At 38.5% G+C, this 102422-nt stretch overlaps 4 protein-coding genes and 2 long non-coding RNA genes across 10 annotated transcripts; 3 read left to right on the forward strand and 3 right to left on the reverse strand.

Annotated features, from left to right (window-relative positions):
- Positions 1–5253: 5253 nt before the first annotated feature.
- cxxc5a (CXXC finger protein 5a) lies at positions 5254–32745 on the reverse strand. 2 transcript variants are annotated; one of them, XM_008427056.3, is made up of 3 exons: positions 32078–32745; positions 19651–20649; positions 5254–6661 (listed from the first exon to the last, which is right to left on the reverse strand). In XM_008427056.3, exons 2-3 carry the CDS (start codon positions 20443–20445, stop codon positions 6617–6619), a joined length of 840 nt encoding a protein of 279 aa, XP_008425278.1. In that variant the 5' UTR covers positions 20446–20649; positions 32078–32745; the 3' UTR covers positions 5254–6616. The 2 variants fall into 2 exon arrangements, with proteins under 2 accessions (XP_008425278.1, XP_008425280.1); XM_008427058.3 differs by having other exon boundaries at positions 5254–6658; positions 32078–32743.
- A 2777-nt stretch (positions 32746–35522) lies between these two features.
- LOC145554808 (uncharacterized) lies at positions 35523–36291 on the forward strand. The gene is made up of 2 exons (XR_014090813.1): positions 35523–36150; positions 36220–36291. It is a non-coding gene; the product is annotated as an uncharacterized LOC145554808 (long non-coding RNA).
- Positions 36292–37251: 960 nt separating this feature from the next.
- Positions 37252–47049, reverse strand: LOC145554807 (uncharacterized). Its single transcript, XR_014090812.1, has 2 exons — positions 46959–47049; positions 37252–39070 (listed from the first exon to the last, which is right to left on the reverse strand). It is a non-coding gene; the product is annotated as an uncharacterized LOC145554807 (long non-coding RNA).
- A 104-nt stretch (positions 47050–47153) lies between these two features.
- ppp3ca (protein phosphatase 3, catalytic subunit, alpha isozyme) lies at positions 47154–76465 on the forward strand. Of its 2 annotated transcripts, XM_008427054.3 has the most exons (14): positions 47155–47426; positions 53656–53856; positions 58096–58220; positions 58333–58444; positions 58700–58845; positions 58949–59088; positions 65464–65541; positions 65678–65772; positions 67377–67502; positions 68242–68319; positions 68791–68875; positions 69095–69192; positions 71312–71362; positions 72843–76465. In XM_008427054.3, the coding sequence occupies exons 1-14, from the start codon at positions 47372–47374 to the stop codon at positions 73019–73021; spliced, it is 1569 nt and encodes a 522-aa protein (XP_008425276.1). In that variant the 5' UTR covers positions 47155–47371; the 3' UTR covers positions 73022–76465. The 2 variants fall into 2 exon arrangements, with proteins under 2 accessions (XP_008425277.1, XP_008425276.1); XM_008427055.3 differs by lacking the exon at positions 71312–71362 and having other exon boundaries at positions 47154–47426.
- A 1160-nt stretch (positions 76466–77625) lies between these two features.
- On the forward strand, positions 77626–86998 carry dnajc18 (DnaJ (Hsp40) homolog, subfamily C, member 18). Of its 2 annotated transcripts, none has more exons than XM_008427049.2 (9): positions 77626–77833; positions 77957–78121; positions 79410–79578; positions 79751–79896; positions 81645–81851; positions 81937–82052; positions 82307–82416; positions 82496–82668; positions 82900–86998. In XM_008427049.2, the coding sequence occupies exons 2-9, from the start codon at positions 77995–77997 to the stop codon at positions 83022–83024; spliced, it is 1173 nt and encodes a 390-aa protein (XP_008425271.1). In that variant the 5' UTR covers positions 77626–77833; positions 77957–77994; the 3' UTR covers positions 83025–86998. The 2 variants fall into 2 exon arrangements, with proteins under 2 accessions (XP_008425271.1, XP_008425272.1); XM_008427050.2 differs by having other exon boundaries at positions 77988–78121.
- brd8a (bromodomain containing 8a) lies at positions 86173–96933 on the reverse strand. 2 transcript variants are annotated; one of them, XM_008427051.3, is made up of 20 exons: positions 96479–96933; positions 95928–96024; positions 94900–94972; positions 94745–94794; positions 94544–94666; positions 94390–94470; positions 94249–94313; positions 93485–93627; positions 93137–93328; positions 91926–92016; positions 91690–91839; positions 91421–91581; positions 90336–90744; positions 89978–90015; positions 89631–89899; positions 89406–89498; positions 88547–88615; positions 88170–88452; positions 87097–87141; positions 86173–86998 (listed from the first exon to the last, which is right to left on the reverse strand). In XM_008427051.3, exons 1-20 carry the CDS (start codon positions 96519–96521, stop codon positions 86939–86941), a joined length of 2535 nt encoding a protein of 844 aa, XP_008425273.1. In that variant the 5' UTR covers positions 96522–96933; the 3' UTR covers positions 86173–86938. The 2 variants fall into 2 exon arrangements, with proteins under 2 accessions (XP_008425273.1, XP_008425274.1); XM_008427052.3 differs by having other exon boundaries at positions 94900–94969; positions 96479–96932.
- Between the last annotated feature and the right edge of the window lie 5489 nt (positions 96934–102422).

Consider the following 102422-nt stretch of genomic DNA (forward strand, 5'->3'; position numbering starts at 1 on the left):
TACGGTCTTCACAGAAAATGACTTAAGGCCAATGAGTCTCAATTTGAAAAGACATTTACTTCTATTTGTTTTTGCTACAATAAAAAGTGAAAATGGGTCCCACACACCCAAACAGCTTACAAGGGTTAAAAAAAAGGAAAACAATCTCGAGCTGTGCCAGATATGCTTTTAATGTTCACTGTTAAACTGGATGTTAATTGACTGCAAACATACTTCCAGGGAAAATATTATCTTTTTTGAAGCATCTTACACATTTTTCTATTCCGTGACTTAATCTAAAGAGCTTACTTATTGTGAAAATAGCTGGCTTTGACTTTTCTCCCCTCAGTCACAACTTCCACTCTGTAAAGTGCTGTCAGGACAACCTGTTGACACCTGTATATGGTGCATTCACTGATTTTAAAACCTTCAAATAAATGTTATACTGTTAAAACAATAAATCAGCCGATCCTGGTCAACAGCAAATTTTTCTCTGGCGAATCCCAATAAACTCGGATAAATAAAACAGGGAAACAATTATTTCAAAGAATTTAAAGAGACTTCAGAAAATGAATCCTAAGCTCAGCATGTAATAAGCAGGATAAGAGTAGATTTTGTTTTTGCCTTTCATTCACCTCACGTATTTGTTTTGCCTGTAGATTCATTTAGAGATATAAAGAACAACTAATATCTGATTTTATTCAGTCACTGAAAAGCTAACCAATAGACAGGAATGATGGAGCGAAGAGGTAAGCCACAATCTAATTAGCTTGGATAAATAATGCAGTGCAGGTTCGTGTCCGGCCAATAAATTGCAGCTCACACTGGTTTCCATTAAGCAGAGGTCAGAATGAGGTGTTCATCTAAAATGTCCAGTTTTTGTGTTTATCCTATAACATCTCCATCCATCCATCTATCCATCTATCTATCTATCTATCTATCTATCTATCTATCTATCTATCTATCTATCTATCTATCTATCTATCTATCTATCTATCTATCTATCTATCTATCTATCTATCTATCTATCTATCTATCTATCTATCTAAATGTGGAATTAAAAGGAAACTACTTTCATTAAAATAAAACGTGCATGGAGGAACTAAATGAAAAAGAAACGTTTCTTATAAAGTTTATTTCTCTCCTGCCTCACATTTAAGTTTCGGGATTATAACAATACAGGGTTAATCCCCAATATCTTGGAGGCTCAAATGATCATACTCCCACCTCCACGCTTTACTTTCATAACTTACTTACATATTCCGAAACAAAACAATAAACTAGTGAGTGTCAAAAAAGTTTTTGTCTCACAGTTTTGTGCCAGCAAGCAAGTTTATTTCTTGGCTGCCATCCACAAAGTTTGAAATTATCTTGTGACCTTTACACCATCTGAGCTTTGATAGAGACTCTGATTTCCATCCTTGACCTTTGCGCTGACCCTGTGTTTAACGGTCTCTTTTTACAAACGAAAATTTACAAGTTGGGAGCTACTGAAGCCAGGAAATTGAAGGATAGCTCTGAGGTGCTGATTACTAATACCACATCTTGTTCATCGTCTTCTAATTAATGAAGAAAATTCATCATGCTCAGTAATCTTGATGAATTAATTTGATGACTCTTTTCAAGGTAAATGCGTATGAAGTCATTGGAGTTGAAATTGGACACATTCTAAATTCTTTGACGTTTAATCATACTGTAGGGTGGTAATGTTTGGTCCCAGCTGTTGAACTGTATAATATGACATGAACTGGAGTAGGGATGTTTTTGAAAAGGCTTTCTTTGTCTGAAGAGAGCACAGGTAAGGGGGGTTACCTTATAGATTTTGCGGCTGATATTGAGCAGCGAAAGGGGAATGGGCGTGCTTGATTGAATGGGCGTGCTTGATTCTGTGTATCGCGTACACCAGCTGGGTGGAGATGGCAGAAACATTCAGTACTGTCAGATTTTCTGGTTTAGTTTAGATTAAATAAGGTGACACTACAGAAAATGTCAAATTAAATGATGTTAAATAATTTTGTCTGAAGAAAGCTCCTTCTGGAACCTTTTTACTTACTTTTTGTCTCTTCCACTATGTCTTTTATCCCTCCTACATCATTCATTACAGTTACATGTAAAAAAAAAAAAAAAAAAAAGCAGTTTTGCAAATTTTATAATGAGTTAATTTCAAGTAACTTTAACAATAGTTAATAGATAATTTTTTTACAGGTCATTTTGCAGCATTGGTTCAATGCTCTAATTTTAAGCAAACAATGTTATTACTAAAACTCAACTTTATCTATTAATGATTCTAGAAAGATAAAGATAGTGAAGCAGGAGGACAATTTTCTTTTGCTAGCAAACCGTCTTACCTCAGTCACAAGCTATTTATCAAAACAGAAGCATGCTAGCATTAGCATAGCAAAATTTTGAATGAAAACATAGTCAGCCACAAAACATGAGTTTTTTGAGGACTATAGTTGTAAATGTTGAGCTGATATATCTAGAAACAAATTGTTATCTTATCTATGTTTTAGGTGACATGTTGTCAAAACTTTGCTAGCTTTTTAACCCAACTAAACTCATCATGGAGCAACATGTAAAGCCATTCTGCAGAAAGTAATTGTCAAGAAAAAGAGATGAAAAGATATCAGCCTCAGACTTCTATATCTTATATTGTAAATGCAGTGAAACAAATGTGCTTACATTTTTTCAGTTCAATTTTTTGAACCACTTTTTGGGTTGTGACTTTGCGTTATTGTTCAGGGTTTCTTCGGGCTCCTCGGTTCTTTGCCGCCTGCTCTGTTGGAAAGCTTGTTTTTCTTCCCGGTAGTCCCATTTTCACGAGCAGCATTCCTCCCTCCTCAACAATTGGACTGCATCGGTTCTGCTATCTCCCTGCTTGTGGAGAAGGTGGCGTCGGAACTGCGAAGGGCCAGCTTGTGCAGGGGCATTTGCAAAAGGGGGGGGAAGGGCATGTCTGCTGGCAACAAGGGTGAGTAGATCAGTGCGGCTCAGTGTCTGTGAAGCGGTGATAAGATTCCAGGATTTTCCCAGTGTGACAGCCCAGCTCATGAGCCGTACAGCCACCGCATGACCCTCCCTGACTTTCTTCACCCCCCCTGCCCTCCACTCCTCCTGGGCTGCTTCCCTTCGGCACAAACACCTGCAAACCACACCCCAAATCTCCAAAGTGCTGATCTTAATCTGAGATACTCCTGGTGTTTAATAAGAACACGTAAATGAATCTGTGCTTTACACTCACACACTCCTCTAACTCTGCGCTGGGCGTGCTGTCTCTTTCTTTCTCTTCGGCTCACTTCTCTTTCTTTATCTCTGCCGCCTCACCCCCTACCCCCCCTTCCCTCCCTCACTCCCTCTCTCCCCCTCCTTCTCCTTTTCCTCTCCCTTGGATGGCAGGTCAGGCGGTGAGCTGTGCGGGCTCGGAGGAGGTAAGGACGCCGCGGTGCACATTAATAATGAAAGGCCTCAGCCACCACCCCCAGAAACACACACACACGCACACACACACACACACGCAGTCACGCAATCACGCACACACTCCCCCCATCGCCATGGCGATGGCACTAGCCCAGTGCTGTCACCTAGGGGGAGGAGGGGGTGGAGTGGAGCGGGGTGGGGGGTGAGTTGGGATATAGCTCCGCTCTCCAGCTCTCACAAAGCTGATCACAAGCTCGTACACAGGCGCGCCACGCTGGGCCTTCCACTGTGGACGGCCGCTAATTAAAACCACACTTTTGGCTGTGGAAGGAATCTGCATCCACTTCCCCACCTGGATGCAAAGAAGCGGCTTTAAAACAACACAGGCAGTCATCACTTATCAGCAGATGGAAATGAGTGTTTATGCCGAGAGCCGCCTGAATGTGGCCACGTTTTATGAGGCTTACAAAATTTTAATATTATACAAAAATACCGCTGAAGTAAGGGATTTTTAGCAGAAAATGTCGGTCCATTGTTAAGGATGCTCATGCGCTGTAGCTCATATGCGCTCCGTACCTGGTTGCTTTGATTGAATTACTGCATCAATGTAGTGTGGCATGGAGATGGTCATCCTGGTGCCACTTCTGTGGTGTTAAGTAAACACAGGCTGCTTTAAGATAAGACTTTAATGCATTTGCATCGTTAGGTCTGGTGCTGGTGCCCCTTATATCTTTCTGTTTTGGTCAGGACACTTATAGCCTATCCAGTGCAGTGATACTGAGTTTGAACCAAGTATTGCTACTTTTGGTATTGAGAGGAGGCATCATGTCCTGCAGAAAATTGAAGATGGGTCTCACAACATTAGGAAAACATAAAATTGTTATATATGTTTTTACGTAATGTATTACGTCTAATTAATCGTGACTATTCTCTTTTCCCACAACTCCCCTAAGCTCTTTACCACCAGAATCTATATCAGGAGTTTGCATGAAAGACAGGCAAAGTCTATCCAAATGTATTATTGGCCAACAAAATATTGCATCCAAGAATTCATTTCCTATTGAAATGTTGAAAAAACACTTGAAAGAATGTGTATATTTACCCTCGAGCCTGTGAGAAGAATGAGGATGTCTACAACTAGAATTTTTTGTCTATAGCCCAGGTAAGAACATTTAGACTTCACCCACAAAAACTTAGGATTTGTTCCAAAATCATGTAAAGGCTGCAGTCATCCCTGGGGCTTGTTGCAGCTTTCTCCCACCACACTTTTTCCTTACACTAAATCTTCCACAGTTATGCTTGTATACAGAACTCTGTGGACATTCTTGAGCAATAAAACTTTGCTTCTTTTTCTCCTCGTTGCGTGTCAGTGAACAACTGTCAAGTCAACCTTGCTTTCTCTGATCAGTTAAATTCCTGATTTTAATTAGCTCGACGCCTCAATAAATAAAATGAACAGAGAATCAAATATACACAGATCGACGCATCATATCTGATGTGTGAATTAAAATTTTTCAAATTAATTATTGCAATAAATAACATTTTAGTGATAAATAACTGAGATCCACCTTTACAACATGCATTAAAAAACACTTTTTTTTTCTGAGCCTCGTTTTTACTGGAACTTCACAGGATTTTCAGCTCCTAACACTTTTACCTAAGCTTCCGCAGCTTCTCTTCAGTAATCCATGACTGCCATCGATCTCCTGTGTTTCAGCTCGTGCTTTCTGACTATAAATGTCAGTGAGTGTCACAAAGACCTCGAAGGAGACCAAAAATCATTGACAATAAATGAGATTTAGGAGGATTTTCGCAGGGTTTTCATGCACTCTGAAGAAACACGGCAATCAAACTTGGTTCTTATTCAAACATCTTTTAAATCATTTTGGTTACATTTTAGCACAGCAAGGCTCCATCATTCCAGTGTAGGAAGATAACACAGGCAGCAAAATGGGACACAATGGTGATCTCTGTAACCACCACCTTTCATTTGTTTTTTAAGAGTTTTTTGGGGATAAAGATTTGTTTTTTTTCCTTCTTCTCATGCCATCTAATTATAAAACAAAGGAAAACATTTTTCATAACCCGTGGAAAATTTCATTTTCTTACTCAAAACCGCTCTTAAAAAAAACATGCAAACAGACAATCAGACAAAACTTCAGAATTGTAAAGTTCGACACAAATACATGCATTCCTTTTATTCACAAAACCAGTCGAATTTCCTAAACAAATACAAAGATTGAGTTATTTTTTTCTCAAAAGCTGCAGCTACCCAGCAACTTAACAAAAAAAAAAATCTCATGAAAATTTTACAAATAAACCAACAATTACAAAAAAAAAAAAAATAAAAAAATAAAGAAATGCAACTTTTTTCAGTGCATTCAGTAGGGTAGACTCAGAGCAAGTGCTGTTGCTTGGTGCTATTGCCCTGAGCAGTACTGGCACATGCTCAGTAGGGCCACAGTAACATAAGGCTGCCAGTCTTACAAGAAAAGGAAAAGTTTGGAAATGCAGAGGAGGGCTCATTAAGGAGATTACAGTAGTGATGGCTTCCACTCTGAGAGTTTTGCCCAGCAATAATATTCACTTTCATTTCAGTCTGAACTTGACAGCGTCACATTTTAAATCACTTTCTGCCTCCATCTTCAACAAACTTAACCATAAACTAGACAAGGGTTTAGGTAACATAACAGTGAAGAGTTACGATGTTTGCCATTAGCCGCTAGCTTTAAAATATAGCTGTAAATTTACATTCTCTACACAAGTACCGAATCTTTTCACACATGAACAACATTAACACCAAACACAGAAATTAGTTGATTGTCCACCATCTGTCCGTTATTTCTGTTTCTGGCAATGAGCAGTTCTGTGTTTAAGAGACAGAAACCCAAAAAAGAGAAAAAATCCAGCTGGGAAAAGGACAAAAAGGTATGAAAAAATGGAAACATAGAAAAAGGGAATGAAAAGTTGCCATAGATGCTTTTCTTTTACGCTTCATTTTTGGTTCAAGGAATAAGTAGGTGCATCCATAATCCGATTGTTTTTTTGTTTTTTTTCTTTTTCTGCTTTGCTTTTGTTTGTTTTTGTTGTTTTTTTTATTTTTATATAGAATTTTATTCATTGCTAGTTTGTTTATTAACCAGTGTCTTTTCCGGAGACAATCCAGGAGTTGGCATTGCACTTGATGGCAGAGCTTTGGGAAAGGAGCGAAGGAGGAGACCTACTGGAACCACCGGAACGCTGCTCCTGTAGGAAGCATCACCTTCTTGGAGAAACAGAAGACAACAAGGAAGAGGAGAGGGGAGGGAGGGAGGGAGGGAGGGGGCAAGAAAGAAAGGAAGAAAGAAAGAAAGAATAAGTAGTTGTTAATGAACACCAACACTTTCCGTGTGTCTGTTTGCAAACATTAGCCTCAAATACACAACTTCCTTTTAAAATGTCCACATCTTGCATGCATAAATAATTTTACACAAACACATCAATGCATAACAGATGATAAAATAACTTGAAAATGAAACTGTGTCTTTACTAACAAGAAAAAAATGAAGAATAAAACTTAAGCGAGTAATGAAATACACATGATTAGTAAAGAATTACATAAATCAACTAAAGATAAGAAGGAATAGTATTTTTTTTTAGAAGAAATAAAGCTAAAGGGCTAAATTCAGATTTAGAAATAATGGTGTGAGGAGTTATTTTTTTTAAGTAATCCATATTAGCGCCATATTATAAACCACATTTTTATACTGAAATCTGTTAATTCAGACTAAAAGACAACAGAAGGACAGAATAGATTTGTGTATGTTTGTCTTCAGTCAATATGGTGTATTTGGAAATATCAGCGGATTATTGAAATTTAAGACTGAATGTAATTAGTTATGGACCACATAGAGGTATTATTGTTTTCCTACTTCTAATTGCACTAAAAATGAATAGGGTTGTTTAAAATGTCAACCGCTTCATTTAAATAATAGCTATCAGTTTTTCCAGGGAAATGTTAAATATATATATTTGTTGTCCATACAAATACAACAGTTGGTTCGTGACAGGGAGGCTGGGAAAAAAAGTTAGAAAATTATTTTGAATACTGGTCAGATTTTTACAACAGTGAGGTTCAATATTGAATTTCTAAAATCTTTCCCTAAATGTTACTAATCGAATGCTGTAAGTTTTCCCACCAGATTTTAAAAATAGTGCTTTTATGTACTTGTATTTTTGAATCAGAAGTTGGTTTTAGACACAAATTGTCTTCACTGGTCTCCCATCTTGAATTATACGAGTTTAAATGTCCCATCACTGATTTTATTTTATTTTTTGTCACCCAAATTAAAACCACAAGACCGTGTTTACAGCAGGTAAGACAGTTGCTACTGCTAACTACTATTTAACGTAGGAAGCATATTTTAAGTAACCTTATCAGTTGTTTTGCTAAGTTAATACAACAGGACGAAGGATTGGGTTTTCAACTGTAAAGTTGTGAAAAACAAAACCTCTCCGGAAAACTTCTGGTGACCTAAAATATGGATGTCAATCAGCTAAAAAACTGAATATGTAATCCACTCAGTAGTGGTTCTATTTCAGAGTTTGACCCTTGGTCAGCAGCATGAGGGAAATCTCTACATCACTGCCCTCAGCACCAGAGGAGGAACAGGCCTCAGCTCACAGAAAACCCAATACGTCACATTTATTATTTAGCCACCACACACATTGCCCTCCCACACCATCGTGAATGGTGATGTTGCTTTGCACCACCCCCCACCCCCCCGTCCCCCGCCTCACCCCCCACCACCAAAACCGGCCTTCCACCCCCCCCTGTCGCTGTGGTTATCAGCGTGTCTGACTGCACTGAGCAGGAGTGGCACACATGCATGCAGCTGCAGGGCTCAGCAGCAGCCTGCCAGTCAGGAGATAGAGAGCAGCTCGGGTCCCGGGAGCCAGAACGTGGCTGGCGTCCTGCAAAGCACGCCTCTATTCTGCAGCACGGATTCTTCCGTTTGCCAGAACTGCCTGGAGTGAGGTGGCGGCGGTAGCGATGGAGGGGTGGGGAGGGGAGGGGGGGGTGGTGAGGGGCAGAAGCTCGGCAAACATTTACGCACCCACACACACTCTCACATCGAAACCAATATGTATTCAAGTGCAGTCACACACCTCCACACACAGTGGCACGTTAACCGGCTCTCGCAATACACCCCCGAAATCACACCAAACAGTGAGACTGTTCAAGTGAAATTCTCATATATGCTGGAATCAGGCTCAGTTCTCCCTCAACACTCACCAGCAGAGATTTTTATTTATTTTTTAATAAAGAACCATCCAAACAGTGAGCAGAAACACAAACACTGTTCTATTATTTAAATGAAATGAAAGATGATCTTATTGTCACGTCTTTACTGCTGCTCTTTAAGTCAAACTGAGAAAAAAAATAAATAAATAATGAAGAGCGGCTACCACTGACGTAATCAGACTAAAGTTTTTGGTGTAGCTTTTTGCAGGCTGTAAAATTGTGTTTTCCACAAAAGAATTAGTTCAAATTAGTTCAGGCAAAAACAATACCTGCCTTAATTACTTTTCAGGCCAATTTAATTCATTCATTTACACTTAAGTCAGGGTTGATCTTTTGTGACAGCCACTGTTTTTTTCACATGGACATGGAAATTTGTGGCAACAAGGTGCAGGCTCCACAGTAAATTTCTTATCAAAGTTAACTGTACACTGATCATTGTTTATATGCAAAAAGGTTAAATTTTTATTTCCAATACTCTGTAAAGTCTCTTTTTCTAGTAAATACAGCTGATTAAAATACTAAAGGGAATCAAGTGTTTGCTAAATTATCTACATGTTGAAGGGGAAGGTGGTTTTAATGGCTGATTTAGGATTGTTTTAATATCAAAGAAGTAAAAAAACAATCCTATCAGGTGCATTTCAGGTTCCAAAAAGTTATAAACAAAAACATTTGTTTATAACTTGCATTTGTGCAGATCCAACTACTGAAAAGTTCCTGGTGATTAAACTTCAACCATTTTCTTGTTTGTATGGATGTTATGGTCTGACACACTAAACAAACCTTATCATATGATTATATCCGAAGGGGGTAACGTCAATCATGTGATCTACAACTATTTTCTCATCACAATATCTAATAATAATGTTAAAATGACAGAGCGCCGTGTGGTGTAGAGATAGAGCGGGCATGCCATATATAGAGTCTGCTTTCGAGACCCTTGCCTGAACACCCACTTCCTATCTGATGAATGTCAATAAAAGCCTCCAGTTTTGATCAAAAATATTGAACACCAGCTAGCTACGGGAAGACAAAAACTCAATAAATTTTGTAGATAACATGTTTATTTTAGTAATTAAACCTACAATTATCATCTGAAAGCTACTAAAGCCTTCAGTCTATGCGTCTTAAGAAAACCGGTTTTTAACACAAACGACCCCGAGGTTAACTACCGACATATTGCAGCGGCATCTCCTCCATCTTGACGGTGACCTTTCTGCTGCTGCGCTCAGCTGTTAAGCAGAGACTTGGAGGACAGCAACATCTGGCACTGCCACAGATGTTAAAAACCTGGTAAGGGCTGGACCGACCATGACGTAATGTGTGGGAGGAAAAACAACACGCGGCTGGGACTGAGCGGTAATGCTGTTTTTCCTCATTATCAAGCGTGTGCAATCAATGGGATGGGGGGGTTGCTGGGGTTATGGCAGCCTTTCAGAAATAGAAAACCTCCTTCCTATCCTTCCTCAACACTGATTGCGAGAGTTCACGCAGATGGGATCTGTGGGTGTGAAGAGGCCAATCACTACAAGTCGATGGATGTGTCCCCCCCCGCCCCCGTCTCAAATAAAGGCAAACCCATTGGCTTACACATGACACAAACATTTTCCGTGTAATAAACCAAATAAAGGAAAGCATAAGTGATGCAAGAATCTGTAAACCTGTTTAAACCATTCCTAATTCAGCTTTGGCTTCAGGGCACAACTGAGTGTTCGGCTGATTGTTTTCTATGGATTCCCAAAACACATATAAGGAAACAGACGCAATAAGGTCAAAGCATCTCAACATGCCGAAGCAGATGTGAGATGTTACAATGTCTGCTTTAAAAAAAAGAAATGGACTTAGATAAAGAGCGCCTGTCACATTTATTAGCACCACTAGTAAAAATGAGTAAAAGATTTCCTTTAAAGAAATTTAATCACTGTTTTTTTAGTGGGAAAATTAAAATAAAATAAAAAAATATCCAGCATTTTTTTTTTCTATTTCCCTTAAAGTTTGATTTGAGTGAAATTAAACTTCTTGTTTACAATCCATGACAGCCCTTTCTTTATGGTGCACATTTATGCACTTCTCTTAGCCATTATTCAAAATGTGAAAGACAAGAGAACATGCCAGTAAGGCATTAAGAAATTAGCTACTGGCTAAACCTGGCCATTTAGTCAGAGCCAAAGTACAAACCAAGAGAAACCGTGACAAACTTGGCTGTTTTTTTAGGCATGTAAAGAAAAAGCATTTTCCCTTTTACAATCACAAACAGACATGTGGAGTTACCGGAACTCTACTGAGATTTTCACAGGATCTGTGTGATGAGTCGACACTCAAAGTAGGCCAGATAAAACAAACTCGTATGTGGGAGGATCTGGGCAGCTGTGAGCCTGTTTCTTTCGGAGCACCTGGAAACTTCATTACAAGTCCACAGTTTGATGCTTAAACAAAATGCTGCTGGGAGAGGCAGGAGTTATGTCTCCATGCCCTGGTAATTGCTAAGAAAATGAATGAAAATGACTTAGTAGGTAGGGCCCCTGCGGGTTACCGCTACATGTAACGCAACCTCCGCATTTACACAGTATGCGTCTCCGCTCCTCGCGGAGACGCATAGATGTTAGACATTGTGAACATAGATGTTCACAAATGTCTAACTTTGAAAGACTGATTGATATGCAAGACAAAAAATACTGATTCAGAACATCCCTATCAATAAGCACTCATTAGGAGCTTCAAGGGTCAAACAAAAATTCAGTGTTTTTCTTGTTTTCTTACTTTTGTTTGCTTTTTGGTTCTTCGGTGCAGCACAGTGTTGAAAAGCATCAGATTTTGTGAACTAAAATAACAGCTCATTTTAGTCCAGAAAAGAGTCTGAAGAGGCTAATCATCAAAATAATTTCAGACTAATCTTCAGCTAATCCTCTAATTAATCAGCTGGCTGTCACAGCTCTCGGCATAAATATGACACAGAGGATGCTGGAGACATGTCAATATATGTCAATAAATACAAGGAGTCTAGCACGGCCATTACTTTTTATCAATTTTATTCAATTTAAGCTTTTTAAAGTACCTCCATTCCAGCCTCTGTCATCTGAGTCCATTAATCACATGTGAAGTCTAAGGAACACTTTTACAGTGTAATAAACCCAAAATAAGCTTATTTATTTTTTGCCAATGAACCAATTAATTAGGTTATTTAGGATTCTATTTTTATGTTTCTGTGCAAATGTTGATATTTTAGTGTAAATATGTTATATTTAGTTTAAAACCATCTCATTGCTGGCCTCTCTAGGTCAAACCGTGTCCAAGCAGTTGAATTCTGGCATTGGTTAAAACGGTACAGCTTTTTGTCACACAGTCCCATGTTCAGGTATAAAATCATCTCTCTCAGACACACAATCCCACCCAGTGGCTAGTAAGGAGTTGGAATAGTGAGCGTGGCCACAAATTTGTGATTTCTTTGCAATCTGGACATGGAGCGGAATGGGTTTCCTCTGCTCTGACTGCTGGTGTCGGTTTTCTGCAGGATGGACGACCATGTCAGACTGACTGCAGCGCTTGGGAAGCAGGAAGTGCTCACTGCAAGTGTTGCCGCCATAAAAGTTTCCAACAGCATAGTAAAAGGTGGCCTGATTTGTCACTTGTTGGATTTGGATAAAAACGTCGCTGAAGGGATCTAAATATGGTAAAGACGCATTTACATTTCCAGAGCCAGATGTTGCCACCATGCGGATCTTAATCTCACTGGAGATTAAGTGACTTCTGAGTTGGACAATATTTTATTCTAGGTTATCAAAGTGAAGGGGTCCTAATACAGATCCATGTTATGTTCCATTACAGTCCTAATACCATATTATTTGTGGTTGCAGTCTGATGAAAATGGCAAAAAAAAAACCATTAAAATAAGGAGTGAACAATGTTTGCTAGGAACTGTACTTCAAAAAAAAAGAAAAGAAAACTCTTCAAGCTAAAAGTTTCATAGGTTAATGCGTATGTCAGTCCCCAGTGACACCTTGGCTGCCTGGGTTGTCCCCTCCCCCAAACCCCCTCCTGTCCACCTCAACATGTCCCTCCGCCTGCCCAGCAACTTGCCCACACATCTTTGCATCTCGGCGTCAGACTGCATGCCTGTCACTTTCTATGAGTCTCCGCTGTCCTGACTGTCTGGTGTGCGGTATCTTGGAGGCAGGGAAGACAGTGAGGGAATATACTGCTCCCATATCGCCATCTGATGCTGGCAAAGTGGGTCTCAGAGGAAAACGTTTCAGGTGCTAGCTGCGCATAATGACATGCAGGGCCGAGTGTATACGTTTAACCAGCGCCGCTTCACAAAGTCTACAACAGCCGAGCTCCTCTTATTTTTGATAAGATATTTAAATATTAGCCATTAGCACAGAGAATCCTAAAAGTCTTGTGACATTTAGATAACAACAAGGAGGAGTAGAACTTCCAAACCTTTACTTTTCCTCTCTTTTCACCGCTGCTGAGACTGACACCCCTGGAGGGTATTCAGACGCAGAGCAGAAGAAAACTGCCTTTGCACTTATTTCTCTCAAACATAGCATTCCCAGAATAAATCCAGACATCTTCAGCCAGTGAGCGGTGAGGTGGCAAAGGCCTCAGCATGCTAACTCCCCCTCACTTGCCAATTTTACGCTCTTCTTTGAGCTGCCATGAGCTTTCAATGGAAACCGTCAGCACCCAAAATAAGCACGCTGCCACCGTCGTCGCTGGACTGCACTTGCGTTCTTGCGTACATGCGCCCGCAGCCCGAAACAAACAAACAGATAAAGAGGGGAATAAAAAAAGTGTTGCATTCAAATGCAGTGAAACACGTGCGGGATGTTGCGCCACGTCCACTGTGTGCACACAGATATGTGAAGAAAGCAGTGGAATCTATCCAGGATAACTGAGACCAACACATATTTCAAATAAGAGATCATGCCCCCTTTGAAAGCGCACACATGGTGTAATAGTCGGAGCAGACGGGGATGTACTGTGCCATCTTTGATTGGAGTGGAACATGACACTCAGGGGCTGTCTGAACTACAGCTGAGGCTCATCGCAGTTCAGCGCGACTCCCAGAGCCAGGAGATCTGCTCTGGCGCAGGTGGTGCCCAAGTCACCCTGGATATGCACTAAAGCTGCTGATGGGAAGCACAAATCCCATTAAAAAAAAGCCAAAACTGAAAGACAATGCAAACATAAATCATAAGTGAAAACGGAGTTGTAATCTAAATCAATTAGTTCAATTAGACATTTCTAATTCATTGGCTATGAATCTCATGTCTGTACGGATTATGTCGTACCTGCTGACAGCTTAGATGAACAAGAGAAGACAAGAGCACCTAGCAACAACTAACAACAATATATATATATAGTACATATATACTCAGCATATATTCATGTTGTGATTTGCGATCAAATTATGACACTGGTTCCAAAAGATGGCTTGCCAAAGCAGGGCATGTTTGACTGAGACTGGAAGAAATTCAGACTTTTAGCAGATAACAGGAAGGCTGGCCATATTGTCTTATCTGTTTCATCCTTCTGGGCTTTCAAACAATATGCTACAGTCATTGACTTCCTGCTTTCTTCTGACATAATTATGATGTGTGGAGTCCTGTTTCTCTTTGCGACTCTTCAAAATAGGAAAGATGAGAAACGATGCTATTGAAGAAAGTCCGATGTGTGTTGATCTTCATAAGGAAATGGCTGCAAGAAAATAGCCACTCAACCAAATTTGTCGTTTCTGCAGCTTTAGTCATTAGGCTAATGACTAAGATTAAAACAACTGGAACAGTGACTCACAAAGTTAAAGGTGCCAAATTTCGTTTTTAATATTTTATAGTTATTTATTCTACATACTACTTTAAGAAGAAAAAAGTAAACAAAAAGTTTAGATGTCACAAGAAACCCAAGCTTTGACACTGAATGTGTGACTTGAACTTCTAAAGATCAGAAGACAATAATGTCAAAACTCAACAATATATCCTGATTCCTTAATAAATGTTGTCCAAACAATGTGAGGGATGCTCATATAAGCAACTTTTTAACATTTTAAAACTTTTCTTAATCAGTTCTTAGTACAAAACAAAATGTACAGCAAAGTACAAGCTCAGTTGGGTTGTATTTTACTTTGTGTTATGAATAAAACAAATGGCAGTTCACAGTAATGGTGGAGGCAATTTGACATCAGAAAGATTAATCTGACAAAGCAGTAAATCAAGCTGCATAAACCGTTCAGAGACTGATCAGTTAGCCAAACTCCACTGCAATGGTCTGATGTGTGAAACCTGCACCAATGTGACATTCAAAGTCTATAGATGAGAAGCTCCTGCTTCTTCCAATCAAAACTGATTGCTACAGCTTTGTTAATTAATATTTACATAAAGATGGAGTTGTTGAGAAGGTGCCTGACTTTTTTATTTTAGTAAGTGGTGTCTTTTGCTGCAATGACTGTGAATCAATTTATACGCGTTGGGAATGTACCGTACCCACTTTGACAACTGACAATTTAAAATAATTTTCTATAATCTATTCATAGACTACTGGAGGAAAATGTGGAGGTCATTTAGATTTATTTTTGGTCTGATCAGAAGCTAATGTATCATATTTCAACAGATTCAACCGGCCACGGGATCAGAACAAAAATAAAATAGAATTAGGCCGCTAGATCACAGGGAGGATTTGGACATTTTTATCACTATTTATAGTCATATTATATATATATATATATATATATATATATATATTTCATAAATAATACTAATACTAAACCACATAAACAAGTAAACTGTTACATGCTGTTTTATGTACATGGCTACCAACACACATGTAAAATGGGGATACATGTTTAAAAAAGGTTTTGCTATAGAAACCAGTGTTGTATAAAGTACTAAAATCTCAGAGTCAAGTAATAGTATTGGTACCTCTCCAAAATATGACTTTGGTAAAAGTCCAAGTCACTGACTGAAATGTTACTTGAGTTAAAGTCTTAAAGTATATGAAACGTCTTGTACTTAAGTATGGAAATTACTGTAAAAATGGGTGTACTCAAGTAATGTAATGAAAAGTATAAGTAAAAAGTAAAACAAGGCAAATGCAGTTTGAATTACATTTTTTATATTTTGGTGAACTTGTCAAATACACTTAAAATAATGTACACAACCAAGTGCAGGCAAAATTAAATGTGCTAATAGATACACCTGCAGGCATCATTTAGTTAAGAAAATTAGGTGCTTTACCTATACCACAAGGTTAACTTAACCTGCTTTACAACTGAACCAGCTTCTGACATGAACCACATATGTATATGTGGTTCATGTCGTATGGGGTTCCATTTGTGTCCGACTTTGTTGCAGTCAATCAGTAGGTGTTTGACTGCAAACACCTACTTTGCTATAGAAACCAGTGTTGTATAAAGTACTGAAATCTCAGAGTCAAGATTTGAAATCTATAAAGTGTTTTCAAATCACTACATAGATTTGAAAACACTAGCGTTTCTCTCTCTCTCGCTTTTTTTGTAACAAGTAACTAAACCACACATTGAAAATGTATCGGAGTAAAAGTATGCAATTAAGTTCGGAAATATAGTGAAGTAAAAGTGAAAGTTATCAAAAATGTTCATACTCGAGGAAAGTATGAAGTACTCCAAAATATACTTAAGTAAAGTAGTGAAGTGTTTTTACTTCGTTACTATACAACACTGATAGAAACAATTTCTATCAGGTCATAAACTTTAATGTAGCCACAAGTTAGAAAAAAGTACAACTTCAGAAATAATTCAGTTTGGTTCCAGTAAATTCCAGAAGCAAAAGTTCACAACAGTGTTTGTCAGGGCTGGCCTTGGGAACCAATGTCCTGCAGAGGTCCCTGTTGGGTCGGACTTCTTTTGAATTTGTATAAATGTCGAGGACGTAGTTTGTTTATTTGAATCAGGTATGATGGAGAGGCAAACAGCTAAAGCATGCAGGGCAGCGGTCAGACGACCAAGATTCAGGAAGATAATGACCTGCACTTCCAAACCTCAAATTAAGTACCACTCACAGCAGCTAGCTGAAGTTTTCCTTCAGGATTTTGTTGATTGTTGGACTGAATCATACTCAAATATACATTCAAAATACACATCCAAGAGTCTTAAACAAGCTTTTTGGAGAAATCTTTTTTTTAAAAGGTTTTGTTTGTTTATCCCTAACAAAACCAAAAAGGCACTTAAATGATTTGTGAAGAATCTGGTTTGAAATCGGGATCTCTTGAGATCTCAATCATGGGCAATTATTTCTGGTAAACTTTGATTTAATTTTAGAAATTGAACATAGCAGAAACAAAACATGCTACCTCGAAGGGAAAACATCACTTCATAGATTTGAAAAACTTTACCTGGCTATAGCTCTCACTGGGAACGCATTTTCCACTAGGTTTTAGCTGACAAGCTTTATCCCAAACTTGTGGGGGGTAAAATGTAGCTCTTCATGATTGTTCAAAGAGTTACTTTGCAGGAAACGAATGAAACAAGAAGAGCTAGACCTATCATTAAAACATTCTTGATGTAAGTGAACGTAGTGCATGCCTGATGCCCACTGTACTGCACTGTATGAGCTTGTGTGGACGGGGTTCTGATATGAGGCTGTTTTAGTTGGTCAAGGCCACAATCAGCGACTGTAATGTGCCCAGAAAAATGAGGTCAGCTATAGCTGCCATCTCCCAGCTGTCATCCGGCAATAGGCGGGACGCGGGATACACCCTGGACAGATCGGCAGTACGTCACCGGGACAGTGGGAACCCACAGGGCTCACATGTTCTCTCACTCAATGTAAAGTAACTAATTACCCAAACAGGCTCTAAATCAAATTACTAGTACACAAATTCTCCACTTCCATCACCACGTCAAAACTTTAACCCCACTGAGGATGTTTGAGAAGTACTGAGGAAGACTTGTGTTGATTACGTGACTTACAAGACACAACAGTTGTTTTTTTTTTTTTAACTAAAATATAAATAATAGAAATCTGCTGTGACAGGAATTGAACAATTTTCAGTCTCACTGCCCGTGAAGAGAAGTATTCTTCTGTATGAGAAGCTTTGACAAAAGGTTTAAATTTGATACTTAACTCTGATCCATTCCACTATCACTAACCTTCAAAATGAGCTACTTTTAGACATATACTTATGCCAACTGGTGAAAAGGCCATACATCGCTGCCAAAACCTCAAACATTTTACCGCACTATACCTAAGAACTAACGACACCACTCTCCAGTGTAGAAGTGGTCGCAGAAGTAATTAGACCCAAAGTCAAATCATTTTAATATTAGGGTGCAAGAAGCTATTTGAAAACAATATTTTCTATGGAGACATGTTTGCTGTTTATTCAGGCCACCACTTTCAGACAGGAAGTGTGCAAGTAACAGAAAACTGGAATATAGTATTGTAAACTCTCTCCCACCCTCACTGTTTATTTTTACAAACAGAATAAAAATGTCATAACAGGAATTTCAAAACAAAGACGTTCTGTCTCAACTTTTGGTTTTGAACTTGATTTGTTAAAATAAAGTCCAGATTGATTAAAAACCAAATAGTCATTTCATTTGCAGCAGATGGGAAGTAGATATTAACTTCATTGGCAAACTGTGGTATTTTTTGTTTATAAATCCTTTGTAGTTAATCAATCAATATGTCAGTGTTTATCTTTTTTATTTTGCATACCCAAAAAAGGTTAGAATGGCCTTTTACTTATGCACAAGACAGGCACACCACAACCATGCTGACAAAAAGAATTGTGGCGTTTCATTATTCTGAAATCTCCTGCCATGTGCAGATAGCTGTATCACTCAAAATTATCTGATATTCACACATCTATCAAGTTTATCACGAGGGGCCAAACTCAGCACATCAGGCCTGGATAACTAACCTTTTACCCTGCAAACACAAGACTAAGCTGTCCGTCCCAATCAGCATCAGCCAGAGATCGTAGCAAAGCCATTAGCCGTTTGCAGCATAGATTCGGTTTGGGTCAATTAGACCAGCGGCCTCTCTATTGGTTTATGTTCACACAGTGTTTCATGTCTATCAATTTATTATGCAACGCAAAAGTGACACCATCATCCACAAAAGTTTGTTTCCTTTGAGATGAAACATCTGCCACCACGGCCAGGGTTAGTTAGGCCACAGAGTGTGAGGCAGCAGACAGGAAGTATGGAGGGCCATTTAGATGAGCAGGAGTGTCACAGGAGAGAAGGACAGTGGCAAGCAGAAGAGGGGGTGCAGTGTGCCACACTGACACCTGGTGCTCCAGATGACAGCTCTGCAGCCAGATGGACCTCATTATACGCACACTCATACACAAACATACCCACACATGTATACCGACATTCAAACACATACTGTACACATATCCACAATTACTGCCAATCTTATTCCACAAACTCACACATTATTTTTATTCAAATTTTTGTTGCCAAAGTAGGCAAAACAAGAGTTACATTGGATCAGACTTAAAAATGGTCCCGCTTGAGGGAAGTGTAACGTTTTGAACAATGCAGTTGCGTTGTGGTGGCAGGTTGAATCAGTGTTCGGGTTGAAATATGTAGGCATGGCGCTTGTGTGGTCATAGTGGGCAGATTAAAGAGACCCCATAGCGTTTGCTTACACTGAACATACCCTCCGTTCTCCTCACCACCTGTCATTTCCTTGCTCGAGAAACCTTCGGCCCACCATATACCCCCACTTTGCTAATTTTCTTTCAGGGGGAAGACGATTCAAGAGTCCTATTTGTATTTTTGAAAAGCAGTTTACTTCTCAACCTAAGACTTTTTCCATATCATTTTGCATCCCCCTCTATATGATTGAATTTTTGTGTCTCACTTGGAAGCCAAGGTCGGTGCATTCAAATTCTGCTAGATTGTCTCTGTCGCTCTGAATCAAACCCATTCAAGCAGTTGTTTCACCTCACTAAGCAATAGTACATCTTAACCACCACTGTCTTACCTCCAGTGCAGCAGAGGGTTTCTTCTTCAGCTCCTCACATTTGCGAAACTTGCAGATCTGGTGGCCTGTTTTTCTGTTCCGGCAGCTGCTGCACTGCTCGCAGTTAATCCGCCGTCGGCAAGGCGGACACATGCCGCAGCGTTTCCGTTTCTTTTTGCCGGAGTTGATAGCAGAGGCCAGCTCGCTCTGTGCCGGGTATTCGGTCAAGCCAGCCATGTGAAGCGCGCTGTCCGCCAGAAAGACTCCAGCCGGTGTCATGATGAAAAGGCCCGGGTTGAAGGGGAAGCCGCTCCCTACTCCATATGGGAAGTCAACGGGACCACCTACGGCGTCCGTGACAGACGTACCCTCCAAGTCGCTAGCCCCCGAGCCTGCGTCTCCGCCGCCAACTCCCACTCCCATGCCCCCAGGCAGGAGCATGTGCTCCATACCGGCTCGCTTTAGCAGCGCTGCTGCCTGGGCAAAGTGCAGCAGGCCATTTTGTCCCTCCAGAACCTGTTCTAAGGTTCTGTCCAACTTGGCTGCTGTTAGTGTGGAGACAGTGGCTTGGGGAGCTGCGGGCGGTTGAGGTTTGGCCGAGTGGCTCTTCGTCGAGCTATTGTCCGTGTGTCCATTGGTGGTGGCAGAGGAGACCGCTGTATATTGAGATAGAGTACGCGAGTTCTTAAGGCTCTTGCTGAGGGGCTCGCTGATGATGCCACTCCGATTCCTGCGCTCTATGACAGGAGAGTCCTGTTTGCAGCTACTCCGCTCCAGGTCCTCTGTTTGGGGTCCCTCCGACAGCCCACTAGACATGGTCCGGTGCGTACGTGCCTGGGTCGGGGGTGAGGGTGGAAAGGGGAGAGGGGTGAGCAATGAAGGACTTTTACTCTGCCCTGGTGAGAGTGTTGCTTGGTGTTAGTGGGCCAGCCAGCCGGTCAGAAAGAGACAGGCACCAAAGCCTTCCTCCTCCTTAGAAGCGCGGCCCTCATCCACGTTCTTCCATTGGCTTTCAGGAAACTTTACAGGGAGAGAAGAGAAAGGGGGTTACTATTCAAGGTTCTCAAGATGTTTCCATTCAACATTTCCAAACTTCTGCTGACTTAATTTCCTACATTTTTCTGATTTTTTTTTGTTTAATTGAGATCAGAATACATAAGTTATGCATTGTTGTGTTTCACTATCTGTGCCGAAGCTGGCTTTTCGTTCATGAGTGAGGTAAAAGGCCATTTCACAATTTTTTGACATCAACTCAGATCAATTATAATGTAGAGAACATAGAAATATATAGACTACATTGTCCTGGATTACAAACAGACCCTTTAAATCATAGTTTGTGATCAGTTCTACCTTACATTCCCAAAACAAAAATAGAAATCAGAATTTGTTTGGCATCACTTCAAGATCCATGGATTCAATTTAAACCTAGAACTACAATGACACGGAGGGCAAAAAAGCTGATTTTAGAATGAGTGTGTGTCTTATCTTGCTTGCTATTATGTACATCAAAACTAAAGGCCATCACCTAAGTAAATTTAAGTAAAAGAAGCTCTTTATTTTTACAGACATTTTTATTTTTCTAATCTATAGATTAGAATAAACTTGTTTGGCACTCAATTTTAATTTTTCCACATTCATCCAGACTTGAAAATTATTTAATCAAATTCCATATTTTTGTGTAGGAACCCTGTTTTATGGAGAGTCACCAAGAAATTGCCCTGTGTCTGGAGTAGGACGATTCTCATCTCTGCGGTTGCGCAAACCAAACCAAGAATTGCATAAAATGAACTCAGCGCGTGCAGAGATGTAAGAAGGTGCTGAAAGAGGAATAGTTTTCTGTGACAAATAAAAATACTGTATGTCTTCATTTCATTCGCACCACAATAATCTGAGAAAGAGCAAGACAACAAGCAGATAACAAGAAGGCTGCATGCAGTAGAGTAAAGTTGCTCTGTTCTGAGATGCAAACTGTCATGGATCATGCTAGATTTAGAAATTGTGGCAGATTTTCAGAAATCTCAGACTTAAGTGAAAGATCTACATTCTTAAAGCAATACAAATGGAGAATGGTGTTTTAGCATTATTAGCCGTGCTAGTTACTAACATAGGATACAAAAAGTAAGTTAAAATTTCCAATTACCACGTCACAATCAGGGATTTTTCAGAATCACTGATTCTGAACAAAAATTGATCAGAATCAGTGCACCTTTCCACTTTCCACCTTCTGTTGCACTGCTCATTTGACCACATATGCAGCTTCAAGAAACATTAAAGCATTTACTATACACTCGGATTCAGCTCCTCTTTTGGTCTCTCTTGCTCTTATCAGCCAATCGCATTAAGGGTGCATAAAGTGTGTCATCTGCTGAGCGAGTGGGGCACAAACATTTTAGTTTAAAAGCTACTCTGTGTGGCTGAGAAGCAACAAAGCCAGAAGTGTGAGAATAAACTTAAAACTCTGGAAATATGACAGCAAACGAGTACAAAACTAAATTAATCCACAAGGGAGGTCCCCCAAATTAATCAACTTATCACATCTTTCAGAACTGGAATTTAGTAAAAAACATTTTTAATACAGATTTGATGTAACGTTTGGTATTCAGTAGGGAATTTGTGCGGAAAACAATGGCTACCTGTGAATGAGTTTCATTAGGGACACTGAAATTTCTCACCCAACTGCGGAAGAATTTGATGAAAATTCTGCCCAAGAACAACAGCGTTTACAACACCTCTAATTCTTTTCTTACCAAATCAATCCATTAATCAAACCTTACACGCTCCTGCCTGATGAGGCAACACCTGCTCCCCTGCAGATTCCCTGATTGGCTTGCAAGGAAATTACAAGGTGGGGAGCCAAGTCCCTGCTACTTCAATATAATAAAATCTAATGAATTAATTTGTAGCGAGGACAATCATTTTCTTGATAAATGACTTTCTATCACAAGCAAGGTACTGCTTGCAATGTATTCCAAAACAGTCTGTTTTTGTCTTTATCCAGCAGGAAATATTGGCTGCACCAATCAAAAAGTTTGGCCAAATGAGATCATGTCCAAAGTTTCCACTGCTGCCACAGCTCTTTTTTCATAAACAACACTGATTCTTTATCAGGTTTCATTTTTAGGATGTTTTCACCAACAGTTCACAACACAGAGTACAAATAATTTACATGGTTATTTTTAATATTGATACATACAGATCATGAAAGAATATAAATATGAAGTAGACTTCACATTTAAATTCTTTAAATGTGTTAAAGGGCTATTTCACAACTTCTGTAGAAAATCTGGAACAACTTATGACAGAAATGTTTTAAAATTGATCCTTCAAATCACATCAAATTTCCACTGCATCATCCTTTAATGAATACATATTACATAGAAAGAGTTTGTGATCTATAAATCTTTTCTTTTGTTTATGAAAACAACAGGTCCATTTAAAAAGACACATTAAAAATGGCCTTAGAAGCTGAAAGAAAGATGAAAAATATATTTTCTTTAATTATTGAATGACTTTCCATTTATATGTGGGTTCTGTCAATAACACAAAAACATAAAAGGTTCAAGGCAAACAAAAAATTATGTTTTGGTGTGGAAAAACAAAGCTAAGGACATTATTTTGAAAAATAAACAAAACAGTTTATTTTTCAAATATTTTTAATTTTATTTTAAAAATGTAATTATTTTAACTGCATTTACTTTTTCATACTTAATCAGGCTTGAAACCTGATAAATAAAAATCCCAAATGTTCAAGATTGTGCAGATTATCCACTTTTCACCGACAAACATTTCTGCTTATCATTATCTTTTACTTTTAGAAAAAAAAAGTTTGTCATCTTGAAATTCACAGTTATCTACTAAAATGTCCAATGTAAACAATGTAAGGTGTTATTTACTTATAACGAGTTTTACTCGTAGTTTAAACAAACCCGTGACACTCCAGAGCAATTAGACACCTAATTATATAATGATGCTATTTTCTGACCTGTCCGTGTTAACAAACAAGCGCACCACCTTTCAGAAACGTTGAGGAAATGGCCGGGTAAATCCTTATAAGGGAAACAAAGGCAAAGAGAGGGGCGGAGGATGGAGGGTCGGGGGGTGTGGAGGAGGGGGGGTGTCTGAGCAGTGTGTGGAAATTGGAAGGCCAGAATTAGTGGGAGGTAAAGCTTCAAAGGCTAAAGCACAGCCCCCACATTTTCACCAGCTCAGGGGGATGCGGCGCCAAAGAACCAGAGCCAGCTCTGCAGCCCTTCAACCCCGTAGTTTCAGTTTCCCCGATGCTGCACTGACCCGGGTCTGGTTTCCCGACAGCATCCCCGTCCTATCAGAATCTGTGCTCAGCTGCGAGTAAAGAGTGCTGAATTAGTGGATTTCATGTTTCATATAGTCTCTGGAGAAGGCTTTGTATGTGACTAAAAAGATCCCTCTAAACTATGTCTTCAGTCAACATTTAACTGTTTTAGTGATGGTTTAATTAAGTGAACAGGTTTTTCTTTTGTGAAAAATAAAACACCCGCAAACATTTGCAACCCGTAATAACAGTGAATTGTGGTAATTTGACCATTTAACACACATCATTTAACACTAATTAGCAATTATCTTACAATATTTTATCATTCGATTCAACTTAATGAAGAAATGAAGAAAACATAGTCTAGTGAGCAAATTTAAGAGTTAACGGAACAGGAAGTACTTTTATTTTGATTAGCCAGACATATCGCCTAATGAATTACATATAAACTTCTATAAACATGGCTTTTCCTGAAAGTTAAGTGTAGGAATGCTTTAATTTAAATAGACTCCATTGATAGTGATAATAAAATCTGTCTTTGTCAATTTCAAAAACAAAGATTTACTAACCTCTTTAAAACTAGCCAACTTTTAATTTGTGTCAAAATGAGCACATCAAGAACATGTAAAAAATATTTTAGTCTACCATAAGACACAATGCTACATTTTTTTTGTGTGTGAAAACTATGCACAATAATCCAAAATAATCTAAAAAGTCCTAAAGGAGAACAATAACACATATACTGTATACCGCACCAGTCAATAATCTGTACACATATTCATTTTAAAAACTTCACTTTTAAACCAGAAAGTAAATGTCTGTGAATCTTAGCAACCACTGATGCTTACAAAGGTACAAATGTACAAAATGGTAAAGGAATAAAATAACAACTAACTGGGCCTGTACTGATATATGTTTGCAAGTCAATTTATCAAAATGATCAAGGTCATACATATTATGTAAGACAGCAAACAAACTAACTTCAGTCAGGCAATGTCAAATCCTGCTCCCTGTGAAAACATTAGCTGTGTTTCCATTGACCATAAAGTCGCGCAAACTGGAGTTGGGGAATTAAATTTGCCCATTTAAAAACACCAATTAAAAAAAAAAAAAGCTCACGTTTTTTTGACAAAAGTTATTTTGCGCTAGAATGATGTGGTTTTCCATCTATTTCAAAATTAGTGTATTTTGAAAACTGCAATCATCACACCAGTCATGTGATCAACAACCAGATGTTACTACTGACAGAAAAAACGAAGACGACGCCTGGAAGAGGTAGAAGGATGATGGTGCAGCATGTTTTTCAATTATTCAACCCATGACAAAACTTATTCACATGATTTTAATCAGGTTTCTTATTTAATGGAAACACCTCAATTTGCAAAATTGTATCGTTTGATATTGGCAGAAAATCAATAAGGATTTGAAAACATTTGTAGTGGAAACACAACAAGTGTCAACAAGTGTAAGTTGAAAGTTCACCAAAGCCTGTAATACGTGTTGAGTCAGATATACCTTTAAAAACAAATAATAAAAGCTACTGGCCTTTTAAGTAAACGACTGTAGGACTTAGTCCCTGACAACTCATACAGATAAAGACCAATGTATAAATTACCCTAACTTAACTATATTTTGAGGCTGTCCTGCACTGTCCTGAACATCATCACTGAGTGAAAATCCAAGCACTAATGTAAGGCATGTAAAAACGATGGAATACAGACATTACAGTACATCATTAAACTGTAAAACTACTCAGTTTTTAACAATATACACGGCATATCATTTGTTAATTTAATGTAGCACTGTATTGAGAATTGGCACTGATCTTGAATGACTTGTTCTTTAATCTTTGTTTTGTTTATGAGACTAAAAAATGTACAAGAATATATACTGCAAAATTACAAAAGTGCTTCCAATGGCTAATATTTATTTACCATATTTATGTGGGGGATTTTTGTCCAGCATGCAGTCATACTCTGCTGTTCCTGCATTAAAACATAAGGTAAGAACTGACAGCAAGTCCACCTACAATGTATTAGCTTTGCACTCATTCTCCCGTGCTGTGTGCCCTATCAGTCACACTCTTTCAATCATAATAAACCTTGAGCTTGGCATATAGTCCCTGGTTAATCACCCTCCTCTACTTCTTACACCCTGGCTTCTCAGCTCCCCTCAGCGCATCATTTACAGAGAAGCCTCATGTCCTCATGTGAACTGTCTCCTAAACTGCAGCTGCATTTTAAAGACAGCCTGGATGTCATTTGGGTAAAACAGGATAGCTGATGTAGTTTAATCCAACTGGCAGGCTCACTTTATTTATTGGCACATCCAAAGTGTAAAGACTAAGTGATGTCTTTTAGGACAATATTTTTTCTTGAACTAACAGCCACATATTAAAGTGGCATTTCTTGCACGTTAAGCGTCTCCCATTTCTTAACATGTGCTCATAAAAGTTGTTCTTGACATCTCAGTGGTTCTTTCTTGTTTTCTTTTTTTTTGTAAATGTCTTTGTGCACAATGTGCAACACTGGATGACAGCACAGAGATAAAGACCAATGTATAAATTACCAAAAGATCGATACAGTCCAGGAACTACACAAGTGAATCATTTTTCAGAACGGTCAGATAGCTCAGCTCAAAACTGCAAAGCCTTAGTGTTTTGTGAGAACCTATAATTAAAGCATCTGCAAAAATAATTGGTGACCAGTTCCTTAAGTGAAGTTACACAGGAGAAGAAACAGTAGCCGTAGTGTTGAGGTATTTCCTGTGGAACTGTTTATTTTTTTAAGCTTTGTCATAATTTAGCTTTTTTTTTTTTCTCACAACTTGAAGAAAGCAAGTTTAAGCATTTGGACATGTACATTTAATGTCATCATTCAAAATATCATTTGACTCTTGAAATACACTGGGGAGCTTTGTCAAAAAACTTTTCAAATTTATCCTTAAGTGACTTAAGGCCCTCGCATGTTTGCTTATCTGTCTTGAGATTTAATGGCGAAAAAGAGAGATACAGCTTTAGGAATGGTTTTAAAGTGTAACATTAACATTGCAACTAAGAAATACCACATTTACCACTAAATAACTGCTGCAGTTCATATGCAAGAGCAAAATGCACATTGCAGTAATATTACCTGGTAATATGTAACTTAATCTCAAGGCATGCTATGCAGAAGCTCTGTCTGTACTGAGAAAGATTCAAACACGTCAGCAGGCTGAATGTTTGGAGTGGCTGACATGCCAGGAGAGTTGGACTTCTCTCCTGACTGGACCACTTGGAGACACGACCACATTTTGTTACCTTTAGCCCAAAACACTCAGGTAATCATTAGATAGAGAATCAATAAAAAGAAGCAATGACATTAAGGCGAAAAGTAATTTACTCCAATGCTAGCCTGATTAAAAACAAGCTTCTACGTTTTCCTTCGTAGAGAAGGTGTGGACTCTTTTAAATTTAACAAAATCGCTGACGTTTGTCCACAACGCACGTAATGCGGTGCAAATTCTAAAGGAGCAATCCAAGTAAATGGGAGAAAGCCCAGACTGCGCTATGAAGCAAAATTTTAATCAAGAGGGAATTTTATAGGAAGGTGATGGCCAGGCTACTCCGACGCAAAACAACACTACGTTTGACACCCGTCTTCTAAAAGCACACACTGATTATGGGAGTGCATAAGATATATATAACAGAACGCTATGTTTTATAGAACATGCTTCATTTCTTCATGGACCCACATGGAAAGCATTTTAAATATGCCAACATACATGGCAAGATAAATCTCATGGTAGGTTTAGTGCCCACTCAGCACAGACGATCTGAATTTGATTTAGAGTTTTGTCGTTGCTAATTTAGCCACATTGTATTACCTGATATATTTCTGAGTGTCCATACATCTGCAATGGAGATGTCCATTGCAGCTAAAGGTTCCCTTACAAACATGTCATATGAAAATATATTAAAAGAAAAACTGAGGAAATTCTAAAATGACCAAATAAGTATTCAGAAAAATATGCTACTACACTTATTTAGCCGTTTTCCTGTATGCAACTGACTGCATTGTCATTAATTTGTCTCTCACCACCCCTCATCCCAAATGTACACACACACACACATGCAGGAACACATTCCCCTCACAAGTGTTGTGGGTTTATTTTAATGAAATAATTTGCATGATTTCAGTGACTATAATTAGCTGGAGGTTAAACCTAAAATAATAATAATAAAAAGCGTATACACTTCACTCTTACACGCTGTATAAGAATCTGAGATCCATTTACACAATATGAAGCTACAGCCAGAAAAGATTGTCTACATACTACAAGCAGGAGATAAACTGTTTGTCTTTTTGGCATAAGCACAGAATAACCAATTTAATTCTGCTACAACAATGTAGCATTTAGTGGCTGTAAAGTAACATGAACTTCCCATGCATCCCATTTCAACTTCTTAGTTTTAATGAGGATGTAAGCATATTTGTTCGCCTCATTCTTGACAATGATCAACCTTGTAACTTCATTTTGTATCTTTTGATCATTTATTTGCCCCACTTAAAAGCACCTAGAGTCAAATCTTGCCACTTTCGAGACAAAGGTCCCTTGCACAGCCACACAAGAGCAACCTAAGGCTTTTTCCCTTTACTAGAAGTAATGACATCAATGAAATTGTAGTTCACTAACACAAAGTGTTGTTTTTGCAAACTGATCTTTAGATTAACCAAACAGTCATGCTCTTGGACTGCGGCAGGAAGCCAGAGTACCAGGGGAAAACCCGTACATGCACAGGGAGAACATGCAAACTCCATCCAGAAAGACCCCAGACACTGGGGGAAAAAAATCATCCCAATTATAAGTTAACAAAAAAGAAAAATACAAAATCACATTAACCATTAATGAAAACTCCTAATTATAGATATAAAAGAATAAGAACTTTTTGTAAGTTGATCAGAATGAACAGGAACTTTTGATCAGTAATCTGAGCCTTCCTGCTTTCATGGGGTAGAATTATTAAGTGACACTGACACCAATTTCCTTTAGCCTCTCTCCAAAGTAGGAAAGACACGAGAGAATACAAAATCTCCAAGTCAATTATTTTATTATAAGGCTCTTTAACAAAATTTTATGGGAGGTGCCAATAAATATGCAGGACTATGTGTGTGTTAAATTCATTTTTTATTAATGAGTCTTAATCTATATAAGATTTTGGAATATGATCATTAAACTGGAGATACTAAAAGATCTAAGAAACTAAGAACTGAAGCATTGATTAACATTCAGAGATTTCATTGACAAATGTTCACACTAAATAAAGTGAGCCTGCCAATAATGTCAGTCCTGTCGCTTATTTACCCTTTTTTACCCACTTTCTGTGTGCTATATAGAGAATTTTTCATCTCAGTATGTCTTCCTTCCAGAAGAGGGTACTATTTACATTTAAAATATATATGTTTTTGTGTTAGCACACATGCTATCAACACAATACTATATAATGCAAAGCTCTGTAAACCCCTGGAGAAGGCTAAAGAAATAGCATATGTATTGTAGAATATAATAAGTATGCAATAAGTTGAGGTCTTGAGCCTGCTGGTCATGCCTAAACAAAACATTAGTGAATGTTTGATTTAGATATAGACTGATTGTAGCATTTAATAAAAGCAGACAAACTGTGGCTGTGTCAGTATGTGCCTTTTACTGGCACATGCTGATGAGAAACCACACCGAGAAGCCACGCTTAGTGTGCCCAACATTAAAAGGATAATGTGCCATTTGTATACACTATGAAACTCGAGGTCAACATGAATCATTCACCAAGTATAGCTGCACTTTCTGCCTTATTTTCACAAATATTGTCAGACTTCAGCCCCAGACAGCGAGTCATAGTAATGTCTTGAATCTGTACAGCACAAGTCAAAATCAAGTCTGAAGTCTTCTGTGAGTTAAATGTGACTTTTTTTTTTTTTTACCATGTTTGATATTCCTGACCAAAGACTCAAATTAGTGGACTTTTACTCATAGTGAGGCACAGTGCTACAATAAATGCTGAGGCCACCTCAATCTCTGTCACTTTGACTTTGATTTTTGGATAAAGTACAATGTGTACTTTTAATTTGTATGTTTTATAGCAACTGCGATCCAGGGTAGTTTGTAAATATGATTGCTGTGCTTGGCGTCGTTAATTGTAATCCATAATTTAATCGGTGCTTTTTAACTGTGAACAAGAAAATATTATTGCTGCCACTTAGTCAGTCTAGAGGTAGCAGAGACAACTTGTTCAAGTTCAAACTAAGCCATAAGGATAAGGACTAAACAGGGATTAAAGTAACTTCAAATGCATTTAGCAGCTGGTTCAAAGTGTGTGGAACACCATCAGTGAACAAAACGTCAAAGCTTGAAGCAGATGTGCTAAAGCTGCAGAAACCATCTCCAGATGCTACTCATGCAGCTAAGAACAGGAAACTGAGGCTGCAGCTCCCAAATGCTCACCTTAACGGGAAAGCAATGGATCCGGAAAAATGTTTCCTGGTCTGATGAATCTGAATTTCAGTTGCAACACTAAGATGGTGCACTCAAAATTAGGCGTAAACAATATTTTTGTGGCACATTTTGGCCACTTTAAACACCACAAGACAGCTTGTTATTGTTGGTGTCCAAGCCCATCCTTTCATATCCGAGGTGTACCCATCTTCTGATGGACAGTTTTTTGAAGTAAAATGCACCATGTCATAAAACTCTAATCAGCTGAAACTGTTTTGAGTTCACTGTATTCAAGTAGCCTCCATTCCCCAGATCTCAATCAAACACGCTAACTTTGGGATATTGCTGAACAGGATATCAGCATCACGGATGTGCAGCTGTCAAATCTGAAGCATCAACATCTCTAAGCAATGTTTCCAACACCTTGAGTCTATGCAACAAACAATTTTGTGGGTCCAGTAGGCAAAAAGGAGTCAGCAAATCCAGAGTGTACCTAATAAAGTGACTGGTTAGTGAGTGTCGAATCTAGAAAATGGTACTGTAACTGTCTGCTTTCAGATTCTTAGTCTTGCCCTGAGGAGCCAGATATATAAATTGTCAGGTACGCTGCTCGGGAATCAGTCCTGAATGAGTTTCCGTGACTGACGTCAGTGCATGCGCAGGTGCCAGGTTAGCAGCTTTTATTTAACAGAGGTAGCGGTGGTGGAGGCGGTGGTGTGGTGTGGGGGGGGGGAGAGCATTGTTTGGTTTATAGCTGCGTGGTTGTGAATCATTTGCGACAGACGCTGGGAACACCTAACGCGGAACGCAGCTCTCCATTTTCAGGCGGACTCTGTATGTACTTGTCCACGCGCTGAGCTCCCTCCGTCTCGACTGACGCGCGCACACGCGCACAAACGCAGAGGAGGTTAGAAAGCCTGGTGGCAATAATTAGATTCAACGCTCCATCCTTTGTCCATAACCTGCTGCTGCGTCTTCTTTCACCCCCCGAATAGGCTGCGGGCGCGCACACTGAAAAAGTTGGAGGATTTTTTTTCCCCTTCTTTTCTTTTCTTTTCTTTTCTTTGGATCCACTTGGAGATGCTGCTATGTACCTTTTGTGGTGGCGGAAAAAATAAAACATCTGTGGGAAACTTTCAAATGAGGACATGCTGGAAACAAAAAAACAATAACAAAAAAAAAAAAAAAAAAAAAGCCGAGGAAGTGGGAATCTTTAATTTTAGGGTCCGCGCGGATACGCGAATCTTTTAGTTATCCGCATTAATAAGAGTTTTTGTAACAAAACCAGACACCAGGCGACTTTTGTCAAAGCGATGTCCAAATTAACGGATCCTAACTATAACCGATATAGTCAGCTGGTTCACATTAAACTGCAGGTACTTCAGGTCCAGCAGCGTGGCGTCTCCTTAGTTACAGCTTAGTTTATTTCCCTAGTACATTTTTTTTTTTTTCAAATAACAAAATGGGATTTTGTATCGTCTTGCGATCAGACCTTTCAGGGTACAGATACATCATGCTTTAACTTCATCCCACACTGACACCACATCCCAACTTTCATCAGACTTCGGCAAAGTATGATTCCCCCCACCGCCTCGGACCATAATCCACCCCCACCTCCCTCCTTTTCCATATATCTGCATATTTGCAAACACTCAGTCGTGTTTTTTTATTATTATTATTCGCACCTACCAGAGCAGATTCAAACAGAAGGGAGGGCTCCCACAGTCCGAGCGGTCCGTCTCACTCCCTGCCTTGCCGTGGCGAATGGTGACAAAAAAAAAAGAGAAAGAAAGAAGACAAGGAAAGACAGGGGCACAAAAAGATTCTTTTCCCAAAGACACAATCCTAACCCGGTGCCTGCTTGTTAGTGACAAACGTGAAGAGAAATAAAATCAAATCAAATTCTGATTTCGCGTCGCTTCAATGAGAAAAGCGCACTTTCTCTGAGGCTGTGTTGAACGCGTGGGTTCCCCGAGCTTTCTCGGTGCTTGCAATCCCACCTCTACATCCCCGTTTGCAGAGAGGAACATGCAAACACATTTCATAGATTTTTGGAGCCTCGTGGAAAACCCGGAGTGGATTTCTGTGCGAGATCTGAGCCACAGGGAAGCTGTTTCAAAACACAGCTGCAGGCCGACTGGGCAAGAATATACTCTCCTTTTCATCTGTTTACTCCTGTACCTAACATGGAAATGATCTCTTTTTGACCTCTTATTGAAAACTAATATCGATTACATTGATTTGGTGCCGAAAAACATCTGGATTAGACAAAGTTTGCAAATGAAGCCATATTGAAATTTGTCTGAAAATAGTTCCCAGGCTATTGTCTGCTAGTGACATAATGACCCCGTGTTCTTAGCTTGTTTAAGTTTGTTGTAGGATCGTTCTCTACGAAAAGTGGGCTTTAAATCTATTTCCTACTTTTTTTCTGAATTTTCATAATAAATGCATCAAAACCTCAAGGGATCAAAATGCACAAATGGGTCCAATATGAGATGGACAACAGTAGATGTGTCTGCATGTATCCAGCAATGGACGACAGAGTGTTTCACTACATAGCTTGACCTCAGAAGCGCTACTTTCAGATGTGTGTGTAACGTTTGGCATCTTGAACAGCTGTTTCTGTCCTAATTTACCTCTAAAGTTACTAGATTTATGTAATGATAACGTCAAACACAACTTAACCATATTCTAGTTACAAGTCAGCAAATCAGACAGATTTCTCAGTTACTGCATAGCAACAAGATTAATTACTTTTAGCAAAACAAGCTATATTAACAGATGTGTTCCTGAGTTTGATGCAATCATACACTGAATAAATATGTTTCACCAATGCAGGTTTTAGATCTTTAGAAATGATTTGAGAATGATACAAACTGCAAGAACTTCCTAGCACAAAACGAACAACAACAAAACAAAAACTGTGTAATGCAACCATTTTTAAAGAACAGCCATATTGGATTTTGAGATTAGGTTAGTGTGAAATTCAGGATTTCCCCCTTGAAATTCTAGGGTCACAAGACTTCTTTTGTCTTTCAACTTGGAAATGAGATATTTTTTAATTCACAAAAATGCTGTACAAATGGCCAAGACCATTTAATTGATTTATTGTAAAAAGAAAAAGAAAAAAAAAAGAAAAAGACAACAAAAAAGCCCAATACTTTTTGATGTTTTGCATTTCTTGACATAATGGGGCTGCTTGAACAACAATGTTGGTAGAATTTGATCCAGAGTCATTTTATTTACGCCGTACATGTTGACAAATATACAAGCTGTGCAAAACCTGTGTGTTATTGTTTACCTTTTGTTAATTAAACTTTTTTTTCCCCAAAACCTTTTTTTTTTCCCGAAAACATTTTTTTTTTTCAAGAAAAAGAAAGTTGCTTTTAAAATCTGACACATGACTCCTCATCACACCAGAAATGACTCTGAGAGACCTCCTCCGGATAGACGTTGTTTATTGGAGCCATGTAAGTATATTTTGTGTTACAACAGACAAAGGTTACAGATGATTCAATGAAATCATTTGCCGTCAAAGCGGGTACAAAAGTTTCCTGTGTTAGGTACAAACTGATGCATGTCGGGAGAAAAGAAATACAGAATAAAAGACAGTTGCATTTCAATGAGTATAACTTTTAAAAAAATGACAAAAGATGAGGCATTATGCACATGCAGTCCTGATTCTTGACTGAGTTGAGGTTCTGACCAGCTTTCTATTCCAAACCAATAAAAATGTATGAAATCAACTATTTTTAAAAAAATTTGCAAAAATGTAACTGAAAAGTTCAAATAAAGTTCAAGGTGCAAATGGGATGTAAGATTTTTTTTATTTTTTATTTTTAATCTGCTTGTAATTGTACGGTTGGTTAATAGTAATTGGATCACTGGGTACTAGACTTTTTTTCCAGTGGTTGCTTTTCATTCAGCTTGGTTTAGGTCAGATGTATAATTTCTACAAAAATTCACTTATAGAAAATAGAAACTGCTGGACTCTGGTGGGTGGTGGATGAAAGCAGAGTTGAGGCACAAATGAAATCCTGCTCGTAGCTTTACGCAACCTGACGAGGAAGAAACCGAAAACAAAACGCAAACCAAAGCAACAACAATGTCAGCCCTTTCATCCAGCTCTCAAAACTCCACTCCGTTTCTTCCGACTGTCCTGTCTGCTGGCAGGCGGCCAACCCAAGTGTGTGGAAATGACACCGCCAGGGCGGCAGAGATTTTCCTTCATTTCTCTCCTTCCCGATCGCAGACTGGCTGACATTGGCTAGAAAGTGGAGCAGCTCGTCAGGGACAATCAATGCGAATCGATCGAGCTGCGCGGCTGAGGCTCCAGAGCTGGAAAATATCGCGGCAGTTGAAGAGAGCAAGAGAGCAAGAGAGAGAGAGAGAGAGAGAGAGAGAGAGAGAGAGAGAGAGAGACAGAGGGAGAGAAAGAGGAGGGGGGTGTTCAACTAAACTCTGCCCGTAGCCAACAAACATCCCTGCAAATAAATGCGCTCTGACCCTCATAAACATGACGCTCACTATGCAAACACGGGAGTCAAAAAGTCACTGCGCGCGTAATTACGCACGGGATTTGACTTCCGAACGCACTTACAGTGAAGGTTATTTCACGTTTATGATCATATAACTAGCTACAATAATAGAATCTCTCTAAACTGCATTTATTCGTATGGCTGAACATGTTTTATTCTGTTTTTGAATTTGTTTCAATAGTTTGAACAGGTGAATTAAAAATTATGAGAAATGTCATTTAAAGTTCCCAAAACCCATTTGATACATGCACATACTGTTGTGGTTTTGTTTCCTAACAGAACCCTCAGGTACACATAAATACTATGAAATCATCATGGGATTTTTGAATTTTGCATCTCACACTAAGACGTATGTGAAAAACTAACATTTTTTAAATCGTACAGTTAAGTTGTTTTTGTTTTTTTTTCATCTTATTAGCCTTGAGTGGACAAAAAATGTATTCAAGTGAGCTTAGTAATACTTTAAACAACTCAAGTAGAAGTGAAAATGTTAAATAGTTGTAGCTATTATGTGAGACAGACAGAAAGTTTTGCAGATTGTGATGTCTTCAATTAATGAAATGCAATTTATAAAACATAAATAACATTGTGGCAAAATTACTGTCAGGGTCTGTGTTTGTTCCCCTTGTTTGTGCCTTAGTTCATTTCCTTTAGTTATTATTTACTGGTCTCCGAGCCGCTATTCCTTGGACATCCACCAGAGGTCACCTATGTGCCACCCCTGGGAAGCGGCAGAGTTCAACCCGGGCACACACCTGCAGCTCGTTGAGAAGGCTCCTGCCCTGGATATAAGCAGCAGCGCCACTCCGTCTCATCGCCTGAGTGTTGCTCACCTCGATATCCAGCTGTCTTCCCGTTGTTCCCCGAGACCAGTTACCCCGAGTCTGTGTGAGTCTGTCTCCCCGTTGTGGATCACCTGCCTCCTGTGTCTTCCCCCGACGCTACCGGTGTTGCCGGTTTTGACGCCACCCCTCGTGTGCTCGTCTTCTCCCTGTCGTGGATCCTTCTCCGGCGAAATCCCCTTCGGAGTGTTCCGGGTCAGGAGACCCACGTCCGAACCTCACCGGAGAAAAGAAAGTAACATCACCTTCGGAGCCTTCCGGGTCAGGAGACCCGCGTCCGAACTTCACCGGAGAAAGGATTGTACAAGACCGGAACCTACTCCGCCATCCCTGTCCGCTCTCCAACGTTTTCTAGTTCACGCCACATATCCACCCATCTCAAGTAAGCCCTCTCTGTTTACCTCCGGATCCCTTTCCTACGCAGCCTCTAACTCTGTTCTCTCATCGACAGTAGACGACCTGGTTCTTCATTCCAGTATTCACCACCCTTCCCCTGACTTCAATAAATCATTATTGTATTCATTATCGTCTCTTCTGGTCGTGTTCTCGCATGTGGGTTCGAAATATTACATCCACCATGACAATTACAAGAAGTATGTGTTTCCTAAATGCAGTTTATCACAAAACAAGACTTGTGAAACCAACACCTACAGTAGCCAACGTATGTTACTTTAAACAATGCAAACTACTTCCATTGACAAGGTATAGTGTAAACATTTATTTGCCCCCTAAAGGTTAAATCCGGGTCAGCAGGCTGAAAGTAAGTTTAACTGAGTAAAAGTAACTCATTATTACTCACTTTTGCTGCTGCATTTATGATGGTTGGATTTGTTTGTAAGATAAGATTTTTCAGGCTCCTAAAAAAAATCTTTTTCTTTGAGCTTTATTGTCTGAACCATCAGCCTGTACAAAGTTTAGGAAAAGAGTATTTAAATATTATGCAGCATTCCCTGATAATACAGCTTTAAAGGACTGATCAGTTAGTTCAAGGGGAAAAAAGACATTTTGTTGTAAATGTTTTCCCTTCTTAATGTTGTTCAAAATCGTGATTATGTTTAGAGGATGATTCATTTCTCAGACCCTCTCAAAAAGATCAGAGTTTTTTTTTGTTGTTATTCCTGAGTTGCACTGAGACATTTGTAAAAACCCAGCATGTGCCACATATGTTAGTTACCCATAAATAAATATAATGGAATCATTTTTAGATTGATTATTTTTTACACTGATCATTGCTTCTAATCCACAGATTTCTGTTTTTGCAGGGAATGAATATTACAAGATAGAGGCTCATCTCTTTTAGAACCGTCCCATTTGGCCGTACAAGGATCCAAGTTTGACTTGCACAATGCGAGATAAAGATGTGGGTGATTGGTTTCAAAATCCCCAAAGAGCATGTTGCGCTTACCAAGTCTCCATAACAACCATTAGCTGCTATCTAAATGCCACCAGTTGTTTGAAAGTGATACCATGAAAAAAAAAAAAATTTCTGTCCTTCCATCACAAACACAAATATGCAGAGTTTGCTAAGCTCTTATGCTTTAGTCAAATGACATCAGTATTTAGGTTTTTAGCAATAAACAGAATTTTAGTGTGATGTAAGGCAAAGGATGGATATATGGAGATGCACCTCATGCCCACTGCAGTCCATGTGTGACGGAGGATCTGTGAAACTACGGGGAGTTTTTCTCCTAATTGCCCTGGAAAGCTTTTGAGAATGCATGACATAATTATACTATTTGGAAATTTCAATGGCATCATGCATCACTGGTTCTATCAGTGGGTTGATGATGCAAAAGATATCCCAAAAACATTAAGTACTCTTTATTAGACATAAAAATAACCTGCTCCTGTGGCCATTACACCTTTCAGACCTGAATTCCATACAAAGCCTGAGAGCTTGGCAGAAAAATGAAGGTTCTACCAAAATTTAGTCTCAATGTAAATGCTGAATGTTATGAAGTTTATTTGACCTCCTTTAACCACCTTTAAACGACATTAAACGTCAATGGATATTTTTATACGAACATGCTTTATCCATTTTCTTACTCTACAGAAATTCTTCTTGCTTAGAGACAAAATAACATGAAGAAAAGGTTCAGGGAGACCAAAATAAGTACTGATTGTTCCTGGATTAGCCTTGTGAAGGAGAACGATTTTCTTGATGGTTTTCTGGTTTAATAAAGATTTAATTAGTATAACAACATCGAAAGGAAATAATAAATCAAATCAAACCTAATCTGTTTTCTTAAATGCAATAAAAAAAAGTCAACATTTTAAGACTGTGGCTCTTTATATATACAAAGTTGTTTTAAGTTTGAAAAGTCCTACTAGACAAATTAAGCTATTTTATGAATGTATTACTTCAAGCTGCCTGAGATTTTATGTACCGTGGCTTTTCAGATCACTTCCCAGCCATGCTGACATCATCAAAACCTGGAAGTGACTGGCACAAGTTAGGTGAAACAACATGCTCCCAGTGTGAAAAAAAGGGAGTTAAAAAAATGTTAGAACAGCAACAAAAATGTGCACAGTAGTTTGGTCCTTAACATGCACTTCCAGAAAATTGCAGATGAAAATGCAAACCCCTTGCTTATCACTTTGGGTTTTTTTTTTTTTTTTATTACTTCTAATGTAAATTTGTCCACTCATGCTCAAAATGCTGTCCCTTTCGGCCACTTAAGATAAAATAAGCTATACTTCCATTGATGTTTGTCTTTTTATTAGCTTATGCTATAAGAACCATGATACAAGCATGAAATGAATTCATCTCCATTTTGAGTAAATGTATCTTTGTTTTAGCCATGTCTAAGACTAATGCCTGTAAATTGTAGAACAATAAGGTCTTTATTCTGTTCTATTCTATTCTATTCTATTCTGTCCTTCTTAATCTAGTCGGTTGTACTAGAACAGGAAGACTTTTTACTTTGCAATCTGCAATCATCTGTGCCTTTCATGGGTTTAAAAGGGGGTCAGAAAGAGACAGCAGGGGAGGAAAGGAGAGTCATGCGTGGATAGATGGGTTGGAAGGAGCAGCAAGCTGTGACTCTTGGACATGTTCTGGTGGGTGCGCTGAACCCCGGAGGCTGCAGCCACACTCGGCTCTTTGTTGTTTTCGTTCTGCACAGCCAGGCACGGTACTTTCCTGAGCCGGGGAGGAGGATTAGCGTTGCATGGCCTCCATCCCCAGCTGCACACATGACCAGCGCTGCAGGAAAGCCCCGCATGATGGCCCAAAAAGAGGTACGTCAGGGCTGAAGGGAGCTGGGAGAGACGAGGAGCGACCAGCTTTCTTTCGTCCATTACTGGAAAAAAAAAAAACGTCGGGAACTTTTTCAACGCTAATTATTTAAAATGACATGTTTCTTTTCTGGCAGTGCAATTTAATGTTGATTTTTTTTTCTCCCTAAAGCAATCTGTTCCCCTTTTATTATTACTACTTGTGCTGCAACATTTTTACCACATTAGTTTATGTCATCACACTATTCTGTCAGTTTAGCAGCAATAAATTGTTCCTTTTGCAGCAAATAAAGTTTCCGAGGAAAATCCCCCAGCAGTCTCAAACCCAACACACATGCTTGACATGTTGGCGGATCTTCTGTAAAATAACACCCAAATTTATTTAGAGCATGTGGTCCAGCAACCGAGTATTTCACAACTCATCAAGAGACACTTCTTTTTTAAGCACAGCTACAGAATACTCGTAGTCAGCAAAGAGTAATCACCAAAGAAAACCTTTCGCTTTAATTGTTTTCAAATGTTGGTGCCACTACGGGAAGAGGATGTGGCTCCCACTGGAAGTAGCATGGTGGAACAAATACATTTTAAAGAGGCAGGCATTTGACTTGGAATTGGTCATTTTTTTTCTTTCTGTCTGTCTCTGGTGCCCTTTATTTATTTAGCTTTATCCCAGCAGGTGACACAAATATGGCAATTTGACTTTTCAGTATTGAAAATGCTTTTCTGCAGGTTAAAAATGTTCAAAAATGTTCAAACATACATTTTTTAAATCGGTGTAGTATTTTTCTTAGATTTTTTTTTTGTCTTTGTTTTTATGTATGCCTTTTCTTTTTTCCATAACTAGCATCGCTATGATCTGAGTGTTGACCCTTCCCTTTTCTGTTTACATTAATTTGGTCTTGCCATATTTGTTTCTCTATATTTATTATTGTTGAAGGGGATTTGCTCTATGTTCTTTTCTTTCTGTTTTGTTTCTTTAATTATTCTTACGTTCTGTTCTTTGTGCATCTGGATTTAGTACCAGTAGGTATGCGGTGTTCCTTTCCCCTTGGTTCGTACTTTCTTTGATCCTTATTTCAGCTACTATGGCTGAAAAACAACCAGTGTTAATTCTAATATGGTGTCTTTTAGTCCCAGTGTTTTAAGTAAAATATGACTAAACTTAAGTCACAGTTTAGTAATCTGCCAGTTTTGACTTGCCAGTTCAGCTCTTACAGTGAAATATTTGCCCCAGCATGAAACTGAAATTATATTTTGCAATTTTTGTTTATTTTAAACAACTTTAACCCTTGCAAGCTCTTTGGGTCTGTGTGGTCCGTTTTCACTTTTTATAACAGTAAATCAAATGGAAGTCATTATTTACAGACAAATGCCCATTCTTAGGTTAAAGTTTAGTCAATTTGTGTTCAGCTTGTGTTCTTTCTGTTTGAAACTTCCAATAATCACAAAGCCTTAAGGATACATTTAAAGATAAACGTAAATGTTTAATAAAACTGTTCTATGTTTTTCTGAAATTGCTCTATAGTTTGCTGTAATCCCAAATCTTTAGAAATCTATTTAAATCTTTCCAGGCTGGTGAATGTCAATGACTTTACTTCTTATCTGCTTTTACACTTTTATATTATTTATATTTACAAAGCATGACATGGTGCTTTTAACCCCCTACGTCCCATCAGGCATGTTCAAATTTTCTAATTTCTTGATTCTCATGGTCTGACATTAACCAGGCCTTGGTGTGATTAGTAAAACTGAAATAAAACAAAATGTGGGTAAATGCAGTTAATTCAATATTTATTATGAGGGACAATGATATTTTCCCAGAAGACACTTTCACTTTTTCCCTCAAATACAATTTTCATTTTAAAAGTATGATGAAAAAAGCAAAAACGCTGTCGACCCGATGATGCTGTAAGCTTGGTACCACCAATGTTTGTCATCTTGTTTGAGGGTTGATCATTGACAAACCTTCACACTTTGAAAACTTTGGTCGCGTCACACAAACACAAAACTTAGCAACTGTAACAGCAGTCGATGTATACGACGTAACTACCAAGTGAAATAACTGGATACTCAGTGGCACAGCACCAAGTATGTAGAAGAAAATAGTTTGGGTGGAGGTGTGAAATGAGAAGAGGAAACAATATAGATGTGGGTATAAAGTAGAGCTATAACATGACCAAGGAGCAAATTGTCCTGCAGCTGCAAATAAGCAGCAGATGAAGCTCCTTTAAAGGACAGAAGTGTGCATGGAGCAACATCTGTTAGAGCGAGCACATAAAGTACACCCCTCAGCTCCACCTGGGAGTAAATTGCTTGTGCTTTCGAAGAATGCTCTGAAGAAGACACAGCCTGCTGGAAATTGGCATTTCTTAAAGCACTTAGAAGGTTAGAATAAAAAGCTAAAATGTTATTTTATCTAAACTATTCTTATTTCTTATGAGCCTTTCCATAAACTTCTATAGTGATTGTAGTTTTATGTTAACGTAGCTTCAAAGCATATGAGTGGACTTGAACTGACAGAAAAAAAGTTTTTTTTTGTTGATACCAGCCCTGGATCCGAATGATACCTTATAAATGATTAAGACACTTTCAACCGGCAAGTTTCTCCCACAGCTGAGCCAGGACTGATTTCCACCAAGTGTTTTTTTTTTTTTTTTTTCTCCAAGTTGGGGTCAGACGATGTTGGCTGCCAACAGGTCACTGGAACAACTTGTGAAATTAAGGTGAATATCGAATGTGAAATTGGGGCTGTCTGCTTTCTGTCTACAGCTGAAACCATTTCTTTCATGCATTGTATGAAACAAGGGCTCCACAGTGACGGACAACAAGAAGGTCCTAACTTCAAATCTCAACATGGGATCGTTCTGCGTTGGGTTTGCGTGTTTTCCTTCCGCACGCATGGGTTTTCTCCAGGACGCTGGCTTTTTCCCACAGTGCTAAAACAGAATAATTGGCCTCTCTCTATGGAAGGTGAGGCTGAATGCTATTTATTTTGGTGTCATTAGTGAGCAGCAAACTTGAGCAGCTTACCCTTTCATCAGTTTGACACAAACAAAGTTATTTTGTTTTACGACTAATAGAAGCCAAAGCCACATCAGCAGCTGCGTGTACTGCCACCTAAATGGTGTGACTACTTTCTCAAATGATCATGACTCACAGTAAACACGCAAACACTGCCCCTCATGTGTCAGATCCAGCAGACCAGCTGTTGCAGAGACGAAAATTAAAGGTTGGCTCGCCATCTAGTGGTAGACATTGTAGCATTGCATGTTTTTAAGCAATTGGGGGTTTTTTTTCTATTAAAACTCTTCTATTATGTTAGAGAACACCCTAGTGATTTAGTCTTTTTATTATTTAAGGAAGTAAACAGTGTCTTCATTTTATTTTAATAATGAATTCTCCAAATAATGTGTCAAATCTGGTTACTTGCCAAAATGTTTAAACTTCATTATTTCTTTACAGAATTTTATTGTTTTACAATAATTATATATTGTAAGAAATAGTTATTCATCTTGAATCCAAACATCTAAATGTGAAAAACGATTAGAATAAATCAGAATTTTCAGTCGGATGTCGTTCATTTTTCTTTAGATTTTCACGTCTAGTTGGGACCATGCCTATTCTTGGAGCTACATAAAGCATTTCCTGTCTTTTCCTTCACTGCACCGTGACATAGGAGTCTTTCATATTCTTAAAAAAAAAAAAAGAAAAATCAAAGCTTCCAAATATCAAACCAGCTATCCTGCTGATGCAGTTGTTGATCACCCAGGGTAAATTCAATAAAAAACATTCAGCTCCTGTTTGTTTCTTTGTGTTGGACAGCAGCAGGGATTTTAGTCTGCTGTGGTAAAACTTGAGAGTTTTGTCAGCTTTTTTTTAGATTATATTTTTTATTATTTTTTTACATTTTATAATCTCAAAGGAGCAGAATGCCGCACTGTGTGTTCTTCCTATAATAAGGGAATTCATTGTGACACATCAATTATATCAACAAGGGAGAGAAGTTTTTGTTACCGTTAAATTTCATTTCAAAACTATTTTACACTTGTTGGAAAAACTCCTTTCAGTGTGTGAAATACCAGGCGCGATGGAAAATCAACAAGGCAAAAAAAAAAAACGGAACTCAAAACCGTTAACAAAAGCAGCTTTGTGGCCTCAGCTTTAATTGCCAAGAGCAATAATTACTAAGCATCACAAGCTCTGAAAAGTCCTCCTCATGTTTCAGAGCAGCTGTTCTGCGGCTGACAGTAATGACCACACAGGTGCACGGTCTTAACACGTGTCTGGTAAGCTCAGAGTGGGGAGAAAATTTGTGGCAAAATCTTAAGCAAAGCCCAAAGATTTCCAAGAGGTTGAGGTCAGGGCTTTGACCAATCGTGGCACCAGATTCGGTGTTATGGAGGAGCTTCCTATATTCCTGATGGTACTGTGATGGGGAACTGAATAACATATTCAACATACCCCACAGTCACCTAATGAATAGCATGCCTAATGAATACAGAGCATGGCAATCTCTGGCACCACAGGAAAACAAGTCCAGCGCAAACCATTTCTTTAGAGATAAAACTGCTCTGCAATGTCAAAACTCAATGACACATAACAAAGGGAACGTTTTTCATTTAATTTCTTTGCAATGGAAAAAAAAATGTGCCTGTTGTCGTAATTGTGAACAAATTGTTGAAAAATCTGTCTTGATCCAGGGTCCTGCAGACTTTTTCGAAAGGTCAGTGGTTCAACTGCCCCGTTTCTCAGGTGGTTTTATTCCAATAAGACAAACAAGTTAAACCGTGTTCACAGCTCACTAGTAAACTAAAAATATCAAAGACACGGACATCGGCTTCAAGTGTAAAGCTGTGTATTTGAAATGCTGCTTATATAAGAACTAACTGTTAATGGCCCTTTTCTGTAACTTGGTGGAGCTCTGCCCTCTAGTTCTCCTCACTGACCTTGGACCTTGGCTGGAGGCCATTTAGGGAATTCAAAGGATCAGTTTTGATTGATGTTTGATATTCTGTTGGCACACCCACGTCTGACCCAAGCAGTCGCCTTCGGATGAAAATAAAAAGATATTGAAATGCAAAACTATTTATGTGACAAAGCCAGTTGTATTGAGGAGAAAACTTTTACAAAAGACAGATTGAAACATATAACAACAATGTTTAGAGGAGTCAAGGTGAGGCTTTGAACAAGCTTTCAGGAACTTCAGTGTCATGCTGGGGGTCTGTGCAAACTGGTGGGAGTAATGCAAATGGGGGACATTTAAAACTTGGACACAATAATATCCTTAAGAAGAAGTCCAGTTACCTTTTGCTTAAGTACTTAGGACTGACATGTTCTGGATGACAGAGTCCACACCGGTGACACATTTGGATTTTCCGCCAGGACAATGATTGTAAACACAACAAACACAAATTAAAACTAGTTTGGCTTGTGGAATGGATGGAGCTGTAAGCTTCTGTACTGGTTCCAGCCTCTACTCCAAAGCGGCAGGTACCAGGAACCAACTAACTTAAATTCATTCCAATTCTGATAACTGGAGTAGTGAAGTAAACAGCAAGAATTACACATGACGTTTGTTGACAGCTTTAAAAAGAAAACCCCTCCCTCAGGTTTTAGTTTTTATCACGTGTTTCACACTAAAAACAGAACGGTTGAAATGCCTCTATTGTAGACCTACATTGATAAAACTCTTAACAATCTCTATTCAGATGACTAGATTTTCTGCTTGAGCTGAAGCCTTTAAAACAGTGGTCCCTAAACTACGGCCCGCGGGCCGGATCCGGCCCGCCTCCACATTTGGTCCGGCCCCCTGACCAGTGGGCCAGAGAGCATTCAGATTGCTTTTCAGATATTGCATTTTCCGGTTTATATGTGGATTTTTCTTCAACCACCAGGGGGCTCTTTAGCAGGAAGTGTGTCCTGTAAACTGTGGGTGTTTTGTTTTGCATGGCACATTGCTGCCATCTGTTGTACTTTTAAGGAACTGCTTGATTTTATGTTATTTAATCAGTACGGTTGTTTGCTAGCGGTAAAGCAGATGAACACACGTGTTTGTTATGAACGCCGCATTCCAGGTCGAGTTCTTCGAAGCAATGCCTGTAAGTAGCAGCTTATGTTTCAAAACGAGCCTTTATGTTAACATATGAGGAATTCATATGTTAAAGTTACATTCCCTCAATGGAATATATACTAGTCAGTCCCAGTGACCGGTTCACTAACAGTTTTTGCCCATGTTCTTTCTGGATAACAATCAATCGAGACCCCCCCCCCACCCCTCCAACCCCCACTGAATAGTTTTAACCTTCAACCACCCCCCACCCCCACCCGTCAACAATTTCCGGCAGCGCAGGTGATAAACGTGTAACACTTTTTCTGTTACAAACTGACTCCGGCCCCCCACCAGAGAAGGGAAACGTTATGTGGCCCTCACAGGAACACGTTTGGGGACCCCTGCTCTAAAACGTATCTTGAGGAACTTTTGACGGCCTCCCCTTGACTCATTTCCCTTGCAGACAGCTGAACCAACTCCACAGGCCAGAAGTTTCATACTCTGCTAAACTCAATCTGAATGCTAATTGATTTGAATTGCTTTGATTCAACGGAATTACTTTCAAATTATTTGCAGGGGAAGTATGTTTTACAGTTATTCTGCACTAGATTGATTTTTAATCCCTTTTCAGTTAACTATAATTGTCCTTCAGTTCATTAGACTATTAGACCATTAAATGCTGTTGACGTCCAGCCAGTCAGTGTTTCGCATTGTGTGGTTCCCATTTTCAGTTCACAATGCAGCCAAATAAAGCAGATAAAACATTTGTCTACTCTGTTTGTTGCACCACTCAATAGAAGACGGTTTCCATGAAATATTATACTTTGGGTGAATTAAGATTGCACGTCGCCTTTAATACACCATCCCTAACATTAAACTTGGTGAGGGCAGCATCGTTCCCTGGAGATACTTTTCTGCACCAGGAACAGAAAGGCTGGCCAAATGTAGATATACTTATTTAAATATTTCAGCAATTTACAAAATATGTCATTCAATAAATAAATAACTGAATGTAGAAATTACACTTCAAATTTTTTATTCATTGTATGTTCAAAGGCCGACCAATACAGATACAGACTGATGGATGGAAGTGGTATTCAGTTAAACTGCTGTGAAGGTTAGACAATTAAATACGTAGAATATCAATGTATTAGTTAGACATACATTGATATTGCATTAATAACTTATTTTAACATGAAGATAAATTCAAATAATTTGACCTACTTATTGATGTGTGCAGAAATCATTGTTTTGCACATTCGTAGATGGTTTTGAATATTTTTTTTACTTATTGACAATTTAAAGTAACTTCAGAGTTACTTTAAATTGTCACATGTGTAAATATTTATCTGGCAAATTATGTATTTATTCGACTGTGGCATTTCTACCCCTCAGTGTCCAAATTCTGTAAGTGACGGAAAATATAAAACACATTTATAAATTAAAAATCTGTTCAAAGTGTTTATATTTTCAGGGGAGAGGGAATAAAATTAGGTTGGTTCAACAACAAATAAGAGCTCATATTTGGCATAAGTATGCTTTGTTTTCTTTTTAACAGCAGTTTTTTCCTTTAACTTTCTTTTAATAGCTTTAAAAGTAAATGGTATAATATTCCTTAAAGCTCACATTCAAACACTACCCACGTGTTAGTTTATGGCACAACACTCCAATAAATCACATTGAAATTTGAGGTTCCGACATGACAACAAACAATTTCAAAAACATTTTAACGTTGGGTATAGAACCAAAACCTGCATTTACTGTGGATGCTTCAAAAAAAAAATATCCACAAAACATCCAAACCGGCCTGCAGGCTTCTCATGCAGCGCAACCACATTTCCAGAATACCACGATTATATGGTTCTGCGGCGTGCATGCGTGCGTGGGGGGCAACCCCAGCTCACCCTCCATCTGATGGCAGCATCAGGCAGTCCCGTGAAACGTTTGCGTGGGAGTTCCCTCCACCGCCATGTCGGGATGCTGCACATCGCTCTCTTTCTTTCTCCCTCTCTCTCACTCCCTCTCTCTCTCTCTCTCTCTCTCTCTCTCTCTCTCTCTTTCTCCACACATCCTCCCCCACATTATAACAGCTTAGCACGGCAGAAGTAGATCCTACAGCAGCCAGCATCCCTCTATCCCTGCCTGGGGAGCTGCAGTCCTACCCGGCGTTAACACCGTGTGAGTGATGCCACAGCATCATCCGCATTTCGACGCGAAATAATCGAGAGTTGATCCTGCAAAGGAGAGAGAGAGAGAGAGAGAGAGAGAGCTTGGGGTGAAGGAAAATTTGCTTCAGCCTCGAAGACGGCAACTGCCCATGAAGATGTCTAACGCTGACACCGTCTTAAACCCCACCGATCGGGTGGTAAAATGTAAGTTAGCCTGCATTTACACGCTCGGATGTGGCTGCATTACATAATATCTCAAGCGCTGCGGTTAAGGACGGGGGGTGGTAGGGGGGACGTGCCCTTTACTGTTGTTTTTAATCGTGCCATAATGATTGATTAAGTTGCGTTGGTTGGGAGGTTATAGTGGACAAGAGAAGCTTTGATGTTGATCAACAAATCCCAGGTTTCCTCTGCTGCACAAGCTCTCCCCCCAAGGAAGTCAGGCGTAAAAGCACGAAGCATTGCTCAAACATATATCTGTATTTACATATATGCATGCATTCCACGATCTAACTGGATCTTTTTTTTTTTTTTTTTTTGTTTTTTGCTGCTGCTGCTCGGTTTTTACAGTAGCATGGCGTGTAGGCTGCAGCAGGCAGGCAGAAGTGAGGAGGAAGAAAAGCTCAGTTGGCGAGCTTTGTGGTAGAAGCTGGAGCAGTGATGCAGCAGGATTTCGTGGGCTTTAACGGGGGCAGCAGAGGAGGAAGGGGGCATGAAATTGACATTTAATGGGATATACTTTACCAGGAGTGAGTCACGTTTTAATTTGATTAGGGGGAATAGTGAAGAAGAAGAAGAAAAAAAAGGCATGTATGGAACTGATCGATGTGGGATGATGAGGTCCTCACAGTTGCCATAGCTCACTTGGCCCGGCTCATTTTCAGCATGCATCTGCACTGTGCATGAATATATTTCTGTAGTATACAGTCCAGTGCATTATCAGGATGGCCTAGCAGATCTATCAGCACTAGAACCACTACAGGCTCAAGATTTGGAGAAACGCAGGGATAATTATCTTTTGAAGCATCAAATATAAGCTTCAAGTTAACTTTTTTTTAACAGAATGAAAGAGCACCTGCTTCTGCTGCCCCTCACACTACCAAATGCACCCACTCACCAACAAAGCTCGTACTGCAAGCAGTATTTTTTATTATATAACAATAAGAAACCACAATGCTTAACTTCTGCTGTTGATTGGAAACGAAAATGGGTGGAGAAGAATCTGTCAGTTCAGGTTTAGAGCCAAGATTTTTAACTAGATATGATAAAATGTTGTCCAGATTCCATAGCAGAGACACCAAAACAGCACTTTCATTTAGTGCCAATTCATACTTGCATGGATTCCAACTTTTGTGTGGAGTAGGGTTTTTTTTCCGCTGTTGTAAATGAAATAAATAATACACATAAAGGATATATTTAAGAGTTGAGCTGCACAGGGTGTTGCAGATAGCTTATCTTTCAAATATTAGTGTGTGAAAAATTACTTTTATATCTATTCATCATGTTGCAACATTAAAATTAATATTGCAGTTGGGGAAATAGTTGGTGTGATACTCAATGAATTAAAATATTATTGAAAAGTTAATTCCTTTCAATATATCCATTCACAAAAGCACATTATATAGGTTAAATCTACAGACTAAGCCTTTATTTCTGTATTTTTGATGAATTTACACTTACACCTAATGAAAACATAAGATTACGTTTAACTAGTAAAACCATTTCTAATATGCGAGTTTAATGTCTGAGCCTCTAAATTGTTAGATATGACTGTATACACTTCACATGACCACACTGGGAATGTAGACAATTCATTATATTGTTCAATAAATAAACAATATATGAATTAAATGAGTAATTGATGGAACAGTAAACGGAAATTGTTGCTCATAAACATGAACTTAGAACAAAACAAATGAAACCAGTGTTTGGTTTTTTTTTCCTCTTTGTTATAATGTTGCTCTTTGACATATCTTTGACATATCTCTTATTGTAATCTAGCAACATACTCAACTTCAATGCTAAACCCAAAAATGCATTTTCCTTACTTATGTGGCACAAATTAAAACTGAAATAATATATTGGTAACAATTACCCTCTTGATTCCTCAATGTAACTGATTCTATCAAAAATACTAAATTGCACAGAATTAGAAGAAACTGAGCAACATCGAAGGAAAATGGGGATTAATCGCATCTGATATCGCCATGGCATGATTTACTAATATTGGACATATTATAGAGGGAAGCCATGCCATCACACTTGTATATCTAAGGATGATTGGCAATTTGAACAACAAAAATGACTATTGACCAAGAGTTGAAAAAACAGTGTGAAGCAAACAGAAAGTCCACACCAGCACAGGCACACGGCCAGCTTTCTGACTGAAACGCTTTGCTTTTGTAACATGAGCATGCAACACCAAACACTTTGAGGAGTCCGAAACTCTAAACATGTTATTATGCATTCAGTTTTATTACTTGTGTATTTTGTAGAAACTATCCGACCATTTAAAATAGGAAAACGTTTACTCACATCCAAGTTCGAGTGTCATTTTTTAGAGGCTCTAAAACATGTAAGAGGTTTTGTTATTTCTCGACAGGCTTGCGGATATTCCTTTTGTCACTTTTATCTGCTTTTCCTATTTTGGTATTCGGCTTTGAAGAGACAAGCCTTTCTTTTTACAATTCCCAGCGTGCCTAATGTAAAAAAAAAAAAAAAAAACAGTCATAAAGCACTGAATCACAGTGGCATCAGTTGATCAAAGTTTGCCATCATGACAATAGTGAGTTATTATGTTCTGGTGCACTCACTGCGTGAAACTGGGATATTTTTATCCTTGTGGGCATAAACCTAAAGCAAAATAGGTTTATCTTCAGTTGTTCTTTCGCATACATGTTTGACCTGACAGAGCATAAAAAGCTTTGGTTTCTGCTGGCCAGTGCAGTTTGATTTTCTGCTGAACTGTTAACATCAACAGGCAGGAGGCTACATTTCTACCTGTGCACAATCTTTCCTCACTTTGTCACTTGTTCCTTCATCCTAAAGTCACTTCTAATGACAGTTACACCGATGAAACAGTTTGACTAGATAGAAGTGGACCAGTGTTTGCTAAATGTAATACATACATTTAGTTTGGAGGTTCAAATAGTGCAATATCTCACAGTGTGTAGACGTTGCACATGGAGGTGTGAAGGGAACCTGACACCTACCAACACTAGTTAGTCCAGGCATGTGGGGCTGTACAGTATTTCCTAATAGGATCTAGGATCTCTCTTTTGCAGTAATATTTATTACATACATGGTTGTTTTATTTTATGTTTTTCAATTGTTCAGCGTGATAACCTGTCTTAGGAATATTTGTCAGGCATCATGAACACAATACAACACAAGTTTTATTCAAAGCTGATTGGAAAATTTGTGTTGTCAGCTGCCTGACCGAGTCTAATAAATCACTGTCTCTATGTGAACCTCCAGTGCAAATTGCAGTTTTCTGGAGCACCACTGGCTGCACTCCAACACTCAGCTGCTGTTGCTGTTGCTGTTGCCACTGCCGCTGCTGCTGCTGCTGTTGCCCGGCAACATACAGTATTTCATAGCTCAGCTGAGCTTGGCGCTGAGCAGAAGTCAGCTTTTCATCTCTGCACCACACATCTATATCAGTGTACTTGTATAATGTGCCTTTGCTTCTGCAGAAGGTGTTGTGGAAAAATATTACATAAGATGCAGGGATTATATATTTAGGATTTTACTGTTATTACCCATATTAGGAAGACTACTATAAAAATATATAGGCTAAATGCATTTTGAGTAAATACGCAGCGAGTAAATTTTTCTAATCACAGAATTAAGAATTCATTTAATTATTTTATGATCAATTGTTTTAGAAGAATTAGGAGCTACATTTACGATATAAAAATAAAAAAGCAACGTATGTTTTAATTTATTAAAGAAATATATGAATATGTGAATATTGTTATTTTTTATTCTTTACGTGCATGCTTTTAAGTTTTGGCTGTACAATTTGAGTGCAATGAATAAACCACAATTGAATGGAAATATTTTATTATCAAGTTTCTTTAGTGATCATCTCCAGACAAATTGTTCCAAATTGCTAAAGCTCTGGTCGATGTATTTCATTAATATTAAGGTTCAATGTCATTCCAGTTTAGTAAAAAGCAAAGAATGAATAAAAATCTAGAAATAAACAATATTAAGATTGCTTTGCTGTTCAAAAGAGAGATTTTGGGGTAATCCACAGTTGTATGAGGTCAAAGGTCGTGCAATGACGCTGGATTATAAAGTCACATTAAATTTGTATTTACTGATTTTTACAAATACACACTAAAACAATCAGATGAAAAAAATGTATACTGTTTGTTAAAGAAAGATTTGCAAGAGTCAAAGTTCAGAAAAATATTATTATTGTTTTATTCAGAATAGTATGCTAAGACTATTTTGTGAGCTTTTTACTTGTCACTATGTTTGTATCTGTGAATATTTCCTCAAGAAGTGGACGTTGGAGGTGCTGCACCAAAAATAATTTTTCTGTGTGAAACATACTGAGAACAGAGTAACTGTAACACAGAGTAACCTTTTGATGTGAATGTAAAGTGGTGTGAATAAAACAAAAACATTGCAGTGGTTTGAATGATATTTAGTCTACCATATTTATTAAACACTTAGGCTAATAAATTCTTTTACATGTTCCATTCAGCTTCAGAACATGAGCTTCGTCGCTCTTGGACTAGTTGTTTAGCTTCAGACTTTTAACTTTGGCCCTTTGGACTAGCTTTTAGTTTCAAGTTAGTTTGGAGTATTAGCTTCAGAGCATTACCTAGGACTTGCGATTTGTTTCAGACTATAGCCTTGTTTCATCCAAAATGGTCCCTTCCTTTTGTTGATATCTTCATATTGTTAGCCTGGTGCCTTTTGGACCAGCCAGTAGCATCCAAATGTTAGCTTGGCCCTCTTGGACTAAGATATGCCTGGTCTCACCAAGAATAACTATTAGCTTATAAGCTTAGCTTTAAAACAACATTTTGGCCCCTCTTGGGCTACTCATCAGCTTCGGGCCATCCATGTGGGCCCTCTTAAACTACCCACTGTCTTCACAGTGTTAACTTGAACCCTCTTGGACATCTGTAAACTTCGGACTATTAGCTTGGCCTTTCCTGGACCAGGTATTAGCCTCAGGGACAATAAGCTGTATTTTAAATGAATAGACACTTAACTTCTCTGTGTAAGATATTAACTCCTTACAAGTTTTGACAAAACCTTACTTAAAAAAAAACAAAAAACGATACTATCTGAAATATAACAACAAAGAATGTTTATAAGTAAATGACTTACTGAGAAGTATAGTGAAATGGTGTGCACTTCCTCCATCTTTTGTCTAATTTTTATGCTAACTTTGCAGAAATAAGGTGATTTTGCTTCATATATCATAGATTGTTTCTTCGCGTTTTAAACTGGTAACTGCTTTTTATTCTGCTTACACAAAACAAACAGATTTTTGAGCGCTGTCATATGTAGTAGGCTCATCCACTTTCTCTGCAGTGCGTTCAACGCTGCTTTGTACTTGCTGGTTAAGTGTCAAAGCACACGTCGCCATCACAGATACACACTGCGCCCTGTGAAAAATTTTAGGCCCTTTAACTACACTTGCAGGGGCTTGCCTTATTATCCCAGGAGTAGTGGCTCTGAGATTTCTCCAGTTTAGCATTCATTATTAAAGACCATCTTCACCACATTGAGTTCAGAGCCTCTTTCTTTGTCTTTTCTTTCTCTGGCTGTGCTGAGTGGCCTTGTTAGTTGCACACTGCAGAAATCTGGCACACATGCAATTGCTCATTCTCGGAGTTTAATATTGTTGTTGACTTATAACATATGTGCATGTTTCCAGTAAGAGTGTGTTGGTGCCTTCGTTTCTCACTAATGTAAATTAGCAAACTGGACTTACATTTTCTTCCCATGTAAATTATTCATTCTTTTGACACTTTATCTGTGTATCTAGATTGTTTGTGCATGTGCCCAGAAGCTAGTAGTCACACAGATCATCTGCAAATTTTAAAACAATAACAATAATCCTTGCCTGCCATCACCGAAGTAATGATCTGTGCTTGGATTTCACAGTTTCACAGACTGTCTGGTGGGTAGGTGACTGGTGCAGATTTAATGACCACACGCTTTAGGAAACCGGGAAGAGTGAACCAATTGCTTGAATGTTTTATGCAGAAATCAGAAAACACAAAACTCCACATCCGCATTGGAATATGTTGCATTAAAAAGCAGATCTTCTTGTGAATATCATACATTATAAACAAATCATTTAATAGCTGGATTGTCAGGAGCACTAACAGTTACTGATGTTTCTGCCGTGTGCCAATTATTTGAATTACAATTTTTGCCTCTATGCTCTGTCCTCCCTTAGCTGTCCCCTTCCCCTTGAGCCACCGCCTTACAATGAAGGAAGTGTTCGACTGTGAAGGCAAACCTCGCGTGGATCTGCTGAAGGCTCACCTGACCAAGGAGGGCCGTGTGGAGGAAGCTGTCGCGCTCCGAATCGTCAATGAGGGAGCAGCCATCCTCCGTCAGGAGAAAACTATTCTTGACATTGAGGCACCAGTCACAGGTATCACATGGTTTAGAGATGTTTCCTAGCTTTTCATGGCAAGCTGAATTAGGTTAAACCTGGAAGTCATTTTTTTATGATTTTCAGTTGAACATATGAAAGACTGTAATTCACTACATATGTTTTGATATGTCATAGTTTGAAAATGGGCTCTTTCTGACAGTGATGTTTAGCATCAAAGCCGTGGAGCTTACTCACCTAAATTAAAGCTAGCCATTTTATTATTAAGCAGTTTTGTTTACCTCTTTCAATCCCATTTAAATCATCCCTGGTGTTTATTTTCACCCCCAAACAGGGGACAATTATCTAAAAAGGTAATGTACAATTGAGGCTGATGACTCCCAGTAAATTTAGCACACATCTGTTTCAGCAGTCATCTAAATCACATATATCGTTGATATGTTGATGTACCTCCTAGTCGCTGATCTGATGTCTATTGTTTGTTCGCATGTATCAGTGTTGAGGAGCTTTTAATGAGTAATCCTTCAATTTATTTGTCCTTGCTGTATAAGTATGAAAATAGCTTTTTACTGAGCTACTCTTTAAAATGGGAAAGACAATAGCTCATGCTCAAATGAGGTAGACGTGTGTTCGTCATCATTAGTCTGGAAATGGCAGCAAGAATACAGTTGCTTTCCTAAATGTAATCTTATCTGCGGTCATGTTAATAATTCAAATATTTAAAATAACCGAACAAAACTGGACGAGGATTCGAGGTTGTATTGTCGGATGTAGTGGGTTGCAGTAGTTTTATTGAAGAAGGAAGAAATAATGACTCCAAAGTTGAAAATGAGTCTTAAAAATAAAGCATGCACTATTTAGTTATTGATTTTGGCCCTGGGGCAACAGTTTGGTAGATAATTATCGCAGACAGTCTGTTCTTTGGTGTTGCTCAGGATGAGTATTTTTAGTGCGCTTCCTTCTTTTGATCTTTGTTGTTGTTTCAGGCCAGTCGATGTTTGGTTCAAATAGGAACTTACCAGCAGAGTTTTGCTGGCGTTGCCCTGGTCAGATCTAAATTTTAAGTAGTTTTGCGCTGATTGTTTTGATGTAGGAAAAAATAAATCACTGGATTAAAAGGAAACTAATTGAGACATTTTCAGTTTATGGCAAATTTTGTATTTTACACAGAAAGACTTTATAGACTTAATAAGAGTTGGCATTTCAGAAATTATGCTTTATTTCTTTACATTTACACCCACAAAGAATTGTTTTGTAAATATACCAACATATAACACAGGACAATTTAAATTTCCTCTGATTCCCAAAGGTTTAGTTCTTTGGACATTTGATTTGAAACCACTTCGCGTGGTTCGTTAATGCTTTGTTTACTTTCACGCGCATTTGTTTAATACGACAAGATGCACGATATTAAAAATATACATATAAGCACCAGTATTAATTAATTAGCCCACGGTCAGCTCAACATTTTCAGAAGTGACAAACTGACGAAAGTCACATCTTCAGGCCTCAGCCTCCTGGTCTAAATAGATGCAGAATGTATTGAGGTGAAAATCTCTAACAATATTGTTTGCGGGCATTTGTGCGTTTGTTTCGTATCTTTGTGAGCTCAACTGCATTTGAATTTCAATGTGGCTTTCGCCTGCATGTAATACATGGGGTGTTTGTGCACGGGCCTGCACCTATGTGCGCATGTGTGTGTTTGATTGCTTTAGTCACACAAGCAGTCTCCCACACACATTGCTCTGAGCTTTGAGTGGGCGAAGGCCACTGTGGAGCTGATAGGGGAGACGGAAAAGCGAGAGGAGATGGAGGATGAGCAGGAGAGAACGAGACAGAGCGAGTTGATAATGAAAAATTGAAGGCAGCAAGGAAATGAGATGTAGGTTTGCACTCCAGAGCCATAGTGTTCGCTGTGAAAAAAGCATACATCTCCCTGGGGGCTTGGGTTTCTTCTACCCCTTTGAGGTTTGCGCTTCTCATTTCTCAGAAGTAGAGAAAGGAGGCCTTAAAGACCACAGAAAGATCTCATTACCATCATGTCCTCGATGTAATTGCTCAAAGTACTTCCATAATTATTTAAAGGTCTTGTCAGTAACACAGATCATCTTCATTATTTCCAAACTATAAATGTGTTTGTTTGTTTTTTTGTTTTTTTTTTACATTTTGTACAAACAACAGACATATTGCGTGGACAAAATCTTGCTTTACTCACTGATGATCTCAGCACCAATAATGTGCTCTGCTTTGTTGTTTACAAACATCATCACCATTGTTTTGTTGTCACTGTATCTGCATAAATATCTTCTGATCTTCATAGGCGCAGATTTATACGTCTGTTTCAACACATTATTGCACGTGGCAGACGGATTGCATGAGATGGGTCAGAATTTGTATTTACACCTCGACTATTGTCATTGTGATTTGTTGTTATCCCATGTCACTGCAAGACTGACGATAAAAAAGGCGACATGGTCCTTTGATAGCGTAGCAGATGTCTGTGGAGGATGGCTAAGGCCCTTCAAAGCAATCGCCTACATTTCTACACTAAAACTGATATGTTCATTGTAATGTTGGTGAGGTAGAGGCCTAGAGAGGCCTCAGTCTGGGCAGACCTGCTCACATGTGAAAATGGAACAAACATTATTTATTCATGCTATTTTACCTTTCTTTACCTTTTTTTATTTTTATATAGACCAAAGCTTCCTGTGAATAGACGCTAAAAACTAGCAGGTTTGCTGTAAAGATTAAACACAAGGCATGTGGTTCACACCAATGTGTGTGTATTGTCTATTTTAAACGAATAAAATAATGCAGTGCTTCCAGTAGGATTGATTTTTTAGGTTATACTGCTTTCTGTATGCCTGATTTTGACTTCCTCTCTCAACACCTGCATTTATTTTCCTGGTGATTAGATGTAAGCTTTGTTACACATTGTTTTTCTTTCTGATCAACATTAGGGATGATCTCTTGAGACGTTGTTCTGGTAAAGACTGATTTTTGGTATCTGTTGAGAGTCTGATCTGCTGATTTATCTCTAATATACACTTCTCACTATTGCAAATCTGCATATCTTTTCCATGATGTGGAGGAACGCTCAATTTGATCACGATAAGTCAGGCTGCCAAAGATTTTGTGAAAATGTCGACACTGAGCTCTCGCACACCTTTAATGTTAAAGAAGCAACTGAAATATTGCAGCAATGACTCACTATTAACATTATTCAAAATCACTCTTAGCTGTCTCCAATGATGTGGATACATTTATGCTTGAATCTGATAAATTGACCTACTTTCTGGTCTATCCTTGTTATCTCACCATTAGGGACATCTCATGTGGCATTCATCTCCAGTTAGGTCATTTGCAGTGACATTGCAGTGGTAATGTCACTGCAAAAGGACCTGGTTATTCTGCAGGTGAACATTGGGAATGCCACGACCTTGACCCCAGTACTATGCAAGATAAAGCGATTTTATTTGTGCAGCTGCACAACTGGAGTAACAAAAAACTTCACTTTTTGATATTCCAATTAAAGGACTGCAGAAATGTTAGCCAGACAAAATAATCTCATGCTTGATCAATTTATGACAAAGAAATTGATGGATTATTAAACGTTTTATTGACATCACTTTTCATCTCATTAAATGACACATAATACCACAAGAAAGGATTTTAAGTTCATATCACCCTTCATTGGCCAGTGGAACGGTTTGTTGCCATGGAGATGCTTGACTCAGGCTGACTGTGGAGTCACACTGATTTCCTTTGCAAGTTTTCCTACTGCTGGGCATCAAGGGATGTAAAAGCTTCCTTTTCCCTCCTAAGTACTTTTTGATCTCCCAAATAATAAAATTCGACTTCACCAACAGGAAAAATGCCTTTCTGGTTTTCATTATTTTGTACTAAACCAAAATCACAAAAAATACCCCAAAAAACACTTCAGTTACCTATTAACCTGTTTTTGTTGGGTCTGATAAATTAGAGCTGTATTAAAACACACAATTGAAATGATACTTATCACGAGGCCTGTGTTTTCCTTAAATAGATTATTAGATTGAACTAATAGTAAACACAATACAAATACAACTAGAATATTTAAATAATATGAAAAATTATTGATGTATCTCTAATTTAAAGGAATTCTTTATGTTTATGTAATTCAGGAATTTTTTTTTTGGCAAACTTGACAAAGTTGCTGTGCTCAAAAAAGTAACATTCAGAAGAAAAATTTTAATTCCATTCCATATTTCTTTTTTTTTTCCTTTGCTCGTTTTCTAGTCTGTGGGGACATCCACGGTCAATTCTTTGATCTTATGAAGTTGTTTGAAGTGGGAGGATCGCCAGCCACAACACGGTACCTGTTCCTCGGGGACTATGTTGACCGTGGCTACTTCAGTATTGAGGTGAGAATATATTTTTGTGTTTGCTGAAAGGAAAAAAAACTATTGTTAAAAGCAGTGAATGCGTACTCTAAAATAACAAAATCTATGCTTGTCTGTTTGTTTGTTCTGACAGTGTGTTTTATACCTTTGGTCGCTGAAAATCCTCTATCCAAAGACGCTATTTTTACTTCGTGGAAATCATGAATGTAGACATTTGACAGAATATTTCACCTTCAAACAAGAATGTGAGTACCTTCGCAGGGTTCAACGTGTTGCGTTTGAGGCTTTTCTTCTAGTCCTGGTACGCTCTGCATAGCCTGCAGCATGTCTGGAGGAGCTAATCCACTATAGTCTAGCACATGTGACAGTATGAAAGGTTGGAGTTTTCTGTCAACAGATGAAAATTTGATGTTGATAGCTAAATGTTTTAGTGAAAAATATGAGTTGAGATTTAGCATAAATTCTCATACGTACAGCTGATCCATCGTTTTGTCTACCAGGTAAAATCAAGTACTCAGAGCAGGTCTATGACTCGTGTATGGATGCATTTGACTGCCTTCCTTTGGCTGCACTCATGAACCAGCAGTTTTTGTGTGTCCACGGAGGACTCTCACCTGAAATACACACCTTAGACGACATTAAAAAGGTAACGGGGAAACAGTAGAACGGAGTTCGCCACGTAACACTTCGTTATTTTTGTAGTTTTTTTTTTTTTCCTGCCTTAAAACGTTTCTCTTCTTCTTGTTAAGTTGGATCGGTTCAAAGAGCCGCCAGCGTTTGGGCCCATGTGTGACCTGCTGTGGTCTGATCCTCTGGAAGACTTTGGAAATGAGAAAACCCAGGAATACTTCAGCCACAACACAGTGCGAGGTTGCTCCTACTTCTACAGGTGAGCAACACAGGAATAATGTGGGTTTGAGGGTAACCTCCAAAAGAGGTTATAAGTGGTGAACTTTATAACTGATTTGTAAATTCTTGTTTGGCAGTGAATAGTTATTTTACAGTCTTTTTTTATTATTGTTTAGGTTCTTTGCTTGTTGTTTTTTTTTTTTTTTAAAAAAAGCTAAACTACTTTGGTCTCTTGTTAAAAAGATGGACAATTCAGATTTAACCTGAATTATTCTGCATCACAAAAAAATCACTAATGACATAATTAGTCTGTGTCCTGCATGGATACTCCATTGATGCACCTCATCTTCAATCGATATTATTACTAACAATATGCACAGAGAAAACCATACTCTCAGAGTAAGAGCAGATAAGTTGGACACAGAGCTGATGTCAGGTTTGACTCACCTGCATTTATCTACAACCAGATGATTTCTCACATATTTCTCTCCTCTTAAACTGGCACTTACAGGAGGTCCTGATACGAGGGATATGAATATTTTTATAACAATTTTTCTACTTTAACATGAACATTTTCACATCTGATACCTGGCATTTAGTCTACCTAAAATTCAGAATTGCTGTTGTTTATGAATTCAAGTCACCGATCTTGAGTACAACTTAAAACGTGAAAATGTGCTATCTTCATCGTTTCTAGAATTACTTACAAACAATTAGGGTATATTTAGCTGTCTTAAAATATACTGCTCAAAAAAATAAAGGGAACACTTAAACAACACAATATAACTCCAAGTAAATCAAACTTCTGTGAAATCAAACTGTCCACTTAGGAAGCAACACTGATTGACCCGACGAGGGTCCCCGTTGTCAATCAGTGTTGCTCCGTAAGTGGACAATTTGATTTCACAGAAGTTTGATTTACTTGGAGTTATATTATGTTGTTTAAGTGCTCCCTTTATTTTTTTGAGCAGTATATAACAATGCATTTGTAGGCGCATTTCAATCACGTGTCAGAAGGATTTTGTTGGTTGTTTCGACAGCTTGTTGGGAACAGACATTCATGGTTTAAAATCTTTTACCTCTGAAGGAAACAGAAAACATGAGTGTGAGACCATTTTAAGTCCTTGCTTAAAGAAAGAGTACCACCGCTCCAGGCGCCTTTTTCTGGCCTTTTTTTTTCTGTTACCTTGTAAATGCTGTGGCAACACAATACCTGTAGTACAAGACCACTACTAGTTTCTACTAGTAGAAACACAACTACAGGTGTTTCTGACGAAAACTAGTAGAAACGTAATTTTATACTGAGTTCAGTTTGAGAGACATCTGTGTAGTCATTGTTATGAAACCACAGTAAAAATAAACACAATATTAAGAACCGCTAACATTCTCTGGTCTGTAAAGATCTCTGGGTATTAAAATATTTTATATTTCAGCCTGCATTGCTCTTTATCCCTGTCATAAAGTCCAAATACTACAGTGATCACAGTCACTTGACTCATGTGGCTGTTGTGTCTGCAGCAGCACTTATGAGTTGCAGGTCACACTTTGCAATAAATTGGACTGCTTTAAATGATGGTTACACAGGTTTTCTTGAACGCATCATTTCTACTTTAATTAGATTGAGGAAAACATCAGAAATCAAAGAAGAGAACCGTATATAAATAAGATCAAAATTTTTACTGATATCTGGTGACTAAGTGGTGACTAGAGATTAAAAATAGATATTGAGATTATAATCTATTCATAGACATCAAATGCAAGACATCTTAAAAGAACAAAAAGCTCATAAAGAGATGGAATGATTTAATGGATGGGCAGGAAAAAGGAGACTCAAAAGGATTTGGATCAGTCAAGTCAGGCCAAAATAATAAGAGGTGAGATCTGACCTGATATTGCTGTGGGATGGCAAGGAGCTGGTGGTGGAGAGGGGAAGACGTTGGGGGCAATTATAGTGAAAAAATTCTTAATGGAAGCTCAGAACCTGAACCAGATTGGCTCCGGAAAAATCTGAAAGACTTCCTGGGTTCCTTCAGAGGGGAAATCACAGTCCAGGCAAGCGTGTGCTGCTAAAAATCATATTACAGCTAAAATTTAATTTTCTCTGATTTTTGCAAGGACCTCTGGCAGTTTCACAAGAGACACAACAATGAGTACAGCCATGAATATTTTTATCCGTTATTACGCTGTGTACTCTTCTCAGGGTTTTTCTCTTTTTCATATGATTTCAGAAAATGTGCAACTACTTCAAGGAAACAGGTTTTATTCTCAGAAATTAGCTTCTCTGGACACAGAACATTGTTTTGTGGTTGGCTGGATAGTAAAACAACTTAGTTCAACACAAAATGCCTCTTTTTATTACATTTTTTACAGAAGACTGGAATGCTGATAGCATTAGCACTGTCATGGGGGAAAATAAAATTCATATTTCTTATCTTCATCTTTCTGTTTATGCTAGCACAGCAGCAGAGTTGGCTCAGAAAAGAATCACTTTAAAACTCCTCAGTTTGAAGAGGAAGTTTTTTTATGATTCATGTTTAGATTTTTCCCATGTGGAAAGGATAATAAGGATAATAGGTGTCTATTCCAGCTCATGGTAACAGATGAAACATTGATCATTTTAAAAGGTTAAGTTTAATAAAACATGACACTGTGACCAGCACAAACATAAATGACGCCGTTATGAGTAAAATGGTAACCTAAACGTCAAAGTACTTAATCAAAACAATCCGAATGCCTTAGATGAATAAAACAAAACGCTCTCTCTCCTCCACCAGAGTGAAATGGTCGCCGACTGGTTTTCAGTGAGATGGGAACTCACTAGTGAGGATTGTTCTCTACATGTGTGGAGGATGCTGCTATTATAGTCATCTATCTCCCCCTGGCTTTGTTCTGCCTTCACTCTCAAACACACCTCTCCGTCATTATGACTCTCAGCATCCGTACATTGTGGATGCAGCACAAAGTACCAAATTCTAGTAGAAAACTATGAGAGAAATGCCAAAAAAAAAAAAGAAAATCTGTTTCAAACACAGTATATACAAAGGCAAGGTTAAGATATGATGGCAACTTCATAAAGACAGTGTTTTGGGTTGGAAATCAATTGAAAACTTATAAATAATTCTCCATAAAACTGAATACCTCTGATAATCTGAATTTACTGAAGTAGTGCTAATTCAGCAGCATCTGGAAAGCGAGTCAGAGTTGATGGAAGGACAGAGAGAGCAATGCACTGGAAGAAAACTTGTTAGAGGTTGCATAAGACCTGATTGTGGAGTTGAGGTTAACGTATAGGCTATGCTACAATGGAATTGTTTAACTCAAACCGTAAGATGTCCCAGTTAAAGTATAACCCTAAATCTAAAGAATATGTTACGTGACTTAAAAATTGCTCTTTGCTAACATTCTGCATCCTTATGTATTGGATATAAGGATGCATAAATCCTTATATCCATCTTTATATGGATATATAAGGATGGATATATATATAAGGATGCAAATGCAAACCACTTTTCTCAGATTTTATTAATAAAAACCGGAAACCAAATAAGATTTTTCTTCCACCTCACAACTGTGTCCTCCATTTAGTTGTTTAGCCACATAAAGTTACAATGAAATACCATTTATGCTTGTTATTGTAACCTAAAAACAAATGTGACCAAGTCAAAATGACCCATTTTTGATAGGATACCACTGTGGTTAAACCTAACAGAATCTGACCTTAAGTCATAAGTTAGACTTTAAGAATCTGACTTAAAGTCTAGCTTACGTTTCGTCTTGGATTTCTATCTTTGCTCTCATGTAATTTTTTTGTGCAGTGGTTACAACAAGATGAACTAAGGAAGATTTTATTTATTTTTTTAATATTGGGGGAAAATGAGTGCGATGACCTCACACAGCAGCCTCACAGATGGATTATCTAAGGTGAAAGAAAAGGAAAAAAAACCTCTCAGTTTCACACTCACGACGCAGCACTTCCATCCCTCTCTGTCTCTTTCGCTCATACTCACTTGTCAGATTCCTCACTCGTTCTCAGTCACAGGCTCACCAACACATATCATCGTGCGTTTTCACAAAGGAGAGAAAAGGAACGGTCGGAGGGCAACCATACCGTGTTTTCTTGCATTAATCGATAAATGTAGTTTGACCAAATAAAATGCGACTAAAATATTCATGTGTGTTTGATTAGTTCGTGTGAATATTATTATAGATTTTGAAACAAGGCGAGTTTCAGTCTTATGTCTTGACATTAAAATGTTCTGTACATGTTTTTTAATAGAAACGGTTATATAACGTTCTTTTGAGTGCAGTATCTTGCTGGGTTGTTAAACTCAAATGTCAGCCACAGAGGAAACCTTAGAACATGTTTCCGTAGCGACGCATGTAATTTAAAGCATATTTTTCCCCTCGAGGGAGTGTTACCTATGTGACCTAAATAAAAGGGGAAGGATGGCACAGTTTTGCTAGATGCTTAGGGCACAGCAGTCCCCTTGTTTTTCTTCTGGCATAAACCTTTGAGCACTTTAATATTTTAAACACAGCTGAAAGTTTGATGGGTCCACGGATGGCAGTGACTGCACGGAAGAGCAGCAGAAGACGATTATTACTGAGAAGGTTTAACTTGGTGGTATTAGGAGTTTTACGTTTGAGTCAATTTGGATATGTAACTTAAATTTCATGAGTCAAAATGCAATAATTGTATGGTTTATTCTGCTGGAAAAAAAAAGAACAGGAATTTAGAGACAGTCTTAAAAAAATGTATAGACTTTACCGGCAGTAATTTAATGAGCACGATGATTGAGTAAAAATAAATGAAGAAATTATTGTTAGTGTCACACAGAAACAAATATTGATCATAGCTGTAACATCTAGTGATTCTGTTTTGCATTGAAGATTCCAATGTGACTACTCAGTGTACACACAAAACATTTCCGCTTCTTTTTGTGTCCTTATTTTTTGCCTTCACAGTCGGACACATTAATCTGGAAACACTGAATTATGATCAGTGCAAGCAGTAATTAAACGACTGGAAATTTAAACTAGTGCCCTAAAGATGCTGGAAAAGCCTTTTACAAAAATGATCTATTTATTAAGTAGCCATAATCTCCTGCTGAGAAACAATCAGCAGGAGATTATGGCTACTTATTTATGCCTCCATTCAAGCTCTTTGTGCTTTAGGTGTCCTGGTGTCTCTCTGTCTGCGTGAAGCTTGACGCTTTCAGCAAAAAGAAAAAAAAAATGACCCAGTGTGAAAAGCAAATAACAATAAAAATGATCAAAGACACACGAAAAACACGTGTAGAAGATTAAAAGGAAATATTTTTGATTATTTAAAGCTTAAGAAAAATCACAAAGATAAACCATTTTTTAAATAACAAATTTGCAATTAAAATATACAGGAACAAATCAGCAAATAGCAATAAATAAATAAGAGCCATCCTAAAGCAAAAAGCCAGCTGGAAGTGAGCAGCTTCACAGATACATTTTAGCATTAAGTAACATAATAATATGCTTTTGATTCTTTACAATGAGCTTTAAAAGCTCTGTCATGCAGATGCATACACTTCTAAAGGTGCCCTGTAGTGTATCAGGTAGCACCATGTCTGGGAAAGCTTCTTTAAGTCTAGCTCATTTTAAATTAAAGCCTATAAACTAATTAATACTCTCACCGCTGCTTCATGTCAGCCGCAGCTTGTTCTTGACCACTGCTCAAGGATGCAGAAATGAATATGGATAACCTAATAGTGATGGCCTTATAGAATATAAAAAAACAAACACTATATTTTTCAAATATGTATCAGGAGAAAAATAATGCAAAAAGTAAAACAGATCCAAATATGGGAAACTGTAACAATGAACAATTTTAAATAGTTTCTTGCGCATATTGAGTCCATGTTTTTTACTCGGTAAAGTTTAGCTGCACAACAGTAATGGGAGATGTAGAGGCGCTCACTCTCAACTTTTTCCATTTTTTCAATAACCAGCCACATATTTGACAGTTTTCCTTAAAGTGCTAAATAGATACTTTAGAGATACTTTGGATATTGTCATACTTGCTGTAACCTTCACTCATGTCTATCTGCTGATCCGGTGAAATATCACAGATTTAGTTAAAAGTTGAAACATTTAATTTGTAATCTTTTCCTCACCGGCTGCAGGGTGAGGGTTTGTGCATTTAGGAAATAATGAATGCTATGAAAAAAACTCTACTTTCTTCCTCTCTAGTAAATTATTTAATGAAAGAGTGTAATGTTTTGCTTGAATACATTTGAATGTATTTCATGCCTATTTTTTTTAAGTTTCTGCCTATTAAATATCTGTCTTAACTTTATACTATTTTCTAGGATTTTTTAAAATCCTTTTTAATTATTTTTTTCTGCCACATGCCTAAACACCGTTGTTTTCTCCTATTTTCCAGTTATCCAGCTGTATGTGAGTTCCTACAGAGCAATAACCTATTATCAATTATCCGAGCACATGAAGCACAAGATGCTGGGTACGTTGAAACAAAAAGCACGTCTGCGAAAATAATAAAACATTTCTTGACTGAAGACAAATCCAACTTGATTTTTAATTTCTGAATAAACTTTTTTTTCTGTTTCTTTCTTCACCTCTTCCTTTCTATGCTGAAGTTACCGGATGTACCGTAAAAGTCAGACAACTGGATTCCCGTCCCTCATAACCATCTTCTCTGCACCAAATTACCTGGATGTTTACAACAATAAAGGTCAGAATTGTTTTTCCTCATTTTCAGTTTTTTCATTGATTCTTTGTACCTTTTATTACATTAATCTTTGACTTATTTCTCCACATTAGAGAGTTGTTTTTTGGTGATTTTTGAGTCACAGAAATTGGCCCACTGTCAAATAGAACATATATTTTTTAAATTGTATAAAAAAAATTGTAAAGTAGGAGCCTATTGGTGTAAAAGAGAAGTGTCTTAATTAATTATCTCCTATAGTTGAAGTATCCCTGCTCTTTTAAACACATTTCAGTTCAGATTTACATTTTTTTGCACAATTTCACAGATGCTTGCTAAATTTTCCAGGACTCTATGTGTCACTAAAGTGAAATATGACATTTGAGAATCCTCTAAAAGCCACCCTGTCAGTTGTAAATAATTACCCAGACTTCCTGTGATTTTCCGTGAAAATGATTTCAACTAACAAATTGAAGTGTGTGAGTTAATATAAGTGATTTAGCTGTGAACAGGCATAATAAAGCATCAGGGAGCCCCCGTTTGTTTGTGTTCTCAGATCTGCATCTTGGTTGCCATGGGCTATGGGAGATGGGGAGCGTGGGAGGGACTGTCAGCATTGCTGACTATCTCCATGTGGCTTTATGCCTCTTGATGTAACAGTGTCAGCAATCCCTGGCCTCAGCAAGGCCACCTAGTGGATGAATACTGCATTTTCTTTTCTCTTCCTGTTTCTTCTAATAAACAATATTCAATGTAAACTGAGCCTTGTATCTTTGAGAAGGTGTAAGAGTATTCTCTGCCTTCATTTAAAAAGTTGTGATTTTGTGGTAGATTTTAGAGTAACGACGCCAGAAAAGCGAGGTTATTTTTCCAATTCATTGCATTTTTAACCAGCTGCTTACAAACAGCTCAAGCCTGAGTTACTTTGAGTCGGATATATTAATGTAATTGTTGTGTTGTCGTCACAGTGTCGTTGGCCAATATCTTTCTGGCATAGCGTTAGTGATTAGTTTGCGATCGCAAATTGTCGGATGCGAACTCACACTTTACTTTTACTTCAAAGGGAATGCTTTATTAATCTTGACATCACCTTATCATGAAGTTGTGAATTCATAATTAAAAAGATAGACTTCTCATGCCTCAATAGACCTCATATAATTGTGTTAATCAGGCAGAGGAATAATTCTCTTGACCTGAAATCTAAATATACAACACATGTGCCTTTAAGAAATCCTTGATATAAATGAAGCTTTTATTGCAGGAGCAGAATCTTCCTTGTGATCCCCTCTGTTATCTTGTGTCTTTGTCCGGTCCGGTCTAATTCCCACAGCTTCTGTTGTTTTTTGCAACTCTGATTGTAAACAAATCTTTTTTTCTTTTTTTTTCACAAAAACTCTACGCTTTTTTTAAAATCAGCAGTGGCAGTACATGTAGATAGATGTCATTAAAACAAAATTTTTTACCAAATCTTAACAATCAGGTGTTTGTCTTATGCAGTATGACGTAGTTTGATGGTGATGGTATGTAACGAGCTGGATGTCATACAGCATCATTTAGGTGTGTCGGTTGTAAGGAGGAGTCGGGTTCAAGTGGAACATTTTACTCCCCTGTTCTCGCTGCTTCCCTTACAGCTGCTGTACTGAAATATGAAAATAACGTCATGAACATTCGACAGTTCAACTGCTCGCCACACCCCTACTGGCTGCCCAACTTCATGGACGTCTTTACTTGGTCCCTGCCATTTGTTGGGGAAAAAGGTAGAAACCTCCCTCGCTTCTCTTACGTTGTCTTGTAAAAATGTATCCGCCCCCATTGGATGTTTTACCCTTTTTATAGCTTGTACAAATCACTTGTGATCAACAAAGTTTGGCTTTTTTGAGGGAAAAAAAGTCCCGTAACGGTCAAGTGAAAACAGGTTTCTGCTAAATAATAACAGTTAAATAAAAACATAATATGAGTGGATGCATAGATATCCCTCCCTCTCAAGTCATCAGATGCACGCTGATCTAGGCAGATCTAGAAATGAAAAGGACAAGATCCTTTCCATTTCTTGATTATGGATTGAACTGAACTCCAGAGGATGTTGAGTGGCTTAGAGATTTATTTTTGTATCCCTCCTCTAACATATACTTTTCAGTAACCCTTTTCTCTGATTAGCTGATTTCTTTTGTCTTCATGCTGTAATGGTAGCCAGGAATACTGATTAACCAGTGAGAGGCTTCCAAAGCCAGGTGTTTTCATACTCAGGTAATCTCCATTCCACTTATTGTGAGACTAATAGCACCAATTGACTAGACCACTGTTGAATTAAGTCAGACACTTTGAAGGGGTTGAATATTTATGCAATTACTTATTTCGTCAAAGCAATGAAAATGGCTAAACATCCAAGGAGGTGAATAATTCTTATACACTGTTAGGCACTTTATCTTTACGCCCCGGTTTGTTTTCCGCACCGCTCAGTGACTACCTGTTTTCTGTCCACTCTTTCCTCCACAGTCACCGAAATGTTGGTGAATGTGTTAAGCATCTGCTCTGATGATGAACTCATGAATGATGAAGATGAGATATTTGATGGTGAGAAGTCTAAAGAAGAGCGTTCCATAATTCATCTTTTATATTTCTCACGGGTACATTGTGGGTTCAGGGTTGACCTAGATCTGCGCACGTCGCTGTTCAGAAAGGGAAAACAGCTCAGCAGTTGTTATTTAGGATAAGATTTAAAGCTGCATGCTAGAAAGAAGGTATGGAGTGTTTTTTTTTTTTTCAACAAAAATGACTGAGTACTTGTTATTAAGGTCTATACTTACCGGTCCAGACATACACAAAAAAATCCTTGTTTGTTTTTTAATGTATTTAATGAATAAAAAGCTTTCAGCGTTTGATCTGTCTTAATGATTGATGCATCTTTAGACATGAGAACATATCATTTCATTTTGACTTGACAAAATATACATTTCTCAAAATTGACATAATAGGAAAATAATAAAGTATTGTTATAATATGTCTTATAATCGCTGTGGATGGATTACCTCTGTTTGTTTGCAGCCAATGCAGCCGCGGCTCGCAAAGAGGTGATCAGAAACAAGATCCGTGCTATTGGAAAAATGGCCAAAATGTTCTCAGTTCTCAGGTAGACGTTTTGCTGAAGACTGTGTTAGTAAATGGAGATATGATTGTAGTGTACATCTTGAAACACAGACATTATATAAGGTTTGTTCTGTATTTGTGTGTGTGTGTGTGCGTGTGTGTGCATGTGTGGGGAAAGTGAGGGCAAAGTGTTTTTTCTCCAGTCTGATCTGGGTTCAGCATAGCTTTCTGACCTGCTTGCTTGTTTCTGTTCTTCCTGCAGAGAGGAGAGTGAAAATGTGTTGACGCTTAAGGGCCTGACGCCCACTGGCATGTTGCCAAGTGGGGTTCTCTCTGGAGGCAGACAGACACTGCAGAGTGGTGAGCAGAAGGCTCGGCCTAAGTCTTTTTCTCCAGCACTGGTTCTCTCTCTTTTTTTTTATTTTGGTTCGTTCTTGTACTCGTCAGCATTCTCATCTCTTCCATTGCCTTTATCTATTTTTCTATCTGTCTCTTTCTCCAATCCCCCTTAAATAAAAAGCAGCCAATAGATGCTGTTTTAGTCTCTTGTTGGATCTTCCAATGATATATTAATCCAAACCTTATGGGGTATAATTTAGATTTTTCTTCTGTCTATTTTCAGCAGCTAATGTGTAGTATGGATTTTTAAGGGTTCTGTGACAAAGTTATTTGCAGTCAGTATCTTACTTGTAGTCGCAGCTTATCAACTGAGGCCAAAATCCCATCCCCATGAAACAACAAAAGGTTAGTTTAGACTTGTATCTAAGGTGGTCAAAATATGCTTATCCTCATGTAGACTTAATACCATTTCTACTGGAAAAAAATAACACTACATCATCTTAATCAGATCTAAAAATGTTGAAAATAAAAGTTCTGAATTTTGATGTTGTAGTATTACTTTTAACAAGCCCTGACACTCCCTTCAATGTGGCTGAATAAACACAGTTCTGCAAAGAAGCACTCAACAAATTTCCTCCAGAGAAATGCAAAGGCACTTTGCCAATTAACACATTGTGCTTGATAGCAGTCATCACCAAGGGTGGCACAGCTAGTTAATAGGTTTAGGGGGTAATTACTTTCTTACATCGGGCCAGGTAGATTTTAGCACATATTCTCCACTATCAAAAGAAGTCATCATCATCATCATGTTTTTCAAATTACTTGGGTTATCTTTGACTGATTCAATTGTTTTGATGATCTTAAACATTTCAGTGTGACAAAATTATCATAGATATGTAAGGGCGCTTGTACTGAAGGAGTACGATTGGTCAAGCATAAACAGCTCTAAGAAATGATTTCCTACGGAAAATTAGAAATACAGTATAATTTGTCCACTATTATTGTTTTGAAGACATTTGAGAGAAATCATATGCGTGACAACACCTCCCTTACGCAGTCGTCCTGTTCTGTATTTTGTTTTTTTAAAGTGAATGTGAAAAAGTAGTTTCTGTCAAAAAAACCTTTGACATCTGATCTTAGCTCATAGTCACATGGACATTTTTATTCACAAAAGCTCGGGGACACGCCTCTACCCTACCGGGTGTCCACTCCCCCCATGCATCCTCCATTTTGCTTTTACAAATCGCTCACAAGAGAGAATGCCGCCACATACAGCCTTCCTCCATGGACAACAATGTTTGACTGTCTTTGTAGTCATTTAGTGCAGAATCATGCAAATGTACATAATTCCCCACCACATCTGATAAATGTTCCTCAAAAGTATCCATGCGTCCTGCGGATGCAAAAACAGGAGAGTGGAAGCTGACCAGTTAAAGCGAAATATCAACACTGATGTCGTATAGTGCATTTCGGCATAAAACACGGCAACAAACTTCAGGCCAATCACGCAACTCACCGCACAGAACCATGTGCAAAATAGAAGAGAACGCAGATGCAATTTTCATCACACGGCTGAGTTGATGAGAGCCGATTTCAACACCTTGGATGAAATGTAACTAGGATAAATGTTTTCTTTGGGTTATCTTCCACACTGAGAATGTAGCATAAGGTGCTTATGTATTGTGTTTTCAATGATTGGAAAAGTGGTAAATGGTCAAATGTTTTGAGAATTGCAACAGCTTTTATCAGGAGGACCAGGTGAGTTTACTCAGATAAGGACCTTCCTAAGCAATGATATAAATTGTTTCCTCAGACATGCAGAAACAAGTACAAAGCATTAAAAGTAATTCAGATGCTCTCACAACTTTGTTTGTCATCTCAGCCCCCCGCACTTTCCATCATCTCATTTCTGTGTCTTTCTTCGTGGATCTATTTGTGTGACTTTTCATGAAAACTTTCTAACCCAAGATTGACACTAACTCAGTTTTAATGCATGGCGCTCCTCTGAGTTTGGCTTCAATAACAGTGAACGTATACAGCTCATCTGGCCAAATAACATGAGTCGCCTTCTCCCTGGGGCTGCATTGTACATTTGCATGGCTTTATCAGGAGTAACCTGCTCCCCTCCTCCCCCCTTCAGCCACCATTGAAGCCATTGAAGCCATCGAGACGCATGATGAGGACAGAGAAGGTAAAACTGGTGCTCCTTGCCCCACTGCTTTAATATGTTATCAGGGTATCCTGCTATATAATATTTCTAGACAATAGTTGAAACAATATAGAGTCCACGCTTAGCTTTTCTATGTTCATAGAGCTCCAACCTATTGTGAAGTTCCTCCAAATAGAGTTAAAAAGTAAGAGGAATGTTCTTTTTTCAAAATAATACTTGTTGATTTTATGTAAATAAAGCAAAAATCATCATAGAGTATATTTCAACTACTTTCTAATGGGAAGAAGTTACATTAGAAGCTGTTCTCAAGATGAATAATATATGTTGAATAACTTGCTTTCCAAATGTAGTGTGTCTGAGTCACACATGTGTAAAATGTGTGTAAGGTGTGCTGGCAGTATGTACGCATTTTAGATCAAGATCAGCAGAAAAGTCTCCTCTTCATACACCCTTTTGTGCCTCTCTTTACAAGAAGCGCATATAATATCTCACCCATCATAGTTTCCAGTGAGTTTATAGTAAATCTGGGTTTTTATATTGTCACTTTATTTATTGAACACTTCTCATATTTGGATTGTAAAAGCTGTTTAATTTCTTGGGGAAAAAAAAAAACTTTGAATATAGTTTTATTTTGTAATTTAAACATTACTTATGAGGCAGTGACTCACAATTGGTAATGATGATGATAAAGGAAATTAGCAAAGGGAAGTGTACTTATTATTCTTGATTGTCTCTCCTAGATGTGATAACACTTTTGATGCAGCTAACACTGAAATCATGACATGTTTGGGCACATCAGAGGATATATCATATATCATATCATAGCTTTTTTTAACTTGTACTCATAATGGCTGCCAGACGTCTGCATTCACTCATCATGGACATGATTGTCATAACAATGTATTAATATAAGATGGACATTACAACATTTAGCAACATACAAAGGAGAATTAAGTTCACAGGTTTGAATTCATGTTGGATTTTCTGTTAAAATTATACGTATTACCTCGAATGTTTGCATGCTCATCTTGACAAATATTTGGAAACTTTTTGAAAGCTTTTTTTGTAGTCATCAGAAAGCTTCTAGCACATTTTAATCTGGATATTTGGAAACTGCTCTTATCAAAAACGACTGATCAAATTTTTTTATTGACCGACTTCCTGTCAGGGTCCTGGCTTTAAGCATATTCCTCACAACAACCTTAACTTTCTGCTTCACTTGCAAAAGGTTCTGGTAAATTGCACAAAGTATGTGGAATAAATAAGACAGAGGAATACATCTAAACTCTTCAGCTTCCTTTTGATAGCTCTTGTTTTTGGTATGTTGTGTGATCAAGCCACCATGGAAAACTAATTGTCCAAAATGAACTATGAGAAGCACAAAACTAATGCAGTCCATGATGGGTGCATGTAAACTGTCTGACACAGTAACACGACTTGCGGAATACCCTTAGATTGTTGAGTAACATAACCCTGACCCTCCGTTTTTCCTCTTCTTCAGCTATTCGTGGGTTCTCCCCCCAGCACAAGATCACCAGCTTCGAGGAGGCTAAGGGCTTAGACCGCATCAACGAGCGCATGCCACCTCGCAAGGACGGGGTGAACCACGTGGGCCACTCCATGGGCAAGATGAATATGTCGGAGGCAAACGGCACAGAAGACAACAGCAACATCCAGTAATGTGTTGTCTGAGCCACAGAAACTGTGCCGCAGTTAGAGGCATGCAGGAAGACTTTGCTTAATGGGAAATTCAGGCCTCAGAACACAAGAAATCAAACAGGCCTACCGCTAGAACATGAAACCTGCAGCAAATCTAAACACTGGGCGAAAAGGTCATTTATTTCATGACGGCATGTCATTGCACTGTTAGGGGGAGGGGGGAGCTGGGGTTCACAGCAAAGGGGCAGGGATGCAGAGAGACCCACAAGCTGCAGCAAAGAAGTGCTTTTGGAAGTTGTGTCCGACCGTAGTTCCCCTTCTCGATTCGATTACAGACTGAATTGTTGGGAGTTTTTTTGTGCTGCAAGTGCTGACACACGTGTGCTCCTTCATTGCAGGGCCTGACAGAAGACATGAGTGCAGTATCCATATCACACAAATCATTTTAATGTTTTATAAAAGTATTTATTATGAATCACTCACAAATGCACATCAAAAGGAGAATGATCTACTTTATCTTATTGTTTTTGCTAGTATTAGGTCACGTCACTTTGGGAGAGGCAACACGGTAAGGAAAAAGAGATGCAAATATGTCTTCGAACTCTGCAGCACGCCATCTTATCGGTGAACTTAAATTTATTGATTAACCTTGTTGTAAGATGCTGCCAACCTGCAGGGAATAAAAAAGGAAGACGGGGTTCTCATGTCACGGACAAATCCACTGCAGACCCAGATCCACCTTGGATATGTTTTAGTAACCTCCGGCATTGCCTGGTTCCTTCTCTCCTTGACATCTGCTATCTTAAAGGATCACAGAACCTGGAGGAAAAGAAGAGGTGATTTAGAAGACGCAGTCTCACTGTTTGCTGATGCTACCTCAGCACCCCGGATTAAACACAGAGATTTGACTTCAAAATATATAATTTACTCCTTTTAATTTCAGTCTTATGGTTATTCACGTCTCTTCCAAAAGAGCATTTTACGTAGGCATGGGCTGGCTTGAGCTTCTCACAACATTCACACAAAGTTTTGAAGCAATATCGTGCAATTTAATCTAACTACCCTAATTTAAAAAAACAGAAAAAATAAAATGGAATTTAATTGGTTTATTTGGCAGGGACACTGATGTAAATGCATCAGAGTTACCTGAAAGGTAATTTTTATCTGTAGTCCTGGCAAGTCAGCAATATCCCTACTGCTTGTTAGCAGTGAGAACACCGTGGTTTTTACTAAGTATTTCCAAATTGCCCAACTTTATATCTTGTATACAAAATGTAGTACCTCTTTCAACCAGCCCATGAATGGTGGCTGCAGCAGATGTGGATGAGCAGCATTGATTACTCTATTCCCTGAAGAGCCAGAGAAAACTCTTGCCACTATGGCACTTTCCCTTCTATTAATCTCACTTCAAACTATCCCCAGTATGATGGAAAATGTAATCAGTTTTAAAGTCATAATTTTTTTTATTAAGGCATGCATGACATGCATGACATGACTTAATATACATAACCAGCCCATGCCTAATTTCACCTCAGAACATCTTCATGTTAAAAAACCAACTTCACTTTACAAATTCATATGAAAATCATTGTTTTTTTCAGGATAATTAAGCTTAATTTCTGTCTCACAATAACCTTTCTTCCCTTTGGCATTAACGCAGCTTTCAGAGGAAAACAAAAGTGACGTTAAATGTCGAGACATACCTTGGTTTTAACTGTTATTTCTTTCCTGCTTCTTGCTAAAGAAATGGAAAGAACATGAACAGTGACTGCAGCATACATCGGCATCCTGCGAATTTTTGCATCTTTTGCTTTTCCAAAACATTCTTGGATTTTATGCTTGCAAAATGTGACAAGGAAGGAAGTTGTAGACGTTCACCAGGTATTATGTTTCAGTTAATCATAAACAGCATCAGTACTGGTGTTCTTTGGATTTCACAGCCTTTGGATTGCCCTCAGCCCATAATGGGATGAGGACAGTGGCCACATTAACAAACTACAGTTTTGGAAAATCTTTAACCCAGCACTGATTTATTCATGCTCAGGCCCTTCTTTGAAATTTTGACTCTGATGGTTGCCGACATTTTCGCCACTTTCTGAGCTGGTGTAGATATCACAGCAGTTTGTTTGGAATCCCATTGCCTGTGCAGACTCAAGATTTTTTAGTTTTTATTTTTTAAAATAGAGAAAAAATTAGAAAATATCGTTTTAAAACTATATATCTGAAGTAGTCTAGCAGGACTTTAAAGAATAGGTTTACGGCAAAAGGCCTTTTCATTTTGCAAAGATGTATCATTGAATGAGTATAGCTAATCTGTAATACTTTCTTTATGAAAAAAGTATACAACAGGCCAACATTGAAAATTTAATCTTGTATTCAACTATTTACTCAAACTTTGATTTTTTTCTGAATATTTTTTCCCATTTATTTTCACTCTAAAACATGATCAAAACTGGATGATTTGATATTAAATAAAAGCTGAAGCCTCACTGTGAGCTAAATGCAAATGATCGCTATCCCCCAACAGTGTGAGTCTAGAAAACCACTAGAGTAGGACACATCCTGAGTAAAATATCTAAGTTGGAATGGTAAATATCTTTGATGCCCACCTCGCAACAAATTTCTTGAATTTTCTGTCATTCATTAATGTTTTCCTGGTTTGGATGCCATTTTTCTTTTCAGTGATGAAGGTGTGTGAAGTAAAGATGGACAAAAAGTGACTTAACACAGCATCTATGGTATGGAACGCATCAATGCATGCAATTAAGTTCCTAGTTGTTATGTGAGATTATAATTGTGATAGATAGTTGTGTTTCAAATAGTAAACTTGAATTCATTTATTTTTGGATTATATTTGTAGTTTTGTCTTGTTTTATAAATTTTATAAATAGGCTTCCTTTGGTTGTTTTTGGTCATTTTTGTTTTTTGTTTGGTTTCATTTTGTTATTTACTACCACTGCTTTTAATTTTATATTGATTTCTTGTAAGCAGAGATGCCCTTCTAAGGTGTAAAGCCTTGTGCTATATATACATATATTTTTTTTTCTGTTGTACTAATGTACAGAAAATGTTCAATAGTGTGAATGAATATAATCTCAGTGAAAAGCTACTCTTTCAGGCTGCCAAAGCATGATAGCATGGTTTTCTCAAATGTAAATGAATTGGACACGCAGACAAATCAGGTGTCACACATTTAACAGGAAACATTGTATTCTGGTTATATTTACTGCTGATATTATTGTTACAATTTAGCTTACAGTTCTTTTCATTCCTTGGTTTCTGGTTCTCGTATAGTCAAAATGCATACTTCAACACAGAGATATAATGGATTTTATCTTGCAACATTTTTTTATCTATGGAGATATGTTTTGGCATTTGACTACCTAAATAATACACACACTGTAAGCATGCCCTATGGGACAAATCACATTTTTTTTACTCTTGAATAAAATATGCATGAACAAATTGTGTTGTGCAATTCTTTAACCCCCTGGTGGAGTAATTAATGTGCTCTTCTACCCTGCAGTTACTTGTGGATAAAACCCTATAATTCTGAAGCCAGTTAAAATTATTATACTTGGTTTTTTTTCTCACATTATAATGGTATCCTGGGATCCTAATCTGATGTAACTAAATGCAGTTGCATTTAGTTACATCAGATTAACTAAATCTGAAGATTTAAAGAGACCCTTGCCATGTAGTGGTTTGCATTAAAACAAACTGAATTATGTATTGAGGCCTAATGATGACTGAGTAATTTTTATGCCTTTGCAGAAATATTAAACTGTTTCCTTTTTTCATCAACATGGTATTTCACAAGGTGGTAAACTCCAATTTGTGGGTATTTCTACACACTAATTGGTTAGAAAATGTAAAGTGTGAACTGCAAAGCTTTAGTTACTCAGTACTTTGACTTTTTTAGTTGTGATTTTGTAAGGCAACATTATTGACTGAAGAAAATAGCTTGGTTTGAACCTGATAGAAAATCAGAGATACTGTCGAGAGAAAAATTAAAGATGCCACAACCAAAAATTCAGAAAGGTGAAGACTGCTAAAAAGAAAACCTATACTTTTTATAAGAAGAGACACAAGCATAACCTCCATGATACATTGCAGTGATGCATGCAAGGATCCCAGATTAAAACTACAGTATTCTCCATAAATCAACACATGGCTTTATTAATTTTTTTAAATATTTTTGGGAAAAACATTTCATTTTTTACATATCACATATTACAAAGAAATTCATAATAATTTGGACTGTCAATTTTAGATTATTGAACGATACTAGATATATTTATATTTCTGAACAAAATTACTCAAATAAATAATTTTAATAATTTATGGATATATTTATGGTCGTACTACTTATAAACCAGTTAAAAACAACAACCAAAATGGATTCTTCGAATTTTCAAAGTCATAAATGAATAAAATCAACAACGAATTTTTTTTCTCTTTTTTTACTGAAAATTTAATTTTTGTTAGGTTTATGATATGTGTTTGCCATATTGCACCTGATGGTTTTGCTCAATGATTTTAACGTGTCGTCTGATATCAAGTAATAAGGAAAAAGACGGTCAAGTGTATTTCCATATTCCTTACTAACAGAGTTCTCCCATTAAACCGGAAATGACATCACATGGTCTCGCCTCCACCTTTTTGTCAATCAAAATCTCTGGACATCACAGTGATTTTTAAGGATGAACCTTTAAGCGTCGATTGAAGCTATTCAACGATCATTTCCGACGTTTTACGTGTAAATTATGGCCCAGCGGCAGGCCCGTTGCAGCCGGACTCCGACCACCACCGGGGGCCAACGGTACTGGGACTGTGAGTGACTGCAGGCTGCGCCGAGCTAACGTTACGCAGCTGTCTGTAACCGAAGCTCGTCGCTTCGCTTTCTTCCTATCTCTCCTTTACCACATGATATTGACGCACATTGTTCCGGCCCAGAGCTGCTGAGTAACCCCCCCCCCCCTAACAGAGCTGTCATGGACAAAGACGAAGCAGACCGGCTCATAGAGAAGGCCAAGCTGTGTTTACGGTCGGGCCGAAAGGATCGGGGACTGCAGCTCCTATACGAGGCGCAGAAAATCTACCCCAGCACCAGGGCCAGAGGTAAAATTAGCTGACGCACATTTTCTATTACTGCACTCTGACTTGCTGACCGGGGAGCTTATTCCGGGCCTGTGTGGTGCTGGGAAGCTAGTTTAAAGTTGTTGCGGATTCAGAAAAGCCATTTCGCTTTAAACCTTTAGATATGGTGTGAGCTTCATGATAAAATGTAGATCTGCTTGTTTGTTTGCGGCTCCCACGCCGCCCCCCTCACAGTAGCCTACTTGGAGACCATCAGGCAGAAATGTATTAAAGTCTATTTATTCATGCATTGTGCAGCAATGTCATCCTAACTGCATTATTGCCATACAGGACTCCTGTTGGCACAAGCAATGCAGCTTGGGAACAGCTTAGATGTCTCCATTCACATACTTTGCATTAAAATCGCATACATTTCTGATAAGGATTTTCATTGTGGACGTCAATTTCATCATATTAATGTGGGTCCTTTAGATCAGGCATTCTATGAGGTCTTAAAAAATGGAATTTGCTGCTATCGTTTTCCAGGTGTGAGGACGGTGTGGGAAAAGTCAAATCTGAGGCAATATTGGATATTCAATCTCTCCTGGGACAAAAGTCTGTTGATGCTTAATTTAAGACAATAGTTGATATTGCATTTACATAATGCAATCCTATGATTTGTGACAATTGATTTCCCAAAAGAGTTATGATTTTTGAAGCTGATTTGAGTCAAAGTTGAAGAATTAGCAGTTTGTTCTTCTTTATTCACCCTGCTTTGTGCAATATTGGATACAGCAAAACGGATCCGAAGCGTAATGCTACCACCGCCATGCTTAGTAGTTAGTAAAGTGATATTAGATTTGAAAGACTAACTTTGTCTACTTAAAGCACACTTTTTGTCACTATATGTCGTCTGAACCATAAACTTTCTCTTGGGCTTGTTCATGTGATAATCAGATATACATTTTTGAGCAGCTCTTCTTTCCTGGTCTGAACCCACTCAACCATGTTAATGTTGAAGCTTGCCCCACTGTGAACAGCGATTCTGGTTCTAGCATGTTGCAGTTTATGAGTCTGTGTGGCCTTTGAGTTTTTCCTGAACATTAGAGGCATTATCCTTAAATTTTAAGGAGACCGTCTTTGTCGGGTTGTTGAAATTTGAGCACTGTTGGATGCGCCAACGCAACAGGAATCCTAATATTTAAAAACAATGATATAAACAAAAACGTGCAGCGTAATTCTATCCTCCATTTGCTAATATTCATATCTGTCTCTAAGACTTCTTGACTCGGTCATTGTTGAATGCAAACACTTGCGTTATTGGTTACAGTCCTGATCGATGCCATACTGAGAAATGGAGGCAGTGCGTCCCAAGAAACGAACCACGTGCCTCCGCCCTCAGGCTGGAGGGACGAGGACATCGGAAACCAAGAAACGAGGACTACGAATCATGATGAAAAGAAGACTTACACCGAGGAGCAACGCCAAGGTGTTTTCAGGTGAGCAGTTCGTCTTCCTTGAGTCTGCCTTTCTGAAAAGGCAATGGTACAATTACAGATGTGAACTGTAACACATCTGTAAATGTTCAGATGCACTCTGAACATTTTCAAGGTCCCTTTGCACAGTTCCCCATGCTTCTCCTCTAACATCCAGCATGCTTTGTTAATGCAGAATAAAGAATTGCAAGGACTTCTATGAAATCCTGGGTGTTGACAAAGGTGCCAGTGATGAAGATCTGAAGAAGGCGTACAGGAAGTTGGCTCTGAAGTTTCACCCAGACAAGAACTTCGCCCCAGGGGCCACAGATGCATTCAAAGGTACTCGTAAAACACAACATTAAACATTCTTTTGTGGGGGGCGTGGGGGAAATAGAAAGCCAATTTCATATTTGTTGTCAATAATTATTTATCTTAAACTCATTGTTCTGAGGACCTAGTTGACGCAGGCATAAAAGGCTGGGACTAAAGACCAGAAATGAGTGGCTATGAAATTGGACAGACTAGCCTTCAGATTTATCCTTCACATTTCCATCGCACATAGCAGTAACATGTTGGCTGCATTTGGAGGAGCCGTTGAGTTTGGACAGCTTTCCTCAGCCTTCAAATGCTGCCTTGGAAGGATGCAGCCCATGAATGTTTTGGCACTCACTAACAAGATTTTTTTTTTTTTTCAGTATTGCCATGTTTTTATCTTCTCATCTTTCTCTACTGCTGTTGATAAAAAACATAGCTTTCTTTCAACAGATTGTTTCTTCCTGCTGCTCTTTAAGGACAGATTTTACACTCTCTCCATTTACTTATGGGGTGACCTCTTAAGATAGTCGGCTGTACTTGACTTTATTTAGGAGTATCACAGTAAAAAGGGGTCTGAATGCAAATGCATGCCACACTTTTCATATTTTGTGTGGTGAAATAAATGTCCTTCTATTTCACAATGTGGTGGTTTGTCAAATACGTTTTCAATCAAATAGACTAAAGTGTTCATAATGTGACAAAATCTTAAAGGTACTAATAATTTTTTTTTGCTCATCATATCTTCTAAATCAACAAATCATTTTTACTCCTGGTTCTGAGTCTCTTCCTCTTTACGCCATCAGTGTGAAATCTAGGTTAGTAGTCCACCGGTAAAATGCTGCGTCATGTTTCCAGGTGTATGTCCACACCGATAAACGTCCTGTTGTAAGTGGGGAACGGACTCAGCACTTATACTGCCGTTTCCTGCTATTGACCACACAAAGCGCTTTTACTCTCCAAACCGCAGTCAACCATTCACCGGCTGATATAGATGGGTTCACTCGGGGTTCAACGTGTTGCCCAAAGATAATGTGGAGGGAAGCTGAAATCAAACTGACAACCCACTTAAGGAGCGATGACGAGATTTTCTCAATGTGAACACCCAGTTCTTCAACCAGTTATTTATAAGGGTTTTCAAACAAAACTCTGCCTTCCTTAGGAAGCCACAGGAAAGATATCGGGTGATATCAAGTAAAAGAAGAGAGTTTTTAGAAAGTTTGCACAGACGTCAAGTAGGATGACCAGATCAAATTAGACCAATGTTTCTCAAACGTTTTCAGGTTGAGGACCACTTAACCCATTTAACAATCACCTAACTTGAAATTGCCCCCGCAATGACACAACATCTTAACTCTTTTATTGTTGTCTTCTCTGTTCATCTTAATGAGAAGTGTGGTGCTGTTTTGTAAATAAGACTAGCCAGGACAAACTAAATCTGACTGTGCCATGCTATCATAACAGTGTTCTAAAAACTAAAGTTCTCCAACTTACCTTGAAAAACTGAAAAATATTCTTGCAGACGTTAATTCCTCCGAACATATAAGTAGTCGTGGCATTGTTCTCTTAAGCCATCTATCATTATTTTTAAACACAATCCTGTGGTAAGCTAACTGTACGTGTCACACTTTGAGTTCACATCCCACAAATAAACAGTCTTTTACATGCAGGACCTTGCAAACCACTAGAGGGCGCACACGGGCCACCAGAGTTTGAGGATGACTTAGCCCTCGCTATTATTTGAATTTCATGAAGCGCTTTGCTTCTCCCAACAGCCATCGGTAATGCATACGCAGTGCTGAGCAACCCAGAGAAGAGGCAGCAGTACGATCAATTTGGAGAACAGAGTCCAACCTCAAACGTACCCCATCGCTCTGGCAACAGCCGGCCCGGACACTACCGGAACTTTTACAGAGACTTTGAGGCCGACATTTCCCCCGAGGAGCTCTTCAACATTTTCTTTGGTGGAAGGTTTCCTACAGGTGTGTTTGCGTGTGTGAAGGAGTTATTTTAACAGATTATTTCTCAGATAAGTTTAAGAACAGTGTGTAATGTTTGACTCTGCAGGAAACGTTCACGTATACACCAACCAGGGCGCCTCCTACTCTCAGTTCTACCAGCCTCGTCGGCGGCGGGCTCACGAAAGACGGGAGGAGGTTGTGGTGGAGGAAAACCAGAGTCAGGTCAGTGGCTCGCTCAACGTAAAGACGATCCCTCGTCAACAGCCGCCGTGTCATGATGTCGTCTCCGCATGGAGAGGCAGCGGTGCTTTAATTAGCCACGGGTCCTGATGAACTGTGGATGTTTTTAACAAGGGTGCAGACGTCTCATTCATTGGATTAAAAGATTACATCGGAGCTGCATATGTAATGCACCTGAACGTGAAGAATCCAATCAGCCTGCGTGATTTACAGTCTTGTCTTTTATCTTCCCACAGAACACCTTCACAGCTCTTCTGCAGCTTCTGCCTGTGCTGGTGTTGATCCTCATATCAGTCTTTACTCAGATGATGGCAACTAATCCGCCCTACAGTCTCTTTTACAAGCCGTGAGTTTAGAAAAATCACATTCCAATCCACCTTAGATGCACGGAGTATATTTGAATTAGCTTTTTTTTGTGGCGTCAGGGCGATGGGACTGGTGGTGTCCAGAGAAACGCAGCACATGGGTGTACCGTACTACGTGGACAAAAGTTTTCAGAAAGAGTACCGCGGAGCAGCGCTGGAGGAACTAGAGAAGAGCATCGAGAGCGACTATATCGAACACTTGCAGAGCAGCTGCTGGAAGGAGAAGCAGCAAAGTAAGTGAGAATCCTTATCCAACTTGATTAATAACTTGGTAAAAGTAATTGCCGTGATCCAAAATTATCTGTCGGTTGTTACTGATATTTTGGTTTCCCACCTTCACTTTTTAGGGTTCATTAAAAGAGAGAGCAAGGGAAAACCAAAGTTTGATTTTTTTTTTAAAAATGCATGCCAAAGACTTGTTGTTATTTTTGATTAAATTCTCTCTCCGTTGCTCTTTTTTTCAGAATCTGACTTGGCAAACTTGGGGCAGCTTTACCGAGACGAGCGGTTAAAGCAGAAGGCAGAGTCCATGAGGCTGGACAACTGTGAGAAGCTGCAGCGATTGGTCGGCCGCCTCAGAGTCAAATGAGGACAGTTTGAGAGGAGGAAACGTTTCTTTAGCGAAGTGTGTAATTTACCCATTCTGGCCACTTTGCTGCGACATGTCGTTGGGGGACGGTGCAGCCAGTGGGAGATTGCACTTCTGAAAACAACGTGCCTTCTCTTCGTCGGTAGAAAAATAAGGAGTTGCACTGTGGCGTTAGCAGCAGGGAGTGCAGACTCGCTCTGGCAGGGTGTATGATGTCTCACAGCCTTCAAACTTTCTTATAGAAATGGCATGACATATGCAGTCTCCCCTTGGGGCTACAAAGGCAGTTGTATGTTTGGGACATACATGTTTTATCTGTTTAGGTTTTGTGTTTTCTTGTGTCTTTGTTGAAATTTTTGATGTATTTATTTGGTAGGTAACAGGGTGAATGTTAGTGAGGGGTTTTCCGGTAGGAAATTAGTACAGAGACCTAAATAATACTGCAGTGTTTGGACAAATCAGCACATATATATTGTGAAATGATGAAGGACCTTTAAAACCAAGACAGATCCAACAATTATAGCTTTTGCAAGGAAACATGGTCTTTCTTGCCTCTATAGGCATTAATGGTACTGGTGGTTGTGTAAGGAATATTTGCAGCTCCTTCAGAGGTTGCATTTGAAACAGTTTTATCTGAAATTTCAGATTGATTTATGCTCCAACATAATGTTTCCTGATCATTGGGAGCTCATATAATGGCAGTATGCACAAAGCTAATATTTCAAATTGCACACAGTGCTTTGCGGAAGTATTGATTGTTCCATTACAATTTGTCACATTGCAACCACAAACTGGTATTTTAATGAGATTTAAATGATAGACCAACACATAGTGTGGTGCATACTTGTGAAAAAAGCAGAAAAATGATGCATGGTAATTATTTTTTTTTTTAATAATCAAACCATAATGTATTGATTTAAAAAATTTTTTCATAATGTTGAAAAATGTGGTGGGTATACTCAGTCAGCATTCATGAGTCAATACTGTGCAGCATATGGTTTGTATTTTTGTCTTTGTGAAACGGTTCAGTCTCAGTCAAATTGGATGACGAGCATCCGTGAAAAATCACTTTTCATGTTTTGTCACAGACTCTCTTCTAATTTAGATCTGCACTTTGATTGAGCCACTCAAAGTATGTTTAGATTCAATTTTACAATGGAAAATGAACTTCCACCTCAATTTCGAGTCTTTGCAGCCTCTAACAGGTTTTCTTGCCTCTATAAGCATTAATGGTACTGGTGGATTGAGCCTGTATTCGGCTCAATCCACCGAAGAAAAGCAGTCCCGCCCCATGCCATCAGCAGGCCTCACCTTGGAAAGGTCGTGTTTAGGGTGATATGCAGTGTTAGTTTTCTTCCGTAAAGCCATTTGCCACGTTGTCGTGTTTGCTGTGTTGCCTACATGGCTTCTGGCAAACTTGAAATGGATTTTTGCGCAGCTAGTTGTCCTATCAACAGATTTTCCTACCAGAGCTGTGAAACTCCTCCAGAGTTCCCATGGAGCTCTTCTCTTGCTCAGGTAGAGCGCCATGTCTTTGTAGGTTTACAAACTCTTGCGTTTTCAATTGATGGGGTGAACAGCTTCTGTTTCTGATATGGATATTGTTTTAAATCGTAACCCTGATTTAAAACGTCTTCACCACTTTATTCCTAATCCGTTAGGCGTGCACCTCGGTCTTCAGGATGCATTTGGTCGCCAAGATTCTGGAGAAGGAGAAGATCCGTCAAAGAATACACACAGGGAGACTCATTTTATTAATGAGGTTACACTAGATTTGTTTATCGGCATCAGAAAAATCACTAAAAGAAAATGCATGCTTCTATCTGAAATAAACATTTCAGATGCTTATTTGTATTTCGTTCCACTTCACAATTATTCACTGCTTTGTGTCAGTCTGGTTCATTAAAGTTTATGGTTGAAATCTGGCAACTGCGGTATCAATACTTTTGCAAGCACTGTATTACCATAAATATATTTATTTTCTTTACACAAAAAGGCTTACCCATCAAAATGTGTTTTCTAAATCCTGACTCCATATTTTGTACAGATCTTTTATAAAGGAGAAATTAATTAATATAATCCGATATATTTTAACTCTTTTTTTTTTTAACTAGATGAAACCAATTTCATATTCTGGACATTTGGGGTGTTATATATTGAATAGTATGCTGACATCGTGAAAACCTCTTTTGTAATATTAATCCAAAATCATACTTCCCTATAGCTGAAAGTCTGACTTGTTGCCATGCACTGCGCTTACCAGACTGCCTTAGCTGTTGTACTTCTGAAATATTCAGGTTCATCTTAAGCACTTTTAAGTTAAAATCATCTTTTTTTTTGTTCCATACTGTGACAACTGCATGAATCCCAGAAGTTTTTTATTTTTATTTTCTATTGCATATTTATTATTTGACTATAAATGTAAATGAAGTAGAATATCAGGTTCACGCTGTTATCTTACAACACTTAAAACCTTAACTGTGACAGAAAACACAAGCTAGGTTTCAAATGTATAACCACAAGTTATGTTGCTAAATTGACTGTAAGCTGTCAGCCAAAAATAGGTGAAAATTAAAGCTGTAACCAGTATTGAAACATTTTCTGTCTCTTTTAATTCCATTGTGATTTCAGGTTGACTTAGCCGAATGTGAAGTCAACATCTGTTTTAAGAAAATATGAATATGGGTCAAATTAGATCAATTTGAGCCAAATTCAGCCTGAGCTGCCAGTAATTATTTTTTTTTTTAAAACTTCCTGTTGCATAAGTGACACAACATTGTATGGAAATATCTGAAAAATATTTGAATTACCAGACCTGTTGCATACTCATTGAATTGTTTAGCAATTTATGAATCTTTTAATTCGCCCATAAGTCCATCTGTAAAAGTATCATTTATCTGTCTATCCATCTATTCATAAATCCCTCAGTCGATCAGCTATCGCTCCATACATTTGTCCATAATTCATCAATTTAACCATTTCTCTGTTCATCCAGCAAAGCAGTTTATTGTCCAAATTATTCGAAATGAGAATTCATATATCCATCCTTGTTCATCCATCCTTCCATCTTTACCAACAACCATTCATGCATCCAGCCATTCATCTAGTTGTTCATCCATTCATCCATCCATCTGCAACTGGACTCGTCTTCGCTGTAAGGACAATTTTATTGTGTTGTAACATTTTCTGGTCCACAAAACAAAAATACTAATGTCACATCTTCTCAGTACACTGAACATAAATCCAAGCAAATCTCATAAGAGTTACTGTTTCACAGGAAATTTCACAAAGGCAAAAATCATTCCTACACAATCAAAACAACCATATTCATAAAAAAAAAAAACATTTTAAGAGGCTAAAAATGAAATGTTACACAAAATGCCTTTGTTTGAGATGCAAAAATGTGCCCTTCTGTTCTGCAACTTTAGGATGCAGATCTTTAATCAGAATATTTAACCTTTGGCTTTATATATTACAAAAACGCACGCACACACACACACACACACACACAGAGTTTATGAATTAAAAACACTAAACTGGTTTAATTTCAACACAACTGCAGGCAAGGAGTAACTCATATCCATATGTATGGACCACACCTATTAAAACATTGTGAAGAAGTAAATTTTAAAGGTTTTAATGTTCCAGGCGGTTGAATGTAAGAAGCGGGTTAAGTCTAAGCGATCCGCAGTAACATCTATGAAAGGTTTGACCTGGTCTGACACAGAATACCCCACAGTGATCTGGGATTATACAGAATATAATCCATGACTAAATAGCTGATTTAGAGCGGAGCCTTCCCAAGCTACACTCTGTCCAATCATCCTGGACAGCAAGTCAAAGACTGTCGATCTACACTCATTCATGTCCTTTTGCTTCACAAACCCAACAGACAAGATTTTCCTTTGCGGATTTCACTTCTTCATCTTGAGGTCGGCCTCTATGGCACTACGGCGCCCTCTGGTGCCACCGTCCTGTGATCAAAAATCCACACAGGAGCACGTCGGAAACCTGGAATCTGGACTTAAGGTGTTAAAGGAAATGTTTCTGAAGGTAATTGATGTTTACTTACAAAAAGAGAAAGGAGAAAGGCCGGCGAGGACATGGAGACAGTGTCCTGTAACATGAAAACAATGCAGAGGACTTACTTTAGACAAGCTTCCTAAAAAATGTGCTGAACCATGTTTCTGTATAAACTTCTAAAGAAACATTTGTTTTTGTTTTTTTTGTTGTTGTTCCAGATACTGTATTTCTGAAACAAGTCAACTAGTTTGACTCGGGAACTAAATTCAACAAATAGCGTTCCACATGTTTATTTATAATCTTTGTAATCAGTTAAAATGCATGCTGTAAAAAATACACAACTACCTCTCAAAATAAATAAATGCTAAGTCATTAGAACTATACTTCAGATAGACAAGTAGTCCTGAAATATAATGTTTAGGAACTTCCTTTTTTCTGTTTTCCTTTCTTTGTACCGCTAAAAAACATCATAGCATAAATGTACATTTGTGCTATTTGTACAGAATACCAGGTCAAATGTCGCAGGATCTGCAGGTCTGTACTGCAGATGAACAAAACTAACAAACACACAGAGAGGAAGTTCTGGCGCCCTTAATATCGCTCCATGATATGAGAGGAAAAACAAATAATCTCACGGATCTATCGTCAATGGCTGAACAGTGGAGTGATGTGAATTATAGTAAAAAATATCTTTACAAAGAAATGCAGAAATTGCAAAGTGCCTGGTGTTGTATTGTAATAGCAGTGAGATAAAAAGTAGTTTTAATAGAAGTTAATGGAGCATTTAATTGTTCACTTTTGGCAACATGGAGCATGTGGGACTGTGAAAAATACTGATGCAATCAGATTAATCAGTCTAGATGCTAATCACAGACAAATTCAGGAACCTAATCAGCTACAAAGCTCTGAAAAAGCTAATAAATATTCAAAGTTTTGAACTTTGAATATGTTTGGGAGTTTGAAGTAGATGTAAATGTGGGTGAGAAATTTAAAACCCTTTTCAGTTTAAATCTTTGGTGAAGCCTGAAGGTTTTGCATCTTCTGTCTATAGATCCGCCTAACGTTTCTCTCTGGTCTCATCTTCTCTGCTTCCTGCCTTTTGTCTTAGCTCTAGTGAAGCACCTTGTCAGTGGAGTCCTGCCTGCGCGTGCTGTCCCGGCCCCTCAGGCTCTTGGCGCTGATGCCGGATTCGGACGTCTCCATGATGAGCTGGGTGGCTAGGAACTGTTGGATCTGCTCCAGGACGTCGCGCTGCATCTCCAGAGCCATGTGGTACACGTCGTGGTCCAGCCCGTTGTACATGACCGCGTTCTGAAACATCAGCATGATGTCCCTCTGAAACTCGGCGGTGGTCCGTATTAAGCCGGTCTCGATGTTCTTTTTGATGGTGGCCAGGTCCATGGGTCTGCAGAAGAAACCACCAGAGAGACGAGTCGTTCAGTATCAGTGATGGGATTTCTTTAATTTATTGGCGTTTGGCAGGTGGATTTGGTGCTGACCTGTGAACAATACTGTGGTATCCTGGAGCAATTTCATCCGTTACTGGCTGAAGAAAGACGTTTGCATACCTGCAACAAAATAAACGGGGCTGTTCTATGAAGGCTTCAGAGGTGTGTCAGAGAGCATCAGTGAATAAGCAACTTAAGGAAGACCAAGAAACACAGCAGGAATGTCGGGGATGAAGTTGGGGGGAGTCAGGGTTGGGTTTAAAGGCTGTGGACATCTCACAGATAAATTCTCAAACTACCAAGTCATTTTAGTCCACCCAAACAAGAAATAAAGCAGTTTTCCAAGGTTTTCCTTTATGTTAAAGCGGCAAGAAGTAAACCAGAGTTACCAGAGAACCATGAGTTTGTGACGAGCTGTGGTAAACGTAGCAGGAGGTACTCCAGTCAGATGAGGCTAACATGTAAATTTTTAGCCAACACCCTGAAATCACTGATAACACTATCCAACCCTATCCGAGTCTAGCTAAACATAGTGGATGCAGCATCATGTTGGAATGGCCCAGCCAGAATCCCGACTCAAATCAGGATTTGATGACTGAGAAGGGTATAAATAATTTTTTAAAAGCCATTTTCTATTAATATGTAAATAAAAACAGAATCTGTTGTTTGAAAATCGATACTCTTTTACATCATTTTATTATCTTTTAGGAGACATGCGTATCATTACCTATTGGACACAAACTTCTTTGCTGAATGAACATCTTAAATGTAAATCTGCTGGGGGTATGAATAAAACTGGGTGTTGGTCTACTATGTTAAAGTCCGATGGAAAATACTGATGCAACGAAGTACAAAAACTTTATTTTGTTACGAATGCTTGTGCAAGGCACCGTAAGTCTAGTTTCCTGACCTGTGATTGGCTGCTGCTCGCCACACCAGCATAATGGCTTTCTTCCAGATCTTGTGAGCCTGCAGAGCTTCCAGGTCCTCGCTGCACACCGAGCTGCACAGCGCAGGTAGAAAAGAAGGAGAAACGCAGATGTCAGCAGGAAGTGGAAACTGCAACACCTGTCCGCCGCCACACGCTGATGATGACAGTCATTCCTTCGCGTGTCCCTCGACGTGTTCCACTCACAACTGTGACGACGCGGGGCTGCTGGGGATGGAGTCCGCTGTGGTGTGGAGCTGGAGGGACGAAGACGCCGTGTGGAGGCTGTACCCGTCCTCGCTCTCGCTGGCCGCAGGTTCTAGCTCCATTTCGCCGTCGGGTTCCGATGAGAACTCCTCCGCCCCATCGCCCTCTTCTTCCTCGCACAGCTCCGGTCCTGTGACCTCGCTGTCCGCTTTCGACCCCGAAACGTTCTCTCCTTCCTCTGCTCCGAGTCCGTCCTCTGCCTTCGCCTCCTAGGACAGAAACGAAGACGCGTGCGGAGATAAAACTGCGTTGGAATAGAAGAATGTCAGGCATCGTGTTTGCCTTACCTGGGAGTCCCAGTCTGCTTCTTGTTTGTCTGCTAAAACTGCAAAGATGAATAACAGGAAGGTTAAAAAAAAAAAAACAGTTGAGGTTTTAATATGGGGTTGTGAAAGTGTTTTATCCTCACAGGTTTCTTCTGTTTTTGCTTTGCTGTTAAATTAAAATGTAACAAAAGGCCTTATTCCCTTAATAAATGAAACAATCAGCTTTTTGTATTTACTCAGATTATTTTTATCCAATATTAAAATTTATTTGATGATCTGAAACATTTGACTGTGACAAAAAAAAGCAAAAAATTAGAAGAAATCTGTAAGGTGGAAAACACTTTTTCACACCACTGTATTTATGTCTGTGTCTGCATACCTCCAAAGGCTTTTTCCAGTTTTTGTGGTGGTTGCTTTTCACCTTCACAATCTGTGCTACCATCTATTGAAATGTGTTTGCTTGAGCCTTCCTCTCCCGCCGCCTCTCTCGCTCCTTGGCACTGTGAAGGTGTGGCGCCGTGCTCCAAAGTCTTTGAGCCGGACGAGGAAGAGGGAGGAAGGCTCTCCAGTTCCAGGGGAAACGCTGACAGATTTTTATCTTGGCTGCTGTACAGAGAAGAGAGCGACACTTCTGCGCTGCCCTCCAGGATCCGGTGAGTGGGGTGCGGCTCCTGGGGCTGTAAAGGCCCGGCGTCCCAGGCCGCAGTGAGAGCGTGGTCGTTCTCCTCGCAGAGGGACAGGGCGGCCTCCACGGCGGCAGCATCCAGCGCCTCCGCGGCCTCATCCGCCTGCAAAGCGGGGAAACTTCAGTCAAACCGGAAATCAGAGAAAGCACAGGGAGGCAAGCTATTTAACTACACGTTGGGACATTCAGGCTGCGAGAGAGAGCAAGACTTTCAGCGGGAAACAGGAAGGCTGATTGGAGAACAGCAAAACACCTTCGTTCTATTGTTTTTTTTAGCTTTTATGCGGTTAAAATGCTGATTTAGGAAGAGCACACTTTCCACAGAATTAAAAATTAAATGCTGTTTGAAAACATGTCCTGCACACAAACATAAAACACATGCACGAGCATTCATTTGATCATTTAGCTTCATTTCCTCTATTCAAATTCACATTTTGTAATATTGGACGTATATTTTGAGAGACGTAGAGTGGCCAGAGAATAGGTGTATTTTATTATTATTATTTGTAATATTTACATATTTCATTTTATTTTGTCATATAGATTTTAATTGTGTAAAAAGCTTAATTTCCTTTAAAGTGGATGCACCTGAACATCGTCCAGTTTCAATAAACTGACCTAACAAACAAGGGGAAATATGAACCAGGAAAAAAAATACCAGTAGATCACAAAATCATCCACAAAATTCTGATTGGTGCATCTGTAATGAAAACACTCACATTACAAATGTGACATCATTCTATCTACACCTGAGCTTTGGTTTTAATAATTTCTCCAACCTTGTCTTCAATGATGGCGATAATGTCCCCCACTGTCTTCAGGTCCAGCTCGTCTCCCATGTAGGACGCGGTCACGTCTTCCTCGCTGAGCTCTGTCACTTTACTCTCTGCAGAGTCAGCTTGGCAGTTCGGATGTACAGCTGGCGCCATCACATCGACCGCTGCAGGTAAAGCAAGCCATAATTTAACTTCATTTAAGCAAAACCATAATTAAAAAATATATGTATAATTTTTAACTACCAACAGAAGTTGGTAGCACAGGGCCTAACCTGTACTTTCTGAGACGGCCAGGTCGACAGAAGCAGAATGAGGTGTGGGGACCGGACCGCAGGAGGCGGAGTCTGCACCGACCATGAAACCTAACGGAGAGGAAAACTGGGTCGGACCCGCCTCCAGAAGACGGGACAGCATCGGCGCACCTGCCGCGCGAGTTTATAAACACACAAACAGACTAAAGCAAACAGCAGGAAGGAAATATCACATATCAATCGTGTGGAGAGCGTACCTGTTGCTTGAGAAAGAGGCTGACATGGGGAATGCAGCTGTGAGTCATGTGATCCTGATATGTTACTAGGCGACCCGTCACTCTCTCCAATCTGGGAAGAACAGCAAAAAGAAAAGAAATCACATGGTATATATATATATTATTAATTAGTTCCACAATCCTTCAAAACTGACCACTTCATGTGAAGGAAAATAATCCCTGATCATGATGCTGCCACCACCTTGTTTCGCTGTTCTTTTACAGATTAAACTGTAGCGATAGCTAAAGGATGTAACTGATTCTGATGTAATTTGATGAAAGCTCTTGCAGGACACCAACTAACTGATTAATTTTTTTCCCTGACCAGGTTAGGAACAAAGGATACAAGTCAAAGGATACTGTGATAAAGCTTTCTAAATGAATTATTAAACTATTATTTATTACATAATAAACTTTCATGTTAAGAGTGCGTAAGACCTTTTACATTCAGAGTGCATTCCCTTATATTATTTATGCATGAGAGCATCAGATATCACATGAAAATCAGAGGGACCTAAAAAGCTGCATGGTGAGGACTTTTGTAAAATCCACTCATTTGTTTGTACTGATTTTACATTCTTTTGTGAGTTTTATTTGAAGCAGGAGTAGGGAAAGTAGATACTGGCTGTAAAAACAATGAGGTGGGATTTATTGTGTTTCATAAATAGAAGTTCCTGCTATTTATAAGCTTGTGCTCATCCCTGATTGGAATAAATTGGGTCCCATCTGTTTGAGCATTTTTTTTTTTTTGATAGATTGCTGCCAATTACAAAATGGAGTTTGTTCTCAGAGTTATAAAATAACTGAACCTGCAGTTTATTCAGTACATTTGCACTGTCTGGTGGTCATTAGCGGTAAAAGGCAATAGTTTGGCCAGCTGATGTCTTTATTTTTGTTTTGCTCTCTTCTTCACTGAGGAATATTAGCTCTCTGATTTTGCGTTTTTTATCATCACTTGGTTGTAAGAAAAACTCCAGACTTTTTGCTAATCAACAAAATAAATATACAAGCTGATTCGTCTGTGTAAGTACGTACACTGATAAAAACTGATTTTTACATTGTTACTCTTCTAGTAATAAATATTAAACAATACCCAACTCTCTTACATGCAGCGCAGTTCAAGATATTGATGTAAACTTTGGAAGGCCTTTTTCTTCAGCTTGTTCAGTTTTAGTGGAAGTCCAGCTGCTTACCAGTCTGGAATTTGATGCCAAGATGCTGCCTTTCTTTAGTAACTCTGACAGGAGCGGAGATGGTGGAGGGGTGGCTTTCTGGCTCAGGAGCTTTTTTTGAGTGGGGTCATCCAGAATTGCCCCATGGTTGATGTCATCGTTAGCGGGTCCAGGGGTTTGGGAAAATGTTACTGATGCTGCTGTTCCTGAAGACTAGAAACGCAGAGAACAAGTCAAAAAGAAATCTGCTCACTTATGCGCTGGTTTTCAACTGTTTCCCAATGTGTCATTTTCTTTTTTTCCTACACTGATCGAACACGTATTGAAAGAATACTACAATTTTTATGCACTGAACCTTCAGAGACGTACATTTTTTGCCGGTGGACCATCCAGCGTCACGCTCTCCAGTTGGTCACCTGGTGGGACGTCCTGTCTTGGGGAGCTGCAAGCTGAGGGCGAATGCATGGTGACGCTGGGTATCCGTTTAGACAGGCTCTTCGCTGCCTGTCTGGCTGAAAGAGGAAGCAACAGTTTTCTAATCATGCAAGCCTTTTCCTGCCTCAAATAGGGAAATATAACAATGATGTGCCGGCTTTTAGCTGTGCAAACAGATCAATAGTTGGTGGTCCATCAATAAATTAGTAGAAAACTCTAATTCCAGGCATTTGATTTAAAATAAAAAACTGATGCTCATGTACTTTATAGATTCATTACACATAAACTGGTATATTTTACATATTTGTTTCTGTTAAATTTAATCACTAATTTAAAAAAATCTATTTCTCTAAAAGGTCACTGTTAAATAAGAGCAATTAAGAAAAATGATTTTTATTATATAAATATCAAGCTGCTGGATAAGTCTGTGCTCTGAAAATCAGTCTGCATTGTTGGATCTCTGAGGCGTTTAGGTCAGTGGGTTTTTTGGCTGATCCAGCACAGTGACAGTGTGATGATCATTAAAGCCGGTGTTTGGTACTTTTGCCAATGCGGGCAGGTGTTTGTAAAACTGTCCAGCGGTCCTGGGACACATGAAATAAATTGTACTGACTTGTGACTGGCATTCATTTTTTTACTTCAATAAGCTCTAAGATGAATAGATCCAAATGAAAATAACAGCAGTAAGAAGCATTTACCCTGATAAGCAGCGTCTGTGTTTTTCCTTTTTAACTCCGCTTCCTCCTCCTCCTGCTTTCTCTTCCTGGCAGACACAAAATATGAACATTTTTACACGTCACATTTTATTAAGATGTCTATACAGATTTAGTTCGTCTTACAGCTGAATGTCTTCCCATAGCTCCTCCAACTTGGAATCCAGATGTCCAGCCTGAATCAGCTCGGCCTCTCTCTTCAGCTTCCTGTTAAACCAGCAGCACATTAACTCACTAACCCTCGACCTGCTGCTGATTTTTATGGAGTTTAAAAGATAACCTGTGAGTTTCCTGCGTTTCTTTGATCAGCTTCTTCAGCTCCTCGATCCTCTCGCCCGTCAGCCGGCGTACGATCACGTCCTCCACCGTCTCCACCACTTCACCCTTCTCACCACGCTTCCGCCTACGAGTGACACAAACGTCGGTTTATGGCGCCGTGATTTGCTAACGTGTATCAGAAACAGAGCTCTTGTTTGCTCACTTTGGGGCCTCTGTTGTTTCCAGGAGCTCAGAGTACTTGGAGGCACAGTGCTGCGAGGATGCAACAAAGAAAGGGGATCAGTTTTGTGACTCAACAAGATACGATGAGTCACAGCTGCAGCATGAATTTATGCAACAAGAAAGAACTCAGGTTACCTTCTGAGAGAACCAGTCCGGGGGTCGGCCCGGTTCTGCAAACGGCTTGATGGCTCGGCTGACAGACACCCTGCTGACACGGAGAGATGCATGAGTCGTTTTGGAAAATCTCTTTAAATTTTAAAAGCAGAATTTACTGATAAAAATCATTAACAAAAAATCAGAAACACAGAATTCTGGCCAGGAGTTTATTTGCACTCCTCATTTGTATGAAGTTCGTAAAATTTTGGGGTTTCGATTGTTAATTTGAACTGTTTTATTTTTCTAGCGTGAACTAATAATAAAGCTGAACTTTTGTGATTCATAAAAACAAAATTTATGAGCACAAATTTGAGTTCTCTCTAATATACAGAAAGAATGGTCAGAACTATTCTATTTTGGGTTTGTTTCATGAGATTCAATACGTGTTGATTCCTGTAAGGTTAGAAAAATGCTATACAAATAAAATATATTTGTATTATTATTGTTATTAGATGATTATTGCATCTAATTGATTATTGCAAATATGATATCCAGCTGCTGTTCTCAAGCAAAATGAACAAATTTGGAGCTCATACTTCTACGTTGTTCTGCAATGTAAAGCACTGTCGACCTCGGCGAACCAGGAGGCAACTATAACCTGTCATTGGTTGTAAGCTAACAAAATATGGACAAGTTCAAGGGGTACGAAAACCCTGAGCCCCAAGATCCTTGGGATGGAAAATTAAAAAAAATATAAGACATTTGAGTAGTGCATTTTGGTAGATGGAGCTAAATGCTCTGTAAAAAACAAACAAACATATATTTGTACAATATATGGATGTTTCATATTTTGAACCTTCCCCTACAACGAATGCATTTTTAAAAGTCAAGTATCAATATATAAAAAAAAAAAATAACGTAGATGAGTGGATGCAACATTTCGATTAGGCTGTAGCTATTACACATTTATAACAAGTTTGTTACACATGAAATGTGCGCATCATGCAGTAACATTTCATGAAGAGTTGAATGGCTTTGCACTGACTGAATGGAAGAGAATGAATTACCAGTTCTGATCTCCGCTCTTCATGACAGATGTGGCCAAACAGAGCTTCTCCCTCACTGACCATGGCTCCGTTGGTCCAATCACAAGCAGCTTGTGCTCTACACGAGGGGAGGATGTGGATGAGCCATGACACACACACACGCACGCACACACACTACGCACCGATAATGTTTAATAAGTAAAACCTTTATGCTGTACTGCTCGTGTCGCTCAGAAAAGGCCTGGAATCGGCTTTACTGCTCATGTTAAGACCGTGGCTTGTTTTCGTGCAGTTTTATGAACGAAATTCCAGCAGTAGCTGTAAATCAGACCCCCCCCCCCCTACACACACACACACACACACACACACACACCTTCCCGGAAAATCAAAATGTCGTTTGTGCACATTAATGAAAACTCAATCAATAAACAGCAGTGTATTAGGTGGAGCTGTCAACTCGTGATGACATGCATTAATCCTTGCAGCAAGCTCCCCTGCAGGGCTGCCATGAAGGGAAGTTAGTGCTGCTGATTCCAACAGTAACGTTGGCTGTGTGCGCCACTGTTACTCACTTCCAACCCCGTTTGCCATCTTCCTGTCATCCCGACCTTCCATACATCTTGTTGGAGGAAACCCCGGCGATAAAACACGGCTAACGGCGACCGAAAACGACACAGCCCGACAGACAAACTGTGGACGTTAACATCAGTCTGTGTTGCGTTCAGGCTGATTTTTTTTTTCTTTTTTTTTTTCCCCTCTCTCTCTTAGCTAGCACGCTGAATCACCGTCCCATTCTTGCGGTTCTTCTGTGCTGTAACTTGGAGACTCCAACTAGCTAGCTCGAAAGCTGCGTTCAGCTGACTGAGTTAGGAGTAGCGGAAAGGGTTTCGTTTCGCCAGAACCTTTGCAGAAACTCAGCTACCGAGCTGCATTCAGCCCCCCTCTGATTTTTTAGCTCACTACTCACAAGGTTATTTGTCATTCTAGCTAGCAGTGAACTGTCCCTTCACGCCCACCTCACTTATGATGATGGTACAACCCCCAAAGGCTAAACGATTTATAGAAGTTAGCTTGATTTGGTTTTATGCAAATATATGTTTTTTTTTTATCAAAGAGCATGTCGCTCCATCTACCGAAACGTTCAACTCAAAAATCTTAAAAGTGTTTTGATTTTTTTTTTTGTTCCAATCTCCAGTGTCAAACAAAAGTGTTCATACCCCTTGAACGTTTCCACATTTTGTTAGGCTACAACCAGTGTCGGGTTTAGATATTTGTCCTATGGGCAGTTGCCCAGGGCAGCATGCACAGAAAGACCAGATGAAAATACATCACAACCTCGCATGATGTGTTTAGAAATTGTTCCAAATATAAATCTCATGTGACTTCCCCCAATTACTATTTTTCCTCCAAATAGAAATGTGTAGGCTGTAGTTACAAAAAACTCACTGCACACCCCTCACAATCGTCTGATGACATTCTGCATCACAGTAGGTTATGGCAGCTCCACCACGCCAGACAAGAAAAGGCTTTAGAGAGAAGCAAAGGCAGCACAGAAGAACATTGGTTGTCACTGATGGACATTTACATCTTCAAGAACAAACATGGACGTTTGGAGGGGCAGCAACAACCCATATTAATCAAGAATCTGATATCTAAACGGATCATGCTGTATATACACTGCTCAAAAAAATAAAGGGAACACTTAAACAACACAATATAACTCCAAGTAAATCAAACTTCTGTGAAATCAAACTGTCCACTTAGGAAGCAACACTGATTGACAACGGGGACCCTCGTCGGGTCAATCAGTGTTGCTTCCTAAGTGGACAGTTTGATTTCACAGAAGTTTGATTTACTTGGAGTTATATTGTGTTGTTTAAGTGTTCCCTTTATTTTTTTGAGCAGTATATAATTGCAAAGCAAATTTAGTCTGTTTTCCACGACAGGTATAATGTTGCTGTTGAGGGGTTTCTGCTGCTGATGGTGCCGAAGGGCTGTGTTGATGTTAAACTGTAGTTTTTAAACAGAGCATAGGAGAGAACGTCACTGGTTATGAGATATATTATAAAATAAGCAAATTTGCTGCTATTTTACTAAATAAATCCTAATAATATGACAGTTTAACCTCCATAACAACTTGGCTGCAGACTGCTTTAAAGATCAAAAAATCTCAGAGAGATTAACTCAACATAATTTTTCAATTTTTCGATGTTAGCGCCTCAGAGATCTAGAAGACAGAGATTTCAAGGCAAAGAAAACTCAGTAGCTGCTGTTAGGCCCCTCCAGGCATTCAGGGGCCCCTTTAAGTGAAATGTAACACAGACCAATTCTATCATTCATTTATTGAGAATGACAATCTATTGCATTTTGTTTAATGTGTTCAGCAGAGATATGATAAACAAATAAATTGTACATTTAGAATTTAATTAGGAAGTTTACTTCGTAAAAGTGCAAAGAGTCATCTTGATAGTTTGAATGTTACCATGGCTACAATATGGTGCTGTCTGTAATCTTTGTGTTTGAGATGGGCTTGGTCACAAATACATTACAGTAAATAATAGCCAATAATCAGTGACGGATTGATTTTAAGCTCGGCTAGTTAACCTGGGCCCCCTCTCACAGACTTCACTAAATCTATATTTAAGCACTGTTAGTGATGCTGATATTCTTAGTAGGAAAGAAAGTAGGTGGGAAGGGGAGCGGGGGGGGGTGAATTAGATTTTTCCCAAGGCCCCATATTTTTTAAAATTGTATTTATTTTACTTTACTTTTACAAATTACATTTAACAATAAAGATAGGAAAGCAAAACCTACCCGTTTGATCCACTGTCACATGCGATTTAAGAACTGCTCCCATCCTGGCTTTCTTCTGTTTGACCTGTTTGCCCTCAAGGAGGCGCTATAGATGCATCACAAAAAGTACAAACGCACTCAACAGTTTTATGCCAAATGCCAAAACCACTCTGAACTCACACATGCACTGATTGTATAGTCTAAATCCCCCTAAACCCCAGACTTACCTCTATTTATCCCCCAACTTGCGCAATATTTAATGGAACTGATAATTCTGTCCAATATCATTATTGTTAGTCATCATGCTTACTTCATATGATCATAACATAAGATTGTGTTATTTATCAGTTAAAATCCTAAATTTCAGAGCAATCAGTGCTAAATAAATGCAGTGACATAAGAAGGAAAGTTAAAGTATAGCTCAAGAGTCCACACCATATAGTATTTTAAATGACAAAGACCTTTTTTGAGGGCTATTGCAAGACTTTTACATGATTTAATGTTGTTTAAAAGACATATCTTTAAACCATGGATTATGTTCTGATTGCTGAGCAAAACATTTAATAATGATACATGCCCATGTCGTTTAATACAAGGGAAACCAGCTGCAGCTAATACAAAGTCAGATCAACAATTTGTGGTGAAGCTCTGGTTACAACAACCAAAACAGTAACACAGACTGTTATTTATTCTTGTATTTTAAACTTGCAATAGCAGTTTAACAAATACAAATGGGGGAGTGTTCTAACTGTGTATCTGTGAAAGAAAACAAACGAGGCATAGATGTGTCATATACTTAGCAGCAGAAGCCACAAGCTAGAAAAGCTGGTTTTGGGTTTTATAATGCGGAAAAATAAATCATCTGGAAGAACTGGAAAAACTTGTACGGAGCATTTCAGTCAGGATTGCTTAGGCTAAACCTGGTTCAATCTGAGAGATTAAAAAAAAAAAAGTTTAATAAGAATAAATAACAAAGTTGTTACTGTGGTTTTGTGGTTTGTGGTAAACAAAATAAAATAATTGTAAAAATTTTATAGTTGCCCCCCTCCAGCTCCCCAAAAGAGTAATTAGTGATAAATCATGTTGGCAGTTCTGTTCTGTAAAGGTTTACTTGGTCGTTTTTAAACAATTGAGATAAGATGTTAAATATAATAAATATCACTTGCAAAATTTTTTATAAACTATATGGCAACGTCATATTTTAGCTGAGAGTTATGCAGAGGAGAGAAAAACAATATAGAAAAATGTATCAGCACTAGCATTACCACAACTCAGTCTTTAATCAACAGTCAATGTTCAGATCCATTTGATTATATCTTTAATATCAAGCTCATTATAAATGTATTCATATAATTTATTTTTCTATGACGTCGTTTTTGACATGGATCTAATTCAGCTTAATTGGCGTCCTATTTTGGGGACCTTTATCGCCATCTAGTGGTAGGAAAAAACATAATACACACATCTTGAAAAACAGGATCAGCTGGATCAGTCAAAATGTTTTCTTTCCAAAAATGAGCAAATAGAAAAGGAAAGTCTGATTAAACTACATTGTCAGATATACTTAGCACATAAGGTTGAACCCCTCATAACTGAAATGCTTTGAAATCTATCAGAAGTTGCTTGTTTGCCATAGTGATCAATATATTCTTGTGTTTCTTGTGACGTCATAGACTCAAATTCATGCAAAGCAGAATTAGGAGGGTTTTTTTTTTTTTTTTTTACCTTCGGTGAGCTTTTTGTAAACATTGCATGTTGTTAAGTCCTGCAATGTAAAACCATACTCCAATCCATACTTTAAAACAAAATACAACACTATATAATATTATCACGTATGATTCATGTTGATATTAAGTGCAAGTTATTATGATGTAGGGAATCCGTATAATCAGTGACAGAGGCAGAACAGATCTATATAATTATTAATTACCTACATATAAAAAAACAGTTTCATCAAAATGAACCATGCTTTGTTATCGGCTCTATTTTTTTTTTAGAATTTAGAAACCTATTCTTTTTGTTGTTTATTGAAAATAACTTTCTTTCGACTGGCACTTAGTTTTTATGCTTTTAAAATTCTACTTCTCCCACGTTACTAAGAAATCTTTGAATGATTTTAAGGCTGAAGCTGCGCAGCATCAATCACACGTGAACAGTATGAGACAAGAGGTATCTTGACTGGCATCACGGAGACATTAATACATATTTACAGTGACATGATGTTCTTAAATAAGATTCTAACCATATAGAAATTAATAATACCACACAAGTAGCTTATTTAGAATTTTGGTTCTTGGTAACAGTAGCTGTTTTTACTCATAAGGTCTCCATATCCCTCATGAAGGGAAGCCAATTACTACGGGGAAACAAATGTTAATGAGGCACTTGACATTTAACTCCATAATACTGTCACTTTGCCCCCTGCTGCTCCTTGAAATAACAGCCAGGGAAGACTGGCAGCCTTTGAGGGAATGTAGTTACAGCCAGAAACACCACTTTCTATTGAAACCAGAGACTCTTCATAAAGAGACACATTATAGTTTTCTTTCTAGTTGTCAGACAATAAATAAGATTAAGCCTTTTCATGTTTGAGATCACTTGAAATAAACACAAGTGTGTCTATTTGCCAAATTCCACCAATAATGACATTTTTTTTTCACTTTCTTCAAAATCAAAGGTTTTTATGCATTTTGTTAATGTTCAGTATCATTGCCTTTCCTCTAAGCTCTGCAAATTTAAATCATGCTGTACAATTAGATGAAATGTTTGTCTATAAAACAATTCATTAGTATAATTATTGATAATGCAAACCAATCAAATCATGTAGCTTCCATCACGGTTCATAAAAAATAATAAGACACACACATATATATATATATATATATATATATATATATATATATATATATATATATATATATATATATATATATATATATGAATGTCTGTTGTGAAACTGATTTCGGACAAAAAATACCGCATCCAGATTTTGTCAGGTAATAATTCCACATGAGGTGGGGCATCAAAAGATGTTTAAGGTGAATAATAAAAATGATACAGATCACTCCATTTTTTTCCTTTCCTCTAAACCAGGGGTTTCCAAATTCGGTCCTCGAGGGCCGGCATCCTGCATGTTTTAGTTCGCTCCCTGGTTTAGCACACCTGCGTCAAATGATGGCTCATTAGAAGGCTTAAGGAGAACTGCTGACTTGCTGACAGTGGCGGAGCTAGACTTTTAAAGTTGGGGGGGCGAAGGGGGGGCCAGGACTACCTCTGGGGGGGGGGGCAAAATTTTAAATGTGTGTGTGGACATATATATAATTAAAAAAAATAACCAAACTGAATATTTGGTTAGTTTTTAGGCCCCTCTGTCATTTGACATGTTATAATTAACACCTTTGACTGCCGCACATAGAGACATGATAGACTTTATGCAGAGTTCATCGCAGAGGAAACTAAAATCAATCAAATAAAAGATCCTTTCTGAATATCATCTCATGGACACTGAACTAAATGCATCTTTCTGACCGGGAGCTGACAGCGTGTTGAAGAGTTATGGACACCTTGGTTAGGAAGCTCTGTTTGGACAGGTCATTTGACAGGTAACAATATTTCGGGTCGGACCAGAATTATTTGCCTGATGGTGGTTCTGGCTTATAATGACTTTACATTTAATGAGTTTGCAGCACACAGAGAAAACCTAAAGAGAATGTGATCTACTTA

Source organism: Poecilia reticulata, chromosome 14 (assembly GCF_904066995.2).
Source record: "Poecilia reticulata chromosome 14, P_reticulata-male-v2, whole genome shotgun sequence".
In the NCBI taxonomy this organism is placed as follows: Eukaryota; Metazoa; Chordata; class Actinopteri; order Cyprinodontiformes; family Poeciliidae; genus Poecilia; species Poecilia reticulata.

Bases quoted from the DNA above. Each gene is read 5' to 3' on its own strand.
- cxxc5a (XM_008427056.3), bottom strand. From the start codon at position 20,445: ATGTCTAGTGGGCTGTCGGAGGGACCCCAAACAGAGGACCTGGAGCGG. The intron at 6,662-19,650 runs GTAAGACAGTGG...TGTTTCTCCAAG, and splicing joins AACCCTCTGCTGCACTGGAG to AAGGTGATGCTTCCTACAGG.
- ppp3ca (XM_008427054.3), top strand. From the start codon at position 47,372: ATGAAGATGTCTAACGCTGACACCGTCTTAAACCCCACCGATCGGGTG. The intron at 53,857-58,095 runs GTATCACATGGT...CTCGTTTTCTAG, and splicing joins CATTGAGGCACCAGTCACAG to TCTGTGGGGACATCCACGGT. The intron at 58,846-58,948 runs GTAACGGGGAAA...CTTCTTGTTAAG, and splicing joins CCTTAGACGACATTAAAAAG to TTGGATCGGTTCAAAGAGCC.
- dnajc18 (XM_008427049.2), top strand. From the start codon at position 77,995: ATGGACAAAGACGAAGCAGACCGGCTCATAGAGAAGGCCAAGCTGTGT. The intron at 79,579-79,750 runs GTGAGCAGTTCG...TTGTTAATGCAG, and splicing joins CAACGCCAAGGTGTTTTCAG to AATAAAGAATTGCAAGGACT. The intron at 81,852-81,936 runs GTGTGTTTGCGT...TTGACTCTGCAG, and splicing joins TGGTGGAAGGTTTCCTACAG to GAAACGTTCACGTATACACC.
- brd8a (XM_008427051.3), bottom strand. From the start codon at position 96,521: ATGGAAGGTCGGGATGACAGGAAGATGGCAAACGGGGTTGGAA. The intron at 93,329-93,484 runs GTACGTCTCTGA...CTGCGTTTCTAG, and splicing joins ATGGTCCACCGGCAAAAAAT to TCTTCAGGAACAGCAGCATC. The intron at 90,016-90,335 runs GTATGCAGACAC...TCATCTTTGCAG, and splicing joins ACTGGAAAAAGCCTTTGGAG to TTTTAGCAGACAAACAAGAA.